Below are 144,179 nucleotides of genomic sequence, written 5' to 3'. Positions count from 1 at the left end.
TAGCCAGCTCTTGTTTGTAAAATGTAATTCTGTGGTAATGAGCTGGTGACAACTTGAAGAAAAGAGTCTAAACATCCTGAAAACAATTCCAAACATGACTAAATATGAGAAGGAAACTTCTAATAATTGCCTCATGGGAATAAAGAATACTACATATAAATGCAAACATAATTTATTTTTTAGGTAAGAACATATATATTATGATTCTCTTCCCTTTTTTTTCCCTCTCTGAATACAAAGGTAAGTATACATCTTTATACCTGTTATCTGTGTCTCCAAATGACCTATATTTCATGCAGGAGCTAGCAGTTTTGTCATTGTTGGAAAAAGCAGAAATTGAACTCTTAGCCAACACCTGATGTGACCACAGGAGATGCTAGCAGATTAAACCTGTATGTGTGATGATGTATCTGCCTGGAGATTTTTATGCTATTTTTATGCTTGTTCTGATTTCACAATTTATAAGGCTTGCCCAAGGCAACAATGCAGCAAAAAACAATCCAATAATATGGAAGAATATTGCAATACATATTTTAACAAATAATGAAATAATCAATACATTGCATACAAGGGGAACCAAAACATTTTTTTCCCCCTCCGAGAAAATCTACTGTATTCCAAAGCAATTTAACTCTCTCTTCTTTTTCCGATGCTTTCCCCTTACCAATTTGTGTCCTGCTTATGTAAGCGAGTGTAAATTTCTTGTGTTCCTGATATGTTAAAATAAATATCTAAGAGCCAAGGAATTTTAGTTCAGTCTAAACCACTGTGAACAGTGGTTTTTAAACCTCAGAATCATAGCATCATCCTGGCTCCCTTGTTCCATGTCCCAAACCACTAGGCCATTTGAAATAATTTCTGTCGAAACCATGGAGTCTGAGGCTTTTTTCAACCACCCTGAGCAGTGAAATATGGTTTATAGAAAACCATGGATTGGATCTGGAAAAATTTCAGACCAGTGCAAGACTTCAGAGACAGGAGTCAGTGTTATCTGTGTGTAAGTGAAACTGTGCTTGCATTAGTCATCCTTGTTCAAAGCAGGTCAGGCTGTAAAACAGCTTGCTGGGGGATGAATCTTCAGGGCTACCTGTTAGTGGGAAAGCAGGGCACTAGTACTCAAACCTCTTATTCCAGAGACTATCACAAACAAGTAGGCTTGAGACCTGAGACTCATCTGAGACGTCCAAAGAGCATGTTATTAATGATTACATTTTAAGGAAGTTCTTGTTTAAAAAAAAATACTAAGGAAGCATGTGATTACTTGTGAAACAGAAATTCAGCCTTCATTCTGCTTTCTACAGCTTGTAGTACCTGTTTAGTACTTAGGGGTTCTTCCAGAGTAATGGGAAGGTAGAGGGGAAAGGGGTAGGAAAGGGCATATTTCAGATGGCAATCTATTCCTTTTATCATAAGCTATTTTTTTTTTTGTCTGTGAGAATTATGCTAGATGAGTCTGATAACCAGTCAGTAACACCAAGCTGAATTTCTATCATGGTAATTACTTTTGTGGTGGTTTGCAGTGAAAGATAATACATTGAGGTGGGTGGCTATTCAGTGTTTTTAATATCCACACTACATTCTCACTAAATATAGCCTTGAAAGCTTTTTATGGAGTGTGAGAGGGCAGAAATATAGCTGGATGTTCTCAAACTTAGAAAAGCAAAAGCAACAGATAAAATTTAGGAAAAAATGAAGACTCATTTGTAAGATCCTTTGTAGCAGAGACTGAGCTGGCCTTTATGGTCACTGCAATATTAAAGAAATAATAATTTTAAGCATTTAATGATCCAGCATCCCAGTCCTATCATCTTCTCCATGGAAGCCAACAGTAAACTCATTAAGAGCCTCTCCTCAACGTTCTGAAATTACCACTTAACACCAAGAGTGATATTATTTTTTACTTCATTGTGCTACAAATCTATTTAAATTCCCAATACCTATTGTATGCTGACTGTATGTATAAGCACATGGATTAAGGGGATCTGTACCGGGTTGTGTGAATGTGTTTTGCTTTGTTTTGTTGCAGCAAGGGAGCCCACTCTTTGTAAGGCTGATTTAAGAAATTTTTTCTCTGGTTGTCCAGCTGAAGAGGTGAAATATCAATGCTCACTGCAGATGAATGTGTGTGCTCAGCATAGCTGCCCTCCAAAATCTCTGATTGGGTATATAGTTTAAAATCCACTATAGCATGAGGTGTTTCTCCTCACACTGCTGCCTCTTTTGCAGGAGATGCAAAGCTTTTTACTCCAGTGGGTCAGCAAGCCTCACAGATCCAGTATTAATGCACATCAGGCAGCAGAGCTGGAGGGAGCTGCTTGGGGACAGCTGGAGAGTCAGCAGCAGGGCAGAAAACACTCAAGGAGCCCTCTGAGGTAATGCTCTTATCTATTTGGCCACCAAACTGCAGTAAGCACTTGCTTAAGTGCTCAGCTGCTGTTGAACCCTGAACTTTCAAGGACAGGAGGACAGCAGATAAAGGCTGAGGAGCCCGAGAGCAGACATCCATTTTCCCAGCAGAGGTATTCGTAGCCAAAGGGTTAATGGTAAGTGCTGGAAGCCCGCAGCAGAGGATGCTCGCTGCCTTAGCCCCGGGGCTGTCTCGGAGGGATTTCATGGAAACAAGGCCAGCACTCTTTGAGGGAAGCCAAAAGGTACAAATGGCAGAGGTTTCTTTTGCCACTGTGGGAAAAACAACTGTGTATCTATTTGCATTGTTTGGCGGACTTTAATTTAGATTCCAACCCTCTTGATCCTGCAGTGAGTGTTCAGGGCTAGCAATTAGAGAGCCGTGGTGGCCGCTGTGGCTGGGTAGTGCCCTGGTGCCGCCAGCCATGAGAAGGGATCCTGCAAGCCCGATGGACAGTCGTGGCTTTTACTGCTTGCAGAGATATTTCCTTTATGGAGAAAAATGTTTTTCCCCTCCCCTTCATTCTTTGAAGTCAGATTTACTCAATTTACCTCCAAGAGGTCTGTCTGTGTTGAGAGGGGACTGGGCAAATCTAAGCCCTTGAGTTCGGAAGGCGTAGGCACATGATGTTAATGGCACTACTTGCTTCACATTAAATTAATCACGTCTTTTGCAGAGCCAAGACTATGATGAACTGTCAGAGAGTATAAAGCAGAAAAAGGGCTGATTTTACAGTTGCTGTGGATGCCTGATATCAGCTTCTCTGGAATCATTCAAGGATATTTTTGGTTCCAGATTAAGAAGTCACCAGATAAATTATTAACCAACTGAATCCTACTTATTTTATGTATATGAGCAAACTGCACTATTGAAACAATATTCTGCACTCAGGGCTGTCAGTGGATATTCACACATTGTTCTTAATGTGTTGCTTCTTTCCTAAAGCAATATCAGTTTAGATGTTTTAAACATGAACCTGATTTTACATCTTCATTTGTAGCCTTTTTTCCCCAATATTGACAGGCTGTGAATTTTCTTTCTACAGTGAAGCTGCAGCCTGGATTTTCACTCTCTACCTATGGCATTGTACAATGTGTGTCATTATACTGGTCTAAGAAAATGTTAATAAAGGTGTTTTAATGGGGTTTGAGCCTTTGCAGACTGTCTGCAACAGACTAAATGATGCCGTGGTGTTGTCTCATGCAACATTTTTAGGAGTCTGGCTCAGATTAACTAAAGAGTTGTTAATTTTAAATTTGTTTAGTTTAAAAGGAAAGAAATGCAAATACAGAGGAGACAATGCCTTAAAATAGATAAGAGTGCCAGGTTATTCTTATTTAAGAAAAACTCCTGTCTCCTCATTTTCACCTCCAGCTGGATCTCTGCAGAATTTGCCATGTGTTTTAAAGATTGTTGAAATCTTTGCTAAGACTGCCCCCGCCCCAGCTCCTGAATGTATTTTGATAGTTCTCTGCAGCTTCTGAAATATGGCTGTGGAAAAAACATAATGAAGCAAAAGAATTCTCCTAGATGCTGCTGAATGACCTAGTGTGCCCCCAAAAGGGAAGGACTGCCTGATTTTATCGTGCAAGGCTTTCCTTGCTTTTATCTTAGAACGTGTAATGTCCCTTTTTTCCACCTTCATATTGTTATGGTGATCCCTGGTTTCCTCTCCCCTCCTCCACCCTTCCCTCCCCCTCCTCAGTGGCAGTAAAGCGAAAGGGAGAAGGAACCTTTAAGAAGTGGTGTAATTATTAACAAATTTTGATCTTGGAAAGGAAAGCAACCAAAGTATTTCCTGTTTCCTATAATTAAGGACTCAAGACTCAGTTCTGCCACACACACACAAATGCATTGTTTATTTTTAATGTGCTCTCCACGGAATATAATCGGCTGTTTTATTTCTATATCTTAGGCCAAATTTATAATTGGTGTAAACAGCTGCTGCTCGACTGACAGCTTCTAAAATGGGGGCAGAGGAAAAATGAGGTTATAAGGTTTCATCTGCTTACATCAGGAATGCATTTTTCCCATTTGTTCGTCCCTTTAACCACCTAGAGGTCTTGGGAATAAAAACCTGTGCAATCAGGGAAGTCTCTGACCTAGTATGAAGCTGAACAATTTGGCCTTGCAGATTCAGAAGAGCTGGGCAGTCAATATATCCATGGGACAGGTCGTGAACATTTGGCTACAGATACTAAGGATGAATAATCCTGTACATCCTGCTGGTAAAATTTCCACAGTCTGTAAGAGCTGGAGCCTGCTTAGGGAATCAGGCCAATCTGTAAATATTGGGGTAGAAAGATAAGATGCTATAACTTGGAATGATTTAAATAATTTCATTGGAAGATTCCCATGCAAGTTGCTGAACATACCATTGGAACTCAATACATAACAAACAGCCATATGTGTGCTCTTTTCAGCCTATTTTACCTGCTGCCTGTTTTTCTGTGTGTCTAAACACCACATTCTCCCCAGAATGGAGCACAGGATTGGGTGAACCTTTGGCATGAACCATTGCTTGGGTTTGATCCACACTTGAATACATTGGTGCTGAAAGCTGGACACTGCACACAGGATGCTGACACCTCCTGTCACAGTTAGGCTGCTGGTGATGTAGGCTTGGTGCTGGACAGAGTAAAGGGATGTGCTTTTGGAACTGGGTGCTGAGGACTAATAGGCAGAGGAAGACATGACTGTGGGTGGAATCTCTCCTCCTACCAACTTCCTCCCGTTTGGTGCATCCACTTTTCCTCCTCTGGGCCACTGAGGTTATAATAAGTAGTAACAAAGAGTAGTAAATATTCTTCCCAGCCACCCTTTCTCAAACAAGGGGCTTGAGAAGTGATGTTACAGAATATACACCTCTCACTTTCCCATTTGAGCCCCTCTAAATTGTTTTATATTTCATTCTATTTGACACCAGTATTTGTTTGTCCACTGTGCTGCCTGCATAGGAACATATTTCTGAGGTTTACTCCCAAAAGCAGTCAAATTTTCTCAGCAATATAAATCTGTTTGCAGTGTATAAATATTATTCCACTGTAGCAGCTCTGTCACAGTGACACATGACTTTGTCTACCACCTGCCTATATATACTCACTATTTGAGTAATTTCTCCTTTCTTCATTCACATTAATTTTTTGCAGCTGAAGCAATTTGTTCTTCTTTCCCCCCAAAGTACTGAAGTTTCTCATCAGCAAAATTTAGGATGTCCTGCCCCATTTAGCCTCACAGCAGAGCAATATCCATTTAGTAACAAACAGTAAAAGCTGATTGAGAGCAGCAAAACCAAACTGGAGCTCAGTAACTGTGACTCAGCAACACTAAATGATTGTGCAAATTTAAACCTGTCTCTTTTGTTGCAGCACAGATGAGGGAAGTGAATGAACTAGTGCCAGCTTGTGTCTCCTAAATTAATAAAATAAAGTGATTAGAAAACTTTGGCTACATACCTAGAAAATTCTCCACTAGAATTGAAGAGATCTAGTTTTGGGTTTCTGTTAGGATTTGATAAGCAATGTGAAAACCAAGGACAAGGCTGGTCATGCTGCTTCTCTAGGACACAGACCTGAGGGTGATGGGATATTCAGGGACAGCTCCAGCACCTGCATTACTTTAGCAGCACAAGCCTCAGAGGTGCTTGAAATGGTGAAACTTTAAAGAGTCAGACTATGAGATTTACCATCCATCCATAAATGAAAGGCCTTGGCTCAATGGACCACTCACTCTGAAAGTGAGGAGAAAGGACTGCATTGCCTCAGCTTCCAACTGATTGAACTTCTCAGATCTTGCCTTACTGTATTGTAAAAGAAGTTATTAATGAGTTTTGATCTGTGAACTCCTTCCCAAGTCAAGAGCATTCACAACCAGTTTGTTCTTCATAGATTTTCTTTGTATGCCATTTAGCCCATGGTTTTGAGGTGATCAAGGCTGGAAACTTGCTTTGGAAAATGTGTACTGGATTCCTCCCCTTATCTGCCTTTGTTCCAAGGAGTCTGAAAGTCATGAAGTACTTTGTAAGAACATTCAAGGATGTGAGGAATTGTGGAAACTGTCACTATTCATATTTTGGAATGATATTTGTTCTTAATAGAAATTCTTACCACTTGAAGACTGATTTAGAAGAGTCAGAAATCCAAATCACTGGAGGTTTCTTATTTCCAATATTGATTTACTCTCCAAGGGTCATTCCAAAATGCATTAATAACAGACACAATACACAATTCACAATAACATATCAATCACTAGGCTGTTTGAATTGGGAGACAAAACTGAAATAGAACAATATAATTCAATAAAATTACTGGTACATTTATTTATTCATTTAAGCTATAGTCTGCTCTGGTTCTGCAAGTAGAATTGCTGAAAAGCTGCTCTTACATTTCTGTTGTTTCATGTGTGTCTATTTGAAATTAGTTTATTACTGTTACTCCCTCTGCCCCCCAAAAAACTGAAATAAGAACAGAATGGAATCTTGGATCAAAATGGACATCAGTGAATTGACAGTGCTGTTAACTTTTTTGAAAGTGCATGCATTTTCCCACGCATGTATCCTTCCTCTGGGGTTCAGCAGTTATGTTTCCTCCTCATTTGTGTGTTGATACAAAAATATAGCTAAATAGAAAAGGTCCAGGAAGATGACCTTATCCTATTTGGTCTATTAAGTCCTAGGCAAAGCCTAGCTTTTCCTTGGCTGTCCAGGGATGCTGTAGATTTTGCCAATGATGGGAAGGAGTAGCAAAGGAATTTTCTGTGTTCCTCTCTCCTGCAGTTAACCTGTCCCCATGCTGGTCCTGTGCTGTGGGACAGGCACTGCCAGGCTGGGGGCTGGGGTGTAGACATCCTCAGGAGCCAAAGGGACAAACCAGGCTGGCCCTGGTGACTGGCATGGGAATGCCATGGAGCCCTGCTGCAGAGCTGCCTTGAGGCTGGTTTTGGTAGGCAGAATTAAGTTACTCTGCCCAGGGTGGTGTTCCAGGGCACACCCTGGAATGCTCTGTCATGGGAGGAGTAAGGACATGCCCAGGAACAAGAAGTGACAGGGGAAGGTTAGAAGTCCAGCTTCATAGGGAAATGGGAAGGAAGGAACAGCAGGGCTGCATTTAGTGCTCCTTTCTTTAGTAAAAGCAGTAGAGCCAGGCTATTTGTTGGGAAGAAAAAATACCAAGTAGGCAGTGGTGTCCTGGCCTTTGTGTCTCCACCTGCACTTCCTCCTTTGTGTGCAGCTGTATCTGCATACACACACTCACACGGAGTTATGTGTACAGCCAGGTATTGCTGGCTAAGTCCTGCACAATCCATCACCAAGCAGACAGGATCAAGAGATGGATATTGTAATCCCATGTTGCTACTCCTTGGTTTCCTCTGTACTTAGCTTCTCAAGGTGGAGGGTCTTTACAGGGAATTTGCATGAGCTTTACATATATAGATAATTTTTGCATCCTGCTCTAAGCTCAGTTCTCTTTGATACATGTACTCATGTAAACCTGTTTCACCCATCCTGGGATCTGAGCAAGGAAGCAGAACTGTATTCCCTGAGGGAAATGATACAGCTGCTCTCTGCTAAGGCTAGAGCTTAAAGAAACAGTTTTATCTTTTGTTAATTCTCTTCATTTACCAGGTATTTTCTCATTCTCTTGTGTTGACAGGCTAATGGGTAAAATGTGGTCCTGACATAAAAAACCCATGTAAACTATATATGGATATTTTGCTTAAGTGTTAATTTTTTTATTTTTTAAAGTAAATTATAAAACAAAATTAAAAAACAAAATTTAGCTTAGTTTGGAATAGTTTTCTGCTGTGCAGAAAAATGAATTATGACTTCCAAAATGAAATGGAGCCCTGGAGCTGCTTCATCTTTGTCCTTGAAACTTATGAAAAAGTTTGAATCAAGGTCTACAGGAAACATTTTTCCCCCTTCCTTGCAGCTGAGCTTCTTAGAATTGCATACACACTTTTCTATTTTTACTTTCCGACCCGGGCCCATTTCCAAATGTGAAGCTGAGGAATTCCTGCACTCCTACATATGTGAGTCCCAGACTGAACTCAAAGGGCTAACCAGTTTACCCCCCTTTTCCTCCCAGACAGCCTACTTTCATCACAGTGCACAACTGAAATTGGAGACCACTTGGGTTTCCTTACTTTGAAAGAGCTCAGAAGGAACCTTTACAACTCCTAATGAAAGGCTGCAGAGAAGAGCTGAAATTAAGTCAGCAGAGTTCACAATTTGTCTTGGAGCAGAGCCTAATTCAGTTTGTAATGCAAGGTCTATGCTGGTGTCCCAGCATCAGGTAGGTTTGGGCTGTCCTCCCTGTGCTCTTTTACAGCCGTCCTGTGCTTTAGTGTATTTCTGCCACTCTGGAATCCAGTGCAGTGGTGAGCTCCCTTCCCTCTCTGTTATTTGGGGAAGAAAGATGTTGTCAATGCCTTTTGCCTTGAAAGGGATGACAAGCTTGATCTACAAGCTGGGCTGGCATGGGGGAGGAATGAGAGCAGAGCTCCCTTCCCCCAGCTGCTGTTTGTCTGACGCAGAGCTTGTACTTCTGTTGTTATCAGCTGCTTTGGTAAGATCACAGTGTGCTGGGATTGCTCAGAAGGTTAAAATATGTTGACTGAGTTTTACTTCAGCTACCAACGCAAAAGGCTAGCTAATAGCATCACTGGCTGTCAAAAGCAGCCAGTCCCTTCATTTCTCATGGCAATGAAACACCCTGGAGTTTTTCATGGTTTATATACATCATGATGCCTGTGCTGTGTGTGTCATGTCAAGGATAGGAACAATAGACATTCCAGCCAATAGATCCATCAGGGCTTGCAAACAAACACACAAAATTGCCTCTTTCTGTGAATTACTTGTTTTGTATTGATTTGTGATGATGTATAGAAGGAGATGGGGAATTTTAATTTTGAACCTTTTTCTCCTAGTCTTTCTCCTGTGAATATCAGCTTCTGTAACAGATACCCTGCTGTTTGCTTCAGTGACCTCCTGACTGTCTTCAAATCCCATTTCAAGAGCAATCTTTTCTCCCTGGCCTCTGACTCCTATGAGTCTGTATAATAAAACAATCAAATGGTAGTCCCTAATCCTGCCAGTTTCCCATGCTAAGTTCTGCTCTCTAAACCCCTCTTTTCTTGTGTCTCAGCATCCGGTATCTGTGGATATCTAAAAATAGGCTTACACAGGCATCAATCCCTCTCTCTGCAAAGTTCAGCTGTGGGGCATTCATATACGGTGTAGGAGACCTCAGCTGAGATCCTTTTGCCAAAGGTGATTTGAAATGATATCTCATCTGCCAGGAAAGTGCCTTGACATGCAATGCTAGTCTGAGATGTGTTTTTGTCCAAAGTCCTGTTGATGTTGTTGTACAATTTTTGTGAGACATTTGGTGAGAAGGGGCTACATTCAGAAATACCAGTGTTTTGGTAAGGATGTTCTTAGAATTTAAATAACTAAGTCCTTAAGCCATCTTAATTAGTATTTAAAGCCCCTCCTATAAATCCATATTAATATTCAAGGTAAATATCGACTGAAGAGGCATCTTGTCTTTCTTGCATTTTCTCTACTCCAGGGTAACTTACAGAACAGTCAGTGAGTAAGATGTTTCCTTGGGAGATGAAACACATGCCTTCAAATCCCCTTGTGCCGAGGAGGGATTTTAACCTGAGTTTTGTTCAGCCTCCATAAAATCCCTACTAGCGAATCTACTGTGAAAAAAAGTCACTTCTGCTGCTTCCTTCAGTACCAGTGAGGATTTAGCTCTTTATTTCCTTTGTGTTTATTGCATGTGCCTGTAAATGAAGTGCTTCAGAAATGTCAGAACAGTTCACTTAGATTTTCCACTTTCTTTTTCTTTGGTTGAAAGCATTGGGCAAAACATAACCTTTGCTATCAAGTAGTTTTGACTTTCCTGGAACAACTTATTAAGAATACGTGCCCAGTTTTACCAAGAAACTGTAGTCATAAACTAGGAAAAAACCCAAACAGAACAACATTATCTGCAACAGCAAAGTACTGCCAGTAATCTATGATGAAATTTAACTTCATCTCAGCAGAATGATCTTGTTGCTCTGAGGAAGGCTACCCTGGCTTTATCACACAAAGGTTCTAAATAGTCCAGTTAGAAATGTTGCTTAAAATCCTGCTGGTGCTGGGCTCTGCCTTCATTTGTCTGAGGTAAATAAAAGGCTTTTTGGCCTTTATTTTTTTTTGCTATGGAAAATGTTGCATGAGAAAAAAATGTTCAGTGTCCTTTATTGTGATCAGCGTAGATCAAAGTATTCTTGACCCAAGTTACCCTTTCCCATCAGCTGAGGGGGAGAGTGTCCTTGGGGCTATGACTGTAGGGCAGCCAGGACCTACTCTTTTTAACCAGTGCTGTACACATATATCACAACATTAAACTACTTTGGGCCAAAGAACCTTGATGCAAATACCGAACTTTATTTTCATACTTAGGAGTTGGGTGATATGTACATTCACACTGCACCATATAGCTCTATTAGTGATCCTGCAGTTCCTACAGAGGTGCAGAGGTTTTGCTGTGCTATCAAAGCCTGGGAAAAGGGGAGAGCAAGTAGTGCCTGTGGTACAGTCAGGCAGCATCACATTCACAGTGAGGAAGAATGAAGTCACAAACTCTTGTGTGAGATTCCAAGGAAGAGAAAGAGAAATCGTATCTGCTCTTTATTAGAGATTCAATTAGATGCTCTTTTTGGGAGAGTAAGATTTCTAGGCCTCTTATAAATAGAAGACTGCATCTCAGCTTGATTACTTCAAAACAGCTTCCTGCAACCTCCCACTAGGAAGATGAGCAATTAGTATAATCACAGCAATAAGTCAAAGATGTTTAATGCTGAAACTTGCGTAACAACTTTTCTGCTCCTGGTTCTCTGCTGGGCTATAGGCAAAGAACAGTAAAATGCACATTCCCAGTGCTGAAGGTGCACCATCCAACAGGTCTTCTTTGCTGGATGCAGTTAATTTGATGCCATTAGATGGTCTAGCAGAGATGTGAGGTACTGTGGTTAGACAGAGGCCTTTTATTATGAAGCACAGCCATGCAGGTTGAAGTGTTGTGAACAAAATGGAAAGCAAAGGTTCTCACTGTGAGTCAATCTGCTGGTAATAAAATGCCACCAGAGAAGATTCCAGCTCATTTTCTGTCAGAAATATTTCAATAACCCAAGGTCAGGAAGTAGTAACATGTTTTTTTTAAATAGTGGAAAAAAGGAATGAACTAGCCCCCTCTTTTGGCTAATTGGGAAACAGTAGCAGGAATTGGTATTGGCCAAATTGCAGGTCCTAAAAGTACTCCTCCTCCTCCTCTCACACTGGAATCTGGTGTGCTCTCAGATATAATTTATCCATGTAGCCATTCGGCCTTGGCTGTAAGTAGGTGTTATTTTTAAATGTAGATCTTCCAGTTAAATCAAGATTTTGCATCATAGGGTGCAATCTCCATGCCTGCAAACGTTCTCTGCATTCTCTAGTAGATTCTCTGTATCTACCAGTTCTCCAGCTGATTGCATTTACTAGCACAGGAAATTTGGAGATGTGTGCAAGCTCCTCTTAGCACAGAGTTTACAGGAGTAAATTACTTGTGGGAAGAATCTCCTGGAGACTGTTGTGAGTCTGGGAGCATATTCTGTCATTGCATGGGAAGGCACAGCTTTATGTAACAATTTTGTAAAGGGTTTGAGGAGAAATGTTTATTCTTGAGAACCAGAGAATCTCTAGCATTAAGTCCACAGCATCCTGCTACTGGAAAATGGCAGGGATTGGTGACAAAATGTAGGCTTGACAGAAGTTATTAATGCTTCCCTGTGATATCCAGAAGTATCTGCAATGTTTTATAAGCTATAAAAACAGCAAGGTAGGGTTAGTTTTCTGGCTCTTCAGTGGAACTGTTTTGCAGTTTTTTTTTAATTAGTCTTCCAATATAAACCTCCCAAATTAAAAAAGAAAAAAAAAATCCTGATATAAAAATTTTTAAAAATTATCCTCGTCATAAAGAGAATAATACCCTTGTATTAATCACAACTTTCAATTATCTTTAAATGAGTATGAATGTACATGTAAGTAATATGATAATCCCAGAAGACAGATCCTGTAAAATATTAATAGAAATTGACTGAGTTATATAGAAATATAGATGCATATAATAAAGCTTTAGCTTTCAATTTCTTGTTATATTGTAATTTTAAAAGCCATTTATACAAATATGCAAAGATCTTTGTGCACTTAGCTACTGTTTTATTGCTTAGATAAAGTAGATGTTTCCAGGAAAGTGAAATTTTTTTGCTTATTTGAATTTTGGATTTTGTCACCACAGTTATTAGTAGCAGTTTCATTCTCATGTCCTCATCTAGTTGTGTTGGATCAGGAATTATCACCTCCAGCCCTTTCCTCTCCTAAAAGAGACTACCCATTGATCTGCCAGCTGAGTTTACCTGCCTCGGTTGAAAAGAACACTGTTACTGAAGAATCAGCATTTGTGCTAAGATAACAGATGTCATTTTGTTTGAAGTAGAAAAAAGCATGAACACCAGTAAGAGACTAGAGGTGGCTGAAGTGGGCAGTGGGGTGCTGCCAGCAGGACTTCGTAACCCAGCCCAACCTTTCTGACTCTGGCCCTGTGGCTGGAAGTCACCTGGCACTGGATCTCAGTGTGAGCCCTGTGCTCAAAAATACTGACTGTGTTTCTCTGAGCGAAGAGCAGGGTCAAACAATTGTGCTGTCAACATAGAAAAGTCTGTAAGAAAGAGAAATAGCATTAATAGAGAAAGGCTATAGAAGACACCAATATGGGCTTTATTTTAAGAGTTTGACTACTAAAAATTAAAAGTAAAATCATGCATCCAAAGTTTAAGTGATCACATAATTTAGAGACTTTTTTGCAGTATTTTTCTATGTCACAGTATGGATGTTTACAGGACCTAATCTTTCATGCAAAAACTTTGGAATTCAAAGCTGAATCACTGAGCTTCACAAACTCCCATAACTGAACTGCAGTCACCTCCAGACAAAAAGTGGGAAGTAAGGAAGAAACAGTATGCATATCTGAACTTGACAAGAAATACCTGAAGAGCAGAATGCCAGAAGTCTGTAATTAGCCCCAAGCTACATGAGAAATGCAGGGTCTGTTTTATGATTGCAAGAAATCAGGATCTTCTGAGAAGGATGATGCTTTTGCATCCCCTAGCACTGCTTGGCCATATGTGTTTTGGACAGCTTCCCAGGGATTGTCTTGAAAATGATGCCACAGCTGCTATTACTACATGTTCTTAACCTGCTATCCAGGGAACTGAAACATCAGGTAAAGAAAAGAAATGATAGTTAGACTTATAGTTCTAATCTAATTACTAGCACACTCTTGCCTTCACCTTCACCTCAATTTCCCTTTCCCTGCTCCCCAGAGTTTTCCCAAGCTATTCTTTTGGCCCAGTCCTGCAAATGCATTTCTTTTTACAGGCTATCATATCTCTCATTATCACCTGGCTGTTTTTCTTGGTTCTCGCTTTTTCTGCAGCTTCAGTGCTCAGGTTTCCCCGTTGTGCTTTAAAGGAAGAAGACTAAGACTCAAATAAACTCTAATTTTGTTGTTTTGGAAAAGGGCAGATCCTTCAATGCTTTGATCCTCAGCAGGTGACAACAGTTTGCAGTAGTCAGTATGGGATCTTTAACCACACCCAATTGCCAGGGAGCCCAGAAAACACTGGACCAACTCACCTGCTGTGGGGTTACTGCATTGGCTGTCTTGCCTTCCACCAGGTGATAAGCAGCTATTGGTGTGCAGGGTACAGCTATTGGCAACATCTGGGGATGGGTGATCTGAGAAAAGCCAAAGGTGTGTCCTTTTCTCAGGGTGGCACTGGCTGCTCCGTGTGTCAAGGATTAAGAACACTTTTATAGATCTGTCTAACCTGTACTTGTCCATAATACCACCTCTGCTCTGTGTGTAGGCTTGGCAGTGAAGAAGACCTCAATTAGGGAAGGGGAGGACTCTCATGAAGCATTGCCAGGTTTTTCAACCTGCATCACACTGCAAACTTCCCCACTTACCCGTCCCAGCACATGTGACTGTGGCAAAAGGTCTAGAACATTTTTAAGGATTCAAAGTTCCGTTCAGGTTTTATATCAGCCCTTGAAAACATTTAGGTGAAGGGTCCCCAGGACTTTTCAAGCTTTCAGCTATGTGTTGAATTATTGGGGTCCCTCTATGGAGAACATTATGTCTGTGATGTTCCTACTTGGCTTTTTTTGCAGGCACTGGGCTGGTGGGTGAGATCAACAGCATCTTTCTAGTGCTGCAGGAATTTCTGAACTACTTGGAGGAAATGCAGTCACAGGAATAGCAATAGATTTCCTTGGCACTTTGTATCATGGTTAGTTCAACCAGATTCAAAAATACCATCGTGTGTCATCACTTTCCAGGGGCAGAATCATCTATTTGTAAAACTAATTAAATGCCCAACATATTTCTAAATTAGAGAGAATCTTCTTTTTTGTTTTACAAAAAAAAATTAATACAGTGATAGTGTGTGCATTTCAAATGTTTGTGCTTTTTTTCTCCCTCACTTGACTGCTTGATAGCATTGTTTAAGACACATTCCTGTCTTGCAGTAAACAAACTAACCTGAAGTGTCCAGGTGCTGGTTCTTACTGAGAACTTTTTCATTAAAAACATGTGAAATGAGTCAGTGAAATACTAATCTACAATGACCCATATCTGATATTTTCCAAGTCAGTGAAGGCATTGCAAGAAATTCCATTGAGCTTTATATTGGCCAGAAGAGTGCCAGGTCCTTGGGGGCACTTAGTCATGCTCAGAGGTATTTCATGGTGCAGTAAGTGAAGGCAATTATCTGCTTAAAAAGGTGGCTTTGATAAGACATAAATAAACTTTCTGCTTGAAGAGGAGACCAAACTGATGATAGGTCTGTACAAGGGGATGTGAAGATTTATGGTTGGACTGCAGTGAAATTGTCATTGACCATGAGTTGGAATAGCCCTGGCAACAGTTTCCTTTCTACAGAATGATTCCTTCCAGAAGTCTATTCAGAGGTACAATAGGGATGTGTCTCTAAAATTTTGATATCTTTACCAGGTCCTGAGACTATGAATCAAAGTAACAGAATGGAGTACATCAGTTTTTCTCCCTTGGTAAGTTGTAATTTCTCCAGTATATTTGTCTCCATTCTGCACATGCTGGCCATAGTGCAGCTTGCTGCTCTTTCTGCTGACACTGATCCAGCATCAGCTGGAGAGTGTCTAATTGGAGGTTTTTCTTCAGATCTGCAGTTTGGTGACACCTTGTAGATGTTGAGGACATTTGCTTGTCCTGCCTTCATGACTTGACAAAAAGAATCCCAGGACATCAGCTCTTGCACAGAAAAAGCCCAGTGGCTTCTGCTGTCCAACAGTGTTGCTTGTAGCCTCCATGCTGCTGAGAGGACATAGGATGGCTGCCATCATCAGTTTTTGCACAATAGGGAGAGTCAGTGCACACTACATGATGCTTCAGAGACCTTTTGAAAATGGGCAAAAGAATTACAGTGGCCTCAACTGTTCTGGGGCATTTTCATTTAAACTACTGCTGGTGGGGATGTAGAAGGGCATTGTTGTTTTCAACAGTCCCCTAAAGGAGAAATATTTGTTATTGCATAAGAATGACTTGAGGTTTTCAGTTTTCAAAAGCCCAAGTACTGCATTCCTGTAAAACACATTGGCTATGAGTGCAGGGGAGGGCTGGGTTTCTGGGTCAGATCTAACACAGAGTGGTGGTGCCCATAGGTCAGAGTCAAATAGCAAGTGATAGACAAAAGGCATCTGCATTCCTCATTTCATTCAGGGGAGGAATGCATTTCTGGAGCACAGGTACTTACTTGCTTGAATTCATTATCACAAGAAGCTCCACAGTAAGGCAGGATGTAAATTTGATGCTATAAGCCATGCCATGAAAATACACGACAGATAAAGGACAGATTATTTTTGCATTCAAGGTCAAGTGACATTTAAAGAACCATTCTGCAGACACAGTGGAAAATTACAGAAGCAGCATTTTTGTTGGCCACCTCATCCTTTCCAGCTCTACACTAGAACTGGAAAGAGGTGAAAAAAAATCAGTCCCTGCTCCCTGCTTGTGACTGTTTGCTTATCCTGTCAGCATTTCAGGCTTTTATTACAGGTCTGCCATTTTCTCTGTAATTATTTTTTGAGTTTTGTGGGATGTGAAGGTTTGTCCACTCTGAAAATGCAAATTTTGTTCTTTCATTATGCAGAAGTGATGATGGGAAGGTTAACCCTCAGTCCCTTCTCTGGGCACTGAAGAGTTTCTCAACACTGGCTGGAGAGACTTTCATACAGAAAGACGTGTGTTCAGATTCCCTGCTGTCCCAGTCCTTGGCCTTTCAACTGAGACTGCCAACAAATGATTGCTGAACACTTACCAGGCAGCAGCAACTTTCAGTCCTCAGTTTATAATAATGTAAAATCGGTATTCTGCTGTCAACCCCTGGTTTATAATAATGCAAAATCAGTGTTCTGTTGCTGGGAATGCCTTATTCATTATGGGCCATGTCCAAATCACTTGAATGTGAATCTGTGGTGATGCACATCAGCTAATCTGCCAGAAATTGCCTCATAAAGGTGCAATTCGCTGTACGGCAACATATAATTTATGAAGTCTCCTTTTTTAGACCAAAATGCAGGTTGACTTATTCCAAGGAGGCTAAAAAAGATAAACTCCCAACCAGCAATAAAATTCAAGGGAAAATGGATGCCTAATTCTATAAAGCACTTCTGAAAAATCCCATCTGTTAATGCTTAAAACAATATATCTTCATAAATATAAATTGATTCAAACAGCTAATGCATGCTCTCTCTCTCTCTCTCTCTCTCTCTGCTTCTTTCATATTTTTCTTTCTTCCATCTCATACTTCATTTACTTACTTTTTTGAAAGATGTGGGATTGATACCCAGGGTTGAGACTGGTCTAATCCAGCCATGCAGTGGTGATTCTGTTCCCACTCCCACCAGAGCCCTCTTGGCATACATACAATTAACCTCAGCCAAGTATTGGGTATGCAATAGTGTGCAGGCAGCAGAAGAGCTCCCCTAGTTGTTTGGCACTTTGGCATCAGATAAGAATAAATACAGGACATGATCTGGCCCTTCTGGGCACTGGCCTAGATCCATTAACATATAGATTGAAGTTTTTCTTTGTAGTTGACACTGATTTGATGAGGAAACTGCATGGATGCTTAACAAAATCATTGACAACCATTAACAGTATTTCCCCAACCTTATTTAACATAGATATGTTTTTATGCCATGCATGCATTCACATACACACTGTTCTTTCAAGTTTGGAAAGGCTTTTTTGAAAAAAAGCATCGAACTTTGAGAAAAAGATGGAAACATGGAAACATGCTGTGGGTTGGATTACATTTATCTTTGTAGTAAATCACTTTATTTGAGTGGCCATTTTTAAAGAAAAGTTTAGCCATTTATGAATTATAGATATACATATTGCTTTATATCTACTCATAAACATTTACTAAAATGATTTAACATATGATTTTCCTTCATAATTTGTAGAAATGGCTCCATACAGAGGTTTCTAGTTATGAAAGGTATCCAAAAGCAGTAAATGTTTTTAGGTCTATAGTTTTCCCAGACATGTGTAATGTGATTGTTTCCCTATAAGTTTCACTCTTACTGTATAATGGGAAAATAATTTTGGTGTTTCTCCATGACCATATGGAGAGCATTTCACAATATACAATTCAGAGGGCACATCTGTGGAAACAGAGCCACATACTTCCAATCATGACCCAGGACATGACCAGCAGGTCCAATACTGCATGAAGTGCTCTACCCTTAGGGCTGTATCCTTCCTGCTTTGGGAGGGGGAAGAAGTGTGCTGGCTTGAGTACAAGTACAATTTTAATGCCCTAGGAAAAGATGGATTAAACAGATTAAATGTTCCAAGATTCTTTGTCTTCCCTTATCCTTTGCTAGCTCTGTCTCAGTGCTGTTAAACTGGTTTAAGTGCCAGAGATGAATTGGGCTTACTGTAAGTCCCTTTCAACAGTACAAGGAGTGTACTGGGAAAAACCACAAAAATACACATAAGAATATCAACAACAAAAGTATTTGTACAGAGCTAAGCTTTATGTCAGGCTATATTGGTTTTCAAACGCTCTCACTTCCAGCAGGCTAGACTCCCTGCTGATTGTGGTGTAATGAAGTTTACATAAAGGAGGAAGTTAAATTTATTTCCATACCAAAAGACAGTGGGTTGAGAAAAATGTAAAGTCACTAAAATAATAATGAAACAGAATGGGTGGAAGAAGAGCCCCCTGCAGCAGCCCATGTTAATTACCCTTGCAGCTGGGAGATCAATTTGCATATATATTCTTTGAAGCCTGTCAGGTATGAATTGAACCACTGAACTGTTACATTTGATAATCTAGCTCTCCAAAGCATTTCTGCTAAAGATGTTATGTTTCATAAGACTAGTTATTTTTTCTGTCTCAAAGTAAAGAGCTGTACTTAATTTGTTCCTGTATAAACAGATCTGTGTTTGTGGCTTCCCGGAGCACCAGGTTAGCAACGTAATCTCATCAAAAGCATTGGTACTGCTGATTAAACAAGAAGGAGATCTAGTCAAATAGCCCTGACAAACAGTGAAAGCAAGGAAATTAAAACTTAAAGCTAGTGGTGACAAGCATGACTCAGGGGATAGTTAATGAGTTATGGAGTTTTTCAGCTCCAGGACACATATTCCATTATGTTCTGTACTAGCGGTGTCAAAATTGTTGCCATCTGAAGGCTGCTTCATGGCTGGAATAAACCTGCTATGTAGTCCCAGGAATTTTGCAAGACCATTTGTTTTGCACTAAGTGTTAGTGTAGCATCCTGATGCCCATGCTGCAAAATTGTTTGCAGTGAATGGTAGCAGTTTACCACCTGTTGGCAGCAGTTTCAGAGGAGCATCAGAGATTTATAGAACTGTTGGAAAACCTGTTTCTCCAGCTGAGTAATCTAGAGTTGCTTGACTGAAACCAGTAGAAATAAGGGCTTCCATGGAACAAAGCCTGTGCAAAGGGAGAGACTGTGCATGAAAATGAATTTTACACAGAAGCGAGATATGAACTAAAGCTTGCTTGTTCTTGTTGAGCAAAACTGTGTGAATGCAACAGACTTCATACAACTCAGATGAACTGGTGTTTTTAAACTTGTTTTATAAACAATAACCATGAAAAAACCCACAAAACCCCCACCAAAAAACCCAGAAGTAATACTTTATCTGAGCTCTCCAGAAAAACATATTACCAGTAACACATCATTTTGAACACAGATGAACCCTGACTCTTCAGATATTTCCTGGCGTTATGTCTAGGGCAATACTTTTCTGATAATTGCGCATAATATTGATGTAGGACAAATGCTCCATTAGCAGCAATCAAGAGCCTTAGCAACTCCTAAGAAAATTAAAAACCCAGTGCACAACAGAGTGCTGCTAGATTTGGTGTGGGGGACTAATGTTTTCCATGGTTTCACTCCAGACCTATTAACAATTCTGCTTTTCTGAGGTTGCTCTTTTATGTGGTTGCCTTACATTTTTGCTGTTTGTGAGGAAAAGTTTGATACAGAAGTTCTTCCCTGACATAACATCTCATCCCAAGAGTTTATTTCTTTCCCATTTCTGAATAGGAAGAGTTAAACTTAAGGATGGTCAGGTCAGGGCATGGTGTAGGGTAGGTAGAGAGTACAGTTAACTTGTGTGTCCAGTTTGCTTGAAATTAACAGTTCTAAACATCCAGTACCCATATGACACGCTTTGCTGGAAGATTTATTCTGAAGGTGCAAGAGAAATATTTTGCATTTTTGCAAAATTTAAGCACTGTTGGGCTCAAGGAGAATTTTAATAGTCATTAGTGAACCATAGATTTGTTAGCTGACAAATCTTGTTCTTGCAACTGGTTGTTGCTGGCAGTTAGAGGAGCTTAGATACATTTTCTTTCTTCATTAACAATGTGAGAATCACTGGAAAAATGGGACATTTGGGGCTCCCTGATTGATCTAGGATTGAAAAGAGAGGTTGATACTTGGGTCTCATGGAAAGTAGATGGGGTTGCATACTCATGGTAGAAACTCAAAATATCTTCCCCAAAGTCAGCTATGAATTGGAGTAATTTTATATCCCAGGGAGGACTGTCAGGCATGTAAAATAATAGAGTTTTTCTTTGGGGGGGGGAGAGAGAGAGACAGAGAAGCTGTTCTTATTATTTATAACTCTCTACATCAGTATTACTATATTTCCTCACTTGTATGCAGTCCTTCAAAATAAAAGAGCTGGCTGATATAATTTTAATACTCTTTAATTTAACAAATCTCTTGCATGAAAGATGTTTATTTAATGATCATATATTAAAGATAAGCACATTCTTTTCTTTTCCTGGCAAATAGAACTTCAGGTCTAAAATGAACTGCAGGTAGTTATAATGCAAACCATGCCTAGAAAAATAAACTCCCTCTGTATTAGCTTAAGCTCTTTGAGATTTAATGAAGTCTTACATTTGTTGATCAAATGTGCAAAAGGTGTAGCATTCAATTCATAATGGAGAAAGTTATGTACAGCAGAAATCTTACCTTGCAATGGAAATGTAGGTAATTATAAGCCTTGAGCTTCCAGTATTTTTGAAGGATGTGCACTGAATGCAACAGTCCATATAGAACACCTGAGATGTAGAACTATTTATTCTCCTCCAATTCCCTTTATTTTAGCAAGAAGAGCAATATGAAAGTAGGTTGGATGTAGAGAAGGCAGGACATACATCACAAAAGTATTTGGTGGTGTTTTGAAATTTCCATTGTTAATTTCTATTTTTAGAGATATTCTTTGTTGGATTCTTGGGATGATTCCACCTGGAGTTTCTTATCCAGAATGATTCCATGCTTTTTCCCGGTGTTGTGTTAAAGTTTTTCTTGACTTCTCTATCCAGCAGTTACTCCATCACACAGTGTCTTTCAGGTTTAACTACCTGTTAATTTTTTTGGTTTTTGTTGTTATATGCCATCTATATCACATTTTGCACAAGTGTTATTAATATTTCTTTTATAGTGGAATTTCAGTTGTTCACAAATATTTGTTACTGGACTGGGTATTTTGTAATGTATCACCAGATAGGAAACCATGTATAGAATGCTTAATTAGTGATATGACCAAAATGTAATGAATGTTATAACTAAATGAGCAACAGAAAACAAAAATTGAGAGCTATAAACTAAGAAGGGTAGAAAGCATGGAATTTTGTCTTCAGATATGTTTCTTAGCTGAAAAGCCTCTTTCCATTTAGCTTTCTTGCATGTTGAAGATTAAATAGAGGACATTAATCCCATGGGGGTACCTTGAAATGCAACACGTATCAGATTTTCAGGTGAAGAGTTCAAGACAGTGTCAAGTTTTTCTGATATCCCCACAAAATCTGGAAAAAGATGAAATAAAACAATCAGCTTGAAGGTTTATTCATTTGTTTTGTGTTACAATGACAAGGCACAGAGAGAATATTAAGAAGCAGTGTTTAATAGGCATTTGCAAATAACCTTTACCAAAGGGAATTCAGAAGGGAGGTCATCTGAAAACATGACAACCTTGATAGCAAATTATGAAGCTTTGTTTGTTGAGTTTCTTCTTTCCCTAATGGTGACTACTTGTACTGTTGTTTATCCTTCAGGCCACAGCTGTTTTAACAAGGACACTTTCAGATTGAATTATGGGTGAAATTGTATAATAACAATAGCAATGATGAGAGTGGTGAATATAATCTTGCCATTCTCTGCCTGTCCTGTGCATTCTGAGCAAACACCATCATCCTTCAGGCCCATATAATTTATTCCTACTTTTTAGCATTATGAAGTTATTAATTTATAAATTAATTTCACACTGCCACTGAAAATGTTGAAGACTACTACCTGATATCCCTTGCCACATTATTTTTTGTTGACCTCTTATAGGTGGTTGTGAGAGTGAAAAGTACTGACCACTTTCTAGGTTGCCTTTTTGCCAGCTGGTGCTGTAAATGTAGTAGGACTTTGGTTGATATCCACATTGTCAGGGATGTAGAGGATGTATGCTACTCAAAAATCACTGGGGTTCAAATATGACACTGTGCTTTCCCCATCTATAAGAGAAATACTAACACTGTGCAAACTTTTCTGTAGTTATCTTGTGCAGATTCTATAGCAGCATTCTTTTGTTTAAGGTTGGTGAAAAAAGCAGAGTAGAAGAGACACAAGTATTAAGGTCTGAAGTTTTGCATTTCCATTTCTTCCAATTTAAGAAAACAAGACCATAAAATGAAACTGCTAGAGGACAGAATCACAACAGCACTATGGAATTTTCCTTTCCAAAATATGTTTGAGATTCAGAAATTTTACAATTGTCACAAGAGAAGCTGGGCAAATAATTGAAAGAGAGATGCCTCAAGCATCATTAAACAGACAAATCACATCAGAATCAGGAAATCCACATAGCTGAAAATAGCTGTGAAGGTTTAATTTAACATGTTGTTGCATTTCCCTTTGTATCTGTTTTTGGTCATTGCTGTTGACAATGTTCTGGGTTGCATGGATGTTTTGTTTGCACCAAAATGGCCAATGTATGTCCCAGAGTCTTCTCTGTCCCTCTGGTTTCTCTTCTGAAACATGGATACTCTCTTTGTACACTGTGGAGTCAGTTTCTTTTTCTCTCAATATTCCGAAGTAGAAAACTATTTCCATTTCTTTTTGTTCTGCTCTCCTGTTGTGTTCCTTGTTTTTATGGGCATTCCTTTGAATTCTGCTTAAATGACTATAAATGTTCTAAATCCAGATTTTATTCTACTCTCTCTATTTCCCATTCCCCAAATGTCATTTTTCTACTACTCATTCACAAAGGCAATTTAAACAAGACTAATTTCTTTTTGGTAATGTGAACACCCCGTAATAGAGTCTTCCCATTCAAGTTGGATTAATTTTTGATCCACCAGTTTTGGTTTTCATGATATAGGATATAATTCACTCTGTGTACAACTGCAGTTTTCATTGCTACACTTCATGTGCAGTATATTGACATTATTCACATAATAGTTCTCATAATCTGAGAAGTCAAACATTAAGAGTTCAAGGTGGGAGTAATTCAAATGCTGGAGTTAAAGTCCAGGATGTCTGAATGATGAGCAAGTTCCAAATTCCATCTATTAATGAGATTTTTCACACAATTTCCTCAGTTTTGTATGTTATTTCAAGTTTACTTTGCAGGGAAACTTCTCTTAGTATATTTTTTTTGGATTCAATATTTTTTTGGATTCAATTATCAGGTTAGGAGGGGGAACTTCCACTAGTTCCAGAGATTAAAGAGTTTAACAGATTTACTAATGAAATTTAAGCTGGTGTTTGTTTTTTGGTTTTTGTTTTTTTTCTTAGACATGGAATGATGAAAGAATAAGAAGTCAGTGAGGTAAACTTATATATAGTGAATTTTAACTTTTTTAGTGACATGCAGACTGATAGTCTTAGGGAGTTCCAGAGACGATTATTTCATATGCTGAAAATCTGTCTGTACCACCTCAGGTGAAGTCAGTGGCATTCATATTTCACCAAAACCCCCTCATCTATACCTGATTGGGATGGAACCTGTGTGTTCAAAGACTGATGGGGAGAAGATTGCAAGTTGTTTTGTTTGCAGAGTTCATGACTAGCTCTCAGAAAGAGCAGACACTGCTTCAGTTTTCTCAAATCTTTAGAGTCTAGGTGTACTACAAAGAACATGAAATTGCCTTTGAGTTGAATTCAAAGGTAAATGTATTGCTATGTTTGCTAAAGATAAAACATGAAGACTTTGTGTAAAAACCTCACAAGGGAATATACGTGTAACATATACTGTTAAGCCGAGGAGGCATTATCAACAGATTTAATATTATATTTCTGTTCAAGCTTTCTGACATGTTTCAGGCATTATTTAGACTTTTTAATGGCATTTTGAGTATAGAAATTACACTTTGGTTTGTGAAATGTAGTCAGTGCCAAGTTTCAGGTTTCAAACTACTGCATGCAGTTTAATTATGCTTAATGTCTCAGAAAAGACAAGAATGGTCTCTGCTCCAGCAAAGAGTTAACCCAAACTTTGAGAAGGGAGTTTAATGGAGCTATACAAAATATTACCTCAGTATTCCACTCCAGTCAGTTGTTTGTGCAGATGTGAATTAATGGACTGTTGTAAAGGTGGTGTGATTTCTGTCTTTTCAGTTAAGGAGTGATGATGGCCAAAGTTTTGTTTCATGTGCTACCATTAAGTAAAATCAATGTTCTAATAAAAAAAAGTCTCTGTGTGTCTTTTAAGGAGGAACTTCTTAAGAAATATTAAGGATAGTGGAAATATATGCCCTTTGAGAAGAAGAGCAGTATTTGGTCTTCAAACATCAACTGAATCTGTTTAAAACTGCTTACATCAGGTGGAAATGTTGAGGCTACTAAAATAATGCCATACATGAAACTGGAAACATTCAGCTGTTTGTGTATAAGCATTTTCTAGTACATTCTGGTCTACTTGAGGTTATACAAAAATATTTTGCAGAAGAAAATATTTCAAACTGCTGTCAAACTAGTCATCTGTTTTTATGACATATTTCTGAGGGTTGATCTCACTCTCACTGTGTGTCATGAGTTCATGAACATTTTTTTCCTGGGTATATGTCTCAAGTTTAAACATTTAAATGAAAATTCTATTTTAAAATTAACTTAAATAATGCATGTTAATGTTTAATTAGTCTGATGTGCCTTCACAATAAAGAAATCAATAATAACAAGTTCTTTTTGGTTTGAAAAAGGTGATTATTCTCAGAAATATGTTCTTCCATGAACAAAATAACTCAGACCTGCAGACTTTTGAGCCAAACTTATAAAAGGTTGTTATGAGCAGAGCACAGCTGTGGGAGTTAGGGCTCCCAAATTCTATTCAAACACCCATTTGAGGTGAAGAATTTCTGATTCTCTCATCACTCTCCAAACACTCTCATGCCTCCAAAATACAGTCTGAAGGTGCAATAAGAGGCATATAAACCTTATACTATTCCCTGCACAGGTTTAGATATCATGCAGAATTTTTACAGCTTTGTGTTTGTAAATGTTTTAAAACGGAAAAGCATTGTGTGAGAACTAAATCTTCTTTTAACAGCTTAAGTAGTTTTAGAGAAATAACAGATTTCCTCCTATCACTTTAATTACCAAAGGCAATTGATAATCTCTCTTTCTCCTTTGGCTGGTGAGTGCTTTTGATTCATACTCCTGTATATTCCATTGTTTCCCCTAACATCCAGTCTGCATGAAGTATAGAAACTGAAAAAAATTTCTTCATAAGAACAGCATACACATAACAGCACACAAACTTTGATGATACTGTTTTTGATCTTACTTTTGAGCTTACAAAAGTATGAACATAATTTTTAACAAAGTCATTAAGAAGGGGATGAAACTGCTGTAGTCTTGGTGGAAGTGGTTATTTAATTTTTCTCTTACACATTTACCCTTTGATTCTCTTGGATAAACCTTTTGTGGGAGTGAACTCTGTGTGTTTTGCAGTATGTTCTCAGCCTTATGCTTTTCTGAAGGATGTCAAAGTCTCTAAATACTTGCAAATTATGCAGATTGAGACAACAGTGCCTAACAGCAAATTACATTTTAGGTTCTGTGTTCTAATGTTCCTGAGAACATCGCTATTCAGAACTTCTATTCAAGACTAAGATCACATCATGCTTATACATTAGGGTTATGTTCACAAGCTTTAAAATTTACTCTGTTCAACAGTCGGGACAAACAATTTTTATCCTTGGAAAAGATGAATAATTGATAAGGTGAGGAATGCCATGGATGCCTCTTCATGGCAAGGGCATAAAATGGACATGCAAGGTTGACAAAGACATAGCAGAGAAACCCAGAGAAAACTTTACATAGGCATTTAGTGCTCTGACTCTCACACCTGATGCATTTCTGTAGCAGATTGCCTGTAAGATATAGATCAATTTGAAGTAAATGAACAGGAAATATTAGACCAGTCGGGCAGGTTAGGCAGGTCACTGGGACCAGATGGTATAAAACCAAAAGCTCTGAATATGAAATTCCCTAACTTCTGGCTAAGAGGTGTAAAATGCCATTAAAAATGGACACTGAACTAAGGGACTAGGACAGCTGTTGAATCTGCCATCTGTCAGAAGGGTTTTAGAGATGATCTTGGTGATGACAAACCAGTGAGCCTGATTTCCATTTCTGTTAAGACTGTGTATATATGTTTGAATGAAAACAACCTGTTTAGAAGAAGTTACATAGCTTCTGGATTTCAGGGATGTTTTCAGTAATAGTAAGGATAAATGGGATCAAATGGATGTAACACACATTGTTTTTAAAAATGTCTTTGATCAGGTTCCAGGCAAAAGGCTCATTGCAGTATTGTGTTGCCATGGGGTTGGAGGAAAGCTTTTTAAAGAAGAAGAATCCATGATAGGCCTTAATGATGGCAACATTTCAGAATAGAATGATACTGGGACCACTTTTAACCAGCATCTCTGGGGAGGGCAATGAACAGTGAAATCTGCAATCTTGTGGATAAATTCTCTGTTGACAATCAATGGCATTTGCCTTCAATACCAATGGCCTCAATGGCAAGAATATCCAAAATAAAACTGAGCAGACCAAAAGTCAGCAGGCCAAGCTCAGTCTGAAGAAATGCATCTAGAAAAAAATAATGTGAACCATGCTGACATGATGCTGAACCAAGAATTGACACTTAAAGCTCAGAAAGGGACCTCTGACATTTCTCAGAAGTCTCAGTGTCAAACAAAAAATATTAGGCAAGTTTAAAAAAGTTAATGAGATTATCCTTGGAAGCAGAGAGTGCCTGAAATAAGAGGACAGCAGGGCGTGTGAAAACTGATGTGCCCATATCCTGAGTGTGCAATTTTGTCTTCACAAATGAGGAAGGGTATAGCTGAATCCAAAGAAGTATGGAGAAAAACAAGTGAAATGCTCAAGTGGTGGAATAGCTGCCATGTGCAGAGACACTTAAAGGCTGGGGCATTTCATTCAAAGAAGAGAAGGCTGAGGAATGTTATGACTGAGGTTCCTGAAATCATATAGGCAATAGATAAACTGAATACAAAATCCTACATCTATGGGAACTTGAAACCAGTAAGGCATTTGTTTAAAGTCAGTGAATATAGTCCTTAACATATTGAATTTCTTGAACTGAGGCTCACAAGAGAGGTTGACTGAAACCACTACTGGCAGGTTTGGAAAGGTGTTAGTCATAAATAACTCTCTCACAAAGATGTCCTTTAGTTTTTTAATACTGCACAGGAGTGCACCCACTGACAATATTAATTAAATCATTCTTCACACTGAGAATAGCCATGTGGGGAATAGACTGCAGAAAGTGATCAAGCTTTTTGTATCTATTTTCCTCGGAGGCAGCCTACTGGGCTGTAGCTCAGAGGCATTTCTGACTTATCCTTTTCCTGTATTTGGTCAAAGGATTTTGTTTGTGTTTTCTTTCAGTGAATGCCAAATCTATTTTTTAAACAAGACGGACTTTTTAATGGTCCCACAAACGAGGACTGCATATACCTGTGCAGTACCCAGGTTGTTCAGCCACTGTGCAAGTATTGCTATCACATAACAATTTCTATGCAGAGATCAAGATAGTCTATGGGTTCTGCTTAATCTGGTAAATCAACAAGTAAATTGCAAGTCCCTCAAAAATGAGTATACAAAAAAGGCAAAACCAGTGATCTCTTGGCAGAAAGGAGAAAGAAGTTTCTCATGTCATTTTGTTCTCTCAGTAATAAAACAAGCCTGTTTCCCAGCCAGTGAAACAAGTAACAAATACAGGTTAATGTCACAGTCATGTACAGCAAATTAAGGAGAAGGTAACAAGTCAATAAGTTTCTGGGTGTACAAGAATGAGTATCATAGGCAAATAGAAGTGGAATAAATAAAGTCCAGTGTCACATTTTATGTTATTTACCTAACTGGTAAATTACATTGCCCACAGACCTCTGTAAGGAAGAGCCACCTGATTATGAGCCTTGGGTTACATAGTTCAAAATATGTTAGCATTTCTTTCCAGGGTAAGGAGCACATATATAATTGAGTTTGAGAACAAATACAGGGCACAGGAAACTTTAAACTTCTTATTTTGAAGAAACTTTATGGGAAAATAATGAACAGATGGCAAATAAAAGGAATATGCTGACATTTCTTCTACCAGTGAAGCATAATAATCTCTACTTCATTTTGGACAGTCCAAGGATCATTCACCATATGAGGTTTTTAGTTATCAGGGCACAGGAAGCCTGTGTTGCAAAGGGAAAACATTTAAATCATTAAATTTTGTACTATAGTTCTTTCAGCTAAACATTGCAACAAATGGTAAAGTGACACTCTGTTATTCTGAGCCATTCAAGAATTATAAAGGACAAGTGGTTTCCAGTAGGTCTTTTTTGGAAAAAACAGGTAAATTTTTTCCATTCAGTAATGGTCTTACAGATAATTTGGGTTGTTTAAGATCAGGGTGTTTAAATAAAGACTGCTGCATTATTTTAATAATACCTTTAATAAATACTTTTGTTAATGAAGACTTTAAAATTATTCAGTGTCTATGATAACACTCAGATGTGTAACCTGTGAAAGGCATTCTACATGAAGATTTAAAAGTAGTCAAATATTCTGATTTGTAGTGAAATTTTATGTGAAAATCTGGCTAAATATAATTTTAATTTTCCTGAGAAAATAATTTTTATTTAGGACACATAATGTAATGAACTCAATGGATTTTATTTACATTCTTAAAGATAAACAAGTGCTTCTGTGCTGCTTGGGTTAGAAATAAAATTAGGAATACACTAAAACACTCTACTGCATTGTCCTAGGAAAAACAATCCTATAAGATAAATTGATAATTTTATAAAATCTATTATGTATTTATTTGTTTTAGATTTGATAGAAAATAATGCTTGCATAAAACAACTAGCAATAATTAGTCCTACAGACACAAAACACTCACTGTATGAATAACAATATGCAGGTAAATTTACTCTGTTATCACAATCCCTTGAATAATCAGTAGATAGTAATATTAAACTACAGAGTGACTGAATGGATTACTAAATTTAAATAGGGTACCTGATTTTTCAATTGACACTCATTGAAGTACAGAGCTCTCTCTCTCTCCAATCAATATGGTTTTCATACTTACACAGCAAATCTCAGAAGTAATTTCAGACCCATCATTATGTGTAAAAAACATTTCATAAATCATTTGGAATACTAAACAAATTAGAGAAAATTGTCCTTTGGATTAGAGAAGAAATTTGTTGAATAAAATATATATTCTGAATTATTTCCTCTTCTAATAAGCTGACTAGATTAAATTGAGAAGCCAGTATAAAAGAGCCACTGGGATATCTATTATTTCTTCATCCTTTTATCCTCTTGCAGTTCTCTTGGGGAAGTGTACATGTATATGCTGCATGAAATGTTATTAACTGACATTAAGTCTCTCATCCCCTTAGGCCGTGGCTTTTTTCCTCCTACTGTACTGACCATTAAGCAGCTCTTGTGATCTGGAAATTGTTGTATTTATACCTTCTCAAGCACATCTTAAACTACTCATTGCATTTTGATATTTCATGACTTCATAAGCCTCATATAAGTTATAATATCAATTATGTTTTGGCGTAATGGCATGAAAGCAACAGGCTGTTGGTTCTTTGCTCTAAATGGATGGAGGTGTCTTTTAATATATTATTACTCATCTCTTGGTATTGGTCCTTCACTCTTCTTTCTGTTGTAAATATGCTTGACTAAGGACAAAGTAAAACTGTCCACCCAGAGCCATGGAGGAAGCCACATAGAATCTTTTTCCTTTGGTTGATCTTTGTTGATGGAAGGCTGTATTGAGTGGCTTGGGCTCTGAGTGGGAAAATTAGGAGCACAATTCATGCCTGTGCACATTTCTGGATAATGCTGGCACATTGATTATTTGTGTTAGTGCAAATTGTTTGCTGAAAGATAGCATGAGAGGCAGCATGGTGAGAAGAAAATTAACTCTATTGCACAAATCTCTTGGTTGCATTCTCCACCAATTATTCCTAAAGTATTTTGCCTTTTAGTACCCTGTTCTTGCATAGCAACAGCAATAGAGAACAAGTACAGTGCATCTCCTGTTCACTTTCCTGGCTGGTTTAAGTGTCTCCAACCAGAAGCATTCCCCCAGGTTTAATATTCAAATATTAATTTGTTCTAAGATATTATGCTCTTTTTTTCTTTTATTTTCAGCTTAAAGGTTCAAAACTTCAACTCTTTCTCCCCTTGGGAAAAGCAAAGGATGATATCAGTACAAGAATCTCATTTTACACTGCACCTGAACTGTCTCTCTGTTTTTATATTTTATGGTCCTGCAGTTCTTTCTTCAGTCACACTGACTGCATTAAATTATGTAGAAGCACAGACTTGTGACACCTCTGAACCAACCTGCAAGAGAATACAAAATCTTTATTTTGCTTTCAGCCTGACAAAAAATCAAATTCCAAAAATTATGTACAAATAATATCAGCACTCTAATTAATGGAATTAAGGAAAGACAAGGGCAAACCCATCAGTTTTATTATCTACCAGTGCTGAAGGATTAGCTCTAGAATTAGTATGAATTTACATTACTAAATTGTGTTTGAAGGACATGATAACTGGGTGAAATTGGAATGTGTTAATATTTCTAAAAAATAGCAGAAGATGAACCCTCTGCCTAAGGCTTAGGGCTGAAAGAAGGAACATTGAGTTCCCAGTCACAGACTTGCAGGGTGACCTTGACAAGTCACAGAACTCATCTGTGCCTCAGCGTGAGATGTGGGATATTAAAATATTTCCTAGCTCACAGAAGTGTTGGTAGGGCTCAATTAATCAAAGTCTTTCAGTATCTTCACACAGAAGGGTCTAGATAAGAACAAAGTATTGTTACTAAAGCAAACCTCTCCTAAGCACTTAATTTTTCATTTGATATAAACTTTTTTTAGCTTGTATGCACTGTCAGCATACAGAGCCATGGATCCTTGAGATCTAGTTTGTGTGGAGCTTGTCAAGACACAGCTGTTTTTAGTGGTATATCCCTATTAGGATATGACACAATACATCATAACAGCTCCATCAGAGCCATTAGGGTGTAAGCTGTCAGTGTGTAATAAGATTACTATGCATTACATCTCTGGTGGTGCTCTGATAATTCTGAACTAGGTATGCTATCTCAGAGTCTACAAAGCCTTTGAATATTGATGTTGCACTGTTAATGAATGCAACAGTATTATTTTGACATGTAATTAGAGTATATTCTCCAGTATGTGTGAAGAGCATTTTTTTTAACAGTAAATAACTTTAACTTTTCCAGTAATACCCAAAGATGTTTCTCCTCAGCTTCTTAATGTTCTAAAGACCTGCAAGTGCTTCTATTTACAAACGAAATTTTTTCTTGTTTGAGGGAAGGACAAAACTCTCTAATAGCCAGAAATATTCAAATAGATATAATTCATTATATGGCATTGGATTCCCTAGACTATAGGAAGTTTGCAATCAGAATAATGACTGAGATAGGAATCAGCTTCCAATGTGCTTTTCGTCTCTACAAAATCTGTAATTTTCAGACAGAAAAATAAAAGAAATATTGTGCTGCTTTACCCACAACATTAATCAGGATATAATTTAAATATGAATAAAGAAACATTCCAATACTTGGAAGTGCATCCAGAACCTTGTGCTGATTGTCTAAAAACAATCTAAGATAGATACTATCAATGAAAATTAAAGAATCATAGAATGACCTGGGTTGGAAGGGACTTTAAAGATCATCAACTTTCAATTCCCCTGTGATGGACAGGCATACCTTTCACTAGACTGTTTGCTCAGAGATCCATCCAAGCATTTCCAGAGATGAGGCATCCACAACTTCTCTGGACAACCTGTTCCACTGCCTCATCACAATCACAGTAAAGAATTTCTTCCTTATACCTATTCTAAACATACTCTCTTCCAGTTCTATCCCCCTTTGTCTGTCACGACATGCTCTGATTAGAAGAGCCTTTTGACTCAGAGAAAGATGCTGTAATAAGTTTGTCCTTCCCTGTGTCTGCACAATGCCTGAGCATCAACCAATCAGTGGGGAACTTACTCTTCTCATACCTCTGTGAAGGACCATTCATTGGGAGAACTGGAGTGCTGATTTGACTGAGTCATGGTAAGGTCTGAAGCAGAACAGGGAGAAAAAATTACTTTTGTTGGTGTTTTAAAATCATCACCAGGAATCTGCAATTGTATGTATGAAACTTGTTCACAGTATTCCTGAAAGTATTCCTTGATCAAAATGAGCAAGGTGACAAAGCTTCAGTAGAGGTATGTGCCTGTGCAGTTCTCCTGAGAATTTGTGCATGCACACGTGAGCCTGTACAGGAGAGGTTGTGCATGCCTTGAGTAAAGAGAGATGTGAAGGGAAAACACAAACTCCAAGTGCTTACAATATTTTCAAGTCTTCCCAGAGAAGACAGAGATGAGTGGCTTCAAAGAAGCTTTAACATAGCACTTGGCCAGCAAGAGTGTTAATAAATCTTCAGGAGGTCTGAAGTCTCTTCTAAAAGGGAGTTACAGCCTCTCACAATCAGTTGTCTTGTGAAAGTGTGAGCTGTTTGATTTTTCTGAGCCTGTGGGGGGGCACAGGCAGGCAGACCTCAAGTCAGAAAAGCTTAATAAATTTTCTAGAAATATATATTCCAAAAAGTTCAGACTGAGTAAGAAGAGAAAGCAATGCAGTCATTTTTCATAATGATAAAAAGTCTTGTTCAAAGTCTTTCTCATTAAAAATTAAATAACTTTTGGTGCAGGAATAGAAGGTAAATAGGAAATGCATTCAGAGACCTGACACTTATGCTGAATAACAACCAGGAAAACATGCTGTGGTCCTTGAAGGAGACATAGAGCACAACTAAACAAGGAAAAATACACAAAAAAGAAGCTTAAATTTAAAAAAAAAAGGAAGTGAAGTGAGGAGAAATGTCAATGATTTGACAAGTAGCATAAGTACAGGCTTTTTCTGTTATTAGGGCAAACAGAAAGATGTAAGAAATTCAAATACTTTGTGGGTACAGGCTGACATGGGGAATCAAGGAAACTTGCTTACATGCAGAAAGAATTTGCACATTTGAAATAGCAGCTAGCAAAATTATGTGGAAATAAGTACAAAGTTCTATGTCAATATTTGTGTCTTTGGCTAGAGTAGTCCACACAGGAGAGACTGAGAAAAGTCAAAGACATGAACTAAATCCTCTACTCCAGAAAAAATTCCCATCTTATAGACAAAGGAGCTTTCACTGGTATGAAAAGACATATAAAATGATGGTAAATGATCTAGAACAGCCAGAGAAGAGCAAAACTCTAAGAACAAATATATCTCAAGCATGAACACATAATTTCCCTGATGTGGACATTCCAAGAGCAGGTTGCAAGGTTTTTGAAAGAGATCTCCAGCTTTTCATGGTAAAATGTTGAAAACTCAAAAGTCTTCTGGAAGTGTTAAAATAGACATTATAGGATGCTGTTCATAATTGCAGTGTCAAGGACAGAATAAACGTGGAGAAAAATTTTTAAAACATTAGTTAATTCGAAAATCCTTCCAAACTGAGCAAGAACACCAAAGAACATATGCCTTCAAAAGAAACATTTGCTGAGACAGCAGGAATCAAATTCTTCCAGAAATTAAATGCTTCCTTGCCCTCACTACAGGTTTGTTTCATTTTTTTCTTTCTTTTTTTTCTTGGAAGGCTATTTTTGCACCACAGTCCCCAGATGGTTAAAAACCTTCTTCTGATTTCCAGATTAAATTTATTCATAATAAGTTTATATTCATTTGTCCTTGTGCCAGCACTGTCCTTTAGTTTTAATAGTACATCTATATTGTGTAGCTATTTGTAGATTAAATTATTAATATTACAAAAGATAGTATCAATTTTTAAGAGAGATCACTAGATGAGATTATGAAGATAAATTTCACTGTTTCAACAGCTGTTTGACCATAAAGCTATAGCCTAAAAAGATTATAAATACAATAAGATGTGTTTTCACATCACTTTGAGGGAAACAAATATGTATCTTTTCATTACTTTTTTATGATATTCAGTAATGAAATACAGTTAAAATAAATTCCACTAAAACAGGTCTTGAGGAGAAAGCAGGCTAGGTGGAATTGATGTTTGTTAAATATAGAAGTCTGTTCTTCAGCCTTGGTACAAGAGATATGATGGGGTCTCCTTTGGACCACACTAATTATTTGATTAACATTGGTAGCAATATGACAATTAATCTGCCACTGCAGATTTTGAAGTAGATGATTTTGAAGTAGATTTGGGCAAATGGATTGTTTGAGGGAGGGAAAATAATAGTGTTAGGGTGAAGGAATAGTATCCTATGGAAACACATTGTAGACTATGTTGCTGGGTTTTAAAGCCCTTTTAAGCAGTGCAGGTGCCTGTGAGTACTAAGTTCTTGATATATTAGCATATGAATACCCAATAATGGTTTCTAGAATTTTCCCTTTCCTGTATGAAGGAGGAATGCTGAGTGAACTGCCTTCTGTCAGACTCTTTAGGATATATTGCAGGGATTCCCCTGCAGCGCTTTCCCTTCTGTGAAGGACAGACTGAAGATGTGTGAAGAGGAATATCAGAAATCACATTTCTTGGCTGAATGAAATTTCAAATTTACCTTCCGATTCTCATTATTGATTGTCTGCAGCCCATTCAACACCTGGGCACCTCATTCTGTACACTGTATATCCTTAAGTATTGGTTTGTATAAACTCTGTCAATGCTGTAACTCCTTCTATCCCTCTGTTTTTCCTCCTGTATTTTTGGGTAGTACAGGGCCCTTCTTTATTAGCCTTTTCCACCTGAATAAGCCAGAGCAACACATGACTCCTGACCTGAAGCAATGTGAGTAGTCTGGCTTGCTATTTGCACTGCCTTTCTACATGATGCCTCTGCCTTTCCCCAGCAGACACAAGGTACCAGAGATGTCTCAGAGAAGAGGAGAGTGCATCTGCTTGCCTGCTCACCCTGCAGCTCTGGGGGATAAGTAGGGTGAATATGAGAACAGCAGTTTGTGCCTATGACAGCCAGTGTCCCACTGTGAGTGGAAAATGCTATTGCTGCTTGTATTTCAGCTGATCATAAAAGTAAAAAGGATATAGTAGCCCAAAGGATAAACTGAACTCAAAGGTACTTGTAGCTGCTCTGAAGCTTGTACTATAAAAAAAAAAAAAAAATAAAAAATCAGAAGCAAGCCGTTCATTGAAGTCCTGGCTTTCATGCACTTGTGTTTGGCATTGTTATTTTAGTCTTCTGACCTCATTTTTGTTTCTGTACTGTTTGTCTTCTCTGGCAATGTTTAACTTACTAGGTTAAAATTAGTCTTGTGTTGTGAAGATACTGTGCTAGGCTACTGGGATTTTTCCCTCTAAAGCTCCTCTGATCTTTATCGACAATTGCCCAACATCTGCATGACTTTCTTTCCTGTGTCTAAACAATTACACTTGGGAGGCTGCCAGCTCATGGTGGCTGTGGGCACCTCTGAGGCTGTGACAAAAGTATTACTCACTCAGTACATTTTATCTATGGCAAAGAACAAAACCTGCACATAAATCTGTACCTGCCTACCCTTCATCTCCACATTCACCAGGATCCTCCCCATGTTTCTGCATTCCTAGCTGGGCACAGATTAAGGAAGTTTCCTAGGAAGACTGTTGGGCCAGTTCTGCATTTCAGCCTAAAGAAACTCTACCTGCAGCGTGTGGTACTTTGAAGATCTTTTGTCCTGAAAGAAAATGACAAATTAATTCCATCCAATGATAATTTATGTATAAAACAAGTCTGGAAATTAACACAAAAGTAACCTTTATCTTCTGTGAGAACATATGCTGAGAAATATGTGATGGTATCCTATTTATGCAGTAATTAAACATGATCTTCTTTATCTTCATCAGCCTCTAGGAAAAAGCTACTTCTACAGCAATTCTTTGGGGTTATGACAAGTTTAGCTACTCCTCTTGGTACATTGGCCATTCATATCTATTATCAGTCCCTTAACATCAATACTGGTATTAAGATATTAGTATTTAGGTGGAAAAACCCACGAAGAATAAGGATTCTGATTATTTTGTGATACACAGGTCCAGATCTTTAATAAGAATTATAAATGTTAATGCTCAAATGCTAGGTCTTCCCAAAAAAGGACATTTTTCAGGAAATATCATAGAGATCAAGTTTTGTCCCTATGTGTGAAAGTATTGGAATTTTTTTATTCTATTATTTATTTATGCAGAGAATTTTGAACTTAATTTAATTGATTCCTGGATAATGAAGGAACAGTGCAAATAAAATCCACATGTATCTACTTAATATGAACAGCAGATTATAATGAGAAAAGAAATAAATTTAATAATAAAATAGAGATTGTATGAGATGCAATTATCATTATATATTATGTACTATTCACCTTTTATAGCACAATCAGATTTTTTTGTGGATGTACACAACCATTAAAACTAACTGATGCTTGAAAATGCATACTGTTCTGAAACAGCAAGAAATATTCAGATTTTTTATGTCAATCTGCCTAAAAAATATTCAAATGGCCTAAAAGTATAGATTTCTACTTATGAAGAAATGAGAAGAGGTTCTGATCTTATGCCTCCTGTTCTAATAATCAGTTTTTGTTACAAACATTTCTTATTCCTGCCACCCTTTTGGACTGATCTGGCAATTTCCTGCTCTTGGGCTGAATGCTTAATCAAACAGTGCTGCCACTGGAGCCAGTGGGTATGCTGGAACAAAATTATTTTTGTCAGAGCTCATGTTCACAGGACTGGCTCATGAATTCTCAGTAGGAAAGCAAGGATATCAAATATAATCATTATAATGGACAATTTCAAGTACCCATGTGACCTTCCTTTAGAAATGTATGATTTCAGAAGGCAACCTTGGATATCTAGAGATCTTAGTCACCTTGCATTTTCTTTGCCTTAGCTCATCCCTTGAAAATTCAGTTCTTGGGCAGATCATTCCCTTATAAACTTAAATTTTCAATTCAGTGCTGGTCCCGAATTCCCTCATAGGTTTGTTCACCAGTGCCAGCTGAACATGAACACCACTAAAATATGTACAGCTAGATGGGAACTATCTAAATTGTGAGAGAAGTGGAGCTACCTGGTTATTTTTCAGTGCTGAGCACAGGAATGTTAATCTGCAGTGTAAATGTGTGTCCTGGTTTAGGGCTGAGCTCATGCAGACAGGCTCTGTCTATTCAATTCCTGAGTACTAGACAGCCCTGCCCCACAACTCCTCCATTAGAGGCAAACAAACAAACAACTTTTTTGCATTTTTAGGTAACAAATGAGTACCTATCTAGATGCTTACTAACTTTAAGTTTCATGAGAGACTGCAATCAGGAGAGATCTGAGTAAATCAGGAGAGCTGATGAGAAATCAGAGTGGAGAACACAGTCATCTGACTCTCATTAATGGCATCTCCTGGCCAAGACTAGAGAAAGATACTGAGAAAAAGTGATTATTTTTTCCTTTCTCTTCTGAAAAGCAGCTCATTGTTGCAGCCACACACCTGATTTCAACCACCCAAAGCAGAGAAAATTCCAAGGTCACTAGATTCCCCATGGATGTTGAGTAAAATGGACTGGTAGAAATTTTATCTTGATTTACTAGAGTTGTCATGCTTTTTTAAAATTAAGAGTTATACAACAGGGATCTATCACTTGAAGTGTTATTTGCAGGAAATCTAAAATTATGGGCACATATTACGTAGCAGCAATCAACATTACAAGTGAAAGCCTGTCTTTTAACAAGACAGCAGGAATATAAGGTTCTGAGTCTCATGGCAATAATGTTCCATGGAGCTACACTAGATCTTCAAGAAAGACCTTGTGGTGCCATAAGAAGCCCAGAAAAGGGCAACAAAGCTGGTGAAGTGTCTGGAGCACAAGTCATGAGGAGCAGCTGAGGGAGCTGGGGGTGTTTAGCCTGGAGAAAAGGCTCAGGGGAGAACTTACTGTCTCTAGAGCTCCCTGAATGTAGGTTGTAGCCAGGTGAGGGTCAGCCTCTTCTCCCAAGTAACAAGCAATAGGAAAAGAGGAAAGAAACTCAAGTTGGATCAGGGGAGGTTTAGACTTGCTATTAAGAAAAATATCTTCACTGAAAGGGGGGTCAGGCCTCGGAACAGGCTCCCCAGGGGAGTGATGAAATCGCCATTCCTGACAACATTTAAAAAATGTGTAGATGAGGCACTTAGAGACATGGTTTAGTGGTGGACATGACTGCCAGTTTAATGGATGGAGTCAACCATCTTAAGGGTCTTTTACAGCCTTAATGATTTCATGATCTTTGGTGAAAGGACTTGCAAAAATTTTCCAGAGCCTTTGGATTTCAAGAAGCTTTTGCCAGTGAAAGAAAGGTCAGTTGAGTTTGTTATCAGATTCCCTTTTTCAAAAGGGGAAGCAACTTTAACTATTGCGCTTCATTTTTTACTCATCCCATGGGGACCAGCCTATTTTATTTTCCACAGATGTAGGAAAACTTAATTCTTCTGAAATATTTGTGGAAAGATTTTTCCATGTGTTTGATTACTTATCTGTTGTAGCAACTGTACTCTTTCAAATGTTGTGTTCTCAAAGGCATGAGTATCTCTTAGTTATATTAGGTTATAAAATATACTGGAACATAGCCACTTTGAATAAGCACCACATGCTAGTATTTCTATAAACAGAAATGCAAAGGACTGCAATTGGCTTGGGGTATTCCCTTGGAGATGGTCTTTTGTTGAGATGGTTTCTCACTGCATTTCAGTGCAGTGATGTTGCCAGGAGGAGTGGAAGTTAGATTGCCCTGAATCAAAGTCCACACCAAGGGTTTATGTATCACCTGTGTCCTACAAGTATTACCTTTGTGCTCACATTGTGAGATGACCTAAGTTTAAGAACTCTACTAATGAAACTGTTGTTCTCTCATCAACTAAATTTTAAGGAAATAGACATGAACTGTAATTTTTTATATATCTATTTATTTATTTATTATATGGAAAAGCATTTTAGGGGCTTTTAAATATTCTTTCAGGTTGGAGGAAATTTGAAATACTACATTGAAATATAAGGAATTACATGTCAATTTATGGAATTAAAGCTAACTGGAAACAGACACTTGAGCCTGATATTGTAATTATCCAAGCTGGATAATATGTGAAATGTAAATGTTATTGGAAGTTGAACATCAAAATAGGCTTTAATATTCATTCAAGTCCAGCTACTTGTGGCAGCAATTAAGTTACTATATATTTTGGATCCCTTATTACATTTTACTGACCTCTGTCTAATTTCCCAGTGGCATAACGTCAAAATATGCTGCTATAATACATGCTAAATATGTGTATAAGAAGTGTTCTTTAATATTTTTCAAGGCTTCCATAAACTTCATGGAGTGAAAATGGTCCTTGTGGACATTTCTAGAGGAGACTCCACTCTTTCTGACCATACATGTCCACAATGAATCCAGCCAGATTAGGCCAAGATCTGATAAAAGAAGCAAGCACCTGATTTCTGATTGTAAATAGGTTGCCTGCTTGAAACTTCAGACAGTATGAACCTCTCCACTTCCAGAGAAAGAAGAGATGAGGCTGTCCAGAGAAGAAACTGATGCAAAATTATTGTTATTCTAAAACCAAGATGGACATTTAGAGTATTCCCATTGCTACAGTGAGGTTGAATCTGTACAGATTTAGTGGATAGGGCACATGGTTGGAAAGCAGTGACAAATACTGGAGTTTTATCAAAACATTTATCCTGAAGAATTTTTTTAATGTTTAATTAAAGACACATTAAAAACCTCAATATGTTAATAAAACATCAGCATTTTGCACTGGAGTACATTAGGTGTCTTAAAATGCCAAACAAACAGTGAATGTATTCTGCATGGCAGCTATGTGACATGTTGGTTGTTTAATCATTAAGAGCTAGACAAATACTCTAAAATATCTTCTGTGCATTTTTGATTGAGTTCTACATCCATTTCCGATTCCTTTTGCACTTGCTTTCAACAAAGGCTTGAGCAAACAGGTTTTATTTGCACCATTCTACACAATAGGTGACATTTACTATTGTACAGAGGAAACAGAGAAGCAATACACCTGGGTGCAAAACCGATTCAAGAATAGTTCTTGTATTATTAAGGATTTACTGTAATCTAACTGGATTAAAGCTGCCTGTTGCTGTGCAGGTTTGATGGCTCAAAAGAGCACCTTCAGAGAGATGGACAACAGTGGCACCCAGCTGTCCCACTGAGTATGGGTGACTTCAACAGACTGGGAGGCAGCAATGCAATGCATTGACTGTAAAAGTTTCCAGTCCAAGAGAATGAAGATGTATACAACAAAACATGGTGACTGATCTATAAGGCTTGCATAGTTCCCCCACTGCCTTTACTCAAGTTCAAAAGTCTTCTTTGCAAAGACTTTCCAACAGAGTGAAAGAAAAAGTAACTTTCCTGTTTTCAGGAAAGGTATTCAATAGAAAACTAATATTGGTGGCTATGAATTCCTGAAAAGCTATGTGACTAAAGAGGATAAGGATTAAAGTGTTCTAAAATTCCTTAATCTTCTTTATCTTCTGGAATTCCCTAACAGGTTCAAAACCTATTAGAAACCACAATCAGAAAAATGAGATCACAAAAATGCATCGAATAATCTGAACTATTAGTTTTAATTTATGAAGCTTAGGGTTCTATTGTGATGGACAAATCTCTGACAGAGGCTGTTTGCAATCCTTCTAAAGGAATAAAGCAAATAAATTCAGGAAAATCTAGATTTACTCTTGCACATTCTGCAAGCAGAAAAGAGCTAGGCTGGATGAATACATTGCTAATTGTGAATTATTCATCTCACTCTAGCAATCAGTAACATCCACATTAAACATTAAAGACCTAGATTCACAAGGAGAATGTAGGCACCTAAATACCTCTTCAGGCAGCCAGGGTTGACATTTAAATGCTAGTGGTATTCAACACCCACCTTTTCATAGGTGCTTAAAACTGCATACATACTCAAGTTTCTGCTGAAAGGCATGAGAATAGCTTCCAAAAATTTAGCAACAAGGAATTAGTAGGTACCCATTTTATTGTTTTCCCCTGTCAAAGTTCACACAATAATTCTTTCTTACCACAGTTTTGGTATCCAATTTTCATCTTGCAAAAGATACATTTAGAATCTGATTCCTTAAAATATTACAGCTCTAGCTTAAAGCCCAGTAGCTTAATTTCTGTACTTCTCCCTGAGTGCTAACAGAAGGTGCAGAGTCATTCTCCAATGACTGTGGTCTAAAAAATATTTAGATCTTACACAGGCACACACACAAATTGAGCTTCAAGAATTGAAATGCATTTTGTCTTTCTAGACTAGCTATAACATCAATAGCAATAGCAAAATATTCATTTTATAACTATATGATGATTTTATGACTCTCACCAATGCTGATGGCTTTTCTTAGTCTAACCCTTGGAGCTTGGTACCTTGGCTGGGTTTGCAAGGAAGAATGGCTTATAACAGTGATTGGTGATTCCCACTAGATCAGATGTGGTTCAAGCTCCAATAGAAACAAGATGGCAAGTACCTTGTGTCTCTTCCAGGGTGAACAGAATCCTCTGACACCTGTTTCAGAATGGTTTGAGTTCCTCAACTATTGAAGAGAAGGATCAAATTCTCAGATTCAAAAGGATATTAGACTTCATAATACTACGGGACTGGTATTTTGTATTTCTTTTGGGGACCTGTTCAAGGACACAAGTATAGAAAAACTTCTTTAAATTAAATATGGAATTCATACTACTTTTTATATCCTTTTCTGAAAAAATTATGCAATTATTAATTCTCTTTTTTATTCAACCATCTAACCCTTTTCCGTCAAATATTTTCAGTATGAAGAAGATAAGTCTTTAGGTTGATTAAATGCAACTGCAAAGTTTCTGGGGATGCTCAGTTATAAGGATACTAAAAAGGTTAAGATAATTTCATTGTTGCATTTGAAGGATCTGCACATACATCAGCTAATCAAACTCTCTTCTTGGTTCACTTTTCAAACAAGCAGAGGAATAAACTTTAAGGAGACTTTGGACTTTTCTGAGAATTTTTTTCTCTCTTCTCTTGTCAATTTGGCCATTACTTAAGTCATCACTTAAGGTGACTATTAGTTCAGCATGGGTTTGATCACCATTTTGTGAGTATATCTCACATATTTTGTAGAGGAAATGGTGGAAGACAAAAGCTCTTAAGTTGTTTAAACTTATGCTGCATAAACTACGGTATATGAAAATTCTCAATGGAAGGTATTTACATGACTCAAAAGATTAAGTTCCATCATAAATGTTTGAATGACAATAAACATCTGTTATGAGGCTGGAATTAAGGAGAAAATGCAATGGAAAGTCAACAGTCCTCATTTAACATGATACCCTAGAAAGGAATGTGAAGGCCATGATGGAGAAAGGAAAAAGTAAGAGCAAAAGCATGATGTGTTGGAAAACTTCAACTCCCTTTGAATTTTAGCATTTCTGGCATCAGTGTGTGAAAGAAATATTCAGTCACACTTGTTCATCCTTTAAAAATATTTAATACAAAACCTTTTTAAAGTATAAGAATGTTATCTACTGACTTCCAATACATGGTCACTCAAAAATAAAGTCTTTAAAGCAAAAAGAAGACATTATCATATCCGAATGGAGCAAGACTGTACCAAAAGACTTTCCAGTTTTATGCATAAAGCTTCTATTTATATATGCATTGGAAGTGATTATATTGATACCAGTCTAAAGGGTAGTTTTGCTTTTTTAGAAAATGTAAGCCATGTAAACAAAATCCTTCCAAAAAATTATTGTGCAATACTCACTGGAGATGTGCAGCAACTGATTGCTGAATTGCAAGATCTCTATCAGTGCAGAAATAATGAATAATATCACATAAATTGGACCATATTTGAACAAATAAATAATGCTAATTTTAACAGAAACATCATGAAAGCACAAGCAACATTTTACTTATTTAATACTTTTAGTACATGATTAAAACCTTTGGGTAGGTATTCCTGCTGGAACATAAAAATTGGAAATAGGAAATTGTCCAGCTTACCAATGGCAAAGTAAATCTCAATGGAATAATTATTTTGATGTTAAATCACTTTTATTCTGGAGTGAAATATTCATTGAATAGCTGTTCTGGTAGAGCTTACAGGGAGAGCTTATTCTACTGTAGTTGTAATAGGCAATTGCCCTGTGCAGGAGTGCTTAAGGTTGTGCAGAATATGGTCTTTGGAAATACTGCTCCATACTAAGATGTTTCATAGAATATTTATTTTTGCTTGTATTATAAATCTCTGTAGATACAGGTTTCTGAAAGGGATGAATGGGTACTTAACAATTAATAGCCTGGCTTCAAAATATGAGACAGCTGTTTCAGCTGATTTCCTCCATATGTGACTCCAAATATTGCAGTGGGATGTGATCTCTATATATAGTTCAGTCACAGACCTCCAACTCAAAGAATCTCCTAGAAAAAGACTGATTCAGTTGGAAAGTAGGCACTTAGAATGGATGAGCTGCTTTCAAGTTTTCTGACTTCTGCCCTTTAAAGGAATTGTATCAAGTTTTTGAAATGTGATATCTCAACTTTGAAGGACTGTGAAACATTCTGAACTTTTCAGGTCATCTGTTTTTTTTTTTTTTCCAGCCATGATATTCCACTGATATTAAAAATGGGAAACTGTGGATGCTTTCCACAGACTGTCAGCTCTCTGGTTTTAAATGTGTTTGAGCAAAAAGTTATGTGTGAGAGGGAGAGACGATATTCCACTTTTATCACCTTGATCAACCACAAGCAATTAATTTCAGCACAACTGAAATTTCATTAATTGCTGTGTGCCTGTCCAGCATAACCAATAAAGCTCTGTTTTAATGGATGAAGAGTGCAAGTATAAGTATACGGCATGAGGGAACTTTGGAAAGTAGGATTTCAGAATCTTGAGCACAGTGAACAGAATCTTGAACCAGTGCTGGTTTGACACTTTTCAAGATTCCTTTATTCTGCTTCGTAGATAAATTTCATACATTGCAAAGTCACATGTCTATTGTGTTTATACCATGAGATAGATATTCCATGTAGTAATGAAATTCTGGTCCTCCTCTTATCTCATTATAGATGCACTAAAATGTACCACAACTTCCTTCCTTCTTGGACTTATGTGGAAACTTGGGTTTGTGGTAAGAAGGAGAGGCCTGATATTCACCCTCTTTCAACCACAATAGAGCACTCCTAAATCCCACAGTATAATCCTGGTCTTTGCTTTCAACAGGACTGTCTATACAGAGAAACCATGAGGAACAATTTCTTAAAAAAAAACGAGGACAAGTCAAGCAAGCAGCAATGATGTTCAATTACAAAAGGCTGGATCTGTCAGTCCCTGGATCCCCCATTTACTCTTATTTTCAGATCTGCCTTTGAGTTGTTGACATGAGCAATGAGATAAAAAGGGGGAACTAGTTTCTGGACAATTAGCATCTGAGCCATGTACTGTTCCAGCCCTGTGCAAAGTTTGTGGTAAATGCCACATGGTCAAGCAATCACTGTGGAATCAATTTGGTGCCTGGGTCTAATTAATCATAGCCATAGATGTTGCCTTAACCCACATTCTGCTGCCACCATCATATTAGACAAGCACTTTGTAGATCTGCTTTGAGCAGCGTGACTGACATCTGTGATATGGAGATATACACTGCAGTTTTTCTGCTGGTGAAATTGATGCAAGTTTGGAAATATGAACAATAATAATTATTTTAAATCTGTGAGTTTAAGTCCTTTCTTTCATGAAAGCAAGGCTAAAAAATAGATCCTCTCTTTAGAAAGAAAACTGTCAAGATATTTTCAGTATCAAATTAAAGCAAATTTTACAGCTTTGCATTTTAAGAGACTTTTGACAAAAGTCATGATCATATGGGGAAGGATTAATCTACAGATTAATTTATCTGTAAGGTGTTGGTATTCTAGGAAAAAAAAAAGGAAAAAGAAAATGTTGAAAAAATCTCTCTTGCTCTGGAGTAGTTAAAAGTAAAAAAATAATGGTATTGGTCTCCAAGGAATCAAGAAAATTCTATAGGCAAATATATTGTACATTTGAATATGGCAATGTCAATCAGCAGTGGAAGCATTGCATGTCTTTTTCTCATCCCTTCTCCTGTAACCATAAATTATTTGTTTTCAAGATGACCCAGAGATGTCTGTGCCAGCTCTGCTCCCACGTGTCACCAGTTTGCATGGGCACTCTTGCAAAATTTGACTTTGGAAACATATTATAACAAACACCTAAGCTGGAGGCCAGAGGGCCTTTTGGTTTCCAAGGCCCAGATAGTTCTGTATGTATTTTCCTGAATGTAAACATTTAATGTTTGCAAGCCCTTGCAAGCATTAATCAACTCAGCCTTTGCACTGTACTGGCATGTGCTTGTGTTAAAGATTTGGAGGGCAGCAGAGCTTTTCATCGTGATAGGCTTTGGAAGATCAGCTAGCTCAGAGCCAGGGAACCCAATGAAGCCAGAGGCTTAGGAGGAGCTCCTTCTAGCCAAAGGCTTTTCCTCAGTAGGGAACAGGCCTGCCAAATGAGAGGGGAATGTGGCTAATCTTCGATTCTTTGGAGAAATCATTAAAGAACTTTCAGCCTTAATGACCAGTTGATAAGTAATTACAGCTGCAGTTAATATCTTCAGATAAGGAAGAGCTAAGACCTAATATTTTTGGGGGCCCAAAGTTAAATATTAATGTTTGCTGAATTATATAATTATGTATTATATACTTGCTTGCCTTTTAAGGAATATTTTTGATGCTAATGCAGCTCTGGACTTTTATATTCCACCTTTCTCCTTTTTCTATAAGATATATAAGATTATAGTTGATTTAAGCCCTTAAACTTTTTATAGGGGATTTCCTGGAACCAGAGTCTTCTTTAACATACATAATTTCTTTTCCTCTGTCTAAATGTCAATATTCTTAAAATAAAACTTTTTGCTAAATTTCCCTGAAGTTTGTTGTTCAATTAATCAACTTTTATGTTAGTATGTAAAAATTACACATTAGCTAAGATTTTAACAAAGATTATTTTTTTATGGTTACTTGACAACCTCGTAACATAAGAAAAAAATCAAGTGTACTGATCAAATATTCATTTGCTCAATATCTGAAAGACAAATATTATGTTGTTGCTAGAGAGGTAAATGTTCTTCATTCTTTTTGTGTTTATTCACTTAATTACACCTGCAAAGGCTCCAAATCATTTAATGTATGTTACTATTGCTAAGTGCTAAATACAGATGAAAAGAAGTGTTGAAAGGAAAATGTGTGATCAGCTTCTGTGATGGCATTCACATATGCTCTTAACCTAGCACTTGCATTTTGTATATTTTGACAGAAGAGTTAAGATCCTGAGTACTTCTTTACATACGTAATCATGTAGTTATGGTGTGTCAAGAGCACATGCTCCAATTCATTATAGACTGAGAAGTCAAGTTCTGAATTAGAGGCTCTGAAAAAAGTTGTTAGATCTTCAGAATTGAATTAAGGCCAGCTTTAAATACCTTTACACTAGAGAGTTCAAGAGCTGCAAGAGAAGTAGGACGGTATTCTATTCAAATGGAAATGTAAACACTTGTTTCATAATTAATACATGTCCAATTGCTGCATGTAGGAGTGCACTTCTTTTCCTTCTTTGCCTGTAGATCTTCAGGGGTCCATTGAATTCAGCAGAGCTATGCAAAATTCACATTGACCAAGCATCTGATTTCCATTTCATGTAAATTAGATACTAACAATGGCATAAAACCATTTTGTCCATTTCTCTGCCATGTTGAGATTATAATCTACAGCATATTGTGCAATTCAGATTATCAAAACAATGAAATTTCTTTTACATCCTAGGAAAATTGTTAATTCCAGTTTTTAATTAAGCTGATGATTGCCAACTTGCACCTTGAGGTTCAAAAACATTTCTTAATTTCCTTTCCTTTAACCATTTTTTCCCATAGATGGCTAAATACTTTGTTTAGCTAGGCAAAATTTTCTCTTGTTGGTTGTGTGGGTCACTGTGTTGGAGGCCTATTTAAAGTAGAACAAATTATTTAAGACACAGTAGTACTGCTAGTGAAATGGGAATTTTTGCTTATTAGATCATGTTTTATTTCTTAAATGCACTACTGCCATAGTCTAATCTTCTTATACAATCTTAGATTTGTAAAGGAGCACTTGTAGGAGAATGAGAGTTACTTTGGCACAATATCAAAGACTCTGCAAAGTAAATTCTGGCCAAGCACTTCAGCTAAATACTTGGTAGTTTTAGGCACTGGGTCTCCACATGCTGTTTTGGGTCATGGGCCTTTATCTCCCAAGGACATTCCAGGCTTAGTACTTTTCCTGGAACACCTCTTTTGCATGCTGTCTAGGCAAAAATACATCCAGCTGATATAAATGGAAAATTAGAGCTTCAGCTCTTTAACACTAGCTGGTATCCAAAGGTTCCCAGGAAAACTTCCCTGAAGATTTACCCTGTCACAGCTCTGGCTTACAGCTCATTGCTTCTTTGTCACTTGATGGTGAAAACAGTCAAACCTGCAAGTTTTGCAGAGCCACCTGCATTTTAGTTAGGTAAAAGAAAAATACAAAAGGAAAAACAACTATGTAATACAAGCAAAAAAACCAGATTTCTTAACATTCTTAAATATTTTGGGTCATTTAGAAGTCCAGGAATTTCAGTGTAGTGTATGTCTCCATATATTTTGACTAATCTCTTTTGAATATAAATTTCCTTCTTTCCTTTTACATTTCCTCCTTTGTTGCCAGCTTCCCATTTTCTCACATGCTGACAGTCGAAAAGTCTCCATCTGCCAGAAAAAACTTTCCCAATAGTTCCATCCTGCTCAAACATCTTTCTCTTTTATGCCTCTTAGGCATTTCCAGCACAAAGTTTAACTTTTCCTAATGAGAATTCTTGATGGTAGATCTGATGCATCTCAAGGTGACTTCACCCCCCACTCTCAATTACAAACAGAAGCCAGGATGATTAGCTCAGATGCAAGTATCTTCATGGCAGCTACCTAAATTTGAGGAGTAGAATTGTGCACCTGCGCTGAGTGTTGATCTGCTGGAATACGTCTGCAAACTTTTCTCACAGCTTTTTGCTGGGATCAAAGGCAGTGACCAAATTGCCTGTGTTTGAGAAGACCTGCAAATAAATAAGTCCCTCCTGAAAGTGTTGCAGACTAGTATGGGAAATGCAGGGGTGAGCCCAAGAGAGGATGGTGCATGTTTACTACCTCCAAGTGGGAGCAGTCTTCCTCTTAGTGCAGTTGGCTGACCTTTCAGCAGCACTGGATTGGCATGGGACGTAGAAAAAGCCTCAAGCCTGAATGAAAATCTTGCCTGAAAGAACAGAAAAGCACTGTGCAACATGAAGTATATTGTATTAGATGTATGTGGGAGGTTTGCATAGAAATTCCACCAGTAAAACAGAAGAAAACAATTTAACACCAAAGTTAATGTTCAAAGCCGCTAAAATAAAATTCAAGAACCAAAATGCCCTGCTGAAGATTATTTTCAGTTTGCAGGGGTTTACACTTTTGAAAAAGACTCTAATTGCCTTCCACCTACAAAGGCCATCAGCTTTCTAACCCAGCCTTCCACATGAGAAGAATAAAAAGAGCACTTATTAAAGAACACTTAGCAGTGTTCAGCCAATAGGCTCATTCAAGCAGCTAACACTCTCAGTGTCACCCTCAGTCACCTAATTTGGTGCCAAAAGTGTCCTCCACAAATTCTGAACTGTATGTTGAACTGCCCCTTATAGCGTGGCTGAGATGATATCTGAATTGGTACCAAAACTCACAATACAAACTATCACATCTGATTTTTAAACATATATGGTCAGAGAGTCTCAGGAACACTGTGGTTGAAAAAAATGACAGGACCACACTATGATATTGATTTTTCCAATACTTCTCCTTGCCCTAGTGGCAAAGAAAAATATTTCAGGTTATATAGTAGAAAAAAAAGACACTCACTACTGATTTGTTGGAGAATTTTGTAAGTTGTCTTTTTCCCTCAGTTAAAAAAGATAATCAGTGATGTAATGCTGTTTTTTTTTTACAGAGGAAACATTATAGTCTGCTTTTTTAATAAATACACTATGAAGTTTTACACTGCTGTTCCATAAATTTACATTACACTCAAAAATGTGTACTGCTGATTCAAAGAGGAGCAGTAACCCAGTTCTGTACTTCAATGCTCCCTTTGAAAGGTGGTGCCTTCCCCATGTAGTGTTTGATAGTGTCTTCTATGTAAAACCTGATTAGTTGAATTTGTATTTTCATAGGTAATTTACTATGTAGTAAGCACAGTCTTTAAAAAATAGTGTTGTCCACCACAAAGGGAAGTTGCCCACATATTTTCATTGTGCTTTTCTGAGTGTATTTAGATCCTAGCTCTGCCCACTCTTCATCCATTTTGAATGTGTTTTGAATTAATCACATGATCTGACACTCAAGGTTTTCCACTGGCTTGTAAATTTTCTTTGCATCAAAGAGTGTGTGGGGGCTTAGGAACAGATTCAAAGGTCTAAATATATATATGCTTAAGTACCATGTTGAATTCTATAATAGATGTTCAGCAACTTTTATAACTAGCCAATTAAATCTTGGAACAAGTGATTGCTTTGAAAGGAAAACAATAAGAAAAGCTTTTATTGTAGTAAACTGCTACTGTACTGTTTCTTCTTCCTCTTGTTTCAGAATATAATGTTTACTTTCACAAAGATACTGATAGGACTCTATGAGATTCAACAGATTGCCTGCACGTCAATAATTTTGTTTCTGGTTTTGTTCCACCCACAGAGTTTTGCTTTCATGTTAAGTGGAAGAGTACTAGGTTCTTAAAATGGAATAAGACTGGCAACAGTATTTTTGTTATGTTTAGTGACAAGAATAATTTTAAACTGTACAATTTGAATGGTTTCCATAACTTGAATCAAATTTGCTCAAAACACAGCTTGATTTTGTTGAAATTTTGCTGAAGGCTGAAGTTTATTGAAGTTTATTGATGCTCTATGGAGAACCTCTAAGTATGTCAAACTGCTCAATTTATTCTCCTAGAAGAGTATAATTAGAGCTAAAAACAGAATACAATTTTAACAGAAAAAAATATTTTTCAGATACCTCAGTGCCTGGTCCTTCTTTTATCACAGAGTATTGTAATTTAAAATGTCTCATTACAGTATCCATTTTCAGTGAGAAATAACACTGATTTAGATAATATAATTGTGTTTACTGCTTTAACCCTTTCTTATTTTAATATTTTTTTATCAAACATCTAGTATATAGTGCATTTTGCACAAGTTTACTTGTTTAGTTAATTGCTTGTCATTCAATGGAATGTAGTTCCTTGATGTGCTGGAAACAGTAGAAAAATATTTATATGCCCCACAGAATATATAGGCAATACTTAAATTCTCTGCACTTTTGAAGTGTGGCTGTCTAGAACATCTGCTCACTAATGTAAACACTATCTTGCACATCTGGATTGACTGGCTGTGTATCCAAGCCCACAACGTGTTACCTACATGAAATCATGACAGTTACCACTTGTTAGGAGTCTAACAGAGAAAGAGAAAAACAGATGAATGATTTTTTTATTGATCTTCAAAATGAGGATTGAGGCATTTTTCAGGGAAAATGATGGAAACTCCTCTTACTGCTACTCTGAATTTACAGCTGATGAACACGGGAACTAATTCCCATAACCAATTATTCTATCATTTTTTTACAATCATCAAGTTGACACAAAATGAAATAATGGAATTAAAAATTATCTTTTGCTATTCTTGAAGCAAATTTATAGCCTACCTTTGGATATTCTGTGTTTCTGCTTGTGTGTAGACCTACCACTTTATTGTATACATTGGGGGAAGACACAGGTTGACAATAAATATTTAACTAGTGGGGACATGTTGCTTACATAAGCAAATAGTTGTTGACAGCTTCCATTAATTTCAAATTCTCAGCAAAATTTGGGTATCTCAGGTCTTTGACTATACAAAAGCTCTCTTCCTAATGAAAACTTCACTTATGTGCAGGAAGTGCTGTAAAAGAAATTGTATCTTCAAGTTAAGATGAGGGCATGGCTATGGGGACCAAAGAATTGGCATCCAGACAGAACCAATAACTGAGTACGTGGATGTAATTAAAAAATCCCAGTTAAGTCTGCATCTGGGAGCATCTTACTGTGTCTTTGTTATGATTAATCTGTCTCTCTACAGGTGAAACACAAGCTGATGTTGCAAAGTGCCATGTGAAACAGAAATTAGCCATTATAGAAGCCAGAGATTGATTATAGGTTCAAATTAAAATCTTTTGCATGGAGAGTTCTTCAAAACAAACATTAATGCACACAATATTTCTAAGTGAGATGAAATCATGAGCAATATTTTCATCCCAGAGTTTGACTCAATCTTTTCTTAAGAATGAAGAAATTGCTTGGTGTTTACTGTGAATTCAGGTTTAATGAGTCATGCCAAACAAATCTACATTTAGGAAGATACTCACAAATACAGATACAAGTACATTTGCTGCTGGTGTATTAGGGCCTATTAGCTTATTGTCTTTAGAAGAATAATGGTATGTTGCTCTTTTGTAAACCAAGCTAATTAGAAGTGTTATCAACTCCATTTCTCACACATAAATTAGTGAGAATTTTAATCTGTCTTAAATATGGTGTACACACATGTTCCTGGGTGTAATTTAGGCCATGATTATTTCCAGAGCTGGCAAATGCTAGAAGAAACATACTGTGAACATTCATTTGCAATTTTAAATGAATTTTAATGACTTTGTAGATATAACTATTTTATTCACTTTCCATCAATATCCATTCTGACAAACAAATTTCCTGCAAGATTTCTTTCTAGAGCACAGGGTTTTATATGAGAAATACAGACTGTTAGCTATAAACAGATTTTAAATTGGTAATCAAGGAGGAAAATGAATATTCTAAGAGTCACAGTCCTCCAATCAGGAAACAAAAAAATTACCATGTGATTATTTCTTCAACCAAAATAGCTTGGATTATGAATTTCAGTTCTTCACAATGAACTATGGATGAGCTGCAGACCAAGAATTATAGAAATTAGTTGGCAAATCATTTCAAATAACAAATAAATTAGAGTGAATCATGATGCATTTGTGAAAATGTCACAATTACTATGCTAATAAGTTTAAATTTACATAGTGCCTTTCATCGGAATGGATCCTAATGATGTATAATCTCAACATCCGGAGGAGGCATGATGTGACAAAGGCTGAGAAAAAATGTCTAATATTACTTTGTTAATACACAGAAAATGATACTTTATTTTTCAAGTTGTATTAATGCATTTAATTGCTATCAATAAAATAATCAACTGCTTTTTGTTTCTTTTTCTGTACTTCCCATTTCTTTCTTAATGTGAGGATTTTTTAGCATTTAATTTTCTTTTACTTCCCTGTTTTTAACATGAATTTTTCTTTCATTCCTCTTCTGTTATTTTTCTTTTTTTTTCTGCTAGTTTCAAAAAATCTATTTTCCTCTACCCATTTTTTTCTGGTATTTGCTTTTTGCTTCTTTCCCATCTGTCATAGAAATTGTTCTATGAGATGCATTTTTCTCACTACAGGCTTTTTGCACTCCAAGCTGGAAAACAGAAGTACCCCTTTTCCTCCTCTTCCTCCCCCTCCTCCTCATCCTCCTTCTCCTCTCACACTGCTGTTTTGCTGTCTCTAAGTAATTTCACTGATTTTTCTTTGTGTCTTTTCCATCATTCCCACTACTGTACACTCTTCTGGAATATTGTCTTCTCCTGCCTTGAAAATGCCTTCCCTCTGCATCCACAGTCATCTGAATGTCTCCTATTATCCTTGTCCATGATGCATCAAAAATGTAAGCTGTATGCAAGTGCTATATATGCCTAAATAGCATATGTTTTACATATTTAACTTATGTGAGATCATATATTGATTCATAAGAGTGGTTCCCTTTAATTACAGTCCACATTCAGACCATATGTTATATATAAAAAAAACATATGTCAGACTATCTGTGTGTATGAAGTACTCACGCTTTTCCCACATGGGCAGGTCCTGGAGCTATCTTGATCTCCCAAAGCAGAGTTGGTATTAGTTTTGCTTTTCCTTCTCAGTCTTCCATGCCCCAGAGGATTCCCACTGACTTGTGTCCCCATGTGCCTCTGAGGTTTGTCACTTCCTTGCATGTTTGTTGACTTCCTTGCTCCATGCTGATATGAATCCCAGGGGTTTGGTTTTTTGTTTTTTGGGTTTTTTTTTTTCTAACCAGAAATGTTTTTGGTAATTTGATTTACAGAATGGCTATTTCAAAGCTTGTTCATGAATTTTTCTTTGCCTTACTTTTTCTCTATAGTTCAGGGAGCTGCACTAGCTCTGCAGCCCCCTGCCTTCTCAAAAACTGCCATTTCCCAGAAGCCATTTTTCAGCTGTGGTGGTGAGGGAGCTCAGTGACTCCTTCCATCTACATTTCAAAAATCTCTGCTCCTAATAATTAAGCAACTGCAATCACATGTAGAGATAGACTGATGCTTGAAAAAGACTATTTTGTGTTAGTATGTGGTCATAGCTGCTCATATTCCTTGGGAAGCAGTAAAGTAACATACTGATTTCCATTTTCATTTAGGCAGATTTTTATTTCTGTGGGTTGTTTGTAAGAAGATCTTTTTTTCCACTAAACAGCAAGTCAAACAGGGCACAGTAAAATAAAGGCTAAAGTATTGTTTAATGGCTACGAGTTGAATGGCAAGTGTTAGAGCTAGGACATAACATGGTATGTCCACAGATATAGGACTCATGAGGCCAAGAAATTAACTGGTGTAATGCTGAGTTATAAAAAAGGAAAAAAGCTTGCAAATGAGGAATCTTAACGGAAGGAAATTAAAACCAGTTATATGGAGAAAATATTTGCAGTTAGAGTGAAATTTTGACTATTCAACACTAGTTGCTCATAAGAAACACTGCTTGTTAAAATACTTTAGGTAGAAGCTGAAGAGAGCTGTGGGACAATTACCTTGAGAGGGTCATTGTTCATGTGCTTTTCATAAATTTTGTTTGACTGCAACATTGTGCCTAAAAGGCAGAACAAGACATGGATGAAAATGTTTGTAAAAGAAAGCCCACCACAACCTTGTCATCTCATGAGTGTTCATTGAAGTCACAGGCTCATTCAGGTGCTAGGTTGAAAGTCATTAGTCATGTATTTTTAAGTACTTGGCAGGACCAAGTAACCAAGTCATTCACTAATGTGCATGTAAGTGTGTTTAGCTGGTGCTGTAGTCATATTAAAACAAGCACTCTGATATTCACAGAAACATGCTCTGCTTCCCAATGTCTGCAGATGCAGTCTAAGCCTATATGCCATGCCTCAAAGGTAGGAAAAATTATGAACAAAAGATTTATCTCAATTAATAAAGATTTCCCCATTATTTGTTGATTTTTTTTTTCCCCAAATACTGATTTTGGTTTCTATTATCCGTTGCAAATTGTTTGGGATGAAACTTTCCAGATGTTGAGATAGACTGGGGAAGTTGGTGATTTAGGTGTCAAATGAAGGATGCAGTCACTGTCCTGCATAACATAAAGAACATGTGGCCAATAAAGTCATGTGGCCAAGATTTTTTGTATAACTCAAGACAAGAAAACTGTTTGCCATTCTCAATAATGCCTCCTATGATACTAGACTACTCAGAAATAAAATAGTCACTGAAAATAATTTTTAAAAAATTTGCTGTTCATTTTGATTTTGGATTTAAGCCAGGCAGCTGTTAATATGCCCCTGGGAATATGGAATGCTTTTCCCTAACAAATAATATTGGCTTATATGAGAGGATAAGTAGACCCAAAAGGTGTTTTATATTAGATTGAGAGCCCAATAAGTCAAAAGTAAATATTTAATACATGACACAGAATGTCACACTCCAGGATTATGGAGTAACACAAACATTGTGCTGAATACAGACGGACTAGATTATAATTCTATTAAAAGATTTGTACCATACAAACAATATGCTGTATTATTTCTTTAAGAAATGATTTACTGGGTTCCCATGAGTTAGCATACATTTCAAGATTGTAGTGATGATAACATGCATGTTTTATGTCAAAAATGGTAATTGACCCCAATGAATTATGATGGGGAGGGTGATGTATTATATTACCATGAATGTGTGTCATTTGCCATATTTTTTCAATAAAGTAATTCTTTAGCAGGAAACCTTTCCCAAGAAGAACTGCTAGTTAGTTAGGTAGACATTTAGGCTACAGTCCTAAGGATCCCAGAAGCTGATACAAGGTAGAATTAGCAGTCTTTATGGTGAAAATCATTCGTGTTTTGCAGTGAAAACAAATGATACACCAATATGATAACAATTCTTTATTATACAACAGTAGGTTGCAAACCCTATTGACCCTATCCCATACAACGAGGCAACTAAAGTTCATTTTTGTGAAACTGGGTGGTGTTGTATCTTCTGGGGAAAAAAAAAGTTCTAGTGCTAGATATAATATCAGTTTATCCTGCTTTTAATAATGAATGTTTCCTATCAGATGAACTTTGAACTCCCAGAAGTCATTGGAAGATGGAGCTGAATGATATTCAGTGTTCTTGGGAAAACAGTTTACTTCCCATGACATGGGAACATGTGAGTAAAGTATATTTGTTCTATATTTTGGTTATTGTTCCACAGTTCTAGCATTAATCTTTGCTGGAAGGCAACTGATTGCAAGAACAGTTACCATGACATGATGCTGCAGTCCCTGGGTACTGCTGTCCAATCTGTTTTGTAATATTACCACTGCCTGCAGGTCCAATCCAAAGTTGATCCAGGCAGCTCAGCAGTTCTCTCAGGAGGCAGCTTTTCCCTGTTGATGTAGCCAGTGAGCTCACCAGTACCTGAGGAGAGTAGCTCATTCCTGGGGTGGGAAATTTGTTGTAGATGTTAAAGCAGATTTCTTCCATGCTGTGATGAGAAATAACTGTTCTGGGGCAGTGGGGAGAGGGTACATTGTGCTGCAAAAAGAAAACATGTAGGGCTCTGGTGATGCTCATACCTTCACAGGCATGCAGAAAGCTGAAGTAAAGAGGAATGGCTAAAGAGCACTCCATAATCACTGAGAGCATTTTCTAAAGCACATGTAGCTACCAACAGGTACAGGTAGTCCTATCTGAGCACTCAGTGGGATTTTGGCATCCAGGGGTATTTTCACTGATGGGTGTTGGCTGTGACCCATTTGTCTGTGCATGAGTCTCAATTTTGATTGTCCAAATGGCATGTGTCAGAATTGGAAGAGATTCAGTTGATATAAATGTCATACAGGTGAACAATCCATACAAACTCCTTTCTAAAGACCGTTGACATAAAATTAGAAGCCAACAGATCAGTTCCTTATTTCAAAAGGTAGAGGTTAGCAGTTTGATGCCAAAGGTATGAGGTACAGTGCCTAGTGATGATGGATGTTTTATATCAATTAAGCAGAGTTTTCAGTCACACAATCGATTTCCTTCTGCCTCCCAATAAAATGTGGTGGCCAGATTTTCAAAATCTACTTGGTTCTTTGATAATTAGGCCATAAACACCAAAGAAAATATTTCAAGGGCTTGTGTAAGCAAAAGTAACCATTTAAACATTGCCTAAATTACAGACTGGTAGGATAAGTCTAAATGGTCACTTTGCTGCCAATGTACTAAAAAAAAAAAAAAAAATCTATAATGATAAAAAAGCAGGAAAATTGCTTCCTTCTGCTAAACTCATTTTAGGCCAAGAGTGAGTTTAATTTCAAGATGTTGTCACATCCTTGTTGGAGGTGGTTGTTTGTTGACAATGAAACTTGTTTCCTACTTCTTAATATGAACCAGAAAATTATCTGTGCACTTTAAACCCAAAACTAAAATAAATACTAAACTAACAAAGGCCTTTGCACTATTGTTGCTGAGGTTTGGTTTAATACTTTTTCCTCTTTTAAACTTCTTCCTTTTGCTGATTCAGTTGGAGTTCTGCTGATCAGCCAGGTTTGTAGAAAGAGGCACTGTTTTTCTGTGGGAGCAAGTCATGACATTGAAAAATACAGAAATGTTTGAGCACATAAGCTCTTCTTTTGTGCTTCAATTAGCCCATTTTGAGGACTAAATGCATACAGTGGAAGGACTTTCCTTACATTAATTCCCTGTTTTTCTGTGACAGTGTTTTTGTCCGATTCTTCTCTCTGCTAAACCATTTTTGAAACCTCAGTGATAAGCAGTACCATCCCTCTAGGGCATCTTGGCATTAGCCTCCTTGGGCATGCCCCTAGCACTCCTAAACAGGAACAAATGCTGAGCTGATCAGGTGGGAGAGTTTCTGATCTGATTACAGACCTAAAGGATCTATTCCTCCCAAAGAGAAGCCTGCAAACAACCATCAAACTAGTGAATTTGCAGAACGTTTGTACTTGGAATGAGATTTCTGTCTCGTCATTCTTAAATGCTGAAAAGAAACAAAGAAGCAAACAGCACAACAAACCCAGTGGTTTCATTTTCATGGTAAGAACTGTAACAGTATTTAACAGACTAAGAGTGGGAAAATATAGCCAGACATCCCAGCTGGCATATAATAAGCCAGCTATTCCTATTTTTTTTGTTAATTTTTTTTCTTTTACTTTTAATAGTGTTGTATCCATCTGTCCTGAGAAAAATCTGAAGAGAATTTTTCCTGGTTAAGTTCACGTCTTAGTCTCTAGGAGAAAACCCGAACAGCTAGGTTGGTGTTGGGGTTTTTTTGGGGTTTTTTTTTTTTTGTTTTGTTTTTTTGTTTTTTTTTTTTTTTTTGTGTGTGTGGGCTAGGCTTATCTGGGCATTTGGTTCACATATGTCTCATAGACAGCCCCACCCCCACCTTCCCCCCTGTTTCCTGACATATTTTGCTGTTGCATCTTTTCAGTGGTAGTGACTGCTTTCTCAATTGATGGTCTACTTTTTAGCTGAGAATCGAGATCTGCTACTTAGTTTGCCTCAACGTTCAGCCATGAGTAATAGCAGGAAAAAGATGCTCTTGTTTGTTTTAAAGAAACGCTGTACAGGGTGTTAACCTTAATGTACAGGCACTTATAAGAAGACTTCCAATCCAAGTTGTCACTTAAATAGAGCATCCCTAAAAAAGGAATGGGGCTTAGACCCTTGTATCATTCTCCCAGCTACCATTTTGTGTTTTGTCAGGATAAAAAAAGGAAGTGTTACAAGCAGAGATTATTTCAGATAAGGAGGAAATCTTGGGTGTTACAGCTCTGTGTTGCCTTCCTGATGGAGAAGCACATTGAAGTAGGATTACAAAATGCACAAGTGTAATTTATATGCTCCTGAGTCCTAGCACAAAACCTGCTCTCTGTAGTCTGAGCCATCACTGTGGCATCCTTCCTTCTTTTTTGTGAGGGTCCAGTAATAGTGAAAGATCTCACCTGATAGTGTGAGAGAGGAATGCAGGAGCAGGTCTTGACAAATGTTTGCCAAGGCATATTTGACTGTTCTGTCATGCATAAATTAGTCAATTAGTAAGAGGAATTACATTGTGCTGCACTTGAGAGCAACCTGCATCTACCAAAATAGATTTAGCTCTCTTTTAGACTTTGCATCCATCACTTTTAAAAGAACTTAGCTTTCCCTGTGCCATAAGGTACACAGGCTTTACGCTGTCATGGATTTTTTCCTTTGGTAATATAAGCTGCTCTTGAAGCCCAAGGGGCATGTTTTGACCTGTTTCTTTTATGGTGGAAAAAAGCAGCTAGGGGTGGTTCTGAGTTTTATAACCTTACTTCCAGGCAGACACCATCATTAGCATATATGGAGCTGTTTATCTAAGAAACCCTGTGCTGGCCTGGAGGGCAGAGGTTGTTTGCACTGAATAAATATCTTATTTAGGATCTCACAAAGTGTTGGGGGTAATAAAAGAAACAGCAGCTATCAAACCTGAAGATGTGCGAAATAATTTCACCTGTATGGAAGTATGAAAAAGGTGACTACACCCATCTAAATGGTGCAGAAATGAATTAAAAATAATAAATATTTGCAGTGCTGATGAACAGAAAGTGCATAGTTTGACTACCTTTGAGCACTTTGCCTCACTCCTCAGCTGCTGTTCACCCCTGCTCCTCAGAAGCTATCCAGGCAATAAGCATTGCAAGGCAGTGCAGAAAAAAGGGTTGCACAGTTGTCAGTTTTCAAAGACTTCAGTCTAGTTGAGGGAGGGAAACATGGGCAATATTTCAATATCCTACCAGGCTCTGTTGTGCTCAGACAAGAGCACTAAAAGCTGTTCTTCACTGAGAAGTTTTTCAGGCCCTTACTTACAGGTATCATCTTTTCTCTGTGACTCTGAAAACAACTGTATTTGATCTATACAGTGCAAAGACAATATATGAAACACAAAGTACAAACCAGCACTGAATACAAAAAAGAACAAAGTGAAACTCCAAATTGCTTGTTAGGCAACAGTTGTTCATAACATAAGCAAACATTCCATGGTGAGCTAAAGTTTCAGGTCACTGAATGGTCCCCCATAGGACTGTTTAAGCCCTTTCCTTTTAAGCATGTTTTCTGTTTGTGACAGTGAGTGTGCATATATCCAAATTTCAACGTTTCACATTTTTGAGTGAAAATATTTTTACCCTTTCCACGTCTAAGCTGTCCAGAGCAGCTGAACTTCATGAACCCCACCCCAGAGTGTCTCAGTGTCATAAAAGAGGGGAGAAAATTTTTGTGCCACTCTTCTTGCTACTAACCTGAGCATAGTCCTCTGAAATATACAATGGGATTAGAGAGACTTCAAGGAATTTCCTCTAACAGTTTTCATTCCACCTGCTTTTATCAGCTTCACTTAAAGCTGAAGAGCTCCAGTGGGCCTGGGAGGGTCCTTAGTGAAGTTTACCCTTTGGAGAAATACTCTACTAATTAAAGTCTGTATTCACAGGATGTTTATGGAGAAAAAAATATTGCATAGAGCTTGTAACTGGAGAAGTTGATGGGAATTTCAGGAAAAGCTGATGAATGCTGCAAATAGGTACAGGAAAAAAAGAAAAATTTGTCTAGTCTTAAATTATTATGTATTCTTAATGCTTTTTGAAAAATCACATTTAAAAAAAGGTTTTTCCTTACTTTATATAAAGAGGCAAGAAGACCTAGAGTATGGATAGAATGAAAAAGAGTTGCTTATTTATTTCTATGTGTCCCTTTTAAAATGAGATATTAAGTGTCCTTGTGTACAAACCTACTTACAGAAAAGTTGCAATGAATTGCTGTTGGTGGAATATTCAGGCCTTGGAAAGAAGAAAAAATTACTTACCAGCAACTTGAACCTAAAATTTTCTCCATGGCAAAAGAGTTGCAGGAGACTTATATTGCTGAGTAAAAATGCTCCAAGAAGTGATAAACAGAAATTTGAAGTGCTCTATGTCTGGATTTACAGTGCCTGGACTCTCTTTGGAGGATAGCACACATAGGAGTGGATAGAAAACAATGCTCTGTGTCACTGCAGGCAGATAGCTGGCCACAGGCAAAATAGAGAAATGAAACCTGAATTAAGATTTCTTAGTCCTTCAGTTCATTAATTCATACTGCCAGATAAATGGTGGGGAAGGATGAGAGCTGGTTGTGGTGATGACTGCTGCAACTCTAGTTAGAGCAATAGGCATGACATATGAGGGGTCACATGGGGAGCTTGCAAGGAAAAAAGGCAGTAAGATTCAAAGGTAAAGTTTTAAAGATATTAAAAGGTAAACAGATTTTAGCACGACTCAGCCCACAAATATCGTAATCTATTTTTGCTTTCCTGACAGTAATCCTAAGAAAAAAAGTAGAGCAACACAAAGTTCATTTGGCTTGTTTGATTGAATAGACCTGGTCCTGAATCCTCAAATACTTCTTTCTTTCAGTCAGTGCGCCAAATATGGACACAGTAGATGACTCTGGAAATATTTTGTGAGTATAGAGGTCAGTCTCAGCAGCTCCAGCAGCAGACAAGATACCAGTGACAAGGCAGGGTGTCTTGCTGTTAGTGTGCCCCACTTATCAATAGAAATTTTCCTTTGTCATTCCACTTAGAAGAGATTTCCTTAGCAGGGGTGGTCTGCATTACTCCTACTTGTCCTGGTAGGTTGAAACTATGTTCCTTCTCTGGCAATGAGGTGCCAGAGACTCAGGAGGTGTTGTTGTGCAGTATAATTGCCTTTCTAAATGGTGATGTGTGTGGGGGGAAATTTAAATAATAGTTCACAGGGATTTAACTGAACAGTTCCCACCAATGTTAGTTTACCCCCTGTGAGTCTGACAGGGTAGATTAAATCACATTGGGGGAAATAACACTCATGCTCAGTCAGTCAAAAAAGATCACTGCTATTGTGTTACTCTGAGAGGAGACTAGGTATTAGCCATCACAGTCACAGTTCTCTTGATTTGAAGCTTGTTTAGCCAATTTTATATTCAGTGAAGGAGTGTTTGTAGTAATAAGCAACTAAGCTGATGCTCTGTGATCCTGTAGCTAGGGCTGATAGAGGTACTAAACGAGATATCTTTGGCTTATTGCTGTGAGAGGAGCTGTTTATTCTTCCTAGGGTTTATTTGTTAATAAAAGTAACCCAGTTTAATCAGTTTAGAGCAATATCCCGCTGTGCTCATATGGAGCACCATGGTTTGGGCTGGATCCAGAAATCCTTTCTTCCCAAGAGCTCCAGACATCTTTCTTCAAGTCCCTGAGGTGGTGAATCCCTCTCCCTTACTCGTGGAGAGGGTGGTGGGTCTCTGATTTGTTCTACCTGACTCATCCTTCCAGACTTATGGTTTTTAAATGTTTGCTGTTTGCTTCTCTTCTGCTGTCAGATACTAGAGAGTTAAAATGGTTTGAATTCACCACAGTCTCTCTTCCTAGTGAGGGAAGAGGAGAAATAAATGTTCTGTTTCTTTACTTGAGATATGTCATGGGGGTTGCAGAAAGATGCAGTAAGTGACAGCATCTTTGGTGCTATGCTGTCATTTTTCTGAAATAAGAAAATTTCAAGTACTTATTAGTTAGGAACACTGACTCATTACCAACAGAAACAAACAATTCCAAATGTCTGAATAAAAATTTAAAAAAATCCCACAATGCAGCTGCTGCTGCTGTCAAGCAGCAGAAAATAACCTGCTGATAATCTGTCTGTACAGCCTGACTTTCTGAAGGGCAATACAGCCAGTGTGGACTGTGCTTTTCTTCTTATTGTGCAACTTAAAGAAATACATGAAAAATTGAATATTATTGTGTTACAGTAGAGTATATATACCTGCAAGAAGAAAAAATAAGAAAAAATATTTTCAAGTGAAGATAAAAATTTAAAAAACAGTCAAAATATACATTAAAGAAGTATAACACTTAGAATTTATATATGTCCAGAAATTCATGCACAATTGCTTCTCTGCAGCTTATTGTGCTATGGCTAAATACTGCAAAACATTCCCATGTATAGTTGTGTAAGTAAATGAAGAGTCAGTAATGCTGCCTTGATTTTCTTCTTTGCGATAACTGGAAAGAATTAATTTGCATTTAGAACCACTGTATCTAAAAATAATAAGAAATGGTTTACATCCCAGAAGTCTGAAATCTATAATTTATATAACTTCATCTTTTTTTTTTTTTCTTTCTTTTTTGTGTTTGTGTGTGTGTGTGTTCTCTGAAATAGCTGTGTTCTGATTAGAAATCCTTATTTCTTGAGTGGACTCTGGTTGCCATTTTTCAGTATTTATTGCCTGAAGGCATTAATCATAAACAACTTCCTGTGAGTAGTTGATATGTGAACAGCCAAAGTTTGTAATTGTGTTGCTCAATTGTAGTTGGTCAGAAACCCACATGATATAATTTCTATTTCTGGACTGGATGAACGTGCATACTCTTCCAGGGCAAGTATTTGCATGGGTGAATTGAAAATCCTATTTCTGTGTATACTTGAAATGCACTTCTGCCTTTGTGCCAGAAAACAGGATTTCTGAAAAGGTGCATACAATAGGAAATTCATTTTAAAATGGAGTGAAACTCTTTGCCTTGATCCAGAACTGACATTACAAAATTAATCTTAAGAGAACAATAATGACTACAAAACTGTTTACTTTTGAGTGGTGATGAACTGTTCTGAAGTAGATACTTCTCAAGGTATTTTTCCTGACTTTGCTTTTTATTTTCATGGGATCAATTAGATTTCTACAGGTTTATTCTTTGCTCTTGATTTTTAAGAATTTTAAAAGCATTCTTGGCTGCATCATTTGATACATTCTCATATGATGTTTCTGACTTCTTCTGACACTTGCTCGTACACTAGGAAGATCAGATGGATGCAGAAAATCATAATGTACTTGCAAAAATGATGCCCTTCCTTAACTGATCTCAATGTTTTGTACACTAGAGGTTTTATATTTAGCAATTTTTGTTAACTCTTCTGTGGATTTAAATTAGAGCTCTTAATAAATAGTTTCTTCTGCATTTTACAAACCATATTCATTGCTTTGAAAATCAATAAACCATATCTAAAAAATCTGACATGCTAATGAATGAGTATTTGCTCAAATTACTGTTTAAAGCAAAAAAAAAATTATACTGAGCCCAGGAGTGATTATTTAAATGTTGGTTGGTTGGTTGGTTAGCAGGTCACATTCTTTAGGATGGCACTATTAATTTCAACAGCTCTATTGATTTCATACCTGTGCAATCTGAATTGATTGCAAATTCCTAAACCACCTGGTTTCAATTGATCCGGAAACTTGTTGTGGAAAAAAAAAATGTTGTGAAAAATGTGGACAGTTAGTGTGCATTAACTCTTGTTTCAATGTCAAATTTTGTTCCACTCCAAAAAACCAGTCAGATATGAACATTCAGACCAAGGGATCAAATGAAAATTATACTTTTGACCTAAATAATATGTTTGACATACAGTGCATGGTGTTGAGCAGAAGGTGAACTCATAGTTCTATTGAATGCTTTCTATTTGAATATTGAGTTGGAAATCTTTGAGGAGTACACTTCTATATGAAAACCAAAAGACATCCTTTGTACTCTTCACAGTACTTGAACTTGAACTTCTTAGTTTTGACTGCAACAAAGCAATTCAGAGCAACTGGATTTTTCTCTCATTTTTCCCATTTCTTTTCCACTCTCATTTTGGATTTCATACAAAAATGGTCTGTCCCATACACTCTAGAGAGACAGTAGAGCTCTTGCATAAGAAATATGGATTTTTTTTTTTTTATGTTTCACAGGAACATGATGGAATAGTAAGGAGGAGAATCTTGAAAACCACAGGAAAGTAAAGTGTTAAGTGAGCCAAAAACCTAGTGTGTGCACCTGGCTCAGAAGACTAGGCAGCACGAAATATAAATTGCAGCAAAGTGAAAGATACAGATTTTCAGTGATCCTCTGAAGGCAAATCAGTCCAATGATCCATATTTTGTGAGTCATTCTGTGGTTTTTCCCTTCCTTTTACATATCTGCTTAGTGCTGTCCATATTTATTTCTGTGGCATAAGTAAACCTCCAAGAGCTGCTGGGCTTGGAATCTCTGTTTCCAGATATCTGTGAACTGGACCCTTCAAGGCTTTTCTGCTCCTAGTGAACTGTATCTTTCTTGGTTGTGTCTGAAAGACTTCCAAGAAACAGGCAGGATTCTACCCTTCATAACAAAGTCATTTCTTAGCACACTGCTGCTAATATCCTTGCTCTTATTCCTGTCTTCCTTATTTTCCAACACAGACATACACACTCTTTACCCTGTTGTTTTGGCTCTCTGGGTACCTGTGGCAGTGAAAAAGCAGATTCTGACTAGATATGTTCTTTGAAATCACATAGCATTTTCTCTATCTGCTTCTTCTGCAGCATTCTTCCTCAGCTCAATCCTTCACCACTGGAGCCCTCATACTGGAACTTAAATATAGCTGTCAATTTGCTTATTGATCATTATAGCTTTATTCACTACCTCTGCTTATTTGCCTTTGAACTCAATAGCATTGCATATGTTGCCAAAACTGAAATTAAATCATGACGAATCAGGTTTTGTATCTCACTGATCTGTTCTTAGATCACATAACAATTGACCCACACATAGAAACACCGTGGAATTTGCAAGTAGTGATCAATAATTTATACTAGTGATCACTTGGGCCTTATCTAATAACCCACTGTGTACTTTTCACATCTAATTTCATTTGGTGTTAGTGATCACTGCTTTTCTACTTATAGTGATCTGATTAGACCTTGAAATATTTCCCTTTTTTGAGATATAGCACATCTTCTGTAACTCTATGTAACATACATTCAGGAAGAATTTGATTAGACTGGGCAATTACTTGTGATTCATGCCTAGTTTAAGATACTGAAGCAGGCAGGAAGGCGCCAGTACAATTTTAAGCCATCCAGGGCACCAGACCTTTTCCATGTCCTCAATACACAGTGAACATTTTAGGTACTTTCAGATTCACATCAGATTTGCTAATTGGAAAAACAAAATTCAAACCAAGCTTCCAAGAGTCCTTGCATATGTTGTTGTTGGGTTTTTTTTTTTTCTTTTTTGGCTGCCTGCTTGTTTTCAAATATTCTTGTCAGAGTTCTAGTAAGAAAGAAAAACGTACACAGGGTTATTGTACCAGAAAGGACTACTACAAGATTATTTTGAGAGGTGGGTCTAGGAGGGGTTTATGTGTTTGAGCTATGGATATAGCAGAAACTAACACTGACATTGACAGATATCACATGTTTTCACAGATCACAATTTAACAATGGTATTTGTTACCAGCATAGCTAAACACACACACACCACACACACACACACACACACACACACACACATTTATATTTTTATATTTATATATGTATATATTCATATTTTTGTGTATTCTGTGTGTGTATTTGTATACATGTGTATAGTGTGCATACACCTAGAGACGTATATCAGTATGAAATTTTCTACCTATTCCTCTGCATACCTATATGACATATCCACACACAAGGCAAGAAAAGCCAAGAGCCAAACCAGGCCAAACTGGATAGTGAGCAGGATCAACCAGCAGCATCAGCTAGCATGAACTGTGCCCAGTTTATGATCTCTGGCTATGGAAACAGCCTCTAGTTCGAAATTTGAGAGGGTAGAGGCTTGTACAGGCAGACATGTCCAAAAGCACTGAGCTCACACAAGGACTGCTCCCAAATGGCAGTTTGGATCTCATCAGGGTTAATATGGGCCATCCCAAAAGTTAAGGTTCAAGCCATGAGAGCCATAGTGTAAATGTTAGAGCTGAAAAGAGACAGCATAAAATATGAAGGTTTAGCCCAGAGACTAGCAGGGATGATAAGTTCATGCCACCAGTAGTTATCCCTGGATTCAACAGGGTCAACATACCTGGATAGGTTTGCCATCTTTTCAGTTTTATCCTAGAAATCAATTTGTGTCTTACACAGTTACAGGAATTCACCCTTGGAAAGGGTTTTGTGAGGAAATGTCAGTCCACCTACTTTACTTTTAGGCTTCTGCCCAAAGGCATAAAACGGACAGTGTAAATAAGGAACTGGCACCAAGGTGACCCATGATAACCCTAACCCTTAATTCAAAATGAGATGGAGTGTCACTTCAATGAACCTTCATCTCAGATCCTTTTTTCTTGTCTTTCTTTGTATTTATTGATTAGGTTGGAGTGGGATTTGCTATACAGAATTATGAAGTAAACTCATCTTACATAACTACTGAAAGCAGACTTCCCACAATTTCCTTATCAGTTTGTTTATGTCTTCTACAGCACTTTGGCACTTTACTTCCTCTTTTCCTGGAGTGATGCTTCATATTCAGCTTCATTAATTTTGGAGGACCTCCAAAGTAGACTGAGACAGAATAAACCCTACTCCTGTTCATTTATTGGGATGGGTAAGAAGTAATTAACTGAAATTCACGAAAGTGCATTTCTTAGTAGATTCATGTCCCTGTTTAAATGTTAATTTAATTCTGTTTCCACAATTTTCATAAAGTGTCTCTGCATCAAAAAGGTACATTTCAAAATTAGAGCTTATACTAAAATTCATTGTTGTCATATCTAAGGTGGCTCAGCATGAAGATAAAGAACCCCTGTGGTTTTTCAAAATTTCCTTAGTGTTCAAAATTTAATTTTTTTATACTTCCAACTTTTCCCATGTGAATTCAGTGAAAAAAATAATAAAAACTATTATTTATTTATTATGTCTCAGCAGTTCTTTTTATTGTTGTACGTGAGCAAGGACTTTTTATATTCCTTCCAGTCATGTTTGCAGAATTCAATTAGAAGTGAATACCTTGATGAAAGTAATATGCTATGTTCTTATTCCATTGGTTTGGTCTCTTTTACTGAAGCAGTGTTTATAGTTTAGCTGGCACTGATGACGTCCAGAGGATGCAGGCAGAATTGTGTGGCCAGAGGGAATGTTATCTATCACAAATTATCTGCCATGGGTTACCTATCTCATCCTACCATGCTTTTTTGTCTTTTTGAAGTATTTCCAGAATTCTTCTGTCCTGTCTGTTCTGCTATTATACCTGTGGAAATTCTCACTTTCAAAAATATTTCACTTTGCCCTGGGTTTGATTAACATTTTACCCTTTACTCCAAGTTTAACTAACTCAACCGGCATTAAAACATATAAGCAATACAGAGTGGAGTTCAGATATCATTAAATGATGCCTTTTACTTCTGCCTTGGTCAATTAAGGCCTTTAATTACTACAGAAATATGTACAAAAGCAATGGATAAAGTACACATTTTTTGCTGATATTATTAAATTTTTTTCTTTAAGGTAGAACCTCTTGTCTATGCTTAATTAAAATGGAGTACCTAATACTTGCAAAAGGACAGAATTTCCTGTGTTAGTTACCTGGCTGTTCACAAAACCCACACAAAGATATTAACTAGATCCTACATTTTCTGAAATCAGGTCAGCAGTGATCCAAAGATCCTCATATCTTTTAAATCAATGCTTCATTTAGAAAACAGAGAAGTAAACAAAGAAAAGCTTTTGAGAAAAGTGTAAGAACAGTTGCCAACAAACTAAGTGTAAATGTCCTACAACAGACACACTCCTTTGTACTATAGTTCAACTGTTTTTTGTCGCACAAATAAAGATATGAAAAAGGTCTCTAATCTGTTGTGCTACAGAAACACTCAAAAGCTTTGCAATTTAAACAACCAAGAAAAATCTGTAAGTAAGAAAACGTGAGGGTAGATAAGCTGGGTTGCCTGAGGGTGAATGATGAACACTGGGTTTCCCATTCTGGTACCCCTCCAGAGTTCATAGCCTGTTAGGCCTTTCATCCCTCACACTCCTTTAAATTAAAGAAGATTGAGAGGTGACTTGATTATAATGTAGATGGAGTAACTTCACAGGGGGAAAACACTGGCTACTGAAGAGCTCTTTAATTGAGAAGACAAGGGCGTTACAAGGTATAAGAGCTGGAAGCTGAAATCAGACAACTGCAAGGGAGAAATAAAATAAGCATCTTTTTACAAAGAAGGTGATTAAGCAGTGGGGGAAAGATATATCAGAAGTCTTCAGAACTTTCCTATCAATTAAAGATTTCCGTAGCATTTTCAGATGAAATGAGAAACAAAATTTCAAAAGAAAATCTTTGTCTGGAAACACGTGTGGTTTTTGTTGAAAGCAGAGTCTTTCATCTGCAAAATTTTTGTTTTGTTTACAGGTGTTTAGATTTTCTTTCACCAGCTGTTTTAACAAGATTAAAGAAAGACAATATGCAAGTGCATTATATATTTTATTCATTAGTATAGAAGATGGTCTTCTGGAGTTATGAATTTGTCAGAAACCATGATTCAGAACAAAAGTCTCAAAAAAGCATTAATTTCCAACATTTTGGCTAGAAACTACAAAAGTTACTCATATATGTCCAAGTCCTAGAAAGCAAAACAAAAAACCAAACCAACCAACCTACCAAAAAACGACAAAAAAAAGGACAAAATAATTTTCAAAATTATATAAAAATGTTGACTGCGTTAATTGCTTAAGTACTTGAACGGAGAAGAAACCTGGGTTCCAGGTAAAAGAAATGATTAAGAGTCTGAAAATATTTGAACGTAGTTTTTGTTTGACCTTTTTATGAGATTTATCTTTTTTTAAAAAAATTACTAAATGCTCAATTTTCAAATAATGAAAGAAACTCAGAATGCCTGTTGCAAAACATATGAATTATCGTAAACTTACAAAAAGATAAGTCTCTTTTCCATGTCTTTCCACTGTGGTTAAAATTTTTATTTTCTCCTCAAAAATAGCAGCTTTGATCCTTCTGAGGGGGTTTTTGCCTTCTGAACTCTAAGTCTGGCTAGATCTTAAATACCACTAATGTAGGGTTTGCAGCACTGGGTGGGCATAAATCTTGCTTGTTCTATTTTAGCATTTAAATTTTTCACTGGATTCCATTCTATGGAAGACAGTCCAGAGAAGGTATTAAGTGTTCCAGTGAACTGCTGTTATTAAAAAAAAAAAACCCACTGGTCCTTGTTTTGACTACTCCAGTGGATCAGATAAACACCAATCACCCTATGGCAGTGTCCTGAATGAAAGTGTGAGCCTGATCCCAAGCTGTTAAAGGCTGACAGCAGCATTATTTTTTTGTGCATTGCTGGGGGAGGATGAGGAGGTGGAGGGAGGAAAACTGCTCTGTGGTGCCACTGCTTCCATTGTTCTCCTGTTTCAACCTTATCTCTGTGCCCGAGTAAAATGTCAAAAGCTGCAAGAGAAATGCTGAAGCAGAGTGGTCAGAGTGACAGCCGTCCTCTGTACAGGCAGGGGCTGAGGAGGGGCCAGGTCATATCTTGTTGTAGAGTGTCTGCAGTCACTACAGCTGCTCACAGCTCCCAGTCTTTGTTAATTTTCCCAGCACTACTATAATTCTAGGGAAATAAATTAACAAACCTTTTCATATATAATACCATGCCTATTAATTCTGCATTTCAAAGGAAAAGAGCCTGTTGTGCATGAAAAGTTGTAATTTTTGTCTTGCACCTGAAAGGTCTGACCCTCTGCTGTCAGGATGTAATTTAGACTGCAGATCCTACCACTTGCACAGACTTTCCTGTCCACCTTCTCTTCCTGGAGCCATTGTTTGCTCTCATGGGAAAATATGGTTCCTGTGAGCAGCTCATTGCTTCCAGGATGCCATCTCTAGCTCAAGGTGGGAGTGGGTATTAGGATGGAAATGTAGGAGATGGCAGGTGAAGTATTTTGAAAATTTGCAGCTGTCTATTTCTTCCTATTAAGAAGAGAGTCATAAAGCATTTTTCTGTCCTGCCTTGGTGGACTTAGCTGCCCACTTGAATCAATATTATAGAAATGATTTTCAATCTCAGCCTACAACAATTCCAGTTTTTCAGTCAAAATATACCAATCTCTGCACTCACAGAAAAAAACGACTACAGTTTATTGTCTAGTAAATTTCTTGCCAAAGCTGTGTGGAATAAAAGGTAAAGTAGGAATATGTTTCTGATCTGTGTGCATTGTCTATGACCACAAATTCTCTGTCTGTGACCAGAACTCATAGGTGTTGATAACACATGAATAAAAAGGCATAATTATGAGATATGATTGAAACAAATGAAAGAGACTTTAACCATGTGTTCTTTAGCTGGAAGAGAAGGGGAAGAGAAAGAGGGAGATATTGCAAGGTTATAAATTTTAACATGGTTCATGCAACCTACTTGTAGATATCTAAGAAACAGCCTTTTCACTTGAAGACCAAGTCTTTCTCTCCTTTTTATGTCATTGTAGAGCCATAATCATACAGCATTTTTACTACTTAGGTTTTTTTCTAATGTAGTCAGGAAAGTCATACAATGACAGCTCATACTTTAGGCTCCTCAGGAACCAATGAGAATTTCTTATGCTGGGAAACACTGACTGACACACTGTAAATATTGAACAGTGTGAAGCGTTGTGGCCACCACATATATTTGCTTCTGTAGTTCTGGCATCCAAAGGGTCCTGGTCTCTGGCCAGATGAGATTAGCAGCATGGGGGGCATGTGAAGCCATGTTCTGTATTTTATCAGACTAAATGGGTGAAAGAATTGGTGTTAGGCACTAAAGAGATTCCTATAGAGGAAAGATTAACATGTTAATATCACAATCAATTTGTCTTCCAAACATAAGAAAAAAAAGACTAGGGAAAAAAGTATGTAGTAGGAAGAGCACAATGCCTTGCACAAATGGGCAACACTGCCTCTCATTTCTTTTCACATATGGCTGAGGTTTCTTTCCAGACACAGAAGTGCAGACCCCAGCCAGCAGTGGGCTTACTCTTTTGGGTTGTCTCCTCTTTTGTTATTTGCCTGTTTTCTGTATTTCTATAAGCCATTAGCAAGACAAATAATTCTCATCATCTTCTTCACTATCTCCAAGGGCACGTGCTACCTTCAAGGCATTATGTGAGAGGTTCATAGTCAACACTTCACTGACTTCTTGAGGTGTTTGAATCTTTCCCCAAGACTCAGTGGATTGATGTTTGTTTCTCTAAATATCCTCATTGTTTCTTCCACTATGATCTTTTTCCACCTATTTCTCAATTCTTGGAGGGACTAATGAGTGACTTCTATCATACACTGTCCAACATGATGTTGAGGAGTTGCAACAATTGCATCCTTTTGACTGGCTCATTCAGTATCCTATAGGTGAACCACAATTACTCTGGAACATGTCTTTATATCTCACATTTATGTGTTACATGGCTGTACTCTGAAATAGAGATTCTAAAAAATGCATTAAGTGCTCAACATGGTGATTATGTATGGCTAATTCATTGCTGGTAGAGTAAACTTTGGTTATAGCATTTTTTAGTATGGTGCTATTAAGTGCACAAACAGGTATACCACACCTGGATTTTAAAAGGAAACATTGAAAGTATCAGCCTGTGGGATTAATGCTGAGATATTCTATGTTGCATTACATTTTTATAAATGGCAACTGTCATATAATTTGCAGCAAAACTCTTGCATAATTATGCTCTACTATGAAGTGCATCTTCTTCCACAGTAAGTTCTACAATGAATTTCCATAAGATCTCTGTGCTACTGATGAGTTTTTGATAGGGTTATTTCCATTCTCATACATTCACTAAATTATGGCAGAATTTCCCTCCCTGCAACATGTTAGAGAAAAGAATGGTATTTTTTGCTCTGACATTCTCAAGAAAATGCTTCTCTTCTGTTTTCCTTGGGGATGGCTTCATTATAAAAGGATTTCTGCTGTTCTTTCCTATTAGGAGATTGTGTCTATATTTCTTTTTTCTTTTCATTTTCCTTTTTTTATCTCCCCCTAAGCTTTTCCCTTCTGCATTTTTTAAGCTCTACCATATTCTGTTTCTCTCACAGTGTAATATGAGCTCTCTCAACTCTCTCTCCATGCCTTTTCTTAACAAAAAGCGATAAAAGAAAGAGACTGCTGGTCCAAAAGATTCCTGGGAGAAACTTGTGTTTATATTTTAAGGTCTTTGGGAAATTCTGCTGCTGTCCTTTATGCTTTACTAAGTACAACATAAGACCAGGATCATGATGAACACTTTCTTGTGCTACTAAATTACATGCAAGTGACAGGATGTGCATGTGAGATCTGTGCTTGAAACCTCCTTATTAAAATGGGTAAGGGAACTCTTTTGAAAAGATGTAGGGCATACAGATATAATGCTTTTAGGGAAATGAATTACTTTCTCACTTAAAGACTACTGCAGTTCACTGCCTGGTATTCAAGTCTAGTTTGTAAGCTCTAGATTAATTTGATCTGGTTATAAGGATGTGTTTCATGACATTACAATGAGCACTTAATGGTGCACCCTATGCTGTCACACCTGAATTCAGCAGGGTAGTCCAGGTCTTGCATCTTTATCTGTCAGAATAAAGTCTATTTGTGGATTTATCAGACCATAAAGACACCTAAAATGTTACTAGGTGCCTATGCTTAATGATCTGAATCACTTCCTGTAGTAAATTTTAGACTTTTTTTTTAGACAACATTGTGTAAAGACTTGCACCCAGAACCACGTGCACAATTTCTGTGTATGCAGCAATTATGTAATGGCTTATATGGCTATGAAAAGGCTGAGACAAAAATATTACTAAGTTATGCATTTTTAATTTTACCACTGTGGTGCAGATATTTTAGGAGTATTTTTTGGTAAGCCATACTCAAAGATTAATGTTGACAGCTACAGGTCAAAGTTGGCTGGGCCATGCCTGCACAGGAGTTTCACACAGACAGTTACACCCTTGACCAGATGAGTTCTAAAGTTGTGAAGTTGAGTTCTAAATGGCTGGGCTCTGTGTGAAATAGACAGACATGACAAGTCTTTTCAAAAAGTGATTCAACGGTGTTTGGGTGTAGACCAGCTTTTAAGAGGTTTTAAATTATATGAGATAAATCCCAAATTTACAGAGAAAATACAGATGCCTGAGAGACAGATAGTATGGCTAACATTCCCAAATCTATCGACAACCAGCCAGGAACTCCCACTGCGAGTGTGTAAGGATTGTCTTACTGTTCAGAAAAAAAATGCACCAAATCTGAGATGGAAGTGGTCAATAGCAAATCCCTATGGAAAGACTATATGAAGAAAGAGAGAGAAATCAGACTTAATCTTCCAACTTCCAGCAGAGATGTCTATTCTCAAAGTGTTATAATTTTCTGAAATTAGCAAGTTCTTTTAAACTGAAGATGTATTTACTTAATTGCATTCCCTTAACTGTAGTCCTTTAAATGAGAATGTAATCCCTTAATAGCAGGGATATATGGGGTTTACATATGGTGTTTACATATATTTATGTTCCTGTTTTAGTTAAAACCAAATTAAAATGGAAAAAAAAGTATTACTGCACTGCTTCATAGCAATTGGTTATAGGAATACTGCAATTTGGCTTCTGTTCATGTATTTATTATTTATTTACTTATTCTAGAGACTTAAGCAGCCGTGGAAGATGATCATATGCTTGCAGGGCTATGAGCTCTCTGAGCTTGCTGCTCACAGTTATTGCTTTCTGTCTTCAAGCAGTTCATTCCAGCCGTGCTCCATTTGCTCCTCTCACCCCGTTCAATACACTTGAAAGTGATAAAAATTTTGCTTAGTGCTTACACTGTTTATTGTTCTCACAGTAAAATCTCCCATTGATTCCCATGGCCACTGAGTGATGTCTGAAATGAATGGAAAAATGGACAAAAAAGTCAAACTGATGGTTTGTTCAAGAGAGAAAATTATAGATGAACGAAGGGCAACTACTAGAATGAAGAGTCCTGACCTGTGTCCAGTCATGACTCAGAAGTGACAAAGATTATCTCAACTGATCAGAGTTATGTTGGATTAAGATATGTTAAATCTGCCTGTAGTCTTCTAAAAGGAAAACCAAGCCAACATGGAAATGGTTTATAAAAAGAAGAAAGATTATCACAACAAGCAGAAAATGAATGAATTATTAATTATTCAGTCCTGGAGGAAATTATAACACTCTTTAAAGAAGCAAGCATGTTTAGGAAATGGAGCAATAAGGAAAGCTGCTCTCAAAAATCCAGCAATATTTATTTGACAAATCTGCTGAGGAAATATGGAACCAGCCTCCTAAATTAAGGGAGAAAGTGAATACTTTGAATGAGACTATTAATACCATTAGAATTGATTGCCTTAAGATTTGTTGTTGTGCTACTAGATTAAAAGATAGATCAAAGTCAGTTTTTTGTGGCAGCCCCTCCCACACCAATCAATCAGTGATATAGCTGCTACTCTCCATCCCTCCCAGCACATTCTTATTTCTTTTCCACTGCTTGAGTTAGGGCATGGTCATATCCTTAAGATCTTTGTTTCTCCAGGAGTGAAATCTGGTCCACATGAGAGATGTTAAATAATTCTTTTTATAGGGTCCTCCTACCCACTACTTACATTGTACACTCTGGGTAGGTGCAAATCTGTCCTCTCTGTACCCTGAGTTGAATGAGACAAGGATACATGAGGGCATTACTACAGTGCTGAGCTAGTGAAAGCAGTTGAGAGGTGGGATTATCAGCACACAATGCGCAATGCACTGACACAGGCCACTTATGGGTTGGGACTTTTTCCCCTTAGTTCTGGACACAGGCAGAATCAATTCACTTGTGCCCACCACAAGGTCCCATGGATGTGGAGCATGTGTTGCAAACAGGCAGCTAATGAGTAGCTTTTTTTGATGAGGAATGTAACTACTACTGTTAACTAGGAAATCTGACTTTACTGCAATTTATAATGGTGACTACTTTTCTTGGTGGCAATCTGACCTTGAACCCTTGGCATGTCCTCCTAAAACTAATCAATAGTATTTCTGATATCAATATCCTGCACATTCACAGTAACACAGGGACTTGTGACATCACAGTATTTGTGCCTTGTTGCAAAAGGTCCTTTACCCTTCTACATACTGACTGGATTCAGTCCCTGGGCTCATCCATGTCCAAAACTGCTCAAAAGCCATCTTGTATGATGCAGGTATGAAATCTCAAAACGTGGAGTGTGCAAAGCCATCTCCTGTGGTCTCCCATGGGTAGGAGGTGCTGCTGTGGCTGCCTCTGGGCTTGTTGTGCACTGTTCAGAAGAGTTACTCAAGAGAGTCTACTTCTGCCTCCAGGATACCCCAGTTGCTTCCTCTGCTGAGAACATTTAGGATAGGGGGAAGTTCACTTTGTAGGGTTCAAATGTGTTGCAGCATCTGGTGCTGAAGCTTGAAGTACCAATTGTGCTCTTCTAATAGACAGATTTAGCAAGCAGATTTAGCAAGTACATGCCACGTCACTAATGCTCTCTTTCTTTCTGTTTGTGAGAAAGTGTCAGGAGAGATGTCTCAGAGGGCCAGAGTCATTGGAGAGGATGCTTTTAGAGTATTCTTGACAAGTAACTCTGAAAGTGGGCTGCAGACTGCAACCTGAGGTATGACTAAACTGTACATAGGCATATCTGATGGACAGCAATTTAATACAACTTTCTATTTCAGTGGATTCCCACAGTACTGGACAAGCCTGCCTTGGGGTTTGAGTTGCAATAGCTTTAGTGGTATTAACATTTGATATAACCTGATGAAGCATTTCCTTACTAATAGAAGAGAGCCACAACCTTTACTGATAACAGTGCCTATTCAGCTTGACAAAACCAGTGAATAATTTGAGCCATGGTCACAGGAGATAGAGAAGCCTGTGGATTACATTAAGAGTGCCCCAGCTAATCATCTGAGCACCCTAAAAATTGAAGGCTGTTAAATCAAATGCATATGACTGTAGGGTCTCATAGAAAACTTTTAGTTCCTGGTAGTACTTTTGAGGGTGGTGATACAAACAGAATGATATGGAGCCATACAATTAAATGGTATCAAGTTGTTTACTTTAAACTAAAATATTCCCCCCACAATGTCATGCATTCTCATTGGTGTAATTTTTTTCTTGCCCTCCCAGTCTTCTTACTCATTGCACTACACAATCCTCTGAGCTAATCCTGGCTTAAGAAAGAAAATAAAGGGTCAGTGCTCACTGAATTGCTTTGTAATGCACCCCATTTACCTTAAAAAGAAAGCAAAGTGTTACATCCTTCAGAAATATTGAACTGAATGAATGAGCATATATGTATATAAAACACAATTCTGGAGGAACTATAGTAACTTTTTTTTCAGTTAGAAAGTTTAGAAATTCTTCTTCCTAATGTTAATTTGATTTCACTGTTTGGACATAGAAGGTATCTGTGGCACCATATTCTGTCAGTGTTTCAAGAACTGTGTGTGCAAGTCTAATCAATGTGGTGCTAAAATGCTGACAGAAGTCAAACTAGGTTTTCTAGTCAAGGTGTGAAAAGTCCCCTGAAACATCCTTAGTGTAGACAAGGTGTGAAGTGCAAGGTGCAGCCAGAGCATGGTAACAGCCACCTTTAAGTTTTATATATTTACTCCTTTCTAGAATACTTACTTGCAAGCGAATTGGCCTATTTACAGGAGGAAGAGTTCTTCTGAGAGTCCTCTGGGAACTGCCTGCAGCAAGTGTGATAAAGCTACATATATTGCACAAAAATAAGAGGGAGAAAATATGTCCCCTCAAGATGTTAACTAAAAAGGACACACTTTCCACATCTTACACTGTAATTATTCTGTCTGCATTATATCTTCTATGGAGATTATGGCAACAAAGAAAAAAAATCTGCATTTTAGAAGGACATAGTGACTGGCAGTAAGAATGGGAATAGAGTGCTGCTATTTTCTTTTTCTTTAATGTTAACAGCCACTCATCCTTTACCACAAAATGAGGTAATACAGAAAAATAAAAAAAGAAAAGACATACCTACATCTCTGTCAGAATCATCTAATTAAATGAATCCCAAGTATTTCTTGTTGTAAATCTTACAGTGAAGGACACATATTTTCAAAGTACTGTTCTTAAAATTTAATCCCAGGAAAGTTAAACATTGATTATAAATAGACTACTCAGCCACAGAAAGCAAATATATGTACATCTTAAAAGAAAACTCTCTAGTTAGATAGCAGCTAAAAAGCTCAACTCACCACAAGGTTTGTATGGCATAAAGTATTGAGGGTTTATTCTTTTATGTGTTCAGATAGTGCTGTTCTCTTGGTAGTTTATTATGTTATTTGGCTCATTGATTTATCTTTCATTGATTTGCATGAATCTAGATTTCCTGAGAATGTACTCTGTCTTATGAGTTTTTTTGGAAGGTATTAAAATGATGAAAGCTGTTGACTTAGCCTTGGGAACTGAAGGCATCTACTGATGCTCTGGTGTTTAAGGGAATCTGATGTAAATTTCCCCTCACTAATCCATTAATTTGTCAGAACTCTTGCTGGGATGGAAATTTTCTGGGCTGATATTTCATCTTCTAAGTTCCTTACATTTGTGAATCTGAAGCTGTTATGTAATAATGATGACTGGACGTATGATGCATGATAAAAGAATTCAAGCCCCACTAACACTGGCCTCAGTCACCCATCAGATTAAAAGATGCTTTTAAAATATTTTCATGGACTCAATTTAGAAGTGCAAGGCTTGGTAGTCTTGTATTGTTCCCCTGAGACACCTAGTCTGCGACTGTGAACCTCTCTAGAGCAATTCCATGGTCTGTAGCAAAATACTTGTCAAGGGAATAAAGATGATTAGCTGCAGATATTCTTGCTCAGGAATTTAAATATAAAATCATGTAGCTTTTTTATTTCTTTGTAGAAAACCTGCTATGTAAAACTGTTGTTTGTTTTCTGTAATTATATTATGAATTTGTTCAGTGGTACATTTTACTATTTGCATTGGTATACACATTTCTTAAAAGTAAAGTGGGAGAGTCCTGCCTCTGATAAACTTACTGAACTTTTGCCATATTTCTTCAGAGAAATATTTGCTCATATTGCAGGAAAAAACTCCAGAATTTTTACAGTAAAATGGGTCTGCAGACCCAAATTAGAAGACAATTAGCATTAAAAAATTGTGATAACAATAGGAATGTTCTCAAAGTTAATAATGTATTTGCATATATTTAAAATGTAATATTTTAAAGTTGGGGGTATTATTTTTGTTTGTTTGGCTTTTTCCTAAATAAATCAAACTAGCAATTAACACTATGGCCTAAATATCCAGGTAGAACTTGGATTACTTGTCTCCTATATGTTTTACTGTATGACATGTTGCTTTGTCTCTTCTTAGGGTAGACCATGACTTAAAGAGTGAGAGAATCTTGAGGTCTAATTGACTTCTGAATTTTAAAGAGCTCCAGCTTTTGACAGTCTGACTTTTGTGAGGTCCTCCAGGTCGAGTTCCTAAGACCATAGCAGCTTTTGAAATTTTTATTCAAATAGTTTTGAAAAGGTTAAGAGTCTTATTATTATGGAAACACAAACACACTAAAAAACCCTCCAAAAACAAGCATTTGAGACTTTCAAAAGAATCAGTCCTTAAGAATCTATACTTCAGAGGCTTAATTCAAATGATAGCTAGAAAATGAGTCATAACATTATCAGTTTTTCTTTTTCTGCTTTGCTATGATTTCACTTAGTTAACAAAGGATGTTCATAAACTGTGATTTATTTTCCACTGTGCATCCTTTTTTATAATGAGGTTTCATCTTGTGACTCCTTCCTTCTTTGCCTCCACTGCACAATTTGAATCTGTATGCTGCATATAATTTTATATAATTAGACTATATTTAGATACCCCTCTGTGATGTAAGGTTCTGAGACATATGCTTTCTCCTGGAAAAAATATTTTGTTGCAGCATTTGTAAACTTCACTTGGACCTGATCTATGAGCAGAACCTAGATCTAGCATATAATTTGCAACACCATTCTGCTCAATTTTAAATTATCACAGTGATTGAGAATCCCTGCATGTATTTTAACTAGAGAGACATAAACAGCTTGCTGAAGCTGACCTCCAGGTGTCCTTTCCTTTGCAGTCCTGACCCAGTTCCATAGGTGAACAGTATAAACTCTGTGCAGTCTGTTACCATTGGATGCAGCAGTGAAGTGGCATTCCCTCTTCCCATGGCTGATGCCTGTCAGGCTTCATCAGTGCTGACAAGCAATTATTACTCTTTGTTTCTTTTATACTATATATTGGCAAAACAATCACTGCAAGGAATTGTAGAGGTAGAAACCATTATCTTTGCACTATAGAGGTAACAGAGCTTTTAGGCTTACTGAAAATATCCATTAGCTTTTGCTTTCTTATCTACAAATGCTTTCTATTTTGCCCTCTGCTATTCCAGCAGTTGAATCACCAAATTTTGCTGCATTAAGAATGGAGCCCTCTATTCTTAATTTGGTGATTTCAATTTTCTGCTGGTTTTATGTCAGGACAGAAGGCATTCTTCATTAGTTTTGAGTCCCACTATATTAAAAAAAGGATTGAATATCAGTTTTAGCCTCATTGACTTTGAAGATTTTGTTTTTCTCTTAGCAGTTGTGACATGTTATGACATTCCTGTGCAAGTTTACAAACAAAAAGGAAAAAAACCTTAGAAAATAAGACAAAATAGACTGAGACAATTTTAGTTTCTGAGCTGGAAGGGAGCTTTTTGAACTTTATTCTCCTTGGTCGTCATATCTGTATGACTCACATAAATCATTGTTTTCAAGTACTCTTAATAACCTTCAAGAGCTTAAGCAGGATGCAGTCATGGAGAACAAAGATTTTTCTGCAGAGCACATTTAACCTGCACAGCACAGTTATGGTCTCCCACCTGAATTAGAAGTTAGACACAAGTTATCAAAGGTTTCATCTCCAGCAGGAATTGTCCTTGGTTGAAGACATACAGCTGCAGAAAAACAAATTGCCAGTGCAGGGAAAAGAAACAGTCTATCAGATCCATAGAATTTACTTCTCCTCAGCTCTCCAGAGAGGTCCAGTGCTTGTCCTGGCTATGAATTTTCATTTTCTCAAAAACCCACATGATTGTGAAACCTCTTACACCATTCCCACAAGTTCCCTCTACCTACTTGCTCTTGTCTCTTAAACGTCCCTCAGGTTTCCCCTGCTGCCATGCAAAGGTCATCTGCTAGTCTGTTTTGTTCAGAGAGTTTATTTTCAAAGTCTCTTTCAGGCTGTCATTTTTTTGGAAAAAGTTGGGTAACCTTAACTTGAAGGTTCTCCTTCAGTCTCTCCCTGTGATGAATTAGCATTTCTAACGAAGAAGGAAAATTGGAAAGGTATGTGTGCACTTCCTGATTTTAAAGCACTAGCTCTGTACTGCAGTGTTTTTACATCTTGGTCACTGTGCTTAATGTCCAATCCAAATTTTAATCAAATTCCTTAGGTGTTACTTGGGATGAGATTTTCTTCTTGAATTTGCTAAAGCTGACAGAACTTTTCAACTCATATAAAACCAAAAAATTGCTTTTGCACACCTCATTTTTGACATGGTTTATGAGTAGTTTATATAGAAGTAGTTATGGTCACCCATTGTTACAGTTTTAAAGGGTTTATTTTCTTTTATGTCAACTTCTGTTTCTTTTCTCCTGATATGGAAGAAAGGTTTTATAATCCTATTATCTTTTGTACTGGCATTTGACATCTTTGACATTGTCAATGGATGAGGAGAGGGTCTGTCCAATATGTAGCTCAAGTTTATCCCTGAAACTAAAAGATAAATTATGTTGGGTTTTTTTTGTTTTTTTTTTTTTTTGGCTTTTTCTGGTAGAATCCCACCAGGGTTTCATGTTGTCTGACAGTACAGGAATGAGGAGACTTAGGCCCCTTCTATCACATACAGAGATGTGAACTGCTGCAGGAAGAACAGACTTAGCTTGTCAATGCTTTCTAAATATGAATTATCCTTTCCCATCATTCCAATCCTTCTCTGTTTGAGCACTCACTCCCCACTCTTCTTTCCAAGGTACTTTTATACCCATGTTCAATCCCTTTCTCAGCCTGACTCAACTATAATTTCTCAGTTGCACATATTAGTAATAAGCTATTTTATTTCTTCTGACTTGGGACAGACAGCTCTACTTCAGAAATACCTACTATATTTAGGTCTCTTTCAGTTGCTATTTTCTTCTAGTTACTTTTAGACAGAAGCACAGGAGACAGTTGAGCTGATTGGACTGTTCCTACTGTCATCCCCTTGTGTAATCCTGCAGGAAAGCTACTGCCTGTCAAAGCTTTCTCCCAGGTGTCCCCCTTTTCTGGATCACACAGAAGAAGCAGGTAGGATCATTCCCAGGCACTTCTTGAAGCATCAGGCTATATGCTGAGCTGCTGCTCTAGCCTTTGACAGTCAGCTGAGCACCTAGGGAAGCTACAAACCTGCTTGTCGTGAGCTGTACATTCCAACAACTCCCTGGCAGGAGACACCTTTCTGTCTTCTAGCTTTCCTTTTTACCCATTATCTATCTACTTTATTTATGTAGCAAAATATGAGACTGCTGTATCTCAGTCATCCCACCAGTTAGTGTCACACAGAGGCCTTTTAGACTTTCACATTTTTCTACTAGTAAATATATGAATATTGTTTTTGCATAAAGAAAGAAATACCTTTGTTGTTACTGAATTCTTTTAATGATGTACATATTACATGCAAGGGCCTAGCATAATGCTCTGAAGCACAGAACTCTAATCATGTCCCTTCTTTTCTCCAAATAACTTAATGGAATACAAGAGGAAGTGTTGGTCACAAGCAAGTTGTCAATATAGCTTCCAAATTGTATCTAGGATCTGGTGTAGCTGATCACTGGTCCTGCACAGAAAATAATATTAATATATGTAAATATTAGTATTTTACAGAAAAAAGTACTAGAAGAGTGACTAATATTGTTTGCTAAAATTAAGACTATGTAGAAAGAAGTAGCTTTACCTATAAAAGAACCACTGAAGTAAATTCTTTTTGTGGAGCTTTACTCTGATTTTTTTTAAGCTGTAAATCCCAGCAAAGAAAGTGAGATCCTTTAAGTATTATATTTATAAAGATTAGAACACTTCTTGCTTATATAACTATATAATCATCTTTATTTCTATCTATCTATCTATCTATCTATCTATCTATCTATCTATCTATCTATCTATCTATCTATTTATCTCAATAGAAAGTTAAGTCTGTATCATGGGAGCAAAAAATGTTTTCAGGTTCCCAAGTTTGTTTCTCAATCTGGGTTTGTTTGCACATTTCCATGCAAAGGAGAGAAAGAGAAAAAAGAGTTGTGAGAGCTCCACTCTTTCCCAGGTCCTAGCTTCTGCCTTCACAGATCACATGCTTCTTTCCTTTCAGTTTCTTAGTTCTGTTTGAACATCAGCCTTTACAACACTTTCACTGCTGTGTTGTGTGTATCCCTGGCACTAATGCAAGAACCACTTACTCAGTGTGACTCACCAACCATATACTGACTTGCTTCTAAATCAGCAGAACACTTCTTAGCCAAAAAATTTTCTCATTTTTCAAAGTGACCTTTGTTTCCATTATCCTTCAATTCTCATTCTAAAAAAAGGAGGGTAAAGAGAAAACCAATACTGCTAAAAAATACAAACAATGTGAGCTTAGAGTGAAATAGAGACAAAAAAATTATTCTTGTTTGCTTACCTGTTTTGTTGTTGCTGTTATTGGATTTTTAAAATTAATATTCTGCTCCTAATGAATGAAGGGGCAATGTATGAGGAAAAAGCAACTGATATAGAGATTCACATATGCAAAAAAAAGTGGTTATTGGTGCAACTCTAACCAAAATCCACCAGCGTCTGAATGCCCTTTATGTTTTAGAAAATTTCTCTCAGAAGTCCTTGTTTGTCAAGTTTGAGCCTTTAACCCAATTCTATGGTCAATATGAAAACCCTGTGAGTGGGTGTCTAAGATGGGAAAATATGACATTCCCTCTAAGGCTGGTAGCACAAGCAGGCTCTGCTGTATAAATACCTTGAAATGTGTAATAGCAGCCCATGTCAAAGTTTTCAGAAATCTTCTGTATTAGGCCCAAATCTGCTTTAAAGACAGAAGGGGCAGGGGTCAATTAGATTGAGATGCTTCCTGCTGGCTCATGCTGTTGTCTGTAAGATGCTTGTATACAATATTTATGTTCACCTTACCACTTCTAATTATACCTCTTCTTGAAGCCCTTGGATGCACACTCATTCAAGTATTCTCTCGATTTGTCACTGCAGAATAGACTGTGGTCCCCTACTTCATTATCCTACATCTGACTTAATGATCTTAGTCTTTTATGAACCTTATAGGTTAAGATAAGTGCTGACTGGGTACTTATAGGCACTTTTTTCATTTTAATTTTTAACCTTTAATAGTGCAATGACCCTGTATCAGTACCCATCACCCTAGTCAGCACGGAAATATAAATAACACTTTGCCTAAGATTTCATGGGCACATATCTCAGTATACTTTTAGCTGGTGGCATAAGCACGGTGAACTGCTGGCACCTTTTAGCTGCATGTTTTTCTGAGGTTCAGCCATGTAATTTAGCTTGCAGTGGCCTGGGTTACAGCAGTATCTATGATATTATTAGAATAGCTATTCTCACAGCTATATGGTTAACTGAGCAAATTAAGAAGTACTTGACCTGCCCTAATGATTTTTTTTTTAGTATTGCAGTCACAAAAGCCCATTTTTAAAACATGCTATTTATTTTCTACTCACAGCTTCTGCATGGTGCCAAGTACATCAAAACAGCAAGGAAAAACTGGGTATCCAGCAGGGTATGTAAAATAAGCAGGTACACAGGCTATAAAAAATGAGAAAATACTTAATAATCTTGGCAATTTTCAAAATTTTATACACTGTAAGATATAATTTTTGTTATAGATGGCTGATTTTTCCAAGATGATTGTAAATTTTTGGTAGCTTTCCTGTTTTCAAAGTTTTCCTGGTGTATACTTAAAATCTTATGCTCAATATATCGCAAGGCACTTGTGCCTAAAATTTTAATGAATAAAAACTTTTATATGGGAAGAGGTTGCATACTTATTCCATTTGCCTTAACCCAACAAATAAACTTGAGAAAAGATAATTCATATTTCAGTAGTAACATAATGAATGAATGGGCTGAATTATTAATGGTCCTTCCAACCTTTGAAACAAAGTGAATTTTAGGAGGACATAACTGTTCTCAAGAAGGCAATCGGTAAAAGAACAGACCTGTCAAACAAATACTTCATGTTAAATTATTCACAGTTCTCTAACATTTAATTAACTGAAGAACACAGCTGTCCTTTCTCCTGTCCAGTTATAGGAAACCATTATATGTTCTCTGCCACGTCTCCTCTCTCAGTTAAATACTGCAGAGAGATCTGTGTTGTGAGGCAGCTGGAGCCATCGATGTTTATTAATTCATGACTGGTGCTCAAAACACTGACCACAGAACTAGAGCCATGAATTTGAGAAGGAGCTGCTCATGTATTATAGCTGGCCCTTAATGGTTGTTTTGTTCTTGGCTCTGTGTTTCTGTTTTCTCTCTGCTGACTGATGGTGTACTTTAAAAAGAGAAACCAGCATTTAGGAACAGTCCACCTGTCTGATTGCTTTTTGGATAATCCCTGCGATAGTCTGTCACTGAACAAAATAGTCAGGTGTAGGAGCTGTAAATAAAGACCTTTCACTTCACACATTGCCATGTTTGGGATTTTTGTTATTCCTTTTTAAATGAATCTTCATTTCTGTCAGTTTGGATTGACATCTATAGCAAATGAATTCCATTTCATCTCAACAAATTTTTATCTGACAGATTTAATCTAAAAAGTCACAGTTTGAACTTGGGACCATTTGCTTCTGAATTGCTGCAGAAATGACACGTGCTCATTCTACACTGAGGAAAAAATATTTAAAGCCTGAAAAATATCGAGCCTCAGGCTACTTGTCCTTTATGTATCTGATAGTAAAAGAAAGAGACTTTAGGGGATGGTTCTTTCAGCTTTTGCAACAGACTGACAGTTAAAAGAGAAATAAACTAGAAATAGACTAGAAATATCTGGAGCCAGACTTGTGATATGTTTCAAAGAGGTACCATATTTAGGACAGTTGTGATGAAAGTTTACAGTTATCTCGTGACAGTTCAGCTCAGCAATAAATATGACCTCTCTCTTTTATTCACTATACGTAGAATTCTTGTATTATTATTGTTATTTAGATATTTGTGCGCCTTTAAAACCACTGAAATTCAAATTTCATTTGCCAAATAATCACAATTGTCATTTAAGCTTATTTCATGACTTTTTTTTTCAAAAACAAACGCATGCCACATTTAATATTACACATTTAAAATTATGTATTACATAATTACATAGAAAACCTCAATGTTTTGCAAATGCATTGTTAATATTTGTGAACAAATAGAAGTTATGCTTTTGAATGGATGGCCTTCATTCTGTTTCCATGTGAACTGCATAAACTCTTTCCAGAAGGAACTTGGCTATTACTTGTTAACATGCTGTTTATAATATAGTTTGGAAGACAGATCATGAAACAGCAGATATGTTTGTTTTCATTAATAGTAATAGATTTTAAGTTCAGAATAGACTGTTCTGTTATCTACTTGGGTTCCCAGTAGCACTGCTAAAATTTGAGTTATTGCCTGGGTTCCTCTGTTGTGACTGATATCTAAGACTGAAACATTTCTGAATATGATCAAATCAGTACAGTCTCCCTCATTTGCCTTTGGCTATATTGATAAGTTTGGGGGAAGAAAATGTTTCACTGGAAATACATTTGTGCTTTCATTTTCTCTGGTTTTCACCTGTACCTAATCACCACTCTCATTTTGACATGCTAATCCTCTGCAGTGAACTGGTAATGCAAAGATGCCACTTTTCTTTAGAAGATGTTCCCAGGCAAGTTCATCTCTGATGGAGCTGGACATGGCACAATGAAGTGTAAATGCTGGGAGATTCAGACCACTTCACAGGGTCTTAGATATACCAGCCGAGAAAGCAATAAGCACTCTTGAAGAGCTGTGATGATTAATGGGATTTTTCAGAAAGCTGGAAATAAGGGCTTCACTGTATCTCAATATGCAAGGGTGATTATATATAAATAGAATATTAAAAATTCTCATCCTGTGTCCTATGCCAGATTTTTTTCTTCATTTGCCTCCACCACAACTCTGTAAGATATCTATGAGACTGGTACCAGAGTTTTGCTGCTGTTTTTTTCTGGGAAGCAGATTTTAAATGAAATGCTGTATAGACAGAATCTAATGAAGGTGCTTAGGAAAGCTTGTGGTAGAGAGAGGTGGGTTGGTAAAAGTTGGCCTGGGATTTTGAAGAGAAAAATGGCTGAGCTGTAGAGGAAGCAAGAAGACAGAGAAGTATGAGAACAATCTTTTTCATGCTGCACTATGTCCACACTAACACTGTTGTTCAGGTGCTTCTGCAGACTGGCTGAGTAGAAATGTTAACTATTTGAACCCGAGCTGGAAGCTCATCAGTTTCATATTTGTGAAGGGTGAGGAGTCATTGTTTGCTCTTAACTCAGGCTGAAACAGACTTTGATTGTGCCCCTTGGTGCCCACCTGGAAATGCCAAAGCTGGGACCCAACACCCCATCCCTAAAAGTGGGAGTGATTAAAATTTAGCTACTCTGACCTCTCCAGGCTGATCTCCACATGAGACTGTGAGCTCATGGAGGCACTTTATTAATGAGAGGTTCCTGCTTGCTGTGATCAGCACTTCTTTTTTGATGTGTGTGGAGGTTATCACACCAGCAGGACTGCCCAGGAAATGTGGTAACCTGTGACTGAGAATTTCTGATCATCAGCTTAGATAGCTACTGCTGACGAATTGTATCACAGTCATGGGGGTGTTGAAGTGGTATATATATGCTTTATGCACAGCTCAAGCACTGGCAAATTCCCCAGGAGAGGGATTGTATTATAAATGTTTCCACTCACTCCGTAGGGAAGGCATCAGTGTGCCCTCAAGCTAATCAATGTGGATAGCTGAGGAATTTAATGCTCACAATGCACCAAAATGTCTTCTTGCAGATCAGTTGTTACACCAAGCTCATAGCCTTCATGAAGGAAAACATGTAAAAAAGTTAATGAAACTTCTCCCTATTTAAGAACAAGAGATTTGGTTTAATGTGCAATCACCAGCAAAAATTGTGTAACACCAAAAGGAATTAAGATTTAGGTCCAGATACAGGCCGAAGATATTCTGCACAGACATACTGTTAGAATAAAACTCTTGGGATTCTGAGGGCAGCCAACTCTTACACTCTCAAGTAACTTCTAGGGGACAGTGTTGGGAATTAGTAGAGAACATGGACCACTCCTGGTAGTAAGCTACTGAATGAAAGGAGCCAGAATATACCATTGTCCTCAGGGCCAGGGAATGGGCTCTGACACTGTTAAGTTCAAGCTCAGGGTAAGAATCTATAACTCAGGATGCTTAAGGAAACTGCATGTTTAGGTAAGCATCTCATGAACAGGTTTGAACAGACTGTTGTGAACTTTCTCAGTCTCAGGTTTTGCAAGATGAAAATACAACTACAGTTTTTAAAGAACTTTTTAATTTTATTTATTGTTTTGTCTCTCAGAATTTATGCAGTAAAGTGCATCTGAATATCTTGCTGGGAATGTCAGGCCTTAAATGGAACGGGTAACAACTCCTTGCAAACTAAATTCTCTCTGATTCTCAGTTGAATAGACTCAGTCACTACTCAGTTTCTAACAGCTCTATTCCACTTTCTTCACACACATAATGCTTATAACACCATGCTATTTTGAAGCACTTTGAAAGTAGACATCCTAACTCTAATAGAAATGTAGTGGATTTTTTATTTGTTGTTGTTGTTGGGTTTGTTTGTTTGTTTGTTTGATTCAAAGTGTGTCAACCAGGTTTTAGCATGTGCCCTTTTACAATTCTTACTGCATTGGGATGGTGCATACTAATAATTGATGTGCACTGTATGATAAGACCAATAATATTTTGTTTAACCATAGGAATAATTTTTGCTTTCACAGTTTAAGCTGTCTGTTTCTCCTGGCAAAGACTGTTAAGTTAAGAAAACAAACAAATACTGCATATGGGTTTTGAAAAACTATACATCAAATGCATAAATTAGTTTAGCCTACTGTCACAGTGCAAGTATCTGGACATTAAGCTGTAGTACTAAGAATAATTTTTTTGTGAAATATTAATAATTTATCAAATTTTACCATTATTTAGCTAATCTTGGTGTTATGAGGTCCAATTAACAAATCTAAACCAGTAGAATGTTTTTACTTCCTCTCACTGAACACCAAACATCAGGGGCCATTCTGTTTAATAGATGAATATCTAACAAAATAACTCAAGTAAAACACCAAAACTGCCCAAATAGTGTAATAATGCACCTTTGTTGCCATTGCTTGCAGTGATGGTTTCTGCTCCTCTGCCCTCTTCTCTCACTGGATGTGTGGAAGGGATCTTAATCACTAGGGCTCCTGTCAGGAAGCTCACTAGAGGAGTGTGTTCCCTGGAGCTGTGTCCTCTTCAGTGTCTGAAAGTGGTTCTAGAGTGGGAGAAAGCCCACAAAATGTACAGGTTTGAGATAATCAAACAATACATAGCAGTGAGAAAGATTTGTTTAAAATTCTGCTTTGAAAACATTTCAGAACAGAATTTAGTAAATACATATGTATTACAAAAGTAACTGCAGCTTGCTGTGCACTATTAGCTGCTTTTCAAACTCTTCAAACTATGTATATTTTCTAAACAGTTTGCTGCCTGCTCAGCTGGCTTTATAGCAGCCAAACTCATCATATATCTGGTGTGACTTCACAAAATCAAGGAAATGGAAAGCTTGCATAACTGGACAGTTCTACTCCTCTGCTGACAGTTCTATTTCTCTCACCTCAATTTAGCACTAACAGGTCAGCAAATATACAAAAAGGGACAGTATTTTAGATTTTGGAAGATAACAATGTACTCACTTCTTGTCTGAATAGCAAAAACCAATAATTCAAGTAATATTAAAGGTTTTTATGCCAAGCCACCTACCCTTACGTCCCTGAACAGAGTAAGAAGTGCTGGGTGTAAAGTGGATCATGCTGCAATCAGTAGACTCATTCATTATCCAGTTAAGAGAATTCATTCTCCATATTCTATTTCCAAGTACCTTCTCCAGCATATTGTAAAACAGTGCTCACATGAGAATCTTGGTACTTCTGTTTGGATTCTCCTACAGATTTAGAAGGTGAAGCCTATTATGTGTAACAGTGTGGAAGAGAGTGAAGAGGTGCTCTGAGCAGCTGAAGGTCAGAGATGTGAGTAGGGATGAATTCAACCTCTTTTTGTCACAGAGAGTGTCAAAGTACAATATATCTCAAAAGTAGTTCAGGTCCACATACTTTTAGAAACGTTTTACTCTGTGTTTTATAGAAAAGTCACTTAAGATCTATGAGCTACAGCTATTACTACTGTATTCACAGAACACGTTTCAGGGTGAATCAAAAATGGCAGTATGTCAAACAAACTGATAAACAGATATATTTTAAGGTAGGGAAGAAAAAGAAATGCTATTTTCTTGTGATCAATTAAACCCTGAAACTGTCACAGGGTATGAGGCTGTCACCTCCACTAAAGTCTCTTTCTACTGCTTTGGAAGTTTTGGGAGCTTAGGCATATTTTTAACAAATACCTTATGCACCTCAGTTTCCCTAATTGTTACTGTCTTTCCTGACTGCAAAGGGAAAACCACATGAAAGAAAATAATGACAGATTCTGAGGAAAACATCTGAAGTTCTCTTGGAAGCTAACAGGAAAGTTCTGAATAGGAAATTGCCTCTGCCAGGCATCAAATTGGTGAGCATGTTTGCCCTTTTTAGGCCCAAGAGGGACATTAAAACTTTTCACATGCTGATTCAAGGGAAGAAGGGAGATGAAGAGGGCTGTCAGCAGCTGCACAGGGGGTAGACAGTGACTGAGTCAGAGGCAGAATTGAAAAAAAAAAACAAGCAGCCTCACCTACTCCCACCTAACCTGGAGGTGGAAGTAGCAGGATAAAGCTGAATTTACTGAGTCTGGGACTGAAAGATGAAAGCTGAGGTAAAGGTCTTTTGTTTGCCTAGTCCTAAGCCCTTTCCTCTGTGTTTGAGTGAATAATGCTTTGTTTTGGAGAAGCTGGCTTGGGGTCACTTCGATTCATCTGCTGTTTCAGGCTCTTGGAAGCAAAGGCATATTGATGACAAACACAGTTGGGTCTGTCAGTTGAACACGAGCAGTAAATGAGAGACTGCCGCCAGGATTTCCAGTCTGAAAGTGGTAGGACCATATGGCTCCATCCACAAAAAGTTGAAGGTAACAAACCTCTTCTCAGGAAAGAGTGCTTCAGAGGTATGAAAAGCCACTTCAGTACAGTTTTTCTGTAGTTGCAACTAATTCCACAATTCTTTCACTTTAATAAAGCAGAATATGCTCTACTGGAAATCCTTTCCCCTAATTTAAGCAAACTAAAAAAGAACAAACATTTACTTAAAAATGTGTAAAATGCTATCATCTTTGGTTTCCTGCCAACAGTTGATGTGCTCAACAAATGATCCAGAACTAGCACATCCCAGTTCAGTGCTTAAAAAGGAATATTTGGGAGATCTGTTAGTGTATGTGGTTTTGAATAGCTGGGCTTCTGCTCACATGGCTTAAAAATATTTGAAGAACTGTAATTTCCAGAGACCTTAAAATGTTAAATGTTTGTATTTATTTAAGGATATTGTCTTCCTTGCATTTTTTTTTTTTTTTTAACTGTAAGCACTTAGCAGCCAGTACTGATTGCATGTTCCCAGTTAAAGGAATGCTACTGAAATCAGAGACCTGCCCTGCAGGCAGGGGTGAGTGGGTGGCCCAGGAAAGTTTCAAATCACCTTTATTAATGACTCAAGATAGATGCTCAAAATGACAAGTAGGGGATTATTATTTTGTATGTGTATCAATAAAGAGGAAGAATGCTGAGTCCTCATTAACATGCATGAGGCATTACAAAACCTAACAGCAAAATTGGTTTCAGTTTGCTTTAAAATTTGTGTTATTATTCATAGACTGCTAGAATGCCACAGACAGGACATTGTGTGAAGGAAAAGGCAAGCTGTTCACCTCAGCGTTACTTTCATATTTGTAGTCCAAAGAGACTTTCTATTTTTACTATTAAAGAATGAAGATTTGATTCTTTTTGCTAACTTTGGGTTATACAGACTGTTTCACTGAATCTGGAAATGGACTGTTGTTCTTTTCTTGATAAATGACCTGTAAGTAAATGTCTAAACTGGAACATACAGGAATAGAAATTCATATTTAATATTGTTGCAGATTCATCAGTGTATGTCTTACTTCAGGACTGATATACCAGATAGCAGATTTTTCTTTCCTTTGAAGGGAGGAAGTGGGATGTAAGAAACAGGAAAAATATTTTTCCGCTGAAGTAAGTGTCAGAGTTCATGATTAATGTTTAATCTGAAAAAATATTTAACTGTCTTACAAAGGAAATCTTCTATGGTCTGCCTGGAATTAATGTTCTACACCTTTACAGAGAGGAAGGCCCACAGACATTGAAGTACAAATGATGCCATGGAATAGCAAAAGAAGTAAGGAATCCTGGGAGGAACAAATCTATAAAATTCATTCTGCAGATGTGTTTTGTGTTCTTTCTTTTTGTTTCAAGTACCATACGGTGGCAACTCTAACAGCAATTCTTGCTGCTGAAGTTTTTTTAAGAGCTATGTGTGTCAGAATCTCCACTATGGCATGGCTTGATAATGGAATATGTCCTTCAGGTCCACTTAATTTACTGCAACATTATCTTTCTCCATTCCTCTGTCAGATTTAGCTGAATCATCAGCTACTAAATCCAAGAGCCACTGGATATGGAGACAGTTCAAGACAAACTATCATGGACATACATGCAGGTATTTCTAGGCTAATCCTTTACTGAATTTGAAGGATTTCTTTCATTATGCACCTATCTTCCTTTCATTATGCACCTACCTATGCCCTAGTATGGGCATAGGACTTCAGCACCTTCTTCCAGACGTTTCACTGGTGTTGAGTGTTTTCTCTGTCAAAAAATATGTGGAGATTGCTCTGGAACCATCAGTGGCATCTGGGACAGATCCAAGTTGTGATCTGATGTCAGCTCCCAGACAAAGCCAGCTGTTTGAAGATCCTTTCTGGAAGGCTGTGGAGATGTGTTGCCCATCACCCATCTCTGACTTTCTAAACCTTTCTGTCAGGCACCAAAATATATTTTTCAAAATATAAATGTTGTTTTAGAATAAGGGTCTTGAAACTTCATACTCTAAAAATTTGCAACTAAATGCAAAATCTGACGTTGGATTTTATTTTGAGCATATAACAAGATATCTAAGAGAAGAACATTAGGAAAGTTAGGCCCCAGCTTACTGCAAAAACTTTGTCCCATGTTCATCTCAAAGGACAGTGTAGGAACTGAAGAGCATCTTTTGTATCTGTCTCTAGTAATCAAGTGACTAACACCTCTGCAGCATGAAAATTGTTGGTTTAGTCCTGGTTTGAGAAGCTGAGACATTATTTAGACCCATTTGTCTGGGACTTGATTGAATTAAAATAACTAAGACTTCATTCAGAATAAATGTATCTGTTATCACCTGAAACACATGTAGCCTTCCTTCTGGACTCTTAAGATAAAATTCTTGGAGTGTTTAATCACTTGACCTTACTTTAAATAAGAGTGGGGCATCTAATACCTTTGAACTTAAAGCTTTGAAGTCCTGGGTCACAATGTGTTTCTACTCTTTCTGTACCACTGATCTACACAAGAGCTCATTTCATTTTTCCTCTACAGAGAAACCCCATGGTCAGTCCAGGGTTTTGTCTTATCTCCTCTTTCTCCTGCTGGACGAGACAAAATCAATATAGAAACTTTTTTTCTTTTATTTCTGTTTGTTCGTTATCTGTTTGGTGTTTTTTTTTTTTTTTTTTTTTTTTTTCAGTTAACCTAATTTTGTGTAATTAAGAAAGAATCCATAGTCAAATAGCTAGTTGAAAAAGTGCAGTTTTTCTTCCCCTTCACCTTTTTTTTTAATAACTTCAGGCTCTACTAATGATAGATTATGCTATCCTTGTCCTTTTCTGTTCTAGAACTAGTTTAGAACAGAAAAAAAAGTATTTTGTTTGCACACCTCAGTCTAAATTATTCCTTGTGGTAATTCTCAGTCACAGCATGACACTGTGATGAAATTAAACAGTGAAAGAGGATATTTTCTCTTCAGTGTTTAGACTGCACAGATACCTGAGATAAACCTGAGATAGCGTTGGGTTTTTTTTGTGGTGGATTTCTTTTCTGGTCCTTCTGCTGCAGTACTAGAAGGTATCATTTGGGAAGCCACCTGTCTACTCTCCCTCATTTTGCTTATGTCAAGAGTTGAAATAATAAAACTCTTTTCCCTTCTCTTTCTAACTCGACATTTAGTCACAGTCTTTCCCAAAAGACCATTCTGTAGTCAACTCTTTTGCTTTCTTGGCTGCCCAGAAAGGTCACAAAAATTTTCTTCCAGACTTGGAGGCTTATCACAAATATTTGAGAGCTGGCTGTTAATTTGCTGGGTTTGGATTTTATAACCTTATTTTGGAGCCTGGTGATATTGTTCTGCCCCAGGAGAAGCAGAGCTCTTTCTCAGTAAGAAAGATAGAACAGTAAGTAGAATAAGGTAGAAAGTAGGAAGAGAAATGCAGATGTCAGGCCAATCATAATGTTCTTTCAGGGGGTGGGTGCTTGTTTCTATCCTGAAGTGTTGGTTTCTTCAAGTTGATTGAAATGGATCCAGGGGAAATCTTCTAACTATTCTAAATGCTTCAAAATAATTCATCAGTTGCTCTTCTGTTACTGTATTCCTATAAAGATCATTAGCTCTGTCATTGCAATATAGTACTAAATCTCTAATAATTCTGCTATTTGAGAATGGAAGCCTTCACAAATTTAGAAAAATAATTATGTAAAGCTTTTCAGTCATTGTACAAGCTGAGCATCAAAATTAATTTCCTTAAAAAATTTAATAGAAATTCTCCATATTGGTGCGAAATAATTCTCCATTTTTATTTTCCAGTGTGATAGTAAAAAAAAAATCTGATTACTCCTTACCAAATAAAGAAATAATTTGTTAAAGCACACAAAAAATTAAAAATCAAGATATTTTTAAGTTATCCTATCTTTTTGTGGTGTCTTTGTGGGAATGGAGATATATGAATTAAATAAAATATGAACAGTTTTCTGTGCAGTTACTTCCACAGGTGGGATCAAAATGGGTGCATGTTGACTTTCCCACTTTCTTTCCTGTGTCTCTTTCAATTGTATTTTCGACTGGATGCCTTTGACAGTTTCACTGTTGTATTTGTGGTACTTCAAAATAGAGAAAGTGCAATTCATTAGATCATTTCAACCCTTGAAGGAATGTAGTTTTCTGGTAGTTGATAGGGTTAATTAAAAAATAACATCTTTCTCTAGGGTGGTAAAGTGCATGATTGTTTACAGGTACTTGAGGAAGAGGTGAACTTTAAAGTAACATTTATTCAGAGAAGGAAAATCTGCCTATGTGGGCAGACACTGTGAGAATGTAGTGTTAACTTCTGTCTTAAAGTCAGCTGAATGGACATGTCCCTTTTGAGGGACACAGGAGTGAGGGGGCAAAGCCTCTTACTCCCTCAAGGCTGGGGAAAGTGAAGAGCTTTAATTTTTTCTGAATTTTGAAAGCATTATTTCTTTTTATTAAATTATTTGAACATTTAAAATATTCCGAGCAATATTCTTTTTTCCTTCTTTTACATCCCTACTTGCCTGCTTCATATATCTGCCCAGCTGTGCTAGTAAATATGATAAGGCACTTTAGTAGTCATCAGTGAATTATTTACTTCCAGTCTGATCTAAGAGCATAGCTGCAGAAAGTAATCACAGCTTCACATTTTGGTGCATAGTGTCACATTTCCTTATAGGTTTTAATACATCATTGACTTAGATTCATATGTAATTTCTGAGGTCTATCAACTAATTGTCTATTTCTTGGGATGAAGCAGATCATCTTTAAAAAATCATCTTCTGACATATTATAAGCTGAAGTGTGATACTTTCTCTGTGTCTTGATGCAGTTTTGATGATAGGGATACACGCTGATAATTTACAAAATTTATGGCTGGACATTGTGTTCTTTAGAGATGCTCCGTCTGCTTGGGCATTTCCTTCTGTCACAAAAAGTTCCCCATGAAATAATGTGTCACAATGTGATTTTTGGCACACCATGTAAAATCTAAACTTTTCTTAAATTTCTGATATAAAATGGCTCCATTGATTTAAGAGTTCAGAATAGAGTTTTACACCTAAAGACACATAATTTAACTGAATGCAGCTGAATCAGAAGTTGACTTTTCTGTGAAGTCAGAAGTTGTCTAATATTTCAAAGAGAACAAAAGAGAAATAACTGGATAATGTTTTCTGCACAACAATCAGGGGTAGAAACTCTGATGTTTTGGTCTCTCAAGGTCCACAGCCTGTGCAAAATATGAAGGAAGTTCAGTTTGTACTGTAACAGAGAATGACCATAAAAATAATAAACAAGAATACACATTTAAAATTTGCCCCTTTCCTGAGCTGATTAGATTTCTAAAGCCAGAAGGAATAATTAATCTGACCCAGTGTACAAGAAGGACATTTAATGTCACTTGATAATGACTACATGGTTCTCAATAACCTGTCTTTCTGTAAAAACCTACTACACTAAATATAAAGACTTTGAAGAGATACCTACATTATCACTGATCAAAAAGGATTGTTCTTGGATATTCAATACTGAAAAAATTCAGAATACAAAGTACCTTGGTTTCCTTTTCTTCCCCTGTTGATGTCATGTACATCACAGAAGGTATCAGCAAAAAAATTGTCCCCCCCCCCAAAAAAAAAGCAAACATACTTTAAAAAACCTTGATTAAAGACTAATGTTAATTTTAGACTGAAATTATTTTTCTGAACTTCAGCCTGAAATACATATGTAAGAATGAGTTATTAGCTGTTGCTATCACTCAAGATATCAATTTAGGACAGTAGTACAAACCTAATTTTTTCTAGAAAAAAATATGAATGTCTGCACAGCAGTCTGCTTGCAAGTATTTTCAGAGAGAGAAGAGGAATTTTAGGGTGTTTAAATCAAGGGAATGAATGGTCTCATTTATAAAGAATCATCAAAACCTCTTTTTGCTGTTGCAATTCTCAGAAAGTTTCAGCAATAATCATTGCAGCAACAAATGCACACATTTTCATGGCCTTTCACATGACCCAATGTTTTATGATGTTCAATTGAAGCTACAAATCCTTATCCATATTTTCATAAATATCTACTGTTGGGAACTTCACCAGGGAAAAATCAAAAGTTTTCCAGTTCATTATATGGATAGACTGGGATAGTCATCAAAGATTTAGTTCCCACTGATGTTCTGCATTTTCACATTTATTTTAATGTGATACCCAGGGTTAATTAAAGTAAATTAAGTTAGAGCATTGTACATACAGTTATCCTTTTTTTCTTTCTTTCCTGCATTTTTAATAATGTGTTTGTTCATGTTCACCTTACCATCAGCAAAGTCATAATGTATATGATGTTCAACAGTTTTCCACCTATGATTCCCTACATATTGATGCCATGATATGGGACTGCAATGTAATGTAAGATTGGTTTAGTAGCTATGTATATGGCATTAATTGCTTTGGAGCCTTCATAAAGGTACTGGAGTCATCACCAGAGGACATTTTCATTGGTGCTGGCTGTATAACTCCCATTGTCTGAGTGCCAGGCACACTTCTGAAAAATGAAAAATAACATTATTACACAACTTAAATACATGAAATAAAGATGCCATCAGCCATAGCTCATCTTCCAGTCTCATAGTTCTGTGGATCTCTGTCTTCAACTATGTCAATTGATGTCAATTTTATCACTACACGCACAATTCATGTATATAAGATTGCTAAAATACAAAGCAAAATCCTCCTTCTTCTCTAGGAGATCCCAAAGTCTCTGCATGAAACACCATTCACACATTTCCACAAATATTTCATTCTTGAAATGTAATGGATTTCAACAGAGAGCCACACTTCAGCTTCACTTGTCTTTTGATGAATAATGTTGAAATCAATGGTCTTAAGATCCTTTTTGACCAGTCTTGGCAGATGCTTTAGGGAAGGGATGTTGCAGCTTTTATCTGGAAGCAAAAGAGCCTTTCAGAAGCCTATGAACAGGTATTAATCTTACCAGTTTTGGCATGACTGTGTTCAGTTATGACTTTTTTGCTCTTTGATACAGTCAGCATGGAGCTAGACCTAATAGAGGGAAAATCAAGCAAGTTCTTCAAACCTGGGAGAATCTTCTTTCAACTAAGACAAATCCATTCAGAAATTCACATAGGAAAACTGAGACACACTTAAGTTTGCTGTTTATGAATGCACTCAAAATGTCTTCTGTAAGTACTGCCGAGCTCTGTATAAACAGAAGCACCACCTGTGGAGTGTAACCAAATCAGGCTCTGGGCTTTCCCTTGAGAGGATGAAAAACAGAAACTTATCAGCTCTTATTTTTTTTAATAAATCTTGTCATAAATTGTAGTGAAATAAAAAGTAATCTCTATGACACTGAAAATGCATAATTCTTATGTTTCCCATTTCTTTGCCTGTAGATAAGAATATAACCATTTGTCAGCAAATATTTTCTGTGCTAATTCCTTAATATTTTAAAGGTGTTTACTTTGACTACTTCACACATTCCTCTCACTGAGATAGTATTTAAATAATGTGAAGGGTTGCCGCTGTGGGTTTAAAGGAGTCATTGATCCCATTGTACTGATAAATGATTGTGGAAATTGTGCAATCTGAAGCTGCCAATATGTGTGCATTACCTTTAAAAGTATACTTAACCTTAGGGAAGATGTATTACCCTTCTTGCCTGAAGCTATCTGTCTATGTGTGATCTCATGGACTGGAAAAATAATATTTTTCCTTTGGTACTACTTTTTCTGTGAAGTAGAATAATTAAAATGCATATGATAGGTGGCTGCATAAAGATTCAGGTCAAATGTAAATGTGTTGAGTGTCACTGTAACTTTCTGAGGACTGACAGTGTAAGGAAGAAGTAATATTTCCTAGGCTACTGGGCTTGTTTCATTTATGATACAGAAAGTTACTGAATTTCTAATTACTTTGTATCCAATTTAGTAGAATTTTACTAATTTGTGGTCCCTAAATCTTGCAGTCTGTGGAAAACACTGCATGGCTATACAGCTGGTTCATTATCTACATATAGCACACACATTTTTCCTCAGGTGCTGAGAAGTGCTAGTTATCAAGAAATCTGTTTGTAGTGATTGAAATGTAGAAAAAAGAGAACCCAAAATGCCATTAATGAAGCCATACTCTTCAATTGAAAAATATCTCCCTGTTTTCCCTTTCATGAATTCATTTTTTGTCTCCTTTTCTGCACTGTCTCTGTTTGTGCAATATTCAGTATCCATAATGAGTTGTTAATGAGCTGTCGATTATGAATGTAATTTATAGACAAGAGAGATTGAGGACTTGAGGTGCACTTTCAAAACACATAATTCTGTATCTGAGTTCTCCTTCATTTGCAAATATACACTCTTTTCTGTTACAGTATCTTTTATACTAAAATCTTATCTGAGTTACTCTGAATGAAGTTGCACATTTAATGAGTTTCCTTTAATGATATATTGACTATATTCTGAATGTTGCAATGAACAAAGAACACAGTATAATGAAAACTCTGTTATACCACGAGCAGACTCAAAGAATTATGGCCATTAAGCTGTGATCCTGAACCAATGAATTTAATGGAAAATTTGCTGTCAAATTCAGTATGAACAGAATCAGAACCTAATTTCTTAAAGGCATTCAGAAATATGGTCCTTAATAACAGTTTTGTAATACATCATGATACAAAGAGAATTAGTTAGAAGCAACCTAATTACACTGGAGGATGAATTGGCTAATGCTCTGTACATACAGCTAGGACTCCCCTGTGAACAAAACTAGAAATTATTAGCATATTTTGGGGGTTTTTTCACCTTTAAAGCACAGAAGGCTGAGGGACAGACCCTAATGCAAAATCCAAGATTATATAAACATCATCAGAAATGCACACAGATATCTCAGCTGCTAACCCATATAATCATGCTTGAACACAACAGCAAACCTCAGTATGAGAATGGACATCAGGTGGACTGTGCACTCATCAGGCAAATGAGGTCTAGTCACTCCATTACCATTAATTACAGATTTAGTGTTCTGAAATTGAAGCAGCTCATGAAACAGAATTTCTCATGAAAAACTAATTCATAGACAGATTACCTTGTATGAACCCTGAGATTTTATGAGCTCCACTCCTTCTCCAAGTAGAGGTATTCCAGGATGACCTTTGTGAACATTAGAGAATTAAATATTTATGGAGGTACTTTAGAGAAATCGGTTACTGGTGGTTAACAGAGGATGCTGAGGTCCTAACTTGGTTAGTTAAGGAATGAGAGTTAGCCCTCCAAACATTCAAAGTAATCAAATTCCTGTTGGGTTGTGTTTTCTCTATTTTATTTTGATTGATACCTGTCTCCTGAGTCAAATGTTGTTATACACAGTAATTTTGCAGATCTGCAGAACTAGAGGTTTTACTTTTGTTATTGTTGTTGTTGTTGTTGTTTTCTACTAGCTGTAATTCACCCATGCTGACATTTTGGAAAAACCTGGTATTTTATCTCCTGTCAGAATCAACATCTGGAAGAACCAAGGGTATGGAGCCTTTCAAATATTTGCTCTGAGAAATGCAGCTTTGATAATTTACCTACAGCCCTGCATTGCTCTTCTGAAACCTGGCAGGAAATAAAAAGGAAAAAAAAAAAGAGAAAAGAAGCTGTTTAAAATCATATGACAGGTTATTATTTTGTTTAATGTGAAATGTTCATCTGACAAGCTTATTGAGCTTGATTTGTGTACCGAAGCCTTCTGCAAATCTGCAGTCTATCTGATTTCCCTTCCCCCTCTTCTTCACTCCCCGCTCTGCCACAAGCACTGACATCAACCATTGTGCCATATGAGGAGGGAAAAAAAGGTACCTGGAGTATTCAAGTGATTTAACCAGTTTGATTTATGTTAATGGTACAGAAGAGAATATTTTTTGGTCCTCAAAAACATAACAGGCAATTGATGTGCCATATTGCAGTATGGTTTTAGCTATCAACATGTCAAGATTTAGTTTTGCTGTTAACATTTTACGATTTAGAAGGCTATAAGAATATGTGCAGTGTAGCAACAACTCAGGCATCATTCCCCCAGCTGTATTTATTGGGCTTTCATTTTTTGCCGTTTATAGAGAAATTGAAAAAGAAAAGGAAAGGGGAAAAAGACTGGCATTTTCTGTCTTTCATTTTCTTCAGTCTGTCAGGTTGTGAGAATAGAGAGGAAGAAAACTGACTTCTAATGGTTTGTTTGTACACCAAAGTGGATTCAGGGCATAAGAATTCAAATGTGCAGCTTGTTGATTTCTTGCTAAACTAAAGATAACCTGTGCATAAACTGTAGCTTCATTGCATTTACCCCCTCTATTTATCCCTATAGCTGAAAGCTGCATGTTTAACATGCTGTGGAGATGCTGATCTATACAAGCCAATTGTCTGAAAATCTGGAATTACTGTGTGCAGTGTACATGGTCATAGAAACATTTATTTTCCTTCTAGACCTTCATTTCCTTCTACTTCTGCTGTAGAAAATCAATAAGATGTACTTCTTGGTGTTTAAGTGGGAAACTAATTTTTTCATACTAGGAGAATGTCACAGTGGCTGGAGCTGCTAAAATAAGATCTTAATTCCTCTTTAGTGGATATTTTACTTCCCCCAGGTTTTAAATTGATGATAACTGGATAAAAATTTTTGCTGACCATTTAGAGCTAGCACTAAAAAGTAAATGGGACACATGAAAAACTTACCTACTGAAATTTCCATGCTTAAAGTTCCAAGTTAAAAAAGCAACTTGAAACATGGGTGATAGGAGACCATACAAATTTTAGAAAAGTTTCCAAACTTCTTTCAATGTCCATTTCAAGTTCCCAGACTCATGCCAAAAAGGTATTGGAATTCTCTGTGGAGGTTTAATTAATACCTTTTATTTTCCCAGTTGCTCTGGCTAATGACTAGTATTTGGGACATTACCCCAATAAATGTGTCATCCTAATGTGTACAATCCCACTACATGTTGTTTTATCAGGGCATTCTGCTCCTCATGTCAACAGTATGAAGGATATACATATCTATTTGTGCCTCATCTCTTCCACAGTAAGATCTGCTCAGTGGAAAAATACTTAAATGTCTTTTAAAAATCCTTTTATTACTTTCTGTCTTAAAATTCAATAAACAATTTAAAATTTTATAACATAACAGCCTGAAGTTTTACAGCATCACAGTTTTTCTCATAGCTTCCACTTATGATATTCCAGAGCTCAGTTTGGCATGCACTTATCTACTATTTATTTCACTATGGCTGCCTTAAATTACCTTTGGTTTCAGAGGACAGATCTTTCTTCCTTCAAGCACTGATGATTGTTGTGTCATATTTCCATTTTGTGAAAATCTAGGTCCTGGAAGTATTGTCTACAAGAAGAAGATCTGGGCAGGGTCCAGTCCCTTCACAATCTTTATCTTTCCCTTTTAATATGAACTGTTGTCCATCTGAGCTGCTTTGGTGAATTGCTAAGAAATCAGGAAAATATACAGAAGTCTGTTCCTACATGTATGTTAAAAAAAAAAAAAGTGGGGCAATTATTAGATCTTTGGTCTCTGGCCAAGTGAAACTGTGGAACCCCAAAGAGCTGCCAGTTCTGGAGGCATGACATCCAAATTAAATAGGACTTAGATGTGTGCTGCTTCTTCACTACTGTTTTCCCATTCTGTGATTTTGGTAGAAGTCCAAAAGCTTGGGCCAGAGGAATAGCCAGGATAAAACAACTTTCAGATACTACCAGAGAGCAATTGTCCCCTAAGTCTTAATTCTCCACAGGTTTTACCTGCTGAGAATATTGCAAACACAAATTATTTACCTTTGAGCTCTATTTTGGTGACAGCAATATAACAAAGAATTCTACTGAGAAATAAATATTTTTCTGCTCGGTGAAGAGACTATGGAATAAATACGGTCAGAACTACACAATAAATAGGAAGATAAGAAGAAATATTGATTAGTAGCTCATGAAGAGAGAGCTAGTCATCTTGTGCATTGTGTTGAAAAATACTGGGTAATTACCTAATTAAAGATTGTATCAGCAATACACGTAAACAGCACAGTTGAATGAATCATGAACAAGCAAAATTCTGATATCAAAACAGATAAGTATGAAAATGCTATAAACTCAGTGAGGATTTTGCTATTGATATTGATTTTGTATGGAAGATGTTCAGGTCCCACAGTGATGGACTTTGATTTGCTATATAAAGTAGAAGAAAATACCTAATTTCCAGCATTTTTTTATTATTTAACTTGCCACCCTTAAAGTTCTTTCAATATGGTAGTATCTTTTAAATGCAGAAGAGTGTACACAAGCTTTTATTTTAAAAATAATTTGTATGGGGAAAGTCAAAGTAGGCCATGCAGACTTTTTAAATAGAACATCTAATGCCAGGAAAAAACTGGAACTTTGTTGTTATTTAACATTCAGGTTTACTATAGAGAAACTGATCTACCTTGACTCAATCTGTATTTTAAAAGGGAAATTGTACAGAGATAAAATAATCTGTTCTATACTTCTCAACTTAAGTGATGCTTAGGTTTGAAAGGTAAGAATTTTACTTGGTTTATAGTTTTTTGAGTATATGTTGTGATAAGGCAGGCTTTTCATACTCTTTTTTTTTTTTTTTTAATCAAAAAACCCCTACAGAATAATTCAAGCATGTCAGTCAAAATGGGGCTAGTAAAAAGTCTGAATGGACCCAGATGACATGAGTGAGGTTACAATCATCTTATAGTGTCTTCTGAATATAATACAAAATAATAATTAAAGAAAGGTAGATACAGAAATTTCAGGAAGTCCTTATTAACAAAATATGTTATTCAGTATGGAAATCAGATTATCTGTTTTGACTTTATGCATGAGGTTTGGTACCCTTGGGTATTCCTTAAGGAGCAGGAGCATCTGATTTCTTCATTTGCAAGCCAGAAACTTGACAGCCACAGATGAGAACTAGTCCAGCTTAAGGTGTGAAAGCTGTTCTGTGAAACTAGAATCCAGGCAATTAAGCAGTTTTCCCTGCTCCCCAGGTAGGCTGGCATTTAGCTAAATTGTCAGTACTGAATGTGCTACTCTAGGAGGAAAGGCAGACTGTGATAGAAAGAACACTGGAAGCATTTTTTGAGAAAAAAGACAAAACAAGCACCTAGGAATTGAGATGGTATATTGTAATAAATGCATTTTTGCCTTTGGTTCCTCAATATTTTCATCAATATCCTTAGAAGTATACTGCACAAATGACACAGGTTGGAGTGCAAACTCTCAGTGTATCACATAAAACAGGATTGAAGCTGAGGCTGCTCTGAGATATAACATTGTTTACCCAGAGGTGCATGAGTAGTGCAGGGCAAACCAGTCTGCCTTAGCCCACCTCCATATCACTCCTGCTTAATAAGCAAATGATTGCTCAGGTTAATGAGTGCTTTGATAATGGATTAATTAGTGTGTCTAAGAGCTATATGAATAATCTCTCTCTCTTTTTTTTTTTTTTCTTTTTTCCCGTAATCTCTTTGTTTTAAAAATGTGTTGGGTTTTCCCTGACAGGAGTATTGAAGAGCTAACATGAATATGAAACAGAACTTTCTGACAGCTAGTCATGCATGCTAAGAGGATTCCAAACTCTTCTGCCTGCCTTTGGTGCTGGGTCTGAATTTGTACTTAAAATATGTTCCTCTCTACTCTGGCATCTAAGAGAATGCCTTAATGAAAAGTCTGGTGGTGGTGTGGCAATGTAAAACAGATGTAGTGAGTGGAGTACCACTAATGAACTTAAGGTCTTGGTTTTCTGTCCAAATTAAACCTTTCCACTTACATTGCAAATGTTGTACTATACCTCATAACTTAAACCTCAGGTTGAGAGCACAACTGCTCTTGCAGTGCTCCTGATCTCCTGAAGTCTTAGTGTCTGAGAGTTAATGCACTGCCTTGTGAGGGGACTGCACACTGGGGTTTAAAGAAGGGCTTCCCTGCATGCTGTGTCATCTACAGGTGCTAGCCCAGGTCTTGGGCTGTATGACAGGTGAGTAGTGGATGGAGCAGCAGACAGGCACAGAACTGGGAGTGGGAAGGGAAACACATTTCCTGACCCAAACATGGCATATAATTCCTTCCTTATTCCAGTCTCCTGCTGCCAGTGTGGCGCTTGGGTTCCTGGAACAAAACACTGTGACAGTTCTATGCTACATCTACTAACATCATTCCCTGTGGCCTCCATAACATGTGAGAAAATGAGGATAAGAGCCTTTAACTGATTCACTGCAGGATGGCTGGGCAGTATGCATTTAGTTATTTGCCTGGCTTAGTAGTAAGGCAAACGCAAGACTTCCAGCACTAGAGGTTAAAAAGTCCTGAAGTTTGACAAGTTAAGTATCCATGTTTCCACCTGACAGATTTTTGAGTGATATTAAAACCCACATCCAATTAAAACAAACAGCAAAACCTTAAAAGTAAGTATCAGGAAATAAATAACTAAACTGCTTAGCTGTGTGATATAGTAAACAGAGCATCATTTAATCCAATTTCATATTCTCTATATATTTATCTAGAGTCTGTCCACAAACCTTTTCCAAAACAGACTGAGTCAATTCAGCCATGCAGGGGCCTATTGACAAGCCCATTTGGTTTCAAAAGAGATGAGATAACATTTTTAGATGTTCAGAGAAGTTTGTTATCTGAATAGAAATGGATCATTTAGCAAAGCACTTTCATAATTTTTATTGCAGTCTCTCTTTCAAGAGCACCATAGTGGGTTCAGAGCTAGCATATACTTTTGCTGTTAGATTAAGCAGTTAACTTTTCCAAAGGATATTAGAGCATAGTTTGCTGCATCTAAGATTGTTTCTGTCACACATTTTACAATGTCTCTTCCTTTGAACCATATCGAACAAAGCTTCTGCTCTTTTATCCATACAGAGCATTCTTTTCTGGACATCGTTTCTGTAAGAGGACAAGGCAACCTGTAGACTGACTTTCAAGCAAGTTTTATTTCTCTGCTGGAATTCCACAGGGAAGACAAGAACCTTATGGTTGTCACTGACAGTTTACCCAACTATTTTAAAGTGCATCACAAACAACTGTGCCCTCTTCTTGGGTATGTTTTTGCTGTATGAAGTTCAGTGGACATTTGAAAGGATGTAACTTATATATTCCTCAAATTATTTTACAGCTGTGATGAATGAGGTGTGTGGTGTCCTGAAGACAGAGCTTATTACACTGTTTGATTTCTTATTATGAAAGAAAATTCAATGTGAGCCTGGAAAAATAGTTAGACAAATCTATCACAGTTTGCTACCTAAAAGTTTTGTTTCCTAGAGTGAAACCATTGGTATTGGGGATCAGTGTAAATATGCACCATGAGGAACAATAGCCATGGTGAATCCCACTTATCCAAAAAGGCTACATCATCATGTCCTAGCATGAGATTTGAATAAGAATGATGAAGCAACAAAGCTTGTTGTAGTAGAAAAGCCTGCAGTTTGTGATTAATAAGAAGTAGGTTTAATAGCAATGTCTGAACTGCTGAATAACCTGCAATAGATGTTTGGAGAGATGAAGTGACATTGTTCCTCATATCTCTCTGCCACTGCTGTAAGCCATCTGAGGTAGCCCTATTTTAACTTTTTTCTTGCTTGACATTTTCTTTTTTTAATTGTATAATCTCTTTGTTGGACTGAATTCCAGCTTTAAGAGCTTCACCACCCCCCTCTTTTGATTGCTTCTTTTTAAAGCAAGAGGAATAAAATTAATTGCTTCTGATCCACCACAATGGTAATTACATAGTCCCAAGTGGGACTTGACCAAGGATGAACTGCTGCTTTTGCTTTCTGGCTGGAGACACTAGACAGGGATAATAGAGAAGTATGTCTGTTTCAGTGGGCTGGTTGCTTCCTGCAGCAGAGAATGATAGAAGTCTATTGCTGTACAATTACACTGTGGCATTTGCAGGTTGCAATAGCAACCTGCAAAGACTGAGAAGAAAAAAACAATTTCCATGGTTGTATATCTCACTTTGCTAAGTGTGTCTGTGAAAACAGTTGGCCTGCTGCTTCTTTGCTTCTTGAATCTTCATTATCACACTGATATAACAAACCTAGCAAAATCATTAAAACAGCTTGGACACTGTATGGCCTTAGAAGAGAAAAAGAAGCAGTTATAGAAAACAGGGCTAGGAATGGTTAGGAAATGCTAGCATTGCAAAGAAACCACAATAATTTCATTTAGATGTAGTTGTCTATTTGTTATTTCTTTAAGAATCTTACACAGGAAAGATATTAAAAGCATGAACATTTTTCTATATTAAAAATAGATACCTTCTACCTTCAATTTTTTTCTGTAGAAAGGACTAGAAAAGAAACTTTGACAGTAAGTAAAAGTGTTTTGCACTTCCATATGTCAAAAAAATAGGAGGAATTGTTCTGGTCTTTAAAAAACTCCTAACACAGAATAAAGCCTGTATATAAGAAGCATTGTTAAATGAACATTTAATGCAACACATTGAGTCAGGTCCCTGAAATCATTCTGCTGCCTTAGAAACATTTAAACTACTAAAATATATTGCATTTTATTTATCTTTCCTTTTTCTGTACCTTCACAGTGCAGTTTTTGTATCAAGCAGTGTAGTGAGCAAATCAGAAAAGAAGTTTTTTTCTTCTGAAGCTCATTTTCTCACATGATCTATTGGCATAAACAATCCAAACCTGTGACACTTGCCATTAAATTAAAAGGTTGAACAACAAGATTATAAGAAACATTGTCTTGACTACAACCAAAACTGGAACAGATTTCTCATTCAGCTATGGGAGTTTTTCAAAGAAGTTTTGCAGAAAGAATACATAGGATGTAAATGATGGTGTGAAGTTTCTTATTGACATATAGTCTTCAGAGAAAGAACAACAAGACACAGATATCTAAATGCTTCTATAGCTGAACTAAGGCTTTACATGCCATAAATGTTTATGCTTTCATATACACACGTGTTGAAGATCTTGGCATGGATTAGTTAAGATCTATTAAATATATCAAGTTGGAGGCAAACTTAATATTGGAAAGAATATGCTGAAATTCCACAAGAATATTGAAATAATTGTGTAAATGTGACTGAGGTTCCACAGGTTCCAGTCACAACAACATAACACTGAAACTTAAATTACTTCCTTCCCACTAGAGTTTGAAAAGTAATTTTATTTAATTTCATTTCTGATTTAGACAATTTCAAAGTGCACCTGAATAGTATACTAAAGATTTTCTCTACAATGCAATACTAGAAATTTACTTTAAAAATAAAACCTGATTTTTGTATGCATTAATTCTTCCTGGAGGTTGAGACTTCATGAAAAGTAGCAAACATTACCAGAACAAGCATCATTAAATCTTATACTAGTCCTCTGAGGTGAAAAATTTCACTTCATATCTATTTTTATCTTTTGGAAGCTGCTATTAAAATGTATATTGCTCTCATCCTAAGGCATAGGATTAAGATTTTAGAGTAAGTACAACTTCAGTTAGCAAAGCAAATATACTGAAACCTGTCATCTAACAAATACCAGCCATTTTCTCAAATTGCAGTTCTGGATAAACCTCCCTTTTTTACCTGATTACCAGGCCATCATAAAATCTTATGATGTGAGTAATGTCTGCAATATCCTTAATCTCACCTCTGTCCTGCTTTACAGGAACTTTAACTTCCAGGCAATTATAGATACAGCATGACTTCAGTGATCAAAATGCTATCTGCTTGCGTAGAGAGCTGACATTAAATTAGGTTTCTCTTGGTAATTTCACCTTTGCTATGACCATTTCTGTCCCCTGGACACTGGGCTGTACCTCAGTCCTCAGGTGCATCACCTTTGCTGGACCAGGTCACCTCTACCAGACTCAATGGCCTTGGAAGCGTCTCCAGCTGTTAGTGACCTCCTGTTCTTATGCCAGCAGCAACTGCAATCTCTAAAATGGTCTGTCAGGCCACCTGCTTGGCTGCCAGAAATAAAACACACTCCAAAAATACATAAGGCAAGTTTAAAGGAATGTTGTGCAGAGATTCCTAAACAGCACGTAGAGCTCAGTGATAGCCAGAAATATCCAGCTACTTATTTCCAGGGTTGAGTGCAGTTCAAAGAGCATACTGGGAACAAGCAGCTTTTAGAGTGGATGTGTCAGGATTCGCCAGGGATTCCCAGGGCAATCCAAACCCCGACCTGCAGGAGAACAGCAGGCTCCCCTGGGCTCTCAGCTGATCAGATTTCTAAGCCCATGCCATCAGGAGGGAGCAGTGTCAATGGGCGGAAGGCAGGCAGTGGGATAGGAGGAGTGGTTGCACATTTGATGGAGAAACTGCAACTCTCTGGGAAGGTAGGCTGGTGTCAAGGGCTTTCCACATTGTGTCCTGCCTTGGGGATTAGAGCCAGCCTGGGTTAGGGCCCTTCCCTCTGCCAGCAGTGCACAGAGCTGAGGTGGAGGGCTGGTTTGGAGAACACCTGCACTGCTGGCAGACAGGTAGGCTCATGGGCTTCTTCTGTGGGTACATGTGAAGCTGGACATTTCAGACTTACTCCTGACTTCCTCAGCACTGTATGGAGAGGGAGGCTGCAGCATAAGCCATGCATGCCTTTCTGTCTTGGATGTAACTGCCATAAACAAATTAGAGGTGTGAAAAGCATGTGCTATCTACAGAAAATGATGGCATGATGTTAAAAAAATGGTAGACCCTGTGAGGATTCTGTTTTTCAAAACAAAATCCTCCTGACCAAAAAAATACAGATGCAAAAGTGTGTATAAAATGAAATAATAATTGCTAGCATGGATTTATAATTTTATTATGAAATCATTTCACTACCATTATCTTGTCTGAAAGACCTACTGCTGTCTATGATTTAGATACTCATAGTTAGGTTTTTTTGCATGAGTTTTTAAATTTTCTTCATTACTGGAAACATTTGCATGATAACAGGATCCTTGCTTTTAAGAGTTCATCAGCTCCAGCCACTTAGTTCCCACTTGAAGTCATAATCTTCTGTTTATAATTTCATAATTGTTTGCAGTAGAAGTGATTAAAATATTACAAACATAGCATTATTTCGACTTCAGGCATGGAACAAGCAACAGATGAACACTTTAGGAACAAAGATGATGTTTTCATGCAAATAGCCCGACTAGTATAAAGTAAGGGGAAGAAATGGGAATACGGAACATGTTCAAATAAATTGTTTTTCACTGTTTTCTTTTAGACAGCAATTGCTCTTTGAAACACATGCTTTTCAGAAAATCACATCTTCCAGTAGAATATTTCTCTCATTTCTTATGAAGTTTTTCTATGATATGAAGTGTTTCTAAATGCAATCAAAAATTAATTAATGCATTAATTGGCACAACAAACTCTCCTATGCATTAATTGACAGAAAGTTCAGAACTCTTCCAGACAAGCATTTGAATTTCACCCTTGCAGAAACTCGAGTGAGTGTGATGGCAGCATCAAGTACATACAGATACTCTAAAAGGAGGCACTGGATTTAGGAGTCCATGCTGTGTGTTTGTGTTCCTGCACAGTCTGTACAGAGGGTCTGAGGGCTCATGCAGTTCTCTCTGCAGACCCCGGGTTTCTGGCTCCAGTCACTTGATGCTTACTGGAAGTGTCCTGCTGGGGTAGGGACAGGTTTCACACCATGTTATCAGATCATACTTGGAAATTCGGTGTGTCTAGGATCTGCCAGATGTATAAGACAATAAATTCGGAGTGACTTCTTCCTAAACATGCCCTCTCTTCAGTTGACAAATTGCAATGCAAAAGACTGATGTAATTTTATATGCTGTTTAAGTTGCTGTATACCAAGAAAATTCATTTCCCTTCCTCTCACAAACCCCACAGGAACTTGTAATCCAATAAGTGATTATCTCTCAGAAACATTAAGTACAGAGATATGTGCCACTCTTTTATGCACATAATAACTCATTAGATTCCTAAAAGATGTACTGATTCTGCCATTCTATTATTTAAAAAGAAATATTAAAAAACAATGAGGCATTCTGCTTTTGCTCCACAGTCTAGTTTCTTGCTATGTGTGAAGAAGAAGAACAGGACCATGAGAATGAAACATTTCTCTAGGAACATGTACGTGCTGGACTTTATATTTGGATAATGCTGGAAAAGTTTTTCTAGAAAAAAATCCCTGCCAAAGATAGACTCTGAGGGATTAGTAAGCAATAGGAACTTTTTGTTACACTCTTTGCCTGATGACTCCTTGTTTGAAGGGTGAGAGAGGAGTTCATTAGTCACTCGGAGCAAGATAACTCAAGTATTATCTGGAGGTGCCACAATAAAACAAGCTTCTCATGGCTGGTTCCAAGCCATGCCAGGACCTCTTGAATGCAAAGTTTGTCAGAGCCAGGATCCCTGTAAACAAGCCCTGGTGCCTAAAGGCATCATTCACAGGAACCAATGACCTCAGCAATCAGGTATCTCAGAGGGTAAGAAACACCTTAGAGGGAAGTAAAGAAGGACCCTCAGTCCCCGCCACGGATGAGGACAGTTCTTTATATGCAAAACCAGAAGCTGAACAGTTCCTGGTCTGAGTCTAAAATTGTTGCAGGTCGAAGCTACTGTTTAGCTTGGAAATATGTTCCAAATTGTGTCAGAATAATTTTTTTTTACCCTCTGGGGCACGTTTCAAAAAGATATGTAGAGAAGAAAAAGAGGTTGATTGACCTATATTTAAATAAGATGTCACTTCTGGAAGAGAGGTTTTGGGAAGTAAAAGAAGGCAGAAAAGGGGGAAGACAATTCCCTTTCTCGCTGTCATTAATGAGAACAATACAGTAGTAGCTATGGTCAGAGATAAAGTTACCTAACCTTAGATTATAAATTTAGGGGGTAGAATATATTGGATGAAGCTCTTTATATCAGAAATACAAAAATGTGCAGCCTTTTTTGTTCTCTATTTTTTATTCTTTTTAAAATAAGTCATAAAATTGATGGTAGGGTTTGCAGATATCATCATGCACTAATTAAATACGTGTAGAATTTTAAAACGATGGGCATGTAAGTATTTTTAAATACTGGTGCATAAGCTACGACTTTTATTTTGTTTAAAAAGTACCAGCTTATAAAGAGAAAAAATGTGCTCTAATTTAGCTGGACAGATTTGCAAAGATCTTTGAAAGTGTGAAAAAAGGAGTAAGGAGGAAATGTCTCCTTTACAATCTGTTTATGGCTTTGGGACTGTGCTTTATCTTGACAAATAAGATAAAGATCATTTGACAGCAATCCACTCATTCTTATCTTGCAAGCAACTTAAAAACTGAATTATTCATCCTCAGTGTGAATCTCTGTTTTCTATTCTAAATTCAGCTGCATAGTTCACACCTAGTCTCCACAAAAATGTATCCAATGCAATAAAATGAGTGTAGTGAAAATTACCTAAGAGCAGCATTACCAAAATTATAGGCATTCCAAGAATGAAAGAGCTTTAATGAACTAGTAATAAGTCTAATAAACTTACAAGACTTACATAAATATTTCTTCTAGTTTCTTCTTCTTTACTAAAAGTTTTGTAACTTCTAGGTTTGTGGAGGGGTGAGTGAACTCATGAGCTTTGCTAAATCATGCAGGAATTTTCCTCTATATGAGAAGTCTTTAAGTGAGCTCACTTGGGCCACATGAAATTGCAAATATGTGCTAACCTTGGCTGTGTCACACAGGTATGTGAATAAGCGTGATTGCTGACTGCCAATCCCAGACCTAAAAATTCCATATTACAGATGCAGTTGTAACACAAATTTTATTTTTCTAGAAAGACTTGATGGAGATTAATATAAACTCTGCCTGTGACAGCATTACATTAATAAAGCAAATAAATAATACAAACCTTTATTTCTGTAATAAAACCTGTGCTTTGCAAACACAACAAATCTATGATCTGTCATGAGTGCTCTTTAGGACTGATCCAAAATATGAGACCAGGCAGTTTAAGAAGAGATCTTTCATACCTAGTAGTTTTGAACCACACAAAGCTTTTCTTCAGTAATGAATTTTCTCCTGCACACATTTTCTATTGCTTATATATATATATATATATATATATATATATATATTTACAGATAAAAGATATCTGTTAAGCTTTTGCATCTCTTGAATTAAAATCAATTGGTTAACAGGCGTAAGGCCAAATGAATAGCGTTAGGAGTCACTATTCTTCAATTCTAGTCACTACTGCTCAAAACTCACTTCCATGGCCTGTTTGAGTGTCTTCAGCTCCACATTTCCCCCCAGTTTTTAATTTAATGATGCACCTTTGTTAATGTGTGCATCTGTGTGCAGAGCCAAGGTGAACAGTCTGGGCTCGGGAGGGCTGTGATCTGGGGAGCTGTGAGCAGCTGAGGAGGGGTTGTGGGCACAGCATCTGAACAGGAAAGTGGTGGCTCTCTTTGCCACTATAATAGAAAGGAAACTGATAACAATGGTGTGCTATAAAAAGCAAAGGAACATTCCTCTCTGTCAAACAGCCGCACCTCTCTGGCAGTGCTGCTGCTGCACTACTCTGGCTGGCAGCCACTCTGTGTTTGAACTCTGCTGTTACTGAATTGCACTTAAAACAGAAAACCACACAAAGGGAGCAGGCACAGAGAGCACCAAAACGAAACAAGATGTTCCTTTCCTTGCTGCTTTTGTTTTAGGGATTTTCTTTGTGTCATTGGGAAATAATGATTAAGCGTTGTGGTGAGAGTTATCTGCTGTCTGGGCCAATTTTACCTCATTAAAGAAAGATAAGAACTATGGCAAGTTCTTCCAGAAATTCAGAGCAGCCATTCAAAAGCAAAAGTCATACTGGGATGCAAAATCTCTCCAGTTCCTGTTTCAGTCCATTAAAAAAAATATGTATTTGAAGCCTTGAGGAAGAATATAATTTCAGAGAGATTTTTCCCAAATGCAATGAACCCAACAAGGCCTTATGTATGCTGCAGCAAACTGCAGTACCTGCAGGGTGCTCATCTACCATGAAAGTCTGCTATTATCTCATTCTTTACATGAATGAAATGTGAATATAGTTCCTTCTTTCTCAAAAACCATTACACTGATTGGATTGTGTCTGGAAGCAACAGAATGGGTTTTTCCACACAATTATTTTCAACAGATTGAAAATGTATAGCTCTCCTTGTAGGTGCTGATGGAAGGTATTCTGGAGTTTCAAAGACTGTGTGAAAAACAGTAGCTTGAGTAACCTTTAAAAATGTTCTAAGTAGAGGGGAAAAAGGAAATGTTAAAAGTTGTTAAAAATACATATTCTTTTACTGTAGAGTTTCCTTTGGAACTCAGTGGCCTTTATTGCTGCAAATTATTGCTGCTGATTGTAATTAGATCATAAGCTTCACAAATACTCATTCATAATAAAACAAATGACTTGCGATGAAATTAAGAAAACTGTGGTATTATTATTGAGAATAAAAATGAAATCTAACAAGATGATAAAGTAGTTGCAGAAGGAGTACCTGATATATATAGTTGGAACTGCTGGCTACATTCACATCCTATAAATGTGTGTTCTGAGAAATCCACATTCTGAATGAAGGACTATAGGCAAGTTTTTAGCTAAACAGTAGCCATTGTGTTATCACAGGAAAAAGATATTTAAAACAGGGCTATTTCACATTATCTGAGGACATGTACATGTCTGTGTCTGGGTGTCTGTGCATGTATGCCTACATGCATAGCTATATGTGAATAAATATATTCATGTATTTACTGAGGACTTTTAAACTGGTGGAAAATTAAAAGGAGTAGAGGAAAACTTAGTCTGGCTAAAAAACTGCTCATTCCCTTTTTCTGCCTCCTTATTAATCATATCAATGTTTTAATTAAATCTTTCCTAACTTTTTTCTTTGGATTGTCTAAAACCTATTTTCTAATTCAGTCCAGCAGCTCACCTTTTAATGTCATTTTAATAGACCTTGTCTTGTGTTCATGAAACAGTCAAAGCAAAGGTTTCATTGTAAAAGAAAATTGCCTTACTTGTACCAAGTTTTCTAATTACTGTGTCTGGCACCACCATAGAGTGTTTGGAGAATGGGAAAAGAGAGAGGAAATAGAGATGGTTATTAATCAGCCCTTACTGGTGATTAAGGCCCTCAGCTTCCCATTGATTTTTTTATTCTTTCAGTTTCACATACCTTGATGTCAAATAAAGCAAATCACAGGAGAAAAATCTCAGCTGCAGACAAGTCACTTATTTTACAAACATGAGCATTCAATGACATTATGTGAAGGAGAATGCAGGACTGTGGATTTGCAGAGAGACCTTGTTTCCCCCAGAAGTGTTGTGTAGCATTATAAGGTGGGGAAATCAAGGAGCATGTGGCTTAAGCAAAGCATGACCAAACTCATCAGTGAACTTGGATTTGAAAAAAAAACCTCTTGTGGATTTGCTGAATTCTGTATTTGAAAGGATGAGATAAGAACAGGGTCTTTCCTGTTAGGATGAATGAGCAGTTTGTCTACTTTATAAAAAGAGATCCCCCTCCACCATGGACATCATTTATATATGTGCCCATGGTCACTGAGAAAGTGACTGCTTGGCAAAAATGAAAACTTGAATATTATTTTATTATTTGAATTTATTATTATTTTCCTCTGGAGTCATGAGGTAAGAAGAAGAAGAAGGTGGGAAGAAATGCTTCTGTATATAGAGGGAGAATGGCAGGTCTCCTTGATAACAGTCACCCACAGAACTGGTGCAAGGGCAGGGAAAATGCTCCATTTCATGACAATTTTCTGCACTTCCTTTTCTTGTTTTCCCATCTAAATTATAGAGAAGGTCAGCATGTAGAGAGGGCTCTGGTAAAAATTTGCACAAAATTAAATATATTGCTACATTTTTGAAGAAAAAGTTGGTGGGTGATAGGAAGAGATGAAAGTTTATTAATGCTGGACAAGTATTGATTCCTGCTTTTTAACCTAACAGTTAAATTTGGTCACACTTCTTTGTTTTGCCAGAACTACCTGTAGAATGTGAAAGTCTCATAACATGTACTGCACATCTACTTTTCCCCTTGCAACTGTATAAGCAGTTACATTTTTCATCACCTTCTCATGGGATTATGGCACAGTAAAGATAAAGTATGACATGAAAACTAATTTACCTCTAAAAGGAAAAAAGAAGCCAGGCTATTTCCAGGAAAACATAATTTAAAATTCTTCAAAAATGTAAATACAATTTATTTAGCTTTACTTAATACTTTTAAAAGAGGAGAATTAAGTCAAAGAAAGTTATTTAATTGTGTGCAGAGGTCATGACAGAATTTATTTTGATTGGATGACCTCATAAAATTATTCACCACTCCGGAGATTTTTTTCAAGACAGCTCAATAGAGTGTGACTCCCAGTTCCCATTAGAATTTAATGAGAACTGGGCCTGCAAGTCCCCTGGATTCCTTTGAAAATAACCCAGCCCATGATAAAATAATAGAGTTCTGTGCATCCTTAATTTTTGACAGTTTGTTCATGACTGGAATATTGATTGCAACAGCTACTGCCAAGCACACAGCTCCCATCACTCTCGTCTGCTTTTCCATTATGTCATAAATAGATCACCCAGCTCAATAGATTATACAAATAGATCAGGCTGGACTTCTTGCATGGGTTTGCTTAAAAAAAAAAAGAAGACAAGCCTAATAATAACTGAGCATTTAAGTTCCTTGAACAAGTTAATTGTATGAATTTTAAATGCTCTGGAATTATTAACTTCAAAGAGAAAATAAGGACCAAAGCAAGACCAGGTCCGACAGTAGTAATTAGAATCAAGTCAGAAGTAAGCCTGACTGGACAGTTTAAAAATGTTTGTTCTATGCAAGAGACCTGGCAAGTGTGTGGTACCCAAAATGGGAGTTCTATTAAAGCTTCGGAAAGGCACAAAAATATGCAAGCAGAAACATTTAGTATCCTAAGCTGAAAATGCATTCAAACTAAAATGAGAACTGAGGTGATTGAATAAGCAATAAGAATAAAGGAAATGAGTTGTCAAAATAAAATATATTTGGGAAGGGCCAAAACCTGGCAAGTCCTGCCTACCAGCAAGCTCAGTTTGGATTGCTGATATCTCAGGGAAGATTTTAGAATTGATTTATTGAGTTGTGGTTTTTTCTGACTTGATTTTTCTCTTTCTCTTTTTCTTCCTCATTTTCTCTCTCTTTTTATTCCTCTGTTAATTTAAATAATAACACTACCTAGAAGCTTGTCAGGAATGAGGACTCCATTGTGTACCCTGTTGTATACTGCAAACTACAGAAATTTAGTTTGTTTCACTCAAACACTTCTAATAAGTTTAAGATAAAACAAAACTGAGATACAGCAGAAATGAGTGTTCAAGAAGTCAATGGTATGTCTAACAGCACTTTAAAAGCAAACTCAAATATTTTTACATGGGCTGAAGTCACCCTTGTAGACATAATTGGTCAGACAAAATCGATCATCCCAGCAGTCAGGAGCTTAAGTACAGCCCCTGTTTATGTGCTGCCAGAGGATGCTTGTTTGTTTTCTTAGAGACTGTTGCAACAGGAAAATATTAAGCACCAACTTAGACTGATGAGATGATGCATGGATGATGATGATGATGATGATGATGATGATGATGAAGCTTTTTCCAAAATGTCTGGGCTGACACCAAACAAATTATAATTATACTAGTTGGAAAGTACAATGATTACATAATGTCTTAGGGTGGCAGATGTTAAATTGGCCTTCTGAAACCAAATGAAAGATGAAAGACAGATGGAGGTTTATGATGAATGAACATGACATGGTGTCAAGAACCTTGTATCTGATGGATGACTTTGGATGGATGTAGATGGGTGATAAGGGTGAAATTATGGAACTTCAGAATATTGTTTTCCAGAAAACTTTTATTTAGATTCTATTGACTTGAATAAAGATAGTGGCTGAATAGTGGAAAATTAGTTTCTACTTGCAAATTAGCTCTAATTATTTGTAATATGGTGTTGAACTGAGGGCAGTGATTCAGGAACAGGCTCAAGAACAGTTAAGTTCTCATTTGTATCATGCAAAGAGTGACACAAAATATGGGACATTCTGCATTTTGAACATATTCAGAAGGCCATTTTTTCCTTTGCAGAAGACATACTCCTGTGACCATTAACAGTCAGTGCAAAGTTCCAAGGTTGAAACTTCAGTTAGAGGTATAGGAAAGTGTACACCAGTGCAGCCAGTATTTCTCCTTCTAAGGATCCATTTAACTAGTGGTGATTTTACATATGTGGATTTTTCAATTTTTTCACTTTTTTTTTTTTTAACTTACTTCTTGTATGGCAACAGTTCTGATCTTGTAAGGGGCTGTGTGAAGGCAGGCTCTGACACTAGGGATAGATAGATAGATAGATAGATAGATAGATAGATAGATAGATAGATAGATAGATAGATAGATAGATAGACAGACAGACAGACAGACAGACAGACAGATAGATAGATAGATAGATAGATAGATAGATAGATAGATAGATAGATAGATAGATAGATAGATAGATAGATAGATGCTGATGGACTTAGAAGGGCTTCATCTAGATGGAAAGCTCAAGCTGCACAAAATAGCTTGCAGGTCCACAGGCCTGAATGGCAAATATTCTTACCTTAGAGCAAACCCAAAAAACCTATTGAGGCATTTAAAATGAGACCCAGCAAAAACTGATAAAGGGTTTTTATGGTACAGTAAAACACCAGCTAGGTTAAGGCTGGAGGAGGCATTAGTCAGAGTAGCACTAACTTCTAGAAATACTGCTCTGTGACATTAGCAAGAGCAGCTTTAAAGTTGAAATGATCACCCTCTGTTTGCTTTACCTCTAAACCCAGCCCTATCTCTTTGAGAAGACAATTTTGTACTGAGCAGATGGGACTACAGCAGCTAAAATACTAATTTTGTTTCCCAACATTTATATGTGCTTGTACCCTGGAAATATTGTAGCTCTCTTTTGACTCTCTTGTGAAATTATATTATTCCTGTTTCTTCAATTATTTACCAACCAAAGCCCCATAACATGTTTGTGTGCAGTGTAATTTGAACAATGGCTAACACTGCATTGTTGACTTCTCTACAAAACCTGTACCTCAGTATCTGCTTAGAGACTGCATGTAAAGAAACAAATTAAAGTAGAATTTAAAAGCTCAGTTTCAGGATAAAACAGACTTTCAGCATCTTCAGCTGCCCACACCTAAACAGCCCTAGCTGAAGCAAGATCTCTTTGGCTTGCAGTTATCAGATATTACAGGGAAAAAAATAATATTAGCATGGAGATATTATAAGGTGACCAGTATAATCTTACTTCTAAAAAAAATTATGCCAGAACTGCAGAGGGTAGGGATGAAAGAAAGCTCTTTTTCCTAACTTCAGATTCACCTCAGCTTCCTGGATTCTGCACATTTACCATAGATATCCAGAACTGAGTCTCTTTGAAATGAAAGGATATGGAAGAGGGAAAATGTCTGAAGATGAGGAACAGCCTTAAAACTATGGACAATGTATCCTCAGAGAGCAAAACTATACAGGCACAGAGTGAATAAAAAGAACAGAGATGGTGTAGGGAGTATAGGTCAATGAACATAAGGAATATGAGGGCAAAAAAGTGTCAGTTTTCTCAGCTGTCTCATAATTTGTGGTTGGAAATATGTTTTGTCACAAATTACACACTAATAGTTTATTAAGTATCTACTTCTAGACTCTCATGTCATTACTCATTTCTAAAAGTATCCGATATGGTGGTCATTAATGAGCCTTATATTTTTCTAATAGCTTTGCCAACTCTGTACTGTGACTGCTCTTTTACTGACCTTCTTTTTGTCATATGCATGTGTTTTGATCAACTTTGAATTATTAGCATTTAAATATGCCAGCAGAATATTGAAGTCTCTGAATACAATGTTGTTTGTAATAAAATCATTAATGTGATAAGATGCAGATTAAAAGGAGTGTACACCAAAGAGAATACAAATGACACAATACTGAATTAATATGAAAAGATGAAACACATTTAACAATAAGCTTCCACTAATGTATTAGTGAGCTTATTAATAACAAAATTTCTAAAACATACAATGGAAAGTCACATAAGGAGCATTTCCCGTAATATAAATGTGTTCTGAAATGAGATGAAGTAAAGATTGATTTGGTATTTTTTCTTTAAGAATGTCTCAAATTTACTAATTTGTCAAAAGCATTAGTTTACATATATAGATATGTAACAGATACATGGTTATGGTAGTAAATGGAGTTACAATGGTTACTTTGAAGTGGTCATGCAGACTACTCTCCTCTGGGCTGGTGAGTCATTCAGGGAGTCATACAAAGTTAGCCCCACAGAATGGAATCCAAGCCAGATTCACAGCATGTGGGTTGCTAGATCGTGTACTTTGCAAAGAGAGCTTGCTGGGAATCCTCTTGATAAGGAACCTTTGCTGCTCAGGAAATCCTGGTGCAGGTGATGTAGAGACACACGTGGACATGGAGAACAGCATCTTCCCAGTCCCAGCCTGAGTCCCAAACTAGTGAGCTATTAGCTATGCTCTAGTGAATGGGCAGGTCATTCATTAAAGTTTCATTGAAAAAGTTCAGTCTCAAAACTGGCACTCCCTCCTTGTCACAGTTATGCTGTGCTATCAGGATATCCTGACACCATTATCTGCTTTCTGAATCTTTGCCCAAAAGCAAAGAGCAAAACCATGAAGCATGCTAATCTTTGTAATGAATGTATTGTTTTTTCATATTCTCCAAAATAATTCTGTTTTGGTCTGGGTCTTTCTCATCTTTAAAGTCTTTGTAACAACATTGTCAATATGACAGATGTTCTTCTGTGTAGCTGTAACTCAAAACAAGAGCAATATATTGCTGATATGGTATATTTAGATATAGATAGATATAACAGAAAACTCACATATGGTCAACCATAAGGATAATACTAATTCCTACATCTTCTATATTCTGAACTGCAAAGTTCCAGCCCTTAATAAGTGGCAACATTCTCACATTTCTGCACAAGAAAAATATATCATCCCTTCTAAATCCATTCCTAGATTTTTAGTAGCATAGACTGATAAAGAACATAACTAAATTGAGCCATAAAAATTGTTTCACTTGTGCGTGTGATTTCAGGGAGAGGAGTGGATAAAATGGATTTATTCCCATAATGTGAAACTGCTTCATGTTTCAGAAATTGCACATTTGACAACTGCACTTGAGTTACAGTAAAGATTTTCAACATTGCCAAATGGCACATCATGTAATTTCTGATCTGGTTTAATAAAATTAAAATGTTTGGAAACAATTTATGGTTATTGCTTGAGAGTTTTAACTTAGAGTGGCTGAGATATGTGAATTTTAATCCTTTATCTAGAAAGTTATGTAAGTCAAATATAGGGATAATATCAATAGAAATAAAGCCAACAAGAAGAGAAGAAAGAGGTCTTTAGGGGGTGGTTTCACCACAAATCAGTAGACAGCTGAGATAATCGACATCCTGAGTTTATTTGAGTATCCAAGGCTCCAAGACAGAGGACTGGAAAATAACTTGAAAATTTTTAAAAACAAGCAATAGCTGTGAGAGGAAGCAAAAAGACTCATACTTGGAGCTGTGGCACACTACCACCATTGTGTCTTCCAGTGCATCATTGGATACTTGAAATAAATAATTAATTCTAGAGATGTCTCAAAAAAAGAAAGGCCTGATATATCTTTCTTTGTAATACAAATACTTCACTCAGACCTTTGGAGATAGGGACTCACAAATACAGCCGAGAATATTTTGAGAATATCTGATCTTTTCTTTTGAAAAATAGCATTCTCAGTTGCAAATCAATGCTGATGTGAAAACTCAAAAATAGAATTACCTGATCTGTGTTTGTAAAATAGGTCAACAGCATGAAAAAACCCCCACTTTTTAATAAAGAAAAGTTATTTTATCATTAGGTTATTTACAGAAACTGTACAGGAGTGGAGTTGGAGTGCTGGTGCCATAAAGAGAAGATTGCTCATAAAAGCTGGGAGAACAGAGTTTTGATTTCTCAAGTGTGACAGAAGGGTATGGTTCTGGGAAACATATGTTTACAGAGATCTGAAACTGTAAAATGTGTAGATCCTGAACAGGAAAAGAGTAACTAATGAAACCCAGTTTCCTATGAATTCGTGCCCTCATTCTTTAAATGCAATATGCAAGCTTCACAATTGCTCTTCTTTTACCTGTGGTCCTCCCCTGAGCAAACAAGAGTATTTGTGGTGGGTACCCCAGGTCAGCTCATTCCCTGCTGCTTTGTGAGTCTGTCTGCTTCTCTTCAAATGGGGGCAGTAATTCTGGAGTTTCTTCCACCTCGTTTCTGACTTTTCTTCACAATTCTCTTAATAACTTATCTTAGAGATTCCAAGCTCTCTCTTAGAACTGATAAATTTAAAAAAGTTATTAGAGAGACAGCTATGATCAAGCAAGCATTATTCCTTTGAAACCCTGGCTAAAAAATAAAAAATATAACCTCTGAGAAGGAAAGCAGAGAATGAATGATTTCTAAATATGCTCCTGAGCAAAAACATTTTGAGAAACATTGTTACCTAAGAATGTGTTACTTGTCCTGTACAAATGAGCCAGAAGCTGAAGAGCATATAATTGAACATGGGAAAACAACCAGGGTAAACCAGTCCACAGCAAACCAGCACTGACCTGGCTTTTTGAGCAAGGTTAATCTGAGAAAGAGATGACAAGATGTACTGCAAGAAAGTTTAGTAAAACAAACAAACAAACAAAACCTCACCAATCTAAAGGAATTTTTCTGAGCTCTTCATTGCTTTTCTAAAGGGATACTGTGTTTTAAATCCCATGTGCTTGGGTCAGCCTCTCAACTGTAACAAATAGAATTGGTGGCCTAAATTTAGATAGTTTTTGCACTATTGTTGTGGGTAAGTAAGTTCCCTGAAGTCCAGGAGTTATTTAGATTTGTAGGGTAAACAAGAAACCAGCCTGGCAACTTCGTACACCATCATCCTTTCTTGATCCTTTCTGTAAAAATATAGGCCAGCAATTTACTGTACTTTCTTAAATCATAAAGATGACAGCAATCATGTAAATACAAAATATTAGAAACCTATCAAGAATGTAACTGAATAGACAATAAAAATTAATCTGAAATCACAGCCTTTGGGTTTATTTCTGAATCTCTTTGCCAACTTGAAATAATTTCCTATTGTCACATGCTTTTTTAAAAAAAGGAATCCTTATTTAATGCAGAAAACCTTTAAAGTCCCAACTATTGGAAAGATTTTGTAGGCTTTTTTATTCCTGTTGTGTAGCTTTTGCATTTTTTTGGACAGTATACAAGCATGCAGACACACATACATAATGTAGGAAAATGTTCTTCCTTACTCCATTTCTCTAGGGATAATTCTAGGTGTGATAGACACTTTTAGCATATTTATTTATTTATTTAATGGAAATATGATATCTAAAATTGCTACCATATGAGAAGTTGGCATTTTAGTGGAGGAAGATAGGCAGCCTTTCCAGTTTTGTGCCTTTTTGCTATACATTTTAGAATAAATTCTTGAGACAGTTCCTTTCATTGAATATCTTTTCCAATGTCTCTAGTTGCTATTAAGCTACTTTAAAATCATGTTTTGATGGGAGTGCAGAATCTGGAGGGTTTTTAAAACTCATATGTACACCAGCTACACTCTGGCCATGTATTCAAAACCACATTTTTAACTAGAATGATAAATCTGAAATGTACCCTGGTTGTAAGAAAGACTCTCAAATTGGAATGAGCTGCTTGCCCTGTTGCTGCTAATCCATTGCTGCCCATGTACAATGCACTAGCTAAGTGGCATTTCTAGGCTGTTCATTGTGTCTTGTTCTTTGTCGATTTTTCTCATTCTGTGTATTTGAACTACTTTAGCTGGAAGTACTTAGCTGAGAGATTCACAGAAAGAACACATAGCATGAGGTGGGTGACCTATGAAGTCAGACATGAAAGATTCCTGTTTGGCTATTTTTCAATGCTGTTTCAGTTGAATCTGAGGCATTACCAGCTGTGACACTGCACAGCAGTCATTTTGTTTCCTTATACTAGCTAGACAGATTTATCAATTTCTTTTCCTTGTTATGATTTTTTTTTACAGTTGTTGCACTAAAAGAGAAGAGGAAAGAAAATGCAATATTGGAATCTGGAATAAAAATGGATTCTCAAATGCCTCCTACAATTGGTGCTCTGGGAGGAGGGTCACACTGCAGAAATATCTGAGCTTGAGGCAGAGCATCTATTTGAGTTCTTTGGCAAGTAAAATCATTTGTTGCTAGCAAAACCAAAGCTTTTTTATTTTTCTTTTTCCAATCAAAAGCTGTGTGACAGAGTGATCTGAGGATCAAAGTTTAAATATGGTTTGCTCTGATACCTGGTTTTGATCTAGAGCTCAGGCATATGACTGGCAACAGTCACTGTCACAGCAGGGAGACCTGGTAAGGGGGGACAGAGCAGCATCTCCCTGTTTCTCAAATTGTGAAAGCTATGAGATTGACAGCCTTGGGAAAATAAGTCTCCTTTTTTATTCACAAAGAAAAAGTGTGGCAGAGCAATCACAATAAAATCTTCTCCATCAGTGCTTTGCCTGTTTGTTTCAGACCTGCTTTAACTGAACTGTCTGGAGAGGGTGAGGATCTCTGCTTTTAGACCAGTTCAGGCTTTGTCCCAGTGCTATGGCTCTGCACTGAAGTGCCAATTGTGGTTGTCATCTTTTTTTGGGTAGTTGCCACCTGTCCATTAGAAACTGGCCAGAGACCAGGAATTCACTTCCTATTGACCACAGAATAGATGTCATAAGCTCAAGTTAACATTTTAGACACTCAGTCAGGATTCGAAACAGCAATTTAGAGAAGAAAGGCAAAGCATCTCTTCTTCCTCGATCACTTATTTATGGAGTTACTCTGTATTAGAGATACATTCACTTCCACTTGATTAGCCTCTGTCTGTTGCAAACTTTCTCTACATAATTATTATTTCTGTTTCCAAAGAATCATTAAATGTCTGAGGAAGACTAGCACCCATCCTGCTACAGGTTATAAAAACCTTGGTTTGTCTTTCTCAGCTGACAGAAGACATTTCCTTTCAGTTCTTGTGGCTGGCTTAAGGGTCCATACTGATCTCAAAGAGTGGCTTGACCCAAGGGATTATAAAGCCCTGAAAGCCTATCCTTAGTGATCAGTTGGAAAGCAGCACTATTTTGAGGTGTCATGACCATGGGAGAAAGATCACATTAAAAGCAAAAGAGATCAATATTAGATATAAGAGACATAAAGACAGGCCAGAACATGAAAAAAAACCCCCAAAGCTATGTAGCTGACCAATAAATTTGGAGTCTGGGTATTGTCTTTTTTTCCCCCACAAGTTGTCAAATTGAGTATAAAGGGACTTTTTAGGGGATGGATTATTTGTCACTTTGTATCAGAATCTAGTTGGTGATTTAGGGACTTGTCAAAATGGCACAGCTGTATCCATAAGGTCTATGGTTGTACTAGTGATTTGTCTGTAAGGCTGTGGCATTAAAGCAGCTATGATATATAAGGGTACTGGTAATGTACTGTGCTGTGGACATCCAGAACAAGACACAGATGTACTAAATCTACCACTGCTCTGTCACAGGGAATAGCTGCCATACAAAGTCATGAGCATGGAGACAGAATTAAAAACCCCCAAAACCCAAACTGCTAAAATAAGCATTCCTGTCATGTTTGCACAATTTTATTCAATAAAAGGAAATGACCATGAACTGGGAGGAAAAAAATAGCGCTGTTGGCAAAAAGATATTTTCACGGTGTGGAAGATGGAGATGGGAACACTTCACTTCTTTTAACCTTTATAAAGCCCCAGGGATTTACAGTGATTTATACTCATGGACCTAGATCTGCAGGAGAACATGGTGTTTTGAAATTGTTTGCTTTGAGATACCTTGCTGACCAGTGCAATCCTGAGGTGCTGTTTGCTGCAGTGTCAAAAATGCACTGCAATAGCATATTTTTTTGGTTTGGGTGAACTCTACAGAGTGATGTGCAGCTCTGTGAACTGCAAAAAAGAACTTACCACATATTTAAATATCTGTGTTACAATTATAATCTTGAGTGTTGTACAACCGATGGGGTTAGTCCACTGGAAGAGTAAGTAAGAACCTCTTGTTTTTCTTCTCTGAACAATGGATGTGCAAAGCTGTCTGTTGTTGTAACTTTTTACCTTTGAGGTTGTAAAAACTGCAGTCAAGTTTCCACTTACATTTGATCCTCCAGGTTTTGGGGTTTTGTTTTGATTTTCTTTTATTTTATATGTATTTTTTTATTTTAAATTTTTGTAGCTTGCTTCAGCTTAATTGCAACAAAATTCAGGAAAGAACATCTTGTTTTCTTACTTTAGCAGTGCCCACCCACCCTGACCACCAGTCAAGGTCTCAGCACAGATATTGATTTCATGTTTGACATCTCTATGAAATAAAGGACCTCATTGCACTCTTCCCAAGGGAAAGTATCCACAGTAATCACTTTTATCTTAAGACTGAATAAAAATATTTCATTTTTCTTTCATTCAGACTATGTATTACTCATGTTTTTTGTTGGAAATCTGATCCCTGTAATTTAAAAAAGAAAATTTATATTGAATGGTTAGTTCAGAAAGGAACAATGTTTAAGACAGTGATTTCAAGGAAATGCAGTATCAGCTTTTCAAACTATGTGCTTCCTTAGTGCACTCATCACACATGATCAAATGTAATGTTTTGTCAGGTTTTAGACACTTTCCTATTAGAGTTACATCTTTTACTTCATCAAACTGAGGCTCTGCTGAAGGACAGATTGTACAAATAAACATTAGTTGGAATGTTTTTAAAGAGGGATTGTTTACTGATTGAAATACAAAAACTGTTGCTCATGCTTGGAGATCAAATTACATGCTTAAGAGAAAGCAAGCTACATAATTTGTTGACTCATGACTCATAAGAAATGTCAGGCTGTATCTTTTGATGTGAAGGGTTGCAGAATCTCTTGTCTTTATTAGATGAAGCAGTAGACAAGAAGTTTTTCCTTAAAAACAGCGTCAATATACATAACAGCCTCATAGCCATCAAAGTGTAATCCCTCTGTGAGCTGTGAAGAGGATGATCTGTAACATTCAAGTTAAGGAGTCTTTTGTTTTAAGACAGAGTATTATATTGATATTTAGCTCCAACTGAATGCCCAGAGGGAATTTTTTTGCCACACATTGTCCCTCATTTCGATTTCTTAGAGCAGCTGTGCAGTGTGAAGCCAGTCTTCCAAAACAAGACTGTGTAAAAGGAAGCTGCATCTGAAGGGTCAGCATGGAGGTAGAGGCACAAAAGCAGTATCAGATCAAAAACCAGCTGGGCCCACTCCCATCTTCTGGCAGCCTATAGGGGAGCACTCCAACAAGGAGAAGCACACAGTGATGTTTGCCCCATGGTTCTCTCTGCCATACTGTGCTTTGTGGCTCAGGAGCTTGAAGTCAGATGTGGTGTCTTTGCCCTTTGCTGCATTTAGTGACCAATATCACAGCATCTAGTGACCAATACCACAGCATCATCCAATCTCCTGCAACACCTGGGAGCCCCCTGGCCCTTCAGAGGTTATACAGGGTTCTCCCAGAGGGGTCCACCACATGTCAGTGCTGTCTCCTGTTTATGTCTTTCCAAGATGTCCAAGCTATGGATGTAGAGGAAGGACTGAAATTCCAGCTGAGGCAGAATGGAAATATTTTGAAGATTTGCTGGGAATATTTTTCCTAGCCATGACTATGGAGAAGTTGCTTTCCATTATATGTATGGTTAATAGTGCTGGCTGCATCAACAGAGGTTTTGTGAAAAAATAAACATAGCTAAGCATGAAGCATGTACAAGATACATAAAAACACCCAAGGGAAAACTTGACCAACTAAAAATAATTTACTTGAAATGGCTCTACCTGATAGGACATAACCGTAGTGGTGTACTTGATGAAGGTGCATTTCAGTGCTCTTACTTCAGTCTTACATTGTAATGGAATTCTCTTATAATCTCAGGTAATGGAATCCTGGGACTCCAATAAGACCTGAAATAGAAAAAATATATTTTTCAAGACCATAGAAGAAAAACTTGGTCTTATATTTTCCAAGATTCATAAAATAAAGACTGTGAATTCCAGATGTGTAAAATATCTTAAGATAGTCTGTTTTTAAAATAGCAGACCATTTTCCATGAACTACAAAGAAGGATGTAGGAAATTAATTAAATATTCTTGGCCTTCCTGATTATTCACTCAATAGCATGGTCTAACAGCTGATGTTTTGAGCAGAAAGTTTGACTAGAGACATAAATTATGCTACAGTCCCGTGATTCTGCATTACCATGAAATCAGAACAATGTTAGAGCTCTTGGGACATAACACTGACTGAAAAAATAACCCACAACTTCATATAACCTTTTTTTAATAAAGCCTTGAAGCTATAGTCAGAAATACTAAATACTCAGAAGATATCGTTTGCTCCTATTTTGTAAACTTCTGTTTGGGAACAAATTGCTGTCAAGTTTTGAGGTCTGTTTTCTGGTTGGTTTGCCATAGCCACAGAGAAATGAGGGTAGAGTGGGATTGATGTGACCAAGCACAGATTTACATTGTACAGTTGTCCACAGCCAGTCACCTTAGATTACCTTAATAGTAATATAGAAAATAGATGGTTTTGGGTGTAAATGGCACAACTTAGTTTAGTTATCTAATTTAAGATAAGAAGTGTTGCATGCTAGAATGTGTGTTTCTTTCCCTTGACTAAAAAGAGCTAAGACAGCTAGCTCAAAAGTGTAAACCCATCTTTGCTGACCCAGATTACTCCCAAAATATGTTGGATAAAAGGATAAAGAAGAAGCTGGTGAATTCATTTTCATGCCAAGAATTGAGAGAATGAGTTTGTTGCTGCATTACAAAAAGACTGCAAAAGCCTTTTGCATGTTCCAGCCAAAAGACGGGAGATGAATCCCTATGCTGAGTCCCATGCCAGTCATATTTCTTGCACAACTGCCACAGTAGATAAAGCAAGCAAGCTTCACCCCAGCAATGAGATCCATGCAGATCTTCCCACTTACCAACCAGCTGCATCAATGTGAGTGGAGGACACAATTGCTGCAGAGCAATATCTGCTTGCAAGACCACAGAGTGGGAAAGAGAAGGAAGAAAGTCATTATCCCTTCAAAGAGCAGTAAAGCAAAACACAGAAAAAAGGGATTGAACTTTCTGTGTAGTTATCATATGGTCTCATATTTTTGTGCGTATCACCTATGTAATCAGATGAAAGAAGATTGCCCATGATTTATTAGTTATGTTGTTGATAGATGGGTGAGAGAAAGTACAGTTTTATTTTTCCTGGAAAACCTACTCTTCATTTTGCAATTCTGTGACTCCCAGAATATTTCCTTTCCTTGTGTAGCCTTTACCACCTCCCTTCACCCCACTCCTCCCCACTCCCCTTTGCTTTAGATTAGTGAGAATATTGAAAGTTTATTTTCAAGCACCAGCCGTCTCCAATAGGCCGTGATATCTGAGGTATGGGTTATGTTTGAAAAAAGTGAATCATCACAGATTGAATCAAGAAAGGGAAGTATATGAGATTGAAAGGCAAACAAGGAAAATCTGATGTGATTCTAAATAATTCAACCCATACCAAGAGCAGAAGGTAAAGCAGATTATAACTTCTACAGAAATAACTGAAAAAAAGAACTGAAAAGCAATCATACATCTATACTTCCCTTCCTGCTGTCACTGTTCTTTTCATATTTTCTGATAATCAGTTTTTCAGTTTCTCTGTCAGAATTTCCTGGTTGACTTAAGGGTACTGAAATGAATTAAAATTCATGGTTGACAGGTATTGCGACTTTAGTCCTGAACATTGCAGCATTTCTTGTGGTGTCTGGGGTCAGCAGGACTAGTTGCAATTGCAGCATTCGTAGCAAGTCACACATCCATGAAAACATTTCTTCTTTTTCTACACTTCTGAGCAAGCCCATGAAGTTTAGAGAGATGTTAGATATGTATGAAACAGCATTTGATAAATTCAGCAGAACAGAGATCTGTAAATCCCTGTGTCTGTAAAATGTTTACTTGTTACAGTTTTGTGGCACTTACAGGGAAATGACTAGATAACCATGCAAACTATAGGGAGATAACTGAATGTGCTGTAGGGCAAACACCTCTGATAGTTTGAGATGGACTCCCACATGAGATTTAAAGAAATGCTGGTGTAAGTCTAGAGATAATGGTCCTGTGTAGATAAACTTGTTGACCAATTTCTTTCTCTTAGAACATATTTACTAAACCATCTAACATTTGAATTACAGAAATACCATAAAATCTGTAAGGTTTCTTTTATAGACCTATTATGAAGAAAAGCCTTTAGGGTAAGTTATATCATCTGGAAGAGTCCTGGTCACTAACATATCACAAATGGACACATAAAACTCTGATAGCTATAAAATCAAAATAAGGTGTAAGTACAAGAGTTTATTAGTATATCTACCATTCTATTGCTAGCAATTAAGGTGTGAACAGGTAAGTGCCAGCTTATACTATTGTAAAGCTCAAATAGCCAGAAACACTTCCCATTCCTTTTAAAATGGTTTTTAAACAGATCTGTCTTAATTCCTAGGGTTTTGTGTCCTTTTATGTTTGTCTTTTAAAACATAGATCAGCATTGATTAAATCTTTTCTCTGTCACTATGACAGTGACCCATTTAATCAGGGTAGGGCTGAGTCCTGTATTACCTGCTGAAATAGTGGGAGACATTCCATCAAGTCACTCTCTCCCCCAATTAATTTTTACTGGTTTAACTTTTCAGACTTTGGGAAAATTATTTCTGAAACTAGTTTGTTCTTTTACACCTGAGCATTTGACTTCTGTCAACATCTGACTGCTTGACTGCTTACAACCTGATCTACCACTACATTTTGCCATTTCATATGCTGTCATACCCAGATTTGAGGTTTGTTCAGCAAAACCATTACCAGACTAAACCAGTTGTCCAAACCCCATAGTGCCAGTGATGGATAAAAGTCATGAGGGATCTGTGGATAAGCAAAACATCCTTCCTTTTTCACTGATTCTTTGATAGCTGCAAGCTGCCCTGATGCTTGCTGATAGATGTCTCAGCATGGAAATCATGAGCATGTGGGAGCAGCAGTATCTGAAAGAGCACAGGTGGGATAAGACCTGTAAAGGGGAAATATTCCTTAGAGAAATGGTGAATTCCCTCAGCAGTTCAGCTACTCCTGGGCAGAGAGGAATATTTTATGTGTTTTACAAACCATTCTAATAGATATAGCTACTGAGTTTATACAGAGCTAAAAATCCTGTGCCAGTATCAGCAGTATTTTCTCCCCCATTATTAATATAAATTATTTTTAGACTTTTTAATTTTTATTAAGAACAGAATTATTATGACTTGAGAGCTCCTCTTGTTCAATCTCACTGACTTCACCTTTATCTTTGGCGAAAGTAGAAGTCACAAATTTGGTTTGGCATGTGTGGATGTAGCTCTGTTTTTACTGCACTTTGGCTGGGGAAAATAAGGTAAGACATAAGGTAAGTGCATTTTAATCTTTGGGAGTATAAGCAGCTTGGAGCACTGAAGAAAAAAGTGCAGGACTTGGAAAATTAAAGGATACAGAGAAGGACAATACTAGCACACTGCAAAGGGAAACAATTAAATAACTGAAACTGTCTCATATTTGTTGCTGTTGTAGAGGATTGTGTGCCATCTGTGCTAGGATGTGCATGAGAGCCTTGTGACAATAAACATCTTGCATGGCCAGAGGCAAGGAAGGTCTGAAATGCACCTAGACCAAGGAACAACATTGGACATGGATCAAAGATACTGCAGATCCCAGATGCTCTCCAAGATCCAGATAAATTGGGCCTGCATAAGGCAATAACTCACCTTAGGTATCAGATTAAAGCACAGTGGTTCTTCAAATCAAGTTGTTATTTTCATTACTATATCTTCCTTTTTTCTCTTTCCCAGTGCTTGACAGTAGGGACCAAGTAAAATATCCTTTGGATCATGCCAATTTACAAGCACAGTTTGTGTGGCAATCAAAATTTAAAAAATTAAAAAGGAAGATAATATTATTAGCAATCCCCAATTTTTCCCAAATGCATGATTTTGGCTGTGCAAACAGTTGGAATTTCTAGAAATATAAACCAATATATTACTGAAAATCATGCCCAAGCATTCAAATAAAATACATAGACAATTTAAAATTACCCATGCAAGCTATCCATTATCAGTTATTTGGACTGCAGGGTTTTTGTGGATGAAATTGTAAAGTAAATGTAAAATGTAAATATCCAATCCAAAACACCTTAACTTTTCAGCCATAGAAACCAAACAAAATTATTTACAGGGTGTTTCTGAATTCTGAGGTGGTCAGAGAGGTTGTTTGCTCCCAGGTCAGAGAGTGAAGCTCTGAATTGTCAGAAAATGAGACCAGCCTGGCAACCATCCCCATTTTCAGAGTTTCGGATTTTTCTTGGCACAGGAGTCCTTTTGTTTCCCAGCATAACCTTGAAAACATTGCAAATATGTTCAAGCAGTTTAAAGCAAGCCTGTGTATTCCTGAGGACTCTTCTGTGTGGAAGTGCACAGGGAGACCTCTGCTCCCAGAGGCAGGAGTAAAAACCTGCCCTGGTGTTAGTGCCTCACAGTAATGGAGACTAGAGGTGGTGGGTGGTGGGAAAATACTCCTTGATCCTGGTAAAACATCTTATGAAATACAGGTGGAGGACAGCTGGCTGGCTGGGAATGTGGACAGAGAGTGCACTGGACCGTTTGCATCCCTGTGAAAGTGGTTTCTGTAGACTGCCATTTTTCTGTAGATTGATAGTAGACCTTTCAAGCAGCTCAAAGAGAAGCATTTCTAGGTCTTATGCCATGTCAGTTGGCAGCTTTCTTTGAGCCTTTAACTTTTACATGTAAGACACGTCAGCTAAGACCAGAATAGGCTTTGCAAAATACTTTATTTGAATTCTATTTACTTTACGCTTAATACTTGGGGCATCCCACAAACTCCCATCATCATCTGGATTTGAGAAAAATGACCTCTGCAGTCCTCCTGCTGATTCTAAATTATTATTAGAAAAACTACAATGATACTTCTTTCAGTTCATTGTTTCTGGGAAGATTTTGACAGAAAATGTAAGAAATTTTCTCACTGATCTTCTTGTATTTGATAAATCTCTAGAAAGATCTTTCTTAATCTATTTTCACCATTGGCCTCATTTGGGATATCTGTAAGAGGCATCCTCTACACAATGAATGAAAGACCTATGTCAGAAAAAGAATAAAAGAAGAAAGGGGGAGGTGCCTGTCAAATGCCCCAAAGTGTTATAAGCCTGTGACCCTTGATACATAGGAGGGAATGAATGAAAGAGACCAAAAGAAATATAAGAAATTGCTTCAAGACAGCATGTTGTTCCTGTGCCAAAAAAAGCAGATGGCAAAAAGGATCATGCAGAAAAAAAAAAAAAAAAAAAGAAAGAAAAAAAAAAAAAAAAAAAAAAAGCAAATAATTGTTTCCCAGAAGCCAGTACACAATAGGAGTAACAGTGCAGAGCTCCTTTGCTATCTCCAGCTTAGTTTCAGGTGTAGCATAACAAGAAAACTCTTCCATTCAGACCAGAGGAAAAAAAAATAGAAAAGAAGCCGCAGGTACAATACTTACAGATGTCTCAGTCAGCAGGAGATATTTTAACACAACAATTTAAATGGTTTTCTTTTGAGGCATTATTGTTGCTTGTGTTGCTGTGTCCTGCATATTAACTTTAAAAAAGTTAACACTCTGCTTTACTTCTACTCTACTTTAAATAAGTATTTACAGAATATTTATTAGGTCTTCTCAGAAGGACATTTTTTTCAAGGAGTCATACACTACCTCATCAATCATTTAACATCAAAGCCAAAACTCCACTAAACAGGGCAGTAAATACTCTTAGGGCTATGAATTCACACCATGATGTGATTTTGCAACTACCTTTGTAGCTAACTGCTTGAGGTTAACAATTATGCCTTCTGTGTCTCATTCACTCCTAATTTTTTAATTTGCCTCTAATTTAACAGGTGGTTACAACCTTCAGCAATAATGTCAGGGACATTTGAAATGTTGAGATCCAGACTTCTTGTAGTGGATGTCTTGAGTTGTTTCAGTCTAAGAAATTATATATTTTTGAAAGCAAGTTGTATCTGCTTCAAGATTGCACATTCTAGGTCCTTTGTATTGCAGTTCTAGAGCCTCTTTTACAGCTTTCTGGGCAAGGGTAGTTCAGAGGATGCTGGTATTCAGTGCTGACATTGCAACTGTACTCCCACCCTGTTCTCATTCCTTCCACTGCAGACACCAACCTGAATTAATTTCAGCGAGACTTCCTTGATGATGAAGATACTAAAAGGCAAATCTGAGTCCCAAGTAGTGGTATTAAAATATGGCCAGCCTGTTAAATAATTCCCCATTCACAAGAGGATTAAAAGGGTACTGTTTTGCAGGGCTCAGTTAATGGCTTTATATAAGACAGAAAAATAGTATGTGCAGCTTAAAAATTAACCAGGACAAGTCTTACTTTTATGCACCCCAAAGATAAAACTTTCTGAATTCTTATGCTTCAAAGCAATTCTGATTATAGTGTGGCACTGCTATGGTGATGTGGCAAACTTTATATACAATATTAAGAAATGTAGCCTTCCCTGTCTGAAGCCAGTAAATTATCCCAGCTATGTGTCATAATTCAGATTTCTTATTTCCTGAGTCCAGAATGACCATTCTGCCATATACAGATGGTCAGTGAATGCTCTCAGCACCCATCATTTTCTATTTATTATCTGTCATCCTAACATTCCCATTTTTCTCTGCTATCATGGTGTTCAAGTTCCTGACAGCTATATTTGCTATCTGTTCACCAGATACAAAACCATACTAGCAGCCTCGAGTCTGATAGAGAGGGAGAAGTTATCATTGAAGACAGGGTCAAAAAAGACTGAATTGTTGATTGGAACAAGAACAATTCACCCTCAAATTTTTGTAATCCCTTGAAAATCCTAACAGTATCTCACAGTTCACAGCAAAAACACTCCCCAGTGGCAGCAAGAAAAAAGTGGGGTGAGAACAGTGATGCCTGTCCTCCATACAGTGCATCTTTTCTTCACACAGCCACTCACTATGAGGTCAGTGTGCATGGGAAAACTGCAATACTGCTATCTGTATGCCAGCATGTCTGCTACACCACACCATTTCTTAATGCACACACAGGGAAAGAAAAGAGTAGGAACTTTCACTTCCTTTCTCTGTTTCTGGGGTGGACTGTGCTTCCACATGCCAAGTCTGGGAGAGCAAATTAAATATGTCTGCCACTATTACCTGAAGCCACCTTGGAAAGAGCAGCCCACAGTCACAATAACCTGTTTTCTAGTTCCCCAAAGATGTTGTCTACCTCTTCTGAGTCCTTCATTATATCTGAGCTGTTCCTGGAAACTTAAAAAGAATCACAGACTTATAGAAACAGAGAATAATTTGGGTTGGAAGGGACATTTAAAGGCCTTCCAGTCTAGCCCCTTCCATGAACAGGGTCTTCTTCAACTAAACTGGGTTTTTCAGTGCCCTTTCAGAATGACCTTGAAGGTTACTGGGACAGTGCCCTCACCATCTGGGCTGCTTATTCCAGTGTTTCCAGTTTATGTGGGGGAAATCACAGAGAGAATAATTTTCCTACATCAAAACCAGTGTCAGTGTTAGCTATTTGGACAATGGAATCCAGGTTCTTCTGTACATTCACTTATTTAATTTATTACTCTAAATGTGCTTACTGAGATTAAGAGTTACGAGAGTGACTATTTCACACCCACAGGTTATTGGTTTAGCATATTCTCTTTTGTAAGAAGTTTTCTTCATCAGTTTACTGCAACTTGACCTCATTATAAATGAAGACAGCATGTAAAGCTAATGATTTTCATTAGCAGAAAACGAAGTTTTCCTTTAAGGACTTTATGTCATATTTATTTCATTGCTTCTATAAAAAAGTCAAGTAGAAAGTGTTGGTGTGACTGGGATTTTTAAATTAAACTTCTAGTATATAAATTTTTATTATTTAATTAGGGCATTTATTTCTACAGGCAAGGCTAAGTAAAAATGTCATCAACTTGCATGTTAATTTAGAGGCAGAATTCCTATAAATCTACCTATGTCATGTTTACACTTCATCCAGTGACTGTTTTGATGTAGTCACATTTTTGTGTTAGGGTGTTTAGAAAGCTGAAGACCTGTCTGTGTCAACACCTTTGATCTGTTTGTTTCTCCCTATAGCCTTTTTCATATCTCTGGACAGCAATTCTCACTTCTGTAACTTCCTTCACACTAAAAGAGACAGTATTGACAAGGCTGTTTCTGTCCCCTGGCAAGAGATCACTTGACCTGGATTCCTGCTGCTTCTTCTCCCTCTTTTATTTGCTTGCATACAGTGAAATGTGCTTTGTGCACACAAGAGAAGATAGAGCAGGAATAACCCAGGAGCACAGGTCCAGAGGCATCAGGAAAGCATGAAGAGCTGTCACAGTGAGCCAGGAATAACCTAATATTGTAATGTGGCAACTGCTCAGTGGCATACATGAAGCAAGTTTGGTGGTCTCACTCCAAACCCCTTCTGGATTTGGTCACACCCACTGAGCAGGTCGAGGGTGGGTGTGTGTACTTCCTCTGGACAAGGCTGAGCTCTTTTTATTGAAAAGGTCAGCTATTTCACACTCTCACTGATGCTTTTTAAATAAAGGAGTCAAATATTTTGTGGTGCAAATTTATAGATAATGTAAAACATCTGGCCTTTGATGACCATCTCTGTTTTGCCTCTTTCTTCCTTGCCAGGAATAGATAGATACAATTTTTCTAAAGAACCATTAGAGTTCCACTAGAATCTATTTAACTAATATTTAGTCCTATGAATTGTATTGGTTGTGGAGTAAAAGACACATTTATTTCTCTGCTCACATTTAAATGTCATTTCCTGTCAATTGATTCTCTTGGCATTGGTTACTGATCATATAACTCCCAAATGGTGTAATCCAAGCTGTTCATACAATTTGGCTTGAATTTTATTTTGAAAAATCTGTAATAATCTAAGTTAAATAAACATAACGCTAGAAAATATACTCTAGGGAATGAATCTGCATTGACAGGAGATGGATAAAATAGTTCTTTTCCATCTCTGCATATGACTTTCTGATTAGAGAAGGCAATAGCAAGAGATGGATGACTGCCTAATTGGATATTAGTAGGGAAAGAGTGACACATGTTATAGTATACTGCTAGAGGATGACTCTGAGTGTTGCAAAGAGAAGTATTTAGGACAAATGAGCCCATCAGATTAGATAAAGTAAAAGAGACAGTTGGGATTCCAAGAGCTTCTCTGACTCATGATTAAGAAAATGTCTCCACAGGAGTCTGTGCTAAGCATATCAAAGATAACAGATGCAATATGTTGAAGGCTTCAAGCCACCTGTATGGAGAAAGCTGCTTTTCAAAGGTGGCCAAAAAATGGGAGGAACAGCACTTGCTCTTGCCCTTCTTGAGGTACCTTGTTCATGGTACATGTCTGAAAGTATATAGGAAGTAGCTCTTGGAAAATGAAGTTTATTTTTAATGTAAGGATTAATTTTTCCTGTGTGAATTTCTGATTTTACATTGAGAATTAAGACCTTCTTTGTGGTGAGAAAATAATTGTGAGAACCTGAGAAAGGAAAATATGGCGAGAACTGAGTAATTGAGACAGGCAGGGATTTCTAATGAGGAATTGCTGGTTCTTTGGCTTCATTTGTTTTCACTTTACACTTAAAATATACAACTGGAAGTAAAACTCTGCTTCAGAAACCAACATTTTCCTATTTTTTTTCCCTCCTGTGTGACTTTTTATTGTTTTCAAATAATAGCATTCATTGGTACTTAATGTAAAAAAAATAGATGACAGCTTTCGACTTTTCAAAATTTTTGAATCCTAGTTAGTCAATCACTTTGTATAGAATTTATGGAGTCCCATTCACTTCACTGTTAATCCCTGCAGCCTTTATTCCATATAGTCTCCAAACACAAGACCAATGAAAGAGTAGGGGTTGTTTTGCATCCCTCTAAAATCCTCTCCTGTGTTTAAGTAGCTGGAGACCCTGCATACTTTAGCTTCCTAAGTTTTTTTTTGTTTGTTTGCTAAAACAAGGCTGTTCAGTTTATTCACTTGGTCTCTTGAGATTAGCAGCCTAATCAATTCTAAAGTGGAGCCTTCCCCTTAAGATTAAGATTCCCAGAGCACTACTATCACTCTGGAAAGGTCAGGGTTGATACTCTTCTCTCAGAATGGTCTACCAGCACAATCTGGAAAGCATTTGAAATCCATTCTATTAGCTGACAAATCTGTCTATAGGCACTGTTTACTCTGGAAATCAGTAGGTTTTCTTCTGTTGGGGTCTTGTTTACACTAAAAGCTCTGAAAACTCATGTTGCTTCTAGGCTGGTAGCTTATCCTGGTGGATCCCATAGCTTCATAAAATTAAGAGAACCTATGAGCCTAATTCTTCCCAGGTGTGAACTGAAGCATCAGTTGAAAGATAAGTCTCCTTAAATTGCTGTCTCTAATGTTGGGATAATGTAATGCTGTACTACCTCAGATCAAAAAGAGAAAGTTCAGTCTAGAGATGGGAAGGATGAATGAAATACCACTTTACTAGATTAGCAGCTGGACTAGAATGAATTAAAAAAACTTTCACCAAATACCTTATTCCCCTAAAGTCCTACATAATCAACAGCAGATTCTCTATCTCTACATCTCAGAAATAACATGTCTGTATTTATGAAATAAAAAAAAAAATAAACAACTCAAACCCTCCCAGTAATTTGAGTTATTCTAAATTTTCTTTCAAAGAATGCTTTTATATGTAATGTGGATAAATGTTAAACAGCATAAATCACATGCATGCATGTATTGTTAATTATCATGTGTATCTACTAATCCTTTCAGAATTTTTATTTTTTCTTTCTTATGTTTAATATTTTTAAAATTACACTTCCTTTTTTGTTTTTGAAATCTACGCAAAAAGTCAACAAAGAAGTGCACAAGAGGAAAAACAGCATAATTTTTCTGAAATAGAAGTAGAGAACTTCTGTGAAACCACCTTTTAAAATTAAAATAGAATTGAAGCCACCTGTATGACAAGGATCTTTATCTGATTTTGGCATCTATCCACCCAAATAAGAGTTTGACATGACATTCCAAAATATGGAGAATTCACTTAGAAATGTTGACAAAATAGGACAAAAGAGAGGCCAAGAGAGGTTTTGATGCAACATCTGCAGTGTTGAGAGTAGAGAGAATGGGCCATTAACTCACACTATTGATCAGGAAAATGGCAACTTATTTGTATGACAGGTTGAAAGTCTAGAAAAGCTTCCAGTTGGTAATGAGTGTAGTTTTAATTTCATATATATTATTTTCTGATTACTGTATCTCTGAAATTAAGCTTTGTACTCTTGCAGTGATGGCATAGTTACCTGTCTGGTGCATTTTGTCCCTACTCTAAAAAGAGCAGCAAACCCCACAATAATTGAAAGTGGTGTTTTCAGTTTTGACTGCTGGGTCAGTAATGCTAGGATGTTTGACCCTCAAGGCTACTGCAGATGGAAAATGAAGTGCTGCATTTTCAATCTTCCCCTTGCAATAATCTTGCTTTTTTTCCAGAAATGGAAATATTTTGTTGTAAAATGCCTACCCCTGAAGTGAACAATGTAAAAATTTTAACCCATCAAGTGATAAAAAAGTGAAGCTAAGGAATGGTATAGAAAATAAAAACTGGCAACTAGTAAGACATTTCCATGTGAAAAAAATATTCCACTGATCATTCCACATATATCATATATCTGCATAGGCAAAACCTTGGGCTCTATGGAATATCCCCTGCTAGTGTGCCACATAACTTCCTGGCAGGCACGTGTGGAAAACAGAACTGGGAGAGAACTTTTTTTCCATTTATCTGTCTGATTTAGGATCTACTGTCTTTAGTTGTTCCCTACACGTTGTATTCTGAATTCTTAGTCATATTAAGTAAGTAGATCTTCAGTGTATTAACCCACATCTGCAAAAAAATTTTCTTCATCAGTATTCATTTCAGTGTTTGAGAGCTTTTTACATACCATAAATTTTTCCTGTGCCTGTATATTATTATACTGTAGGGCATTATTTCTGTGCAAGTTATTGCATTTTGTATATGCGCCTTGGGACATGTTAGGGCACATTTTCTAAAAGAGTTGATGCATAAATGAGGCTGTTCAGCCATTACTGGTGAAATATCGAGGAAGGTTTTACATAAGGAGATTATTATCACTAGTGTGGACAATGTTGATTTGCACTCCTGAGTATTAAATATTCTTAATTCTGGCAGTTGATTTGACCTGATAATAAGTTAACAAACTGAGAGGTCAGGTATTTGCTGTCTGGATTAGTTAATGGTTAAATACATCATGAGTTTGCCAGAAGATTTTAATCAAATTTAAAAGCTGCAAGGCAAAGTTTCTAGGCCTATGTTCTGGTATTTCTGGTTTGCTTCTCTTTACAAATACCGGTAAGAAGAAAAACTACAAATGAGCTGCAGTTTGTTTGGATACTAAATACTTTCATAAAACCAAATATTTCTTGTTCCCCTTCTTTCATCTGTCTATGTCCCTTTAATGATTTCAATGTTGAGTCACTTCATTTCCCCTTACTTTTATTTTAGGTATGAAGTAACTTAACATACTAAAAATCATATAACTTTTTAATATGTTACTTTGTGTTGCTTTTAGAATGTGCTACATTCAAGCTGTATATAAAAGTCCCTTGACATTTAACTTATGTATATGGTTCATTTTCATAACATTTAATAGCTTAAGATAAACCATAAAGGTTTTTAAAAAAGAAATCAGGATTATTTTGTGCATGCACAGGTCCACAACATATGTCAATTCTTTTTTAATGTCTGACTTGTTAAACTTGGAACCTCATATTGTTAGGAAATTCTCCTGTTAATTTCTTTATGCTTTCCCTAAAGAGTTGACCATCAAAGATTAAATGAATAGTACTTAACTGTATTTTATGTATATATATATATATATATATATATGTATATGTATAAACCTATCAGTAAAACCATTTTAACTGTTGTTTGAAACATTCTTTGTATCCATGATGTATGGCTTTGATTCAGCAAAATACTTAAGCATGTGTTTAAGCTTATAACAAAGGACTTTGAACCAAGATTTTATTCTAAATATTCCTTAAAGACAAAGAAAAAACTCCCTCTGATTTCAAGGAGCCAGCATTTCAAACTGTGGGAAAATGTAGCTGTGAATTTGATTTATGTACATATTAAAATAATCTCTGTGTCCAGATCCAGAAGCTGCACTGTATGTGTAAATTTCCAATCATGAACTCTGAGCAAATCAAAGCATCCCTAAATCAGTGATATACATCTTCTTACCTTGAGAAGTTTATACTACTACAGTGGAGGCAATAATGGCATAGCCACCATCCAGTGTAAAGATTAAGTCAATAAAGGTATTGTGGTGCTGTGCAGTGATGACACATGCAGGGAGCTACAGAGGCAAACACACAAAGCAGCACTCTGACCACACAACTGGACACATATCTGGTCAGCCAAAGAACAGGCAACCATGCAGGAAATAGCCTGTGCATTGTGGTCCATGACAAGACAGTTTTACAAACAGTGGCTTGACAGTGACTGCATTTTACCAGGTGACATCAGGATCTCCTTACTAGCAACGGGGTTGTGAAAATATGTCAAAGTAAAGGAAGGATTCAGAGCAACTCATCAGACCTCCTAATTTCTTAGAGCTTTACTTGGAAAAATGGTGCTAGGGATGGGACCAGGACTCATATTGGTGAGTCACCAGCTGTATTTTTGTACGTTGAAGACTTCCTTCAATAACTCAGTGAAGAGTGTGTCAACAACTCGGCAAAGAATGTATGACATTTGGTGGCACTTCAAGAAAGTGTTAGCTTACTCTCCCTTTCCATTTTCTGCCACATAATAAACAAAACAAGTGTCTCCCTACTCTATGGCCCTGGATCTCACAAATCTGTAGGAAGTGGGAAATGCTTAGGTGTCACTCCTAAAGAATGCAATGTACTATTCCAGACAGTGCTGAAAACACAAATCAGTTTAAATGTCCTTCTGAGCAGTAGGTAAGCATATTTAAATGGGTACTTTTGGAAGATGTCCATATAATTTTGTCCCGCATTTGAGAGGCGTTTGGACGCTAAATCTCAATTGAATTTTATAAAGGCTCATTCTGACTAGCAAAATTTTAAAGTGTAATATAATCTAAACTTAAAGCACTGCCAGATAAAATATACAGAGCATTATGGAACTGTTAGCACATGTAATACAGTAGATGAAGTACGGAATGTGGAACTCAACGAAGCTTGCTCACCAGACAAGTGTATAACACATGAAGCTGTGCAAGACAGCAACTAAGGAAGCAAGCCAATTTTTGGAAAGCTAGTTAAAATGTTTATGCAAGTTTCTTTCCACCTCAGAATCTACAGCAATTACATTAAGTTGGAGGGTTTCTGAGGTGTAATGAAAGTCCCACTATCCAAAAATCCAGTGAACGTAAATTATTAGCCTTAACTCATAACTTAACCTAAACACAACTATTAAGTATTGAATAGTTACTTTGCTGCTTGACCTCAAAATACTTTGTTTGGATATGTAAAGCTCCATGCAATTTTGTAATAGGAATAGAGTACCCTAGATATTGTGAAAGAGCATAAACCTGTAAATGTGAATATATTTCATTCTGGGAAAGTGTATGCCACACTGCCTTACATAAAATTTTTGGTTGCTTGACATTACTGCAAATTTTATTTGAACTTTAGAGTAGTGAACAAGAAGTACCAGTACCATAGCAAGCAGACATTTATCTGATAAATAATTTTTCTGTTGGTCCAAATTTGTTTAAAAGATACAGCAGTTTAACTCAATGGAATCTCATGTAGACCATGCTTTCCTGGACCCTTCTGAGTCTCTTGTAAAACTGACTTAATGCAATATTTCACTGGAGCAATTTGACAGAAATTTTCCTCATGTCTATTTCAGAGTGAAGAGTGTTGCTGGGACATCTGTCAGGACATGCTCAATAGACAGAAACAGTTTCTTCTGATATTTCTCCTGTAGGGACTTCTGCCTGAATTAATACTGTCTATCTACTTCACAGGGAGTCTGTTTGGCCACATTTGCCATCTATATCTGTGTCCTATACAATATTGACAAAAAGTAAAAATTGACATATGTCTTAATATGTAAAACTGCACTGTCCCAGAAGGACAGGTATATAACACTTACTGACAAAAATTTACTTCAGCAGTTGCAGAACTGCTGCCCTTGCTCTCTAACCAGATTAAGAATTCCTTATTTACATCAAAGTTCATTCTTATTTTTCTAGTATGCTAAATGCTAGAAAGGGTACACAAATATTTTCTTTTTATCATTTAGTTACGATAAAAGTTTGTTATAATTTAGTTATTTCCTCTGTGTTCCCTTATTTCTTTCATAATTAATTTTATTTTTTTTCCCTGTTCCCTCAAGTTTTT

Source organism: Erithacus rubecula (genome assembly GCF_903797595.1).
Source record: "Erithacus rubecula genome assembly, chromosome: 2".
NCBI lineage: Eukaryota > Metazoa > Chordata > Aves > Passeriformes > Muscicapidae > Erithacus > Erithacus rubecula.
This window is presented reverse-complemented; position numbering follows the sequence as displayed.